The sequence below is a fragment of the Marmota monax genome, unplaced genomic scaffold (assembly GCF_021218885.2).
Source record: "Marmota monax isolate L192 unplaced genomic scaffold, Marmota_monax_Labrador192_F-V1.1 WCK01_AAM20220418_F8-fsc00067, whole genome shotgun sequence".
Classification (NCBI taxonomy): domain Eukaryota; kingdom Metazoa; phylum Chordata; class Mammalia; order Rodentia; family Sciuridae; genus Marmota; species Marmota monax.
This window is the reverse complement of record NW_026695065.1, coordinates 5,838,476-5,982,654: the sequence shown is the minus strand read 5'-3', so window position 1 is coordinate 5,982,654 and position 144,179 is coordinate 5,838,476. Positions and strand designations below refer to the sequence as shown.

At 34.0% G+C, this 144,179-nt stretch overlaps 1 pseudogene; it reads left to right on the top strand.

Moving 5' to 3' along the window:
- Positions 1-42,677: 42,677 nt before the first annotated feature.
- Positions 42,678-97,216, top strand: LOC124081604 (large ribosomal subunit protein eL19-like; annotated as a pseudogene).
- Positions 97,217-144,179: the final 46,963 nt, after the last annotated feature.

Genomic DNA, 144,179 nt, shown 5'->3' with positions numbered 1-144,179 from the left:
TAAGCTGTCATCACTTTTCTACTTTCAATATCTCTGTTGGAGAGTGTCAGAATTTTCCCTTATATCAGCTCAGCTAACTGTATCTGAGTTTATTTTCTGCTCAGATTGCAATTATGTTGGACAGTCGTGCCTGTTTATCTTAAACTTGGTGGGAGAAATTCTTTGGACTCCTCTGAGGGGAGCTTTCCCTCCCTCACTGAGCCACGATGTGCCCTGCACTGCTGCTGTATATTGTTTTTATTAATTCTCTTTCTACACTGGAAACTGATATTTTTGATTGTCATCCAGTTGCTAGCTCTCTTGAGTTGCTTACTGGCATTGTCCCACAGCCTTCCTACCTCAATATGCTGTTGCAGAACCATTGTTTTAATTCACTCTCAAGATGCTACAATATTTTGGGATGCTCTAATCCACCATTTTCTCCAGTTCCCCACTGCATTTTAAAGTCCCAGCTTGTGGTGATAGTTCCTGCTATAATTACTAACACAGTGAGAAAAGTGTCCAAGGAGCTCTTCAGAGAAATTGGGGCTCCCTTAACAAATCCATTCCTCACAGTCATGGTGAAAGTTGTATACTGTGAACTCTTCTAGGGTGGGTAAGAATATCTTGTATGATAAATCCATTCTAAAGTTTCAATCTCTCTAAGCATTTAGACAAGTTTCTCTCCAGAATACAAAGGCATTCTGGCATTTTAATATTATTTAGTATGGGATACATTTTATTTCATGTGTCAACCAAGCTATCAAAAAAAAACCCTTACATATATACATTTAATTTATATATGTGTATATATAATATATATGTATATCTATATGATTATATAGATATACATACATATATAATCTTAAATATTTTCTTATCTCCAAATATATATTTTTGAGAACTTTCTAAACACTTGAGCTAAAACATTGAATTCAAAACCTCTGCTTAGCACCCTATGTAAATAAATTCAGCTTAATAAAATACTATGCTGCTTTTGCCATTATCCTACACCCTTAACAGCCTTTGCCACACATGAATGACGATGGAAAAATAGTTTATATGAGACTTAATACGAACACCAAATATTAAATAGGTATTTATCAATGAAGATACATTTGGGAAGGCTCAAGGATCCAATTAAGTTCCTGCAGCAACACAGTGAAGCAAAAATAGAGAATAACCACACCGATGGGATTTCTAGGGAGATCAGCATTCCCAAGGTTTCTGAAGATGGCTCAGAAAAAGATGAAGGGTGAGGGCTATCAGCATAAGCCATACAGGGGGGTGCCACCTGTAAGTTACAATGGAGAGACATTCCAAAGGTTGTCAAATATTTTCTTTCCACTAAATATATGCTATTCACTAGAACCTAAAATGTCCACAGTGCTCAACAATGATGACCAGATTTTCAGTGTATTTCAAGGAACACTAATTAATAAGATGGTAATAAGTATCATATATATGTACATAAACACATATGCATACAAATATATATATATGAGATAGACTGTATGTGTATGTATTTTCTTTTTTCTTTTTTCTGGGGGCGTACCATGGATTGAACCCAGGAGTGATTAGCTACTGAGCTTCATCCCCAGCCCTAGCACTGTTTTATTTTTAATTTATTTTTTAAATATTATTTTTAGTTGTAAATGGACACAATATCTTTATTTTTATTTGTGCATAAATTTATTTTATTTTATTTATTTTATTTTATTTTTTTTTGTTATGTGCTGGGGATTGGACCCAGGGTCTCATGCGTGTGAGGCAAGCACTCTACCACTGAACTACAACTGCAGCCCCATTTTATATTTTATGTTGAGTCAGGGTCTTGCTAAATTGCTTAGGGCCTTTCTAAATTGCTGATGCTCTCTTTGAACTTTTGATCCTCCTGTCTTAGCCTCCTAATGCACTGGGATTATAGGCATGCACTACCATGCCTATATTTTAGTTTTTACTTGGCCTTAAATTGAATGCTTAAAAATGTCATCAGTTTATTATGCAATCTGAGTTGCCCATTAGAAATGACATTGTTTGTCAACCACATCTTAAATTTGGACATCCACAGCAGCACCCTATTATCAAATGTAAATGTTATATGTGAGATCAGTCTTCAGCAGGCCTTAATGAATCAAGTAAATTACATGAGGAAATAGTCCAAATACATAAAGTTCCAACTTCTGCCATATCACCTTCTTTCTTCCAGTTTTAACTGTAGCCTCAAAGGAGTTTCCTACTTTTACTTTTCAGGAAGAGAATATTCAGGCCTGGTTTATAGATGGTTATCTATGACATACAGAGATACTACTAGAAGGTGGATAGCTGTAGGACTATGGCCTCTTTATGGGACATCCATAAAGAACAATGATGAAGCAAATCCAGAACTTCAAGTGGTGCACTGTATTGTTCATTTTGTTTGACAGAGTTTTGGTTATATAATAAGGCAATGAATTTGTTGAATCATCGAGGATTTGGAAGGAATGTGATTAGAAAATTAGTAACTAGAAACTCTGAGGAAAAGTTATCCTGATAAATCTCTTTGCATGGTAAAAATCTGGAAGATAGTTGTTTATCATATAAACTCTTACAAAAGTGACATCAACAGAGGAAGAGTGCATAGGGTGACCTGCTCTATGGACAAAACTCAAACTATTTCCCCTTCCACCCCTGAATTTCTCCAGTTGTATCACAAACACAATAATAATGGTAGTAGGAATGTTGGTTTCACATGAGTTCAGCAGTAAGAACTTTCAGTCACCAAGATCTCCCTGGATTGTGTCAGCAGTGGATACTAATCCCAAGCAACGTTCTTGTGGCCAAATTTGGATAGGGAATTAGTATGGTAAAATATGACAATATTCACGCTGGTGATTATCCATCTACCTGTAACAGATTGATCACATTGTACTTCTTCTATCATGGAAGGAATTTGCTTTAATCTTACTGGGGTAGACCTAGATTCACATTTGCCTTCCCTACATGTAATGCTTTGGTGAAAACTAACCCCTGTGGGCATGCATCATACCTTATCCACTCTTAGGATTTAACACACAGCAACATTTCTGGTCAAGAAAATTACTTCAAGCAAATGAAATCTATCAATGGTCCCATGCTCATGGAATTTACTGTTCTTACCATATCCCTCATCAGAGATATGATGCCTTGATAGGTGGAATGGCCTTTTAAAGACTCAGTTACAGTGCTGGCTAGGTGGCAGTAACTTGCAGATCTGGATAATTTTCTCCAGGAGATTGCATATTGCCCTAAATCAGTGTCCAATATATGATGACAATTCTCCTTTAGATATGATTATTGGGCCTAGAAATTAAATAGGAATGGAACCACTGTTTCTCTTAGTGATCCAATAGCGTATATTTTTCCTTCCTTTTCCCATGTTCAGCTGGTTTAGAGATCTTAGTTCCAAAGGAAGGCATTCTTTCACTAGGAACAAAACAATAATTCAAATAAGACATAATTCCCTCCTTCCATTTAGTATGGCATCTCAATCAATAGATAAAGAAGGGAATTATGTACCAGTGTGACTAATTCTGACAACTGAAGGGATAAGAGAGTCCCTCAAAATTCAAACATGTCCTGCCAAACTTCAGTAGCCCATTCTAAAAATTTATCTGACAAGTAAATTTCTCCATTTTTAAATTTATGTAAAATTCTGTCGTTATCCTTGAAATTTGAACTTTTTTTGCTTTATTGAGTATCATTATTGGACTCTTTCATTATTATACTGTTTTATTGTAAGATAATTTTAAATTCAGGTACTAGTTTAGTTATGGATTTTTTTGTTTTTGTTTTTAGCAAATTGTCTGATAAATTTGTTAATTTTTCTTACAGTTTGTTTTTCTGATATCTGTTACCATCATTCTATTGCTAATATTCTCATTTATAGAATAATTCCTTTTATATCATAAAAAACTTTTTTATAATGAAAACTTCTGATTTTTAATGTCATTTATCAGGTAAGTGAGGTATATTTTTCAATATACTAACATGGTTTTGTTGGGTTTTACATTTTTATTTCATAGAATCTCTCAAAATATGGCATACATTCTCAGTTACTGTTGGTCCTACACTTCTGAGAATTTCTGACTTGTTTGCTAATTCATCCTGTAAAAGTAGTCATTTTTCTTTTCTAGATACTGACATGGTTCTCTGTTAATCCTTGCCATTGAATAGTTTGCCTGACTTTGTGTAAATACTGGTATATTTGCATTATTATTTATAATGATGATTATTATTTATAATAATAATAATAATGATTTATAACCTTGTCTCTTAGCTGTAGATTGGGCAGGCTGGAGTGTGGTCAGCGAGCATGGGCAGTCACTGCATGGAGCCCACCATGCCAGCTCAGGCCTGAGGCACAGCAAACCAGAGATGAGTAAGCCAGAGTATGCATATCTGTTGCAAGGCAGCCTGAGCTGGCCATGTGAGGATGAATGTTCCACACAGAACCACAGTATCCATGACCTGAGGACCTCAACCTCCTACTTTCCAATGAGGATTGGAAAAACAGAAGTGGGGCAGACCTGAATGGGACTGCAGGGCTCATCAATAGCAATGGTACTTTTTCAGACCCTGACTGGCATAGATTTGGACCAATAGTGTTGACCCATGTGCCATATATATATATATATATATATATATATATATATATTTTTTTTTTTTCACACACCCTTAGACTAGCACAATCAAGTGGCAACCTACTACTATCAGGTCCCCTTTTGCCCTGGGGGAGTAGTCTGTTTCTGTTCGCACTTGAATAAATCCTACTCTTATACTCACTCATCTTCATCTATGGATTTATTCATTGAATTCATGAGACATAAATCCAGAAAAAAATGGTGGTGAGCTTCTGGGTTCTGCTTCAACAGGAGATGGCATATTCCACCATTAAGAGCTGCAGAGGTCCACAGCTTATGCAGTCCCCAGAAGGAGAGAAATTTCAGTTTCAATGGCAATTACTATCATTTTAAATTGTAAAATTTTAAGTTGATTCATACGTTTATCTCTGGAAAATTTTATTAGTTTGCCCTCCCTAATCTAGTTGTAACAATCTATTTTCTGCAAAAACATTATGGTTGTTGAGCATATTATCAATCCTCATTTGTAATTTATCTTTTATGATTTGTTTCACCATCAAAACTTACGTCATACATGTATATTTTTTACTTTGTTTTTTTAAATGGTCCAATTTTCATTTTGTGATGAATGTAGTGTACCTTTAATACCATGGCTTCAACAAATGCAAGGACTGTGTCTAAGCAGGTGTGGATATGACCAGGTTGACTGGTATTATCACTGTGATGTCAGAATTCTTAAAAATTAAGTGCATGTTGACCTGGAAACCTTCATGTATACAATATTTCAGAGCCAACATAGAGCAGCAACCTGATAATTCATCCTTTCCAGGTAAAATATATTTTATAATTTTGGATTTTTATAGGATTTTTATAGGATTCTAACTTTATCTTTGACTTTTGACATTTCAACCAAATTGTGTCATCTTTCCATTAATATTATTGTGACATATGTTATAATATTTGTTTGGTTTCTATATTCTATATTTTCTATATTTTCCTTTATTTTCTTCTTTTTAATGTAATTAGATTGATGTTGTTTTCAGGAATGTTCCATGAATATGCTAGATAATTCATTATTTATTCTTCCAAATTTCTCTCTCTCTCTTTTTTTTTTTTTATTTGAGACACGGTCTCAGTAAGTTGCCTAGGGCCTCGCTAAGTTACTAAATCTGGATTTGAACTCATGATCCTCTTGCCTCAGCCCCTCAAGTAGCTGAGATTATAGGCGAGCATCACCGCACATGGCTCATTTCCTATATGTTTGAACACAACATATTTTATACCTTAATAGCTGAAAATGTTTTTCTTAATCATCAACTTTAAATCTACTACTCATATGAATCTTTAGTATTTTAACATAGGCCAATATTGTCACTGAGAATATGTGAATACCTGGTGTGATATTTCATTATGAGGTGAGAAACTCCCTCAAAATTCTAAGTAATCCTGATAACTTTATGTCATAGTGTTCAAGATCCAGTTTAGGCCAGCCTGAAAATTCACCCTTCCCAAATAATCTATTTTGTAACATTTCTGAATTTTTATGATATTTTAACTTTATCATTGACTTTGGAAATTTCCAGTAGAGTATATCTTTCCTTTAGGATTATTCTGGTATATGATAAAATAATTAAATTTTCATGTTGTGAAATTTTTCTTTATTTTTTAAAAAGTAACTAATAAATCTCTCATCTATACTTGTCCACTCTTACTGCTTCTTATAAATTATTCATTTTAAATCTCTTTATTCAAAATAAATTTTACACTGTAATACCTGAGAGCTTTTTCATTCATTTTTATCTTTAAATTTATATCTATACAATAAGTAAATATTTAATATCCTAGTCTAGGCCCATCCTGGTACTGTGAACATGTAGTCATCTTGGTTGGCTTTTTCATTGTGAGGTCAGAAACTATCTGAATATTCTAGGTATTTCTGGTAACCTTCATTTATACAGTGTTCAAGAGCCAGATTAGGCCAGTCTGATAATTACTCTTCTCAGGTAATGCATATTTTTACCTTTTCTGAATTTTATGAGATTTTAACTTTATCCTTGACTTTAGAATGTTCAAGTAGAGTATATCTTGGTTTTGACATCTTTCCATTGGAATTATTGTGATAGGTTGTGGTATAATCATATATAAATATAAATAAATAAATAAATAAATATATATATATATATATATATATATATATATATATATATATATAATACTGTCACCCAAAAGTATAATATATATATATATATATATATATATATATATATATATATATATATATACCATCTCAGTATCACCATTTTAATGCCTAATAGTTCTTTCAAACTCAATTCATCCAATGCAATCCTGATTATATCTCCAGATTTTCTTTTTTTGGAACATTCTGGAATTTTATAAGTGGCACTTGACTTTCCTCCTTTTCCTTAGGCCAAGCACTTGGTGTCATGTTTTATTTCTCACTTTCTGATACTATATATATATATGTTGTGTAACACATATATATGTGTTGTGTAACAACATATATATGTTGTGTAACATATGAAAAATAAAAGTATTTCTGTTAATCTAAGTATGGCATTTTTTATCATTTCTAATCTGAATGCCTTGTCTAAGCCATCATGTCATTGTACTAATGCTATATCAACATCTATTCTTGGCCTTTATGACCTTTTCTCCACAAAGTGGAATACAATGTATTAGTTCCTTAATAGCTTCTAGTGGATTCCCTTTGCAAGTAAAATAAAATGAATACTATCACTCAAAAGTATATGAAATATTCAATATTTGAAAACTTTCACCTAGAAAAAATACGTTTGATCTAATTCTCTTTGTTTTATTACACCCTTAAGTACTCATTCTTCTCCACCCTCACTGATTGCAGCAACTACCAGTTTTCTCCTAATTCACTATGCTACTGCTAAAGTGGTCCATCTGTTGCTTGGCACTTGTCTTTCCAGGACTTGGTACTCAGTACTTCATCTGTTTACCAACCAATTTTTCCATTGTCTTGTATAGTTTTCTCCTTTCATTATTCAAGTGTTAACTCAAACATTACCTCCTAAGAGAGGATATCTTAGCTTGATCTGACTAAATAAACTCTCCATTTTATCCGATTTCTTTTTTTCACTGTTACCTATTTCATTGTCTTTAAGTGACACAATTAAAGTCTGTCATTATGTGTCCTGCACCTTAGTCTTCCCTTCCCCACATTTACACAGTGGGATCTAAATTTCTCAATTAAAAATTTGATTTGTTCATTGTTTTATTTGCATTGCCTAGCAAGGTGTGGGTTGTGTTCCAGGTACTAAGAAAAAATATGTATTTTATGCCTGTTTGATAACATTAAAAAGATAAGTGAAAGATCGGAAGAAAATAGAGCAGAAGAATATACTGAATAGAAAATAGTACTAAGAAAATTGGTAATAATAAACATAGTAGGAAAATGGATGCTGCTTATGAACAAAAGAGAAAAATGTGAGTGGCAAATAAAAAAAATTAACTCAGTACATAGTCAGCCTAGGTGTCAATAAACAGATGAAGGAATAAAGACAATGTATATACACAATGGAATTTTATTCAGCCATTAGAAAGAAATTATATAATTTGCAGAAAATGAATGGAACTGGACAGCATCATATTAAACAAAGCAAGACAGAGTCAGAAAGAGAAGTATGTGGAATCTCATCATGAAAATAGAAAGGAAACAAATGAGATAGAAAAGGAAGGGGTGAAAGGAGGGTAAGGGAAGATCTTGGAGAGTGAAACTTGTCAAATTATGATATATGCATGTATCAGTATGCCACAATGAAACCCACCATTCTGTATAATTAATATACATCAAGAAAAAACAAAAAACTCAGATTTTAATATCTAGAGAAATGCAAATAAAATATCCATAATATTACCTCCTCATAATGTAAACAAATGTTAAAAAGTTTAACCATATCAATTGCTGACTAGGACAACTCTTACTCTCAATTACTATATTTATCTATTTGTTGATTTGTACCAGATTGTGGAACTGAATTGATCAGTATACTTCCCTTTGAATAACAATGGACTCACATGTGGGGAAAGAGCATTCTGCTAATGCAAGCAGCAGTTTTTGGAGCAAATTTAAAATATATAATAAATTGTGCGCACTCCCCACCCCAAGGCTAAATTTCTGTTTTCTTTTGTGTAGTGCCTGGAATTAAACTCAGGACTTCATACATGCAACTGTTCTATAACTGAGTTATATCCACTGCCCCTAGAGTTAAATTTCTAAGAAAAGAAACATGCCTACTTGTATAAAGGAGCATTCATTAAAATGTTGATATCAAAATATTCACATTAATTAAAAATTTAAGACACTATGGATAACCATGAATAGATGTTTAATATATGTGCTATTTCATCTTTTCAATGACATACTGAATATGTGATTAAAATGTATCAATATGTATAGGTTCAAATAACCAAAATATCGAGTGAAATTTTTTATATATACTTTTTAAGAATCATACCATCTTTACACTTACAGCCACATTTAAATACTTATCAGTGTTATACATTGTGTATATTTGCATATACCTAAGTAAAAGTCTTTAAAATATATGTAGAAGAATATGTTAAACTCATGAATTTAGGCCTAGGCCTGAAACTCAATGGTACTACATTTTGAAAGTATCAAGTAGTGCTTCACTCAATCCAAATTTCTGTCTATAACATTAGTTAATAAGAATTTTCATACTCAAAAATTTAAGAAAGGGAAATATTAATAAGAAATGATTGGGGCCCATACATTTGTGTGTATGAAACCACTTCCATTTCATTATATGTGTTTATTTAAAATGAACAATAACAAATAGACCCATTCAGAGTTGTAAGATGTTACCCAGAAGAATTTCATGTATAAATTGTAAATTTTCCTAATATAGGGTTTTTAACGCTCTGTATAAAGGAGACCAACCCTAGATGACTATAAGTAGAAACAGACTAACATAAAATTATTCTTATAACAAAATTTTAATATGTAACATTTAAAAACATCAAATAATTATGTTTGTTTTAGTTCATTTTTATATTCTAGAAGATTGTTCAGGTCTCAGGAGGCATTAGCATCTTCTCCTTGTCCCTTAAGTAAAGCTAAAGAGCCATTTTTCCCCTAAGGTTCTGTATTAGAATTTTACATGCTATCTGACTTTGGAAAAAACTATCCATTATATGTATCAGACTCTCCATTTATTGAAGTAAACGATATACTATTGTCTAACTCATGAGTTTCTTTCTATATTAGGTCATATTTGTAAAAATAGTTTCTTGCATATAGCACTCAGTAAACACTGGCACAAATCTGCAGCTATAATTGTAAAATGTAAATATTTGTTAATTTTAGATTTAGAGTACATATGCTGACATTCCTCTTAACATCTTTTTCAAATATTTATTTTGTAGTTGTATTTGGACGCACATGATAGGCAAGTTCTCTACCACTGAGCCACAACCCCAGCCCTCCTCTTAGTACTTTATACAAGATTTTATGCTTGGAATATTTTGTTTATAAAAATTCAGAAAAATTATGAAAAAAGCAATGGGTAAAAAAAGCAGAAAAAGTATAATCTTCTATTTTTTCTATTTTAAAATTGACAAATAGAGTTAATATGTCATTAAAATATCTTCTAATCATCAAGAGAAAAAGTTAAAATCATCAACAACAAAGGAAAAACAAAATAGGAAAAATATGAAGAGCTAGTTTTTAGAAGAGGAAATCTAAATGGACAAAAATTTTAAGTAACAATTGTTGAATCTCGTGTAACCTACTTGTAATAATATGATAACTCCTGAAATTTTAATGGTAACAGAAAACAAGCAAGAAAGGTTATCGACATGGGAGTGTCTGAAGAAAATAATGGTGATCATATCCTAGAATACATTATGAAAGTATAACAGTGAGTTAGACTCTGAGTACAAAAGACAAAGACTGTACAAAACCCCCCACACCTTGGCGAAAATGATTACATAATTCAAAAAGCAACTATCTGAAGAAACAAGATTTTGTACAGGAGCAGACAGGTTTTGGTACGGAGTGTATGCATAGCTGGGGAAGAAAGACAAGGAGCTGTATATGAAAATTCCTGTATCCATGGGTTTTAGAGTAAGTACAGTTAGCATAAAACACACAATAACAGGGAATCCATGTGGAAAAGATTGATAAATTATATAACACTATACCCAACAACAGCAGAACAAACCTTTTTTTTTTTTTTTTTTTTTTCACAAGTACAGATGATGCCTTTATCAGGTTATTGGTATTATGGGCCATAAACACTTCTCTATTCAATTTTTAAAAATTGACACTATACAGATTAATTTTCTACTCACAATGGAATTAAATGAAAAACCAACATTAAGATAACCAGGGAAGTATCAAATACTTGAATAATGTGCAATACCTTCCAAATAAATATTGGGTAAAAGAATGAAATAGGTATTAGAAAACATTTTGAATTGAATGAAATTACAGAATATGAAAATTTCTTGGATATTAAAGCAGGGATGAAAGGAGATTTTGTAGGTTTAAATGAGAAAATCTAAAATCACAGAAAGTCTAAAATCAATTATCTAAGCTTCCATTAGAATATAACTAGAAAAGGTAGAACAAAAACTAAAGGTAAAATGAAAATAATAAACAGTAGAAATCCTTTCAAAAGAAAGAAAAAAAATAAAAACAATAGCAACAAAATTAAGGAATTTTTCTTTAAAAATCAATGGAACTAATAAACCTCTAACTAGACTAGCCAATTAAAAAATAAGAAAGAAACAAATCACCTATATTGACCATAGTACAGGGGACATAAAAAGAAAATCTTCATTCATTAAAAAGATAACAAAGAGGCCTGGGGGTGTGGCTCAGCAGTAGAGTTCTCGCCTCACACACCCTGGGTTTAATCCTCAGCACCATATAAAAATAAATAAGTGAAATAAAGGTATTGGGTCAACTACAACTAAAAAACATATTAAAAAAATAACAAAGGGATATTTTTAAACTCTCCCTTTGGAGCTGGGGGTGTAACTTAGTGGTAGAGTTTTGCCTATCATGAGTGAAGCCCTGAGTTCAATTTCTAGCACAAAGCAGAAACAAAAAACTCACATCCTCACATTTTTAAGACATTGTTATTTAAACTATCCCTGGAGGAAAAGCTGCTTCCATAATATGATTTTGATTATACTTGGAAAAAAATCATCCATTAAAAAAACTTAGGTAAAAGGTCATTTAACAAAATTGAACAAGCTGTGTCTTTGCAGGCCTTTTCAAAACATCCAAGAAAGGGTTATAGTGAATATTATTTGTCTGATTTAGTAGGCATAAGAACATTTATTATACAAAATGTTACATAAACCCTTATTGAAGTACTACTGTTCCATGAAAAACAATTGAGAAATAACTCTTAGAATTTACCATGAATAAAAATATATGTAAGAGGGCTGGGATTGTGGCTTAGTGGTAGAGTGCTCGCTTAGCATGTACAAGGCCCTGGGTTCCATCCTCAGTAAGACATAAAAATAAAATAAAGGTATTGTGTCCAACTACAAGGGACTGACTATAAGACCATTATGGTTATTTAAAAATTCATCTACTACGCATATTTCTATTCAATTTTGTAAAAAAAAATAATTAAAAAGAAAAGTTGACATGTTTGAGTCACTCTGCCAGAAGTAACCACGATTTTCTAAATATTCTTTCATGCAGAAATAACATTTGAGCAGAACAACAAAAAGATTTCTTAAAGTGTTTGATATATTGTTCTATCTTACCTTTTCATCAAACCCAGTTACCTGAAGTGCCCCTGTGGTGGTAAATTTCTGAGAGCACAAACTTACCTTACAGGTTAACAAAATGAATTGATATGACAATGTCATGGAACAGTCAATCTGCCTTAATACGAATTGAAAAGCTAAAGACAAAAGTATTATTCTCCCATTGCTTGATTTACAATGATTTTGCATTTAAAATGTAGTTTTACTAATGTTATATATAACTCCAGTGCACTAATAAAAATGTAAAAGAATGATCATCACAAATAATGCAATGTTCATCATCAAATAAATATTATGAACTGAGTGAACAGACATTGGAATGTAATGTGTTTATATTGATTTTTAGAGCAAAGAAAAGGCCTCTTTTCCAAAAAGTTCAGAATACATGATAAATTTAGATACTTTGATGCCTCCAAACAATGCTGCTGCCAGAAAAAATTTAAAAGGATTCTCTTTAATCTGCTCCAAATGAATCAATCAATTGTTACTTTTATAATTAATAGATGAGATCATAAAATTAAAAGGTACAGTATGATACAAATTTCCAAATGGAAAATAATGTGAAGCATCAGTCGAATCTTTAGGTGAAATAGTTCGATTTGTTTAATAAGGAATTTACTTTCAAATTCAGCAGCATTTTAAAAATGTTATTCTATGTTGAGCTCTAAACCTAAAGATATAAGAGCATTTTTAAGTGATTAGCTTTGAAACTAAGAATAAAATAGATGCACATACATAAATTCCCTCGGAAAGTTTCACAAATATTTTGAAACCCTGTAGAGGCTGACAATTAAAATATGGCTCAACTGCATCAATAAATAAATATAGGATTTTTTGTTGTTAATTTAAATTAAGTAAATTTATAATTTCCAGAACACAATGATCTATTGAGGTTTAAATTTCACTATATATCTATATCTATATCTATATCTATATATCTGTGTGTGTGTATGTGTGTGTGTGTACACACACACAAACACCTCTGGTGTCTACAAATATTACTTATAAATGGTTAATTAATTGAATTATCAAACAGATTCAAGTTATCTTTGAGGACTTGTGATAATATAGCCTTCATAGTTATCACATTTTTTCTTACTTGACTTTGTAATTTTTATATTTGAAAGTATTTATTGTTATGCTTTTAACTTCCTATTATCTTTATTATGGTGTGCCGCAGTCTGGCTGGGCACAATCAGGAGCCACTTGTCAAAAGAAACTAACTTTATTTTTAGAACCACACACGCCAAACAAAACAGCCTCTCAGGAAAAACCCTCAGAGCCCCAACTGCCACCACTGGCTTTCCACAAGCCTCTCTCTCCAACCAAGCGTCTCTCTCCACCTCCCACAATCCTCCTGCTCTTGAGGCCGATTGGCTGGGTCATGTGGGTGGAGCCAAAAAAGTCCCCCAATGAGCAGCTCCGTGGTCTGAAAGGGCAGGGAAACAGCCCAATGAGCATCACCGCAGAGGAGCCAATCAGCTAGATGTTGCTGGGGCTGCTGTGAGCCAATCATCAGCTTGCAGCTGGAAGTTTGCTGGCAGCTGGAATCAACTTTAAATCTACTACTCATATGAATCTTTAGTATTTTAACATAGGCCAATATTGTCACTGAGAATATGTGAATACCTGGTGTGATATTTCATTATGAGGTGAGAAACTCCCTCAAAATTCTAAGTAATCCTGATAACTTTATGTCATAGTGTTCAAGATCCAGTTTAGGCCAGCCTGAAAATTCACCCTTCCCAAATAATCTATTTTGTAACATTTCTGAATTTTTATGATATTTTAACTTTATCATTGACTTTGGAAATTTCCAGTAGAGTATATCTTTTTTCTTTGCACACTTTCCTGATCTGGAATTAAAAAAAAAAAAAAAAAAAACATGCCTTATGCATAGTCATCAGCACCTCAATTCTTTGCATTATCATATTTATTAGGTCAATCCATGGTTTTTCAGTAGTATGTTCCTTTTTTATTACTGAGTAATATTCCATTTTGATTTCCTTAATGACGGTTTTAATGCAATTTCCTTTCCTTGCTCTGTCTCCTCTAGTAAAATTATGCATATCAAAGAACTATAGACTGCTTTTTTGAACACAGTTTTTTTCTCTACTGTCATTCCCTTTGGGATATAACTTGAACTTATAAATTTGATATCATTGATACAGTGATGTTTTTCAAATGTATAACTCCAGCGCCAAAGTTCTGAAATTTTTTCTAACTTTTTTTAAAAAAAGGAATCGATAGTCTATTTTTCACCAGTCTCTCATCTACACTTGTCTATTATTGCTACTTCTAAATTATTCATTTTAAATCTCTTTAATCACAATATTTTTACATTGCAATATCCCAATGTCTTTATTTTCATTTTTGTCTTATATTTTTTATCTATCACTTGGCTAAATCTTTAATATCCTAGTATAGGTCTATTCTGGTACAATGGACTTATGGCCATCTTGGTTGGCGTTTTTTATTGTGAGAGCAGAAACCCCTCAAAATTTTAGGTAGTCTCAGTAACCTTCATGTACACAGTGTTCAAGAGCCAGCTTAGAGCAGTCTGATAATTCACCCTCCTCAGGTAATGTATGTATTCACTTTTCTAAATTTTAGGAGATTTTAACTTTATCCTTGACTTTAGAAAGTTCCAGTAGAGTATATCTTGGTATTGACATATTTCCACTGGAATTATTCTGATAGGTTGTGGAATAATGGTTAAACTTACATATTCTGAATTTTTTCATTATTTTTGAGAAAAGGAATTATATCAATTTTCGCCAAATTTATATTCATCTATTTTTTCACCAATCTCTCATCTATACTTGTCTACTCAATTATTACTCCTTCTAAATTACTCATTTTAAATCTTATTCACAGTATATTTTACACTATAATATGTGAGTGCTTTTTGTTGATTTTTTGTCTTTAAATTTATATTAATAACATGGTTAATCTTTAATATACTAGTCTAGGCCCATTATTTAACAAAATCAAATGTAATTGTTTATACTAGAGCTTTCTGACTTGTAGTTAAGAAAAGGCTGACTAAAAAACTTGAAAGAAAAAGGGAAAAAATGAAAAATAAAATGTCTACAGGTTGATTTGAATAAGTGATATATTCTTGGGGATCTAGGAGACCGCGTGTACATGTGCTTATGAATAACTTGACAAAAGACTAATATTTGGTGGCTGATCTGATAGCCACCAAAAACAAAAAGTGAAGGCTAAAGCAGAGCTGTAAAATTCTGAAACACATACATACAGAAGATTAATCAAAAATTGGATAATTATTGGTTCAGCACATTAAAAGAAATATTGAATTATAATATTTGTAGGCCACTAATCTATCCAAACAGAGAATTCTGTGGCTATAGACACAAAATAACACAGTTTCATATAATTTGTTCATTAAAATTACTTAACAACAACAACAAAACAAACTCTGAAAGGAACAGAATCCAATTTCCATATTTGTCACATTACCTAAAAATGTACATTTTCCAACAAAATTATAAAACCTGCAAAGAAACATAGAAATATGCTCCATACACACATAATAATGTCATCAATGGAAAGTGATTTTGAGGAAGTATAAATGTTGAATTGACCAGAAAAAAGGGTTTATATCAGTTATTATTATTATGTATAGGATTATATAAAGATTTAAAGGTAAGTATGACAAAACTAACTCATCAAGTCAAGATTAGCAATAGAGATATAAATTAATTTCAAAAGAACCAAACAAATTCTGGGTTGCAAGGTGGACTAAATGAAAAATTCACTAGATAGGCTAAGTAACAAATCTGAATTAACAATACAATGGAATCAATGAATATTAAGAAAGGCCAACTGAGAATACAGTCTGGGTAAGAAAAAAAAAGAATGAGGAAAAATAGAGCCTTAGATACCTATGATGTACCATCAACATATACATAATAGGATTTCTAGAGAAGAAAGGAAAAGAAAGAATGCTTGAAAAAATAATAGCCAAAACTTCCTCACATTTTATGAAACACTCTAATCTGTATTTTTAAGAAGTTCAACAAATTTCAAAAGTATAAACTCAAAGAGCTGCACACCTACATACATTATACTGTCAAAATGAATATCAAAAAGTCTTGATTACAAAAATAGAAAAGCAACTTATCATGTATTCTTGATAAATTCTTGATAAAATACCAAAATATTCATTAGAAACCATTAAGACCAGAAGGCACTGGAATGATAAAATTAAAGTAATGAGAGTAAGTAGGAAGACTGTCAACCAATAATTCTGTATGCAGGAAGAAGACAATCCCAAAATTTAAGAAGAAATTAAAATATGCCTCAGTTGACAACAACAGAACTTGTCACTAGGAGATCTGACATACAAGTAATACTAAATGGTAGCCCTTCAGGATTAAAAAAAAAAAAACGTTAGAGGCTAATAAGTAGTTTATATAAAGAAAAAAAAGAGAGGAATGATTAGCTACAAATAAATTATAAAATACAATATTATTTTCTTGTGCAAATTATTTTGTCTTCTATCAGATTGAAAGAAAACTATTAAAAATAATGATTATGAACTGTTTTAAAGAGCTTATAAATAAAAATAAAATCTGTATGACAGTACTTCAATGAAAGATGGATGAGGGAAAACAGGTATATTTCACTAAAATTTTGTGTAGTGTTAAAATTTAGTTGGGCTGGCATTGTAGCTCAGTGGTAGAGTGCTTGCCTAGCATGTGTGAGGCACTGGGTTCAATTCTCAGCACTGCGTATAAATAAATAAAATAAAGGTCGTTTGACAAATATAAAATATTACAATAATAAAATTTAGTCAGTGTAATACTAAACTACATTGTATTCAACCAAAGTAATAATTGCAATCCTTGGGGGAAGCCCAAGTGAAAGCACAAAACATATATAGAGAAAGGAGAATAAAACTGTGTTCTAGAAAATATCTATAAATAGAAAAGCATGCTTTAATGGAATAAGGGGGAAAAAGCTACATAAAACATATGAAAAGAGTAATTTGACCAGGCTTACATCTTATATGAACAATTAGAGTAAACGAAAAGAGATTCAACATTCTGGTCAAAAGACAGATAATTTCATGACAGAAAAATAAATATAATCCAACTGTATGTTGTTTAGAACAAACATATTCAAAGAAACAAATAGGTTCAAAGTAAATGGGTAAAAACAGATGAACCATGAAAACAGTACTTAGAAACGATTTAGTGTGGCTACAATAATATCATATAAAATAAAATTTATGACAAAAATTGTCATTAAACACATATTTTTCACTAAAAAAGGGTCAATAATCATGAATACACAAAATTTCCAAAAATAGAAACACCTAATAAGAGTCCTTAAATATGTGAAACAGTGAAGAAAGAACAGAAGGAAAAACAGATAATTCAACTATAATAATCAAAATGTCAATACCTGGTTTTGAATAATGGATGGGACAACTAGATTGAAGATTAACAAAAAAGTATGAGACCTGAACAAAACTGTAAATCAACTGAACTTCACAAGCAAGTATAAAAATATATACTCAACATCATGCATATTAAGTGTACATGGAGCATTCTCCAAAATAGATCATGTATTAGCCATAAAGAAAATGCACATAATTTGATAGTATTTGAAATCATTTACAGAAATTTATCTGACCAAATGAACTAAAATTTTAAAAAATTAATAAAATAAATTTGGATATTTTTATGGTTTATGAGGTGTCTGAGAACGTCCTGTATTAATGCAGGAAAGTTGAGAGATAAAATGCTTGAACTATGAGAGTTTTTTTTTTATTAGTTGTTCAAAATATTACATAGCTCTTGACATATTTCATACATTTGATTCAAGTGGGTTATGAACTCCCATTTTTACCCCATATACAGATTGCAGAATCACATCGGTTATATATCCACATTATTACATACTGCCATAGTAATGTCTGTTGTATTCCGCTGCCCTTCCTATCCTCTACTATCCCCCCTCCCCTCCCCTCCCCTCCCATCTTCTTTCTCTACCCCATCCACTGTAATTCATTTCTCTCTCTTGTTTTTTTTTCCCCTTTCCCCTCACTTCCTCTTATATGTAATTTTGTATAACGATGAGGGCCTCCTTCCATTTCCATGCAATTTCCCTTCTCTCTTCCTTTCCCTCCCACCTCTCATCCCTGTTTAATGTTAATCTTCTTCTCATGCTCTTCCTCCCTACTCTGTTCTTAGTTGCTCTCCTTATATCAAAGAAGACATTTGGCATTTGTTTTTTAGGGATTGGCTAGCTTCACTTAGCATAATCTGCTCTAGTGCCATCCATTTCCCTGCAAATGCCATGATTTTGTCATTTTTTAGTGCTGAGTAATACTCCATTGTGTATAAATGCCACATTTTTTTATCCATCTATTGAAGGGCATCTAGGTTGGTTCCACAGACTAGCTATTGTGAATTGTGCTGCTATGAACATCGATGTAGCAGTATCCCTATAGTACGCTCTTTTAAGATCTTTAGGGAATAGTCCGAGAAGGGGAATAGCTGGGTCAAATGGTGGTTCCATTCCCAGCTTTCCAAGGAATCTCCATACTGCTTTCCAAATTGGCCCCACCAATTTGCAGTCCCACCAGCAATGTACAAGTGTACCCTTTCCCCACATCCTAGCTAGCAATTGTTGTTGTTTGACTTCATAATGGCTGCAATCTTACTGGAGTGAGATGGTATCTTAGGGTGGTTTTGATTTGCATTTCTCTGACTGCTAGAGATGGTGAGCATTTTTTCATGTACTTGTTGATTGTTTGTATGTCCTCTTCTGAGAAGTGTCTGTTCAGGTCCTTGGCCCATTTATTGATTGGGTTATTTGTTTTCTTATTGTTTAATCTTTTGAGTTTTTTGTATACTCTGGATATTAGGGCTCTATCTGAAGTGTGAGGAGTAAAAATTTGTTCCCAGGATATAGGCTCCCTATTTACCTCTCTTATACTTTCTCTTGCTGAGAAAAAACTTTTTAGTTTAAGTGAGTCCCATTTGTTGATTCTTGTTTTTAACTCTAGTGCTATGGGTGTCCTATTAAGGAATTTGGAGCCCGACCCCGCAGTATGTAGATTGGAGCCAACTTTTTCTTCTATCAGACGCAGAGTCTCTGTTTTGATATCAAGCTCCTTGATCCATTTTGAGTTAACTTTTGTGCATGGTTAAAGAAAGGGATTCAGATTCATTTTGTTGCATATGGATTTCCAGTTTTCCCAGCACCATTTGTTAAAGATATTATCCTTCCTCCATTGCATGCTTTTAGCCCCTTTGTCAAAAATAAGATAGTTGTAATTTTGTGGATTAGTCTCTGTGTCCTCTAGTCTGTACTGTTGGTCCACCCGCCTGTTTTGGTACCAGTGCCATGCTGCTTTTGTTACTATTGCTCTGTAGTATAGTTTGAAGTCTGGTAATGCTATACCACCTATTTCACTCTTCCTGCTTAGAATTGCTTTTGCTATTCTGGGTCTTTTATTTTTCCATATGAATTTCATGATTGCTATATCTATTTCTATAAGAAATGCTGTTGGGATTTTGATTGGCATTGCATTAAACCTATAGAGAACTTTTGGTAATATCGCCATTTTGATGATGTTAGTTCTGTCTATCCATGAACAGGGTATATTTTTCCATCTTCTAAGATCTTCTTCTATTTATCTCTTTAGGGTTCTGTAATTTTCATTGTATAAATCTTTCACCTCTTTTGTTAGGTTGATTCCTAAGTATTTTTTTTTTTTTGAGGATATTGTGAATGGGGTGGTTGTCCTCATTTCCATTTCAGAAGATTTGTCACTGATATACAGGAATGCCTTTGATTTATGCATGTTGATTTTATATCCTGCCACTTTGCTGAATTCATTTATTAACTCTAGTAGTTTCTTTGTAGACCCTTTTGGGTCTGCTAGGTATAGAATCATGTCATCCACAAATAGTGATAATTTAAGTTCTTCTTTTCCTATTTTTATGCCTTTAATTTCTTTCATCTGTCTAATTGCTCTGGCCAGTATTTCGAGAACTATATTGAATAGAAGTGGTGAGAGAGGGCATCCCTGTCTTGTTCCGAATTTTAGAGGGAATGCCTTCAGTTTTTCTCCATCTAGAATGATGCTAGCCTGAGGCTTCGCATAGATAGATTTTACAATGTTGAGGTAAGTTCCTGTTATCCCTAGTTTTTCTAGTGTTTTGAACATAAAGGGATGCTGTACTTTGTTGAATGCTTTTTCTGCATCTATCAAGATGATCATATGGTTCTTATCTTTAAGTCTATTGATGTGGTGAATAACATTTATTGATTTCCATATATTGAACCAGCCTTGCATCCCAGGGATGAATCCTACTTGATCATGGTGCACAATTTTTTGATATGTTTTTGTATCTGATTCGCCATTATTTTATCGAGGATTTTTGCATCTAGGTTCATTAGAGATATTGTTCTGTAGTTTTCTTTCTTTGAAAGTGTCTTTGTCTGGTTTCGGGACCAGGGTGATATTGGCCTCATTGAATGAATTTGGAAGATATCCTTCTTTTTATATTTCCTGAAATAACTTGAAAAGTATTGGTATTAATGCTTCTTTAAAGGTTTTGTAAAACTCTGCTATATACCCATCCGATCGAGGGTTTTTCTTGGTTGGTAGTCTTTTGATGGCTTAATCTATTTCCTCCTTTGTTATTGGTCTGTTTAAATTGTGTGTATCTTCCTGACTCAATCTGGGCAAATCATATGACTTAAGAAATTTATCGATATCTTCACTATCTTCTATTTTATTGGAATATAGGGTTTCAAAATACTTTCTAATTGTCTTCTGTATTTCTGTAGTGTCTGTTGTGATATTGCCTTTTTCATCCCATATGTTAGTAATTTGAGTTCTCTCTCTTTTTCTCTTTATTGGCATGGCTAAGGGTCTGTGGATCTTATTTATTTTTTCGAAGAACCAACTTTTAGTATTTTCAATTTTTTCAATGATTTCTTTTGTTTCAATTTCGTTGATTTCCGCTCTGATTTTAATTATTTCTTGCCTTCTGCTACATTTGCTGTTGTGTTGCTCTTCCTTTTCTAGGGTTTTGAGATGTAGTGTGAGCTCATTTATTTGTTGTTTTTTTTTTCTTTTTTTGAGGAATGAACTCCAGGCAATGAATTTCCCTCTTAAAACTGCTTTCATTGTGTCCTATAGATTCCGATATGTTGTGTCTGTATTTTCATTTATCTCTAAGAATTTTTTGATTTCCTCCTTTATGTCTTTTGTAACCCATTGATCATTCAGTAACATATTGATCATTTTCCAGGTAATGCAGGATTTTTCCTTCCTTCTTTTATCATTGATTTCCAGTTTCATTCCATTATGATCAGATAAGATGCATGGTATTATCTCCACACCTTTATATTTACTAAGAGTTGCCCTATGGCATAATATGTGGTCTATCTTTGAGAAGGATCCATGTGTTACTGAGAAGAAAGTATACCCACTTGGTGATGGTTGATATATTCTATATATGTCAGTTAAGTCTAGGTTATTGATTGTGTTATTGAGTTCTATAGTTTCTTTATTCAACTTTTGTTTGGAGGATTTGTCCAATGATGAGAGAGGTGTGTTGAAGTCACCCATAATTATTGTGTAGTGGTCTATTTGATTCTTGAACTTGAGGAGAGTTTGTTTTATGAACGTTGCAGCACCATTTTTTGGTGCATACATATTGATAATTGTTATGTCTTGTTGGTGAATGGTTCCTTTTAACAGTATATAGTGTCCTTCTTTATCCCTTTTGATTAACTTAGGTTTGAAGTTGATTTTATTCGATATGAGTATGGCCACTCCTGCTTGCTTCCAAGGACCATGTGAGTGGTATGATTTTTCCCGATCTTTCACCTTAAGCCTGTGTATATCTTTTCCTATCATATGAGTCTCCTGAAGGCAGCATATTGTGGGATCTGTTTTTTTTAATCCAAGTTACTAGCCTATGTCGCTTGATTGGTGAGTTTAAGCCATTAACGTTTAGGGTTACTATTGATATATGGTTTGTACTTCCAGTCATGTTTATTTGTTTATTTATTTATTTATTTATTTTAATTTGGCTTGTTTTTCCTCTTTGATTATTTTTCCTCCTTTACTGAGTTACTTCCCATTGTTGGTTTTGGGTGCTGTTTTTCATTTCCTCTTCTTGTAGTGTTTTGCTCAAAATGCTTTGCAGTGCTGGTTTTCTTGCTGTGAATTCTTTTAATTTTTGTTCATCGTGAAAAATTTTAATTTCATTGTCAAACTTGAAGCTTAATTTTGCTGGATACAATATTCTTATTTGGAATCCATTATTTTTCAGTGTTTGAAATACATTGTTCCAGGATCTTCTTGCTTTCAACATCTGTGATGTAAAATCAGCTGTTAACCTAATTGGTTTACCCCTGAATGTAATCTGCCTCCTTTCTCTTGTAGCTTTTTACATTCTCTCCTTGTTCTGTATGTTGGATATCTTCATAATAATGTGTCTTGGAGTTGGTCTATTACGGTCTTGTATGTTTGGGGTCCTGTAGGCTTCCAGGATTTGGCAATCCATTCCATCTTTCATGTCTGGAAAGTTTTCTAAAATTATTTAATTCAACAGTTTGCTCATTCCTTTGGTTTGGACCTCTATACCTTCCTCCATCCCAATGACTCTTAAGTTTGTTTTTTTTTATGGCATCCCATAGCTCTTGGATGTTTTGATCGTGGTTTCTTACCAGCCTTTCTGCGTTGACTATATTCTTTTTGAGTCGATAAACTTTGTCTTCATTATATGATGTTCTGGACTTCTATTTGATCTAGTCTACTTGTAATATTCTCATTTGAGTTTTTGATTTGGTTTATGGTTTCCTGCATTTCTAGGATTACCGTTTGATTTTTTTTTAAATCTCTATCTCCTGGTAGAGTTCACTTTTTGCTTCTTGAATCTGCTTATGTAATTCATTTTCAAAGTATTCTTTCATTGTTTGGACTTGCTGTCTAATGATTTCTCTAAGATTCCATTCCATCTGAGTCAGGTATGCCTTGAGTTCTTTCTCTGTCCATTTTTCTGATGCCTTAGGTTCTCTTGCAAATTTAAGTTGTCCTGCATTGTTTTTAATCCTTTTTTCCCTTGTTTTTTCATGGTGTTCACGTTACTTTCCAAGTCTGTTTAACTGCTGTGCTTCTGTTTTCTCCTATAAATTTGTTTTGGTTTTGTATACCTCTGTGGTGTCTCCTTTGTGGTGGGAGACTATGTCTAGAGATGTTGGGCTTTATTGTAATTTAAAGCTGCTTCATTCATTTCATAAAAGGCTTATGGATTCTGTAGGCATATAGTGGTCTGTTGTATGGTCTTAGGCCTTTATGTTTAGTTAGTGTACTATGATGGTATGAAGGTTAGTATGTCTTGGCTACTTTGGAAGATTGCTCTACTGAAGGGGGATATTAACAGGCGAATGGATCATGGTATTTGGTAGTAGCTAGGTACTTAGGAGCCCTATAGACAGCCTCGGAACATTCACCTATTTGCATTTAGAAAATTACCCATAATGAAAGTCTTAATGCTTGGTGTGAACATTAGGGGGAAGAGGAAAGAAGAAGTCCTTAAAGAGAAAGAGGAAGAGAAAAATAGGTAGAATAAAGGAGAATGGAAAGAACAATAAAAAATGAAAAGGAAAAAAAAAGAAAAAAATGATAAATGAAGTCTTAGAGTTCTATTTTCTTCTCTTCCAGTAAGTGGAGCTGTGCCCTCTGAGCCGAGCTTCTGCCCTCTATGTGCCGGCAGCAATCCCTGTAAAGCGGCTCCTCTTCCCCTACTGGGCATCTCTCCAGTCCTGTTAGTCCAGAGCCATTTCTCTTCTCCGGCCCCTTCCCCCCTTCCTCCTGCCAGCCAGCCAGACCCCGCTCCCTGGAGGTGATCTCCACAGATCTAGTTACACTTGCAGCCCCCCTGAGTGCCTTATTTCCCAAACGACTGTGCACTCTCTCTGTTTGCCATTCATCCAGACCCCAAGGTTGTGGAGCGGGTGATCTGGGAACCGTCAGCTTAATTTGCCTGGACTCCTTTGGTGGCCACGCCCCCGGGAGCTGGCGGCTAAGACCTTGGGTGTCGCTGCTGGTGGTAGGGGGAGTTGGGAGTCGGGAGTCCCCTCTGCTTCCCTCCGCCGCTACAATCATGCCCAGAGAGCTCTCGGGTGAGATTTTTGAGGTTTCCCAGCTGTATGTATCTGGTGGGGATGGGAGTCACACACCTGTTGGAGCTGATTTCACTGGGAAGGGGTCCCGTCCGCCAAACTCTGGTGATGTCAGCTCTCTGCTATGGCGGGCCCCAGACTCCTTGCCAGAGTGTCTGATAGGAGGGGTGGGTCTGGCCTGTCTCTGGTCTGTCCCAGTCTCGGTTTTAGTTCTCAGTCCGCTGTTTCATGAAGTTTTGGTTAGCAACCTCTTCAAAGGGTCTCTACTCTGCACACGGTATCTGGCAGTGCTGAAACACCTCCTTCTGTGCCGGTTGCCAGACAACGGCGGCCTGCACCATCAAGCGCAGGGTGGCCGAGATTCACCCATCCAAGGCAAGCTGTCACCTCCAATAATCCCAAACTCTCTGCCTAGGTCACCTCACTTTCAGCGGAATTTTGCTGGGAGTTTCTCAGCAGGCAGAATCCGAACGTTCTGATGTGTCTCTCTGTCCGCATGGCTGAGGAGGGTACTGAAAGCGCTGCCTCCCTGCCCACCACCATGTTGAGTCTGGACTATGAGAGCTTTAACCTAATGAGTCCATCCTAGTTTAAATGAACTGAATGGGTTGTAATTGAAGGTAGGTGGGAGATGGCTGGAGGAGGTTGTGTCACTATGACTGCTCCCTGAAAGGGTGCATCTTCTCTGTGGCCCCTTGCTGACCCACCATGACCTAAGTGGCTTTCTTCTACTGTGCCCTTCCACCATGATGTGCTGCCTTGCTGTGGGCCCAGAGCATTGGAGTCAGCCATGTATGGACTGAGATTTCTGAACCCATGAGCCCCTAATAAACTTTTCCTCATCTAAATTATTCTTGTTGGGTTTTTTGTTCACAGTGACACAAAGATGGGTAAAACAGAAATGAAAGAATGTACTACCAAATAACCAGTGGGTTCATAGAGAAGCTATAATGAAAATTAGAAAACACATTGAGGTTAATAAAATGAAAAACAACAAAACTAAGAGAATACATCTAAAGCAGACCATTGAGAGGGAAATTTCTAATTTTAAATGTCTATAATAAAAATAAAGACCTTAAATGAATGATCTAACCTCCAAAAGCCTAACAATGCAGAAGAAAGGCAATAATAAAAACTACAGTAGAAATTAATGAAATGGAGGTTAAAAAACAAATACAGAATGTTAAAAAAATCTACCTATACATTTATAGTCAATTGACATTTAACAATTGAACCATTACCATTCATTGGGGAAAAAGAGTCTTTACAACAAACATTAATGAGGCCATTCAATATCCACACACACAAAAAAAAATGAACGTTGGTCTCTACTTCACACCACACAACAAAATTAAATAAAAAATTTAAGTGCTAACAATAAAAACTTAAATTATGAAATTATTACCAGAAAATGTGTGTGAATCTTGGTGACTTTTGGTTAGGTTATGTAGAATTTTATATAACACCTAAACACAAGTAAACAGAGAAAGTGATAAATGTCATCACAATTTCAAACTTTCATGCATCAAAGTGTATAGCATTAAAAAAGTGAATTTGGAATGTTCCAGGGTAAAGGCCTATTGTGGAGCTAAGGTACCCAGAGCAGTTCTATCTCACTGGTTTTTGTGATAATGCCAGAAAGATTTCAAATATGTTGCTCAGAGTAGCAGACGTGTGTTTATTGAAGGGATAGGAAAAGAAAAAGGGGATAGTCTTAAGGGAGAGAATGGATCATCTCAGAGAGGTGAAGAATGGTGTGCCCCTCCTGCCCTCCAGTTCTATAGGGGGTCTCAGGGAAGTTTCCAGAGTCCTGCCCAAGTCCACTTCTTGACTTTTGACTGACAGCAAGATGACATCAGACATTCAAGTCTCCACTGCTCATGAAAATTCTAGGACACTTTGGCCAATGCTGACCAGATTCAACTGGAACCTGTTCTTACACATTTTAAAGTAGAGGGGAATTACCCTTATCTCCCTGAGTTCTGGAACCTGCTCTGTGTAAATACCACAAAATTTCTCCCGTCTACAGTAACTTGTATTCTTATCAGTATTTTGGACCTGCATTTCTCATGCAGATAATAGGTTGTTTGCTGAAGGACATAACAAACCCTATTGACTTAAGCCAGATAAGGTTGTTGGAAAATTACTTTAAAAAAAAAAGCAGAAGGGTATCAGCACAGTGGGCCCAGTTTATAGAATTATCCTTTTTAACCTTATGTTCTCACTGCTAATGTATGTTTGTTGCCTATCAGGAGAAAACACTTGCAAATCACATGCCAAGAATATGGCAGAGTAGGAGATACCAGGTTTCATTCCACCACAAAAATCAACAATGATACATTTATCCATTGTTATGGTTTGGATGCGAGGTGTCCCCCAAAAGCTTGTGTGTGAGACAATGCAAGAAGTTTTAGAGGATAAATAATTGGGTTGTAAGAGTCTTAACCCAATAAGTGATTTAATCCCCTGATAATCTTAAAGATTAATTGTGTGGTGAGTGAAGTGGTAGGGTGTAGCTGGAGGAGATAGGAATTACTGAGCTTTCTTAAAAATTACTTTGATTTCTTTTAAGGTGATTTATAGATGTCCATTTTTGGATATCTCCATCTATGGGGGAAGGTTGTCAAGTCCAGTAGTATCCATGACCCTACTTCACCAGATTCTAAAACTGTAGCTCCTCAATGACTGCCTGAACTCTAGATCTCAGTTCTAGGACTTTCCACAGAAGCTACACCAAAGACAACTGTGCATCCATCATCATGAGCATGGATACTATTGGACTTGACAACTACAGGATTCACCTTGTCCATGGAAGTAAACGGTATTAGTGGGACCAAACCCAGAAACCTTTGCAACCAAAGACTCCACCAACACTTGACGCTACTGTAGATACCCCATTACCTTGGCCACTGAGGACCTCTGCAATCTTTGACAATGATAACTTTAGCTTACAGCTGCACAGAAACTATAACACTATATCCTCACTAGAGCTAAAACCCTTTGAGCTGGTATACTCAACCTTCCCCCATAGATGGAGGACTTTCCACACTGGTCACAATAGCACCTCTCAGCCTATAAACTCTGCAACAGGTGATTATTCCATCAAAGTACAGACATTAATGCAAAGAAATAATAAACATTAAAACCAAGGATGTATGCAGCCACCAAAGTACATAATAATTTTCCAGTAACTGACTTCATTATAGGAGATATCCAAAAATGGACATCTATAAATCACCTTAAAAGAAATCAAAGTAATTTTTAAGAAAGCTCAGTAATTTATAAGAAAACATAGATAAAAAAATCATTAAAATCAGGACAATGGATGAAGAAAGTCAACAGAGAGAAATGATAATAAAGGAACAAACAAAATTCTGTTGATGAAAAAATATGATGAATGAAATTAAAAATGTAAAAGAGCATCAATAGAAGACTTTATCATACAGAAGATATAATCTGTGAACTTGATGACTGGTCATTTGAAAATATCCAGTAAGAGAAAAAAAAAAAGAAAGAAATGAAGAAAACCTGTGGAATCTATGAGACAGCATTGAGAGAAAACTTTAGCATTATAGGATTTTAAGAAGAAAGACAGGGACAAAGATATATTTAAAGAAATAATGACAATATTTTCTAAATCTGAGGAAAGATACAAAAAATCCAGGTAAATGAAGATCAAAAGTTTCTAAACACATTAAAGAGGAAATTTTCCAATCAGGCTAAGAAAGAACTCACCAAAATACTACAATCAAACTGTCAAAAATCAAAGACAAAAAGAGAGACTCTTATAAGCAGCAAGAGAAAAGAGGTTTCTGGTATGCAAAGTGTTATAGTTTGGGTATAAGGTGTACCCCCAAAGCTACTTCATTATGTAGGAATATTAAGAAGTGAAATGATTGGCATATGAGAGCTATAAGCTAATCAGTATATATCCTAGTTTGAATAGACTGACTGGGTGGTAACTGTAGGCAGGTCTTGTATGGCTGGAGTAGGTAGGTCACTGGGGACAAACCCTGGAAGGGTGCATCTTCCCTGCTTCCTTTCCCTCCTTCTTCTATGTCCTTGCTATCCTGAGGGAGCAGCTTCCTCAGTTTCCTTCTCCCATTTCATTCCTCATGATATACTGCCTTACCTTGGGTCAGAGCAATGAAGTCTGCTGGTCTATGGACTGAAACCATTGAATCACAGCAATGTGAAACTAGTTAAAACACAAAGGAAGATCATAAGGCTGTCAATGTTGTTTAAACATAAATTTGTTTTCTAACAGTTTTGAAGACTAAGAAGATCAAGAGTATCAGATAATTAACTTTCTGATGAGGGCTCTTTTTATGGTTTGCAGATGACTGACTTCCTGTTTTATCCTTGGTGAAGAGAAAGGTCTGGTTTCTCTTCCTCATAAGTAAGGAAGTGCTAAAAGAAAAAAAATTAGGGCCCCACCCTATGACTCATTTAACCTTTATCATGGTCCTTACAGGTCCTATCTCCAAATACAATCACATTGCCAGTTAGGGTTTATATACCTGAATGCTAAATTGATACAACTCAGTCCATAGCCAACGAAGAGCCATACTTCTTAAACCCTCTTACAGGTGTAAGGTCATGTTTCTATTTCTGAATAGTGAAAAGTCTATGTAAAGTTCTTATGTTCCTTCTTCCCTCTCAAAGCAATAACAGAAGCGTGTATCAAATGTTATCTAAGTGCCTTGGACCTCCGTACCACTGCTTGGATTACCAAATGCATAGAAAGTCACCTATACTCACATATATTTGTGTTACAAATAGTTGTACTGATAAATAATTAAGACTTTTATGTTATAAAAATACTTCATAATAAAAACATTTAAAAATTGGGAAGAGAAGGAAATTCCTCAACCTGATAAAGGGATTTATTAAAACCCCAGAGGTAATATGATACTTGTTTTTGAAAGGTTGAATGCTTTCTTCCTAAGATCAGGATATAGATAGGAATGTGTCCTGTTACCATTTGTATGTAATATTGTAACAGAGGTTCAAGCTTGAGAAGTTAGGCAAGAAAAATAAATGAAGGCACTAAGGACACACAGTGGGAATAGGGCAGTCTTTTCAATAGTCCTGGCAAAAATGGGTATCCACATGCAAAAGAATGAAACTAAACCCCTCTCTCATATCAGTTACAAAAATCAAGTCAAAATGTACAAAGGACTGGGGTTGTGGCTCAGCGGCAGAGTGCTCAATTAGCACGTGCAAGGTCCTGGGTTTGATCCTCAGCACCACATAAAAATAAATAAAATAAAGGTATTGTGTCCAACTACAACTAAAAACAAATTTTTAAAAAAATGTATGAATGACAAATGTAAGACCTGAAGTAATGAATATATTATAAGAAAATGTAGGAGGAACATGTCAGGACAATGGAATGGACAAGAATATGGGGGCCAAGATTCCAAAATTATAGGAAAGAAAAGCAAAAAATAGATGAATAGGATTGTATAAAACTAAAAAGCTCCATCACAGCACTGGAAACAATCAGCAGAATACAAAGACAATCTATAGAATGGAAGAAAATATGTGCAAGTAATACATCTTACAAGGTAGCAATATTCACAATATATAAGCAACTCAAAAGCTTAACATTAAAAAATCAAATAACTTGATTAAGATGGGCAATAGATCTAAATAGACATTTCTCAAAAGAAACCATACAAATGGCCAATAGGTATATGAAGATACTCAATATCACTAATCATAAGATAAACTAAAATCAAAGCCACAATGAGTTTTCAACTCAATCCAACAAGAATGACCATTATAAAGAAAAACTAAAAGATAATAAATGCAGACGAGGATGTGGAGAACAGGGAAGTTTTGCAAAGTTGTTGGGAATATAAATTAGAACAGCCCTTCTGGAATATACTTCTGGAATTTGAACACTTCTCAAAAAATTAAAAATGTAATTGCCATGTGATCCAATAATTCCACTACATAAGTATATTGAAGAGCCATCTGCACTCCCATATTTATTGCAGTACTATTCACAGTAGCTGAGATAAAAAATACCTATGTCTTCATCAACAAATGAATGGCCAAAAAAATTTAGTAGGAGTCGGGTATATAGCTAAGTAGTAAAGCACTTTCCTAGCCTAAGTAAGGTGCTGGGTTTGATCCCCAGTACCAATAAAAGAGAAAAGAAAGAAAAAAAGAGGAAAGAAGGAAAGAAAGAAAAAAGAGGAAAGAAGGAAGGAAATGAGATACATATATACACAATAGAATACTATTCAGCCATAAAAGAATGAATTTCTGTCATTTGTGACAACATGGATGGAATTGGAGGACAATGTGTTAAGTGAAATAAGATAGAAGGAGAAAAGTAAATACCTTAAGATTTCATGCATATGTGGAGTCTAAAAAAATTGATCTCATAACAGTTAAGAGATAGTTTTATCAGAGGCTGAGAAGAGTAGATTAGAGGTTGAGATGAAGAAAGGTTCATCAGTGAGTATCAACTGACAGCTAGATGGGAGTAAGAAGTTCTAATGTAGGATGATATATATATATAAGATATATATATATATATATATATATATATATATATATATCTTACAAAGTTTGGCAAAATAATTTTGAGTGTTTCTGTCACAAAGAAGTGATAAATGTTTGAGGAGATAGATATATTTTACCTGACTGTTCAAAGTATACATGTATCAAAACATGTCAGATTATACCATTAATATCTGCAAATTTTGTTTTTGTAAATTAAAAAAAAACAATTATTACCAAATATAAATTAATTAAGGCATCCAATTTGGAAGGAAGAAGCAAAACCATCTCTTTCTTTGCAGAGGGCTTAATCTTGTATATGAACAATCATGAGGAATCCATAAAAATTTATTAAAACTAAGGAATAAAATCAACAAGGTTTCAGGATGCAAGTTCAATTTACAAGTTGTGTTGTGTTTCTATGTATTAGCAATTAACAGCCCAATAATATAATTAAGAAAACAATTCTATTTATAATATTATTAAATAGAATAAGAGTAGAAATGAAATAAAATATTTGGAAATAAACAACTAAGCAGGTGAAAAACTTGTGCTCTGAACATTACAAAACAATCTTTTAATTTTATTTTTTCTACTGCTGGGGATTGAAACCAGGGCCTTATGCTGGCTATGCAAGCACTCTACCACTGATCTATATCCCTAGCCTTACAAAACATTTTAAAAATAATATATTATTAATGACCTAAATACAAGCAAATATACCCGATGTTAATGATTCAGGGGCTTAATATTGTGAATATGAGAATATTCCCCTACTTGATTTTCAGATTCAACTTGCACTCTATCAAATTCCCAGCTTGATTTTAGCATAATCTTTGAAGTTGATGCTACCATTTTTAATGGAAGAGTATTAGGGATCAAGAATAGTCCAAGGAATATCTAATAAGAACATAATTGGAGTACTATCACTTCAATGTTTCAAACTTACTCTAAAGCTTTAATAAGAAAGGGTGGAAGTAGAGTAGAATAAATATATAAATAAATGAATATAAATGAGAAGTAAACCCTCACATTTGTGATCCTTCTAGTTTTACCATTAGTATAAGATAATCCAATGCGAAAATAAATAATGTTTTTAACCACCTTTTTGGAACAAACTGATATCCTCACTCACAAAATGAAGTTGTATCCCTTCTTCATACAATATAAAAATTAACTGAAAATATATCGAATACCTTTATATAAGATTTATAAGCATATTATATTGAGAAAAAATCTTAAGAGAAAATTTTTGTGACTTTCTATTAGGTAAAACTTTCTTAGGACAACAAAAGAAAAAGTGATAAAAACTAGATAATCTGAACTTCATCAAAAATAGAAAAGTATATATATATATATATATATATATATATATATATATATGTATATATATATATATATATATAAAGAAAATGAAAATGTTTACTGGAAAAAAATATTTAAAAATCACATATCTAATGAGTCTAGCATCTAGAATATATAAGTAATTCTTACAACTGAGCAACAAAAATATAAATAATATAATTAAAATATGGGTGAATGTTTCAATCCAATGTTTATCCAATGATCAACAGGCATCCAATTAGCACAAACAAACATGTTAAATATCATTAGTCCTTGGAGAAATGCAAATTCAAATCACAAAGCTGTACCTCTTCACATCCACTAGGAATGCAATAAAATAAAAATTTCACAAAAATATCTTCAAGGATGTGGTGAAATTGCAACCATTATTTATTGCTGACGTAGGTGAAAAGTAATGAAGCAGCTTGGAAGAAGAATTTAGCAGATCTTCTATATGTTCATCATGGAGTTACTATATGACTCAGCAATTCTACACAGATATACACATGGGAGTATTTTAAAAAGCTATTCATTCAGAAATAATTATTCATTAATATTCATAAGAGCATTATTCTTAATCCCAGAAAGTAGAAGCAACGTGAATGTCCATTGATAAATTTATGACCTGAGAAAATATGATATATCTATAGAATGGAATATCATTCAGCCATTAAATAGAATAACATCCTGATTCAGTCCACAAGATGGATGAACCTTGCAAATATTATTCTAAGCCCAAAATTTAGATACAATAGATCACATATTGTTTGATTCTATTTAAATGAAAAGTCTAAACCATATAATAAAAACCATAGATAGACACTAGTATGGCCCTATGTATAAATGTGGCTGTATAACCAATGTGATCCTGCAATCTGTACATGTGGAAAAATAAGATTAAGATTACATACCCCATTTGAATCAAATGTATGATATGTCAAGATCATTGTAATGTTTTGAGCAACTAATAAAAAATTTTAAAATAAACATAGTGTTAAGAATCATCATGTACAACCAGACAAATGAAGTTATGCTCTCTTTGTATACAATGAGTGAAATGCATTCTGCTTTCATGTATAACTAATTAGAACAAATAGGAAAAAGAAAAAAAGAAGCAAATTAGTTATTTTAAGGACTGATGGGAATAGAGAAAAGGGAATAACTATGAATGATTAGAGTCCCTTTTTGAAGTGAAGAAATGTCCTTCATGGGGATGACAAAACAACTCAGAGAATGTGCTGAAAACTACTGAATTAAATCCTTTTAAATAGGAGAATTGAATAATATATGAAGTATATTTTTTTAAAAAGCAGAAAATACTGATAGAGACATGTCAAAAGGACTGAAGCCAGCTCAAAGAAGTCCATACTGGCATATTATGTACAGTGAGTACATCAAAGCAACCAGTGACATTAATGAATTATAGTCATTTGAAATACGAAATCATTTGCTCATAGGCATAAAGAGAGGAAAAAAGAAGAAAAGAAATCTGATGATTAAACAATATTTTTATGTAGTTTCAAAGTACTTTCACCTAAAATACTTATTTACTAAGAGACAATATTATCTTTCCTATATAAAAGCTTGAAAACCACTCTCTGAATCAAATGATCACTAAGCACAATATCTGTTACTGGACATATCAAAGTTTTAATTAAATGTAATTAGAAGATATCATAACTCTTTTCAAAACTGCACCTAGTGTTTGTTAAATAGGATTTGTTTTATGTTCTAGTTATTAGTTATCATGCTTCTTTCTTTATTTAAACAGGAAACTGTCTTTATATATTTGGTAGAGGTAGAATTGAACCTGAGGCCCCACACATGCTAGGCAAACACTCTACCACTAAGCTACACCCCTTGTTCTCATTATAATTTAAATAAAAGAAAATCAAGTTACCTTTTAACCTGTGGAACTAATTAATCATATTCATAATGATATTACAGCTAATTTTTTATTTAAGAAAAATATTCATTCTTCTATCCTTCCTTTTCAGCTTCTCAATCTTCAAATATAATAATTGGATATAAAATATTCTAACTAGAGTCATATTTATTGGTACTAGAAAATAGGAAGAAAGATACTATTGTGAATATGTTTATAATGTACAGAAAAAAATGAAATAAGATAATATTTCTCTATAGATGGCATTTTTCTGAATAATATGAAAAAAATGAAGAAAAAGATTAAGACTGTGAACACCGGGTTAAAGGAGCACTGAAAAATATAACAATCACCAGTAAAAGCTGAAGATCAATAGATCTAGAAATTACAGGGAGAAGCTGCATGCAAAATTATGTCATTTTTGTAAGAGTTCCTCATTCCCATGATGCCAGCTCATTTGTTACTAAAGAGATATACAAAATTCTCCCCGCTATGTAAAGAAAAAAATAAATTTATTCATGAATATAAATGCACTCATTTCTGGTGTTGTCCTAAACTGTACTTTCTCCTAGCAGCAAGCATCTGTAGGTTTTACTCTGTTGAAAGTCACTCAAAATTAATGCCGTCCAAAGCAGTTCCCTTGCCAGTGAGAATTAACCTTCAGAAACCTCTTCAAGAGTGTAAGTAGTTTAGGACCAGCCATAGATTTACCACTGACTTTTTTTTTCCTTTTCATTACCCCTTTACTTTTTAATTCTCTGGCATCCATTACCTGAGGATATGACCTAGAAAAAAGGCATCTAAAAAGGCAGAAGAATGCAATATCATTGTTAATGATAACACTATCACACACACATATCTGAAGGCTACATAAAATTTAGCTATTTATGAACACAAAAATGATCTTACATTTTTCACATTGGTTTTGTTTCAATTTACGACAAAGCAGTAACTAGAGGAGTTGCAAAAAAGTGGTCACACTTAATGTGATCTTTAAGCAAATGTTTATTCTTGAAGTACCCATTTTTCTGCCAGTGCTCTCCAGCTGACTGGTTACTCAGCATGTACTGTAATAATCACCACATGCTACACTGGCAGGCACTCAGCAGCCAGCAATAAGGCATCTGCTATGCATTCAAAAACAAATACCAAATGTAATTCTCTAGAAATTTTGTATGGATTTTATATAGACTAGAAACAGTTATCCCTTTGGGGGGACATTTTTCTTAGAATTCAGGTATAAGTATTTCTATTATTTTGATTCATGAAGGTCTCTGGAAAATGTTGGCAAACAAACACATGCACACCCAAAGAAACCCTTACCCTTCACAAAATCTAAATGGCCCATTCTCCTCTATTTGATACTATTTCAATTACTTTGAGTCTTACAGTAAGTAATGGAATAAAGTTTATACTATAACTCATCACATATATGTATATGTGTGTGTATTTGTGTGCTTCTTTATATGTCCAACTGACAAAAAGTTTTCAACAATTTTGCACGTGATATCTAGAGACTGATAAACATGAAAAATGTGTTTGTGATACTATTAATTTTTGTGGCTATGAAAAGTATCTATAGAGTAATATTTGATTTCTGTATATTATTGTGTATATTTAAATACATTAAAATGTGCATAATTTTATAAATAAATCACTTTACTATAACTCCATTCAGTACTCTAATAATTACTTACCTTCTGATCTTGCAAATCAATAGTTTACTTCTGTGTACTCATTAGAATATCAATGTAATTCCACAAAATTATTTTGAAGTTTATTTTTACAAAACACATCTGAATACATAAACTTTGTTATTTGAATCAAACCAAGTAAGACTCTGATGTGCATCTGCACATTCATCAGGTCATATCTAACAGACTAATTAAAAATACACTTCTAGTAAAAAGACTAATTAAAAATACACTTCTAGTAAAGTTCAATTTGAGGAGGGTGTGGTGGTGCACACCTGTAATTCCAGTGACTCTGGAGGCTGAGGCTAGAGGATTGCAAGTTCAAAGTCAGAGTCAGACTCAGTGACTTAGTGAAACCGAGCCCTAAATTAAAATATATATATATATATATATATATATATATATATATATATATATATATATATATATATATATATATACGGCTGGTGATATGGCTCAGTGGTTAAGCATCCCTGGGTTCCATCTCCAGTACCAAATAAATAAATAAATAAAGTTCAATTTGGAAGAAATTCACAGACCAAATGAGTCTAAACTGAAGGTCCTCAAACACAAAGATCACCAAATAGAGACAAAGAATAATTGTTTTGTTTAATAGTTTTTAATCTAAAACTTCAAGAGGAAACTTAATTTATCACACTGTGGAAAATTAAACTCCTTATATTTTTATATTCATACTTGTTATTCTGAATTTATACCTTAACAGCTGAACAAGATAAAACTCCTCAAATGCCTGGTTGCATTTATATTATAATCTATGACATATATGCTTTATCTACAGGTAAACTCCAAGAAACTGAAATTAAAAGTTCACATAGTTATAACAGATTCATGTCCATATATGTTTCAAGCGTATTATCTTTCTATGGAATTCCCTTTTTCATAGGCAACTTCTTTCAAGAACTCTTTATCTTTGATCATCATATTGAACTAGATTTATATACCAGCAGTGTTTTCCTGGATTGGATCTACTGGTTTCTGGATGCCATATTTTTCCTTCTTGTTTTACTTCCTGGTATTTCATAAACATATTAATCTTTTCTCAACAAGGAGTTTTAAGTGGTATTTTTTCTGAGTTCTGATATGCCTTTATTATATTCTTTTGATTTTCTAAGTATAACATTGTAAGATAAACATCAAAATCATTTTCCCTCAGATCTTTGAAGGAATATTTCCACTTTCTTTTAGTATAGTGTTGCTTATGAGAAGTCAGAAAGGAGGCCAACAAAGGGGTGATTCAAACTTTCTCTCTCTCTCTCTCTCTCTCTCTCTCTCTCTCTCTCTCTCTCTCTCTCTCCTCAAAAACTTTACCCTTATATCTAACTGTGCATATTTTCCCCTTGGTGCACCTTTTTAATTTTAAAAACCATATATTATTTTGGGTGGAGAAAGTTCCTTATTTGTTCAATCATTTTTTAATCTTAATTTTCAATATTTTCTCTTTCTAAAGATTTTAAAATTAAAATAGTATGGAGAAGAAAGTGGAGAACAGTGAGAGGACAGATAATGAAAAGTGTGATTGCTAGAAAAAAGGAAAATACATTTTAAACTGGTTTACTTGGTGGGTTAACGTACATGGGATAAAAATAATGAAACAGCTTGATTCTTTTTACACTAGTGCTTTCAAACACACTCAATCCAATATGTCTTCCTCACTTCTTGATAGCAATTTGGGAGTATGACACAATTCTTTGTGACTTTTGGATTTTAACCGTTTGACTTTCAAGTTTCGAAGAAAATGCAGTACAAGATCAACTTTTATTTTTCTTATGGTTCATAGTCTATTCCCGTTCAATCCCTCTTATTTGATGCTCCAAGTCTAGCATGTAAGATGGAAAAGGCATATTCTGTTCATTTGTTCATTTTTTTTCTCTTCCTTTCCCTCCTCTACTTTGGTGCTTTGGTATTGGGAAAGGTGAACAGAAGCCTTTTAATTTAGCTGATGTTGCTTGTATTTCTCTTCACCCTTTATTATCTTACATGCCTAAATGATATGCTCTTTTTCTTGGTATCCTTTGATGGGTTCTATAGAAATATCTTTGCCAAAGTACTTCATATTTTACCATTGCTTGACATAAAAGACTAAATACTTGAAAAAATCTGTGACCCTGTATGAATCTGTTCCATACCTGTACCTGCCTCAGTGCAGGCATGACTGCAAATACCATACATGAAAGTGAAATAAGCTTTTCTTGATTTCTTATTTCGTATGTGAAAATGCTCTTTTGGGAACTATGATACTTCTTAATGATTTCTTATTTTGTTAGTTAGTAAGCCTTGATTTACATAATAGTATCTGTATGATAATTCTGGGTGTGAAGCTGCTGATGGTGTTGCTATCAAATGTTAAATATTTATTTAAAACAATTGCATTTCTGCTCTTACAAGGAAGATTATTAATCATTTGTATTCCAACATATCCCAAATCAATGGGAAAAAAGGTCATTGCTATTAATGTAAAAATGACAATTATTGAAGTGGTTTGGAAGTTTTAAGAACAAATAATTAAAATGGCAAGCATACCAATGGTATAAATTAGAAGAGCATGCTACTTATTATGTTTCACAGATATATAAGAACATTTTCCTTCCACATACATAGAAGTTCAGTTGTATGTTCATCTTTCCTGGGTTTACAGCTGCATTTTAAGGGTAAAACTAGATAAGTTAATTAAAGATAAAATTTTATACCAGCTGATTTTTTTAGATTTAATTTGCTGGATTCATCACAGGCTGAAACATTATACATTCTCTCTGCTTTGCCTAATTATGTACTACAGGAGGTAGTACTCAGGAACCTCACCTTGTTCATTTGGTAGGATCAGAAACCTGACTCAGACTTTTTGTCAATATTCACCTTCAATCCAGGTGCATATCATCTGCTTTGGATTTTTCCCCTTTTTTTCCTTTTTTTCAAAAACAAGCATGGCTATAATTAGATTATTGTGTCTTTGTTCATGAGTGAAATTGCAAGGATGGTGTTGGGGACAATTTGATCCAATCAGGGTAATGTAAGTGACTATAAATGTGATTCAATGTGAAACATGTCCAATAGTGTGTTTCATTTTAAAATTTCCTTTATGTGTTATTTGTTTGCATGGATTTTCAGGTTATGTGGTACTAAACTCTGAGGCAGAGAAGGATTTTAATTCTAGCAGTCCAACAAAATGTTGGACAATTTCTTTCAAGATGGGAAAACCCAACATTTTGAAAATAAATTCTAAATACACATGAGGAGAACAAGGAAATAATTTGAGACCTGAGATACTCTTGCTTATTCTTGTTGATTACTTAAGTTCCAAGCTTGCTAAATCTGTTCAAATTGATAGAAATATACATGCACACATGTACCCACACACCTTCCCTGGTTCAGACAAGATAACACCATGAAAGCTATAAACATTTTTAAGTCTATATCACTGAGCCATTCAGCAATTAATTTATGAATGCATAACAGAAGACATCAGTCAGATCAGCTCTAGCACTCAGTAGATGTAGTATCACTGCATTAAATGATGCCTTATCCTTGATTTCATCTATAAAATGTGGACAAATATTAGCACTTAAAGAGTTTTTTTGGTGAGACAGCATTAATAAAGTTCTTAGCACAGATCCTGGCACACCACTAATCTAATGGGTAAGACATATATTTAAATAGACGAGTACAATTCAAAAAAATAAATGTTTTCATTTCTTAATGATTTTTTTATTTGGATTCTGACAACTCTGTGGATGGTTCTCAGTGATTACACTGATAAATTTCTAAATCCTTGCTTCATAATTCTCCAATTTCACTCCATTTTAGACTCCTGTACTTATGACACCCACCACTTCAGATCTTGACATCCAAATCATTCTGCTTTTAAAATATTAAATTCTAATATTCAAATAGTTGAAAACAAAAATCATCTTTTTCTAGGTCTCTCATTCTCCTTTTTTCTATTACACACCTCTTTTTTAATCACTTTACTGACTCTCAGACACTACAGTTGTCCTTCAATGAACATATTATCTCATTCCTTCTTTTGAGGATTACACTTTGGGAAACAACAGGCTTATAGCAAGGGTAGGGTTGAGCAGTCCTAAGGATATGAGAGTGGTTCCCCTTGGGTGCATGCAATAAGGAGTTACACTAGAAAAATTTTAAAGAATAAAACTCACAAAAAATTTTTAAATTTTTATCATCATTGTGCACCCAATAATTCTAAACAATGTCAGGGATAAAGAAACTACTTTCCTGGATAAATCATTTGTTTAAGTTCTTTTTTATATTTTTAATGTTCACAAAGGTGGTTTAATGATCCTTTTTCAAGATCAGTATTTCCCATCAGGATTTAAGGCTATTTACAAAATGTTTTATTCTACTACTTCTAATTTTAAATATATTGAGCACTTCTAAATATATTGAACTTGATATTTCACATGAGAATAGTCTGCTATGCACACAGAACTAGTAAAGAAAATTACACACATCACAGTGATTTTAAACTGACTTATCTTCTGATAGGACCATTTTGTCCTTGAACCCTTCAGTCCTCACTTCCTTCTCTTTGCTTTCAGTCCAGGGAACAAGTGCAGGTATAGGTAATGCTTGTAAGTGGTTGAAAAATTTATACCCAGAAGTTTTGTTTTGTTTTTATAGAGGGTGAGCTTTACTATGAATTTCAACACAAAGAGTATAAAATGTGCTAATTTTACTAACAACTTTTTCATACATCGATGACCTCTTTTTACATCTAGAGACTAGATGTTGCAAAATTGGGCTCACTTGTGCATTACATAAATTATATACACAGCAAAATACACAAAACATACAGAAAAAATTCTGAAAATATCTAAGTGTGAGCACAAAATCATATTACCTTTGAAACTATTTCCCTCCCACCTCCTCCACTTCACTTAAGTATAAATGGTGCTATACCACTCACAGACATGTTTTAACAATTCCCTTCTGCAAAGACAATGTTTCATATGAACTTTAGCAAAAAGATAATTACAGAGTGATATTTTGCTACCTCCACAGTTCTATACATCTAGACAGGCTAGATGTTTCAGGTAAGGAATCAGTTTGCCCACTATGTACACAACAGTCTTGATAAACTGCGTAAGTGTAACAATAGTTCTAATTTGAAAATGTCTTCAAAATATGAGCATTCTGGACCTTCACCAATCCAATGGGCTGTAATGCTTAAATTTTCAGAAGACAATCTTTCCTAGGAATTTCAACATACAAAATTTATGTTTACTAACTCTATTTCTGTCACACACTGGCAACCTCTTCAATATCTAGAAAGGCTATCTATAGATTAGGAATCATTTGTCCTTTATATACACTATGTACATAGCAAAGTAAAGCAATGCATAGACATAAGGAACAACGGTTACTCTTGCCTCATTATATGCACACTGCCATGGCAGTGTATGCATTTCCTTGTCTGGAAAACCAGCACACAAATACAGTGTGTAGTAATCAACATAGGGTTTCATATGTTAAAATTTCAAAAAGAAATTTACAAAGTGTGTTATATTTCTGCTACTTCTACATTACATATTAGGAACAACACATATTGGGAACCTGAAAACATCTAGAAAAACTAGGTATTTCAAAAAAGAGTACTTAGCATTGTCAACTACAATATAGTAATGAGAAATAAAATGCACACACTAAACAGTGGCTGGAATACAAAAAAAAAAAACATGACCAGTCTGGCACAGGAACTTCTTCCCCCTTTCTCATGGTCTTCTGTTCCATGTCCTCCAACCTACTGAACAAACATGGACAACTCTTGCTCTTAGATGTGGTTTAACATCTCCATTATAAAAACTCAATTCCAGGAGATATTTCTTCTCTGATTTTTTAAAAACAAATGGACATTTACAAGAAATGTTAGCATGAATCCTACATTGGCAATCTATTTACATCTAGAACGTCTACATTTATGTAGCAAAATGTTTACAAGATGTGTTGATTTCTTCTTTACCATACTTTGGCAAACTCTTTAGATCTAGAATGTCCAGGTGTAGCAAAAGTTTTGTTTTAAAACGTTGGGGGAAAGTTGAGAGCAGCTTTTCATACTATATACAGAGGTCTTCTAACAATGGCTAATAAATCTTCCTAAGGGGTGGTGAGCACTTCCAACCATTCAAAAGTGTTGTGTTCCTTTGCTCTTTCTCTGTTGGGAAAACCCAAAAAACAAACACCCTGCAACCCCTAATCCATCCAACTGTAGGACACTGTTCCCACACGATGGCCGCTAACCAGAAGTCCTCCTGTTAGCTGCTAACCATTCCACCCCATCATCGTTGTCAGGGGCTTCACTCACCTTCCAGGATGATAAATGTCTTTATCTATTGTTGACCAGAGAAGAAGGTGAGGTATTATTGAATAGGCAGGGAGTGGTGGCCCTAGGGCCCTGATTGTGCCACACTTAAGTAACGCTGATCACAGCTATTCGGTCTACCAGCTTTTGGGGGGCCTTCGAAGTCTGTTAATACTTCGGTGGCCACTGTTCTTCTTGCCAGACCACACCTGCCACCACCCAGTGGTGCCAAGTTCTCAGCAGTCACTTCGTGTGGGCCGGACAGGACTGGGCCACAGAATCTGGCATCCCGCAGGGTCCTGGCTAGAAAAGAACAGCCATCAGCCATCAGCGCCATGGGGTAATGGAAGCAGGACTGAGATAGGTGCACAGGTACTTGGATGCCCGGGCTCCCACCAGTGTGCAGCCGCAAATGAGACTCCTGGTATCTGCAGGGCAGAGGACCCAGCCTGTCCCTAGGGTCCTCAACTCAACTGCCCTTCTGGGGTCTGAGGGACCCAGAGGGCCCCCAGAAACAGTGGCAAAACACCCTTCATTTCCCATCATGCTCCCTGCCAAAACTCTTGATCTAAATTCTATACATTTGCTGCAGTTGGTGCTGAATTTTGGTAATCTGTAAGAAGGACTTCCAAAAAAAAAAAAAATAGAAGTACTTCTATTGTCAGATCTTTATACCCCAAATCTGATTATATCAAGAACTCCTAGAAAGCACTCCTGAGGAAGTTATGAGCCAAAGAGTTTTTGTTATTTAAAGTGTTTTAATTGAGGATCATATGGAGGTATCCCAAGTGCCTTCCCTGCCCAAGACACAAGTGTTCTCATATTCTTTGGAAGATTTGCATCTGATCTCCAAAGCTCTGTAATCTTGAGGAAGCATAATGTTGATAAAATTAACCCAGATATTTTTACTTTTATAAGATTTATTGTCAGATTTCACTGCAAAAGTTTCTTAACTGCTTATCAGAAGAGAGATCTGACAACACAGTTCTACTACTCACAGATTTTTCTCCCTTTCTCATTTAATAACCCCTGATTCCATATCAATTGTTCTTCTGCCTTCATAACTCCACTGAGTCACATTCATCAATGAATGGTCTCTTAGTTGTTGTTTTTTTTTTTGGGGGGGGAGGTTAGGGGATTATACCCAGGACTTTTTACCACTAAGGTACATCTCCAGCCTTCAGTTGGTAAATTTTATATAGATAAATTTTCAGACTTCACTTTAACTGATGTCTTCATAGTCTTTCTGTATGAAAAACTCCACCCCCTTGGCTTGAAATGTACATTTTTTCCCCTGCATCTCCTAATTATTTCAAGCTTCAAGTTAATTTTCTCTTACCTCCCCCTAAACTGCAGATTGGGTTGTTAGAAAGTGAACACTGAGAGGAAGTTAGGAATGCAAATGGCTCATTTGTGAATGATTTAGGAAATGGAAGGGAATTGGGTTAGTCTGATAGGACTGTTGGGTCACAGTGCCAGTCTGATAGTTTCTTCCAGCCCAATGAAGAATTGCAGATCAAAGATTGCCCATTTTAAAAGTCCTGTGTTGGGGACACATGACAATGCATTAGTATTACTATATTGCTCAGTCATTGGCCAGTGGGCCAACCTGATGATAGCATGACTATAAATAAAAACAGAGGAGATGAACAGTTGAAGGCTTCTAAGCTAACTGCACCTCCTTGCAACTGAATAACGAAAACTTTCTTGGGGATAGGGATTTCAATAGCACATCTCTCTTTTTGCTACACCCAATATGATAGTGTTCCTTACAGTTGACTCATTCCACAACCTCCCCCTTGACAGTTCACCTTTCACATGAATTCTACTGCCTTTTACATGCATATGCACAGATTATATTTCTAGCTTAGATTTTGTTCCTAAATTTTAGATCTGCCTGCCATTACTACTTAGATATACCTATGTCATCTCTAACATAGCCAAACACATAATCACCTAGCTTACCTAAATTCATCTATACTTGGCAATTTTCCACTGTTCCTTAGTGAATGGCATCAAAAATCCACTCATTTGTCAGGCAGAGGGACAATTAAAAAGAGGAGATTTTTATTTATCCTTTCAAGCTTGGCTCAGCCATCACCTTTTCAAAGAAACTTCCTTGGGAGATAATCCTCCACCCTTGCAACACATATTGAATATATGCCAGGTGCACTGCCTATGGATTTTTATAACATCTTATGGTTCCTGTTATAGCACTTGCCACATTTAGGCATTGGTTTCCTGATGATATGGAAGTGAATCTCTTTTTTTGTGTGTATTACAGTACTTAAAATATAAGGTACAAACCATGTGTGGTGGTGCATGCCTATAATCCAAGCCACTCAAGAGGCTGAGGCAGGATGATCACAAGTTCAAGGCCAGCTTCAACAACATACAGAGATCTTGAGCAACTTAGCAAGACTCTGTCTCAAAAAAATATATTAAAAAGGGCTGGAGATGTAGCTCAGTGGTATAGTGCCCTGGTTTCAATCTCCCCTTTGACAGTTCACATTTTCAATGGATTTCATTACCATTTATATACTTAGACAAGTGTTATATTTCTGGCTTAGAATATGCCCCTAAGTTTGTATCTATCTATATGTATATGTATATGTAATATTTAATAGGTGTTTATATGTATATTTGTTGAATTCATAAATGAGTGACTGAATGAACAATATGCTATAGGATTACAAAAAATGAGATATCTACCAAAAGGAGGTGTGTAGTCACCTTTACCTCACCAAGACAAAATAGTAAACAAGAACATCTTAAAGGAGGAAAAGTTTAACATGAGCTCATGATTACAGAGGTTTAGTCCATGACTGGCTAATTTCATTGCTCTGGGCCTGAGGCTAATTTCATTGCAGAAGGGCATAGCCAAGGAAAACTGCTTGGCTCATGGAAGCCAGAAAGCAGCAAGAGAGAGAAAAACTAGGACAAAATTATAGTAAAAAACCACACAACCAATGACCTAATCCTTCCAGTCGTGTCCCATCGCGTATAGTTACCACCCAGTAGTCCATTTAAATCATTAGTCCATAAAATTGATTTATTTACTGATTGCATTACAGCTATCATTATTGAATCATTTCAGCTCCAAACATTTGTGGATTCACTAACACATGAGCTTTTCAGGAGACCCCTCATATCCAAACCATAATTCGAAGCGTGGAGATTTTAATACAAGATATAATCCTGAACAAACTTATTAGAGAATGAATATTTAAGTCAGATGGAGCTGTACTACTCTGCAAAGTACAGTGGCATGAATTACAAAATAGAGTTGTAATTGTGGGTGGAACATAGGATGTAGGTATGTTGGAATGGGGGAAAACTGAGAAAGTAGTTTCCTTGGGGCCAGATCATTAAGATCCTATACAACATACTAAGGAGGTTGGAATTCATCCTGAAATGTATTAAAAAATAAAAACTTGAAGGTTTTTAAGCAAAAGTGATAGGATCATATTTTTCTTTAGGGAAATATTCTGGAAGTAGTCTGGCAGGTAGAATGGAACAGGAGAAAATTAGAGGCAGGGGAATCAGGAGGCTTTTGCAGTCATCTGGATGACAAATGATGGTAACTTAAATAAAGACCTTAGTAGTAGAAATAAAAATATTACATTTGAAATACACTTCTGAAGTCAAGTTAATAGGAATCAATGCATGAATATGGAATCAAAAGAAAAGAGCCAATAAGGGTGAGTCTAAATTTTCTATATGGGAAATTAAGAGAATGTTTCTCTCATTAATCGAGATGGGTATTATTGGATAAAGAGTTAATATTGGAGAATGGAATATATAGAGTCCAAGTTTGGGCATGATGTTTGAATTCTGTCAGATATTCAGAGTTCTGCAAAAGACCATTCAAAATATTCATTTAAAACATGTTAAAATGATCTGCTTATTCATTATCTGCTGGTCTGCCTTCCTACCAGTCTGTCTACTTAATTATCTACCTTCCAATTGCCTAATCTAGTCTAATATCATCTTATTTTGTCTAAAATGAAAACAATGTCTAATAATTTGCTTTTATATACATCTAATTTCACTTATCAGAATAGTTGTAATAACTTAATTTTAATATTAATTCATTTCTCTATCTTCCACTTTCTGTTAAAACACATTCTATTAGACCTATATTTTTACTATCTCCTATTGTTATTGGTTAACTCCAAAACAGTAAATAATAGTTTTACTATATGTTTGCTTTAAAAGCTGGTAAAGCCAGAAATAGGTATACTGTACATTAGCCGTTGACTATACTGACTCTGACTATAGTGGTCTGTTCCCACCATTACATGTAGGATTATAAAGATTATTTGATCCTTACTCCAGGTTATTTCAATAGCCTTAGTGTTATAAATATAACACTCTAGGAGTCCCAATGCTATAGTTATGCTGGTGCCATATCTATAGCTGCCATATTCCCAACTTTGCCTATAATTCATTTTTTACCTAAGTGCTACAAGTTCATGATTTAGTTATATTATCCTGAGGCATATGGAATTGGGGCTTTTATTTAAGCACAGTGTTCACAGAAGATGAAAATGCATTGAATGAGTGAGTATAAGTTTTATCCAGGATGAGATATTTTAAGAGAAAATGATCTTGATCTTAATTTTTTATTGTTCCTCATTTCTTTATTTTCCAGTTCCATCACATTCTTCTGAATCACTCAAACCTATATAGAGAAGAAATACCAAATACTTTCGAGTAATACCAATCTAAGCAATCATGCTAGAGGACTAGAACATGTTCATGGTATAGTGGCAGCCTGGTGCTACAGAAATATCAAGGCAAAAAAGAGGAACTGAATGAAAGTTAATGTGTATCATCATTCTTTGGATGCAGGAACAGATGGAGGAAGCTATTTCTCTTAGCCTCCATTCATTTATCACTAGGATTTTTGTAGTTGCCTAACTATAAATTTGCTATGTAAGGAATTCAATAAAGTTATATTTTTAAAATTGCATAAACTGTATGAAATATTTAGAACAGTTTTAACTTCTTACACTTATAAGCAATGTCAAATGCAAAATAATCTCACTTTTGACAGAAGTGGTAAATTAAGAATATCATAAGCACCAAAAAAATTTAATATGCATCCTCTGTTATAGTGTTAAAGTAAAAGGAGACCAAATAGGTAACAGGTAAATGCAACTGAAATCCAAGCAACTATAGGTGCAAATAATATTTCTGTCAAGCTTAGCAACCAGATTTGAAAGTGTGAATTTGTTCTTTAACTACCTGAAAGTAAATATTAGTATACACAAAGAATCTAGAATCACTTATACAGTCTCCCTTAAATTTAAAACTAAATTATTTTCATTGTTTTTCATTAATAGATATAAACAGCTTTTGTGTTTGTTTGTTCCTTGGTTGTTATTGATGTTTGGCCATACATCTTTGAGAACATGAATAGAAGATAACCACAATTTCTTTTTGAATTTATTTCATAATGGATACAAGTCAAATTGGTATGGGTCAGATACTTGCTTCTTACAGATGTGTTGCTATAAACTAGAACTCCATTGACAGAAATTCATTTCAGAGTATGAAAATACAAATACTGATCATTAAATTGAAATGAAACTATATGCCTTTACAAACATTTCTTGTATAAAATAAAATACAACATCAAAGTTACAGAATATATATTCTCTTTGAGGAATTTTATCTTCATAAACCTATTGAGGAATTTCTTAAAAGACATAAGGTTTGTAAATGATACATAACATTTCAAAGTAGAAACAAAGGCTAGAAACCAGCCTCCCATTATAAGAAGAGAATGCTCCAGGTAACCTCTCCTCCTTCAGTCTATATCTTGAAATGAATGCAGTAAACTTGAAACCCATGGGAATTCTGGACCAGAACTTCCTTAGCTGATCCAGAAACCAATCAAAGAGAAATCACTGTTAGTAAACAATAGAATTTCCAAATTATTATCTAATTTTATCTCACAAAAGCATGCTAATAGACCAAACTTTTCAGTGAATCAGCAGAGATTATAAATAATAAATCTGTGTTCCCAAGGACTACATATAAATGAATTATCAGATACTCTCTGGAAAAGTACAAAACATGAAAAAGAATAAAAGTTATATGTAAGAAAATAGGCAAACAGTAAACTGATAGGATGAATACACATATTTTGAGGGAAAGCCCCAAAACAAATGGAACATTTAGATATGGAATGGTTGAAACCAAAATCAGCAGAAAGGTCAAACAGCAGATGAGATGGAGAAGATTAGGTAAGGAAAAAAATAGAACACAGAGAGTCTAATACATAATATTAAAGATACATCTAGAGATAGTGAAGATAGACTGACTCTAGCAGGTTAAAATGTACAAACAGAGCTCCAGATAGAGAAAATTAAGCAAAAGAAGTATAAGAAATTATTTGAATGTTACTGAACCGATAAAATAAACCTAAACCCAATGAAGAGCAATATTTGACAAGTAGTATATATGAAAAAAAAAAAAAACATTTGCACTTTGATACATTATACTATATTTGTGGAAACCCACAAGAAAAATAAATGCAGTCAGCAAAAGACAGATCATAAGCAAAGGATTAGCAGTCAGAGTATTAAAAGAGTTCACATAAGCAATAAAAAAAGTGAGAAGACTAAAATGCTTTTTACTAAGTATTGATAAAAAATTAGTGTCACTCTGGAATTGGTACTCGAAACTATCTTTCAAATAATGAAAGTAGAAAAATACACACATACATATAAACCAAAACAGAAGGCACTTATGAAGAAAAGTGTGGCTTCTGTGGATGCATTTTACAAAGAAGAAAATTGACACTAAAAGGATGTTTGAGATACAAGGGGAGCTGCGAGGAGTTGAGTATCTGATAGCAGACACAGTGAACATCAACCTAGATGAATTCTGAACTATTTCTGTTAATGTTCATATGACTTAGAGGCTCTCTAAGGTGGCTTTGTGTATGTGTGTGTATGTGTGTGTGTGTGTGTGTGTGTGCTAGGGATTGAACCAAGGGCCTTGTGCATGCAGGTCAAGCACTCTACCAACTTAGCTATATCCCAGCCCCTACTGAGGTAGCTCTTGCCATTCAACTTCCTAGCATACAGGCTCCCTTCCTCTAAATTCTTGACTTTTGTTTGTGGTGATTTGGTTTTAGGGCTTTGATTTGAGCCCGAGTATATTGTTAGTCATGTGACCTAGAATAAATTAATTCATTTCTTCTTGGTTGCATTTACTGAGAAGTTTCTGACCTAACCTGTTCCAGTCAAAGAGAATCTGAGAAATTTAGTTAGAATGTCTATTACAATGACAATAATTTTCCTGTTGGTTGTAAATGAGGACTGAAGTAGCTCATAAGGGAGTGCTTATCAGAAATCTTAGTACACCCTTTACGAGGGGTGTCAGTTTTTGTGGTTAGTAACCTAATTGAGTTGTAAGATCAAGCCTTTCCTGAAATCCACACCACAAATGGGTATTCATTATATAATATAATAAATCCCCTTTGTTATTTATAAAAATAAAATTTGAGCATCACAATCTGCTCCCACACTTCCCATAGGCAGATATTGTCTGTCTCATCCATAATTTATGATTTGTCTAGATTTGGATTTGTTTCATTTATCCTAGTTTGAATACATTGTTCTTCCAGGAATTATGCACTTATTTATTTTCAGGTACTAAAAGTGCAAGTAAGTAATTATAATAACTTCCTGGGAAAAATATGATAAGTGTAAAAAACTTCTTTAAATTAGTTATATTAACAGTGTCCCAAGGAAAACTAGATAACGCTATAGTTAAGCCAATAGTTGCCAAGTTCCACCCACATGTACAGAATTTTTATAATATGTTATGTCCCTATTTGTATTTTTATAATAATATTATTGTTAACATTTTCAAGTAAACACTAAAACACCTATTACCCAGCTTCAAAATCCATAAATGTTCTACATTATTTTTTAGAGGAGGAGGGAGCTAGAATATTTTGAAGTAAATCCCACTTGAAATAATATACATCATACTTACACCTTTAATATTCTCTAACTGAAAAGGACGTTTAAAAACACAAAATCACAATGACACTATCAAATTCTCCAAAATTAATAAAAAATCTCCTAATGTTTTCAATGTTAGTAATGTTAATTTTTTTGTAATTGTCTCAAAACAGGATTATTTTACTATTGTTTTGTTCAAATAGAGACATATTTGAATATTATGTCTCTTAATTTTATTTTATTTTATTATTATTATTTTTGTGGTGCTGGGGATTGAACCCAGGGTGTTGTGCATGCAAGGCAAGCACTCTACCAACTGAGCTATATACCCAAGCCCTCTCGTAAGTCTTTTTTTATCTATGAATTTTATTTTTCTTTTACTTTGTTTTTCTTTTTTTAATTATTTTTATTTATATATGACAGCAGAATGTATCACAATTCTTATTACACATATAGAATACACTTTTTCATATCTCTTTGTATACAAATTATATCCAAATCAATTCATGTCTTCATACATGTGCTTTGGATGATAATGTCCATAATATTCCACCATCATTTCTAACCTGATGATTTTCTTTGTTTTTCAAGTAGACTTTATTATTAGAAAAATTTAAATTTACAGAAAATTTTTGAAGTTAGGTCACTGTCCATATATGACATGCTCAGTTTCCCCTGTTATTAATATTTTAGTAGTATTATATATTTAATGCAATTAATAGACCAACATTGATACATTATTAGTAACTAAAATCAATATTTTATTCAAATTTTCTTCATTTTTTTTACCAGATATCTTTTTATGCTCCAGTATCCCATTTCCTTTTCCACTAATATCTGTCAAAACTCCTTTCACATCTTTCTCTTTTTTTTTTTTTTTTTTTGAAGGGTGCCAGTACCAGGGTTGAACTCAAGGGGACTCAACCACTGAACCACATCCCAAGCCTTATTTTATATTTTATTTAGAGACAGGGTTTCACTGAGTTGCTTAGCACCTCACTTTCTCTGAGGCTGACTTTGAATTCTGGATCCTCTTGTCTCAGCCTCCTGAGCTGCTCGGATTACAGGCATGCACCACTGTGCCCAGCTCACCTCTTTCTTATAAGGATACTTGTGATGGCATTTTGAGAGTATCAAAGTGAATCAAGTTAATCTTCCCTTCTCAAGATCTTTAGTTTAATCACACTTACAAAACTTTACCATAAAAGGTAACATACAAAGATTTTAGATATAAAAGTAAATCTTTTGATGACTATTATCAAGCATAGTACAGATTGCTCATAATATTCCTTAGTAGCTTTTAAAACTCTATGTGATCAGTAGGAAATTTCACCGGGGGTTGAGGGAGTTGAATTTTTTATGTTAACTTTGTATTAATTTTGAGCATAATTCTTTTTTAATTTTTTATTTGTCCTTTTTATACATGATAGTAGAAATTATTTTTACATACATATATGGAATATAGCTTATTCTTCTGGTTGTATATGATGTAGAATTACATTGGTTGTGTAACTATATATGCACACAGGAAAGTAATGTCCGATTCCTTCTACTGTCTTTCCCATTCCCATTCCCCCTTTCTTTGCTTAACTCCCATTTGTCTAATCCAAAGTACTTCTATTCTCCCTTATCACCCTCCTTATTTTGAGTTAGCATCTGCATATCAGAGAACATTCAGCCTTTGTTTTTTGGGGGGGATTGTCTCATTTCACTTAGCATGATATTCTCCATTTCCATCCATTTACTGGCAAATACCATAACTTCACTCTTCTTTATGACTGCCTAATATTCCATTGTGTATAAATACACATTTTCTTTATCCATTCATCTTTTGAAGGGCACCTAGGTTGGTTCCATAGTTTAGGTAATGTGAGTTAAGCTGCTCTAAACATTGATGTGGCTGTGTCACCTGTAGTATGATGATTTTAAGTCCTTTGGGTGTATGTCATAGAGTGGGATAACTGGGTCAAGCGGTGATTCCATTCCAGGTTTTCTGAGGAATCTCCATACTGCCTTCCAGAGTGGTTGCACCTATTTGTAGTCCCACCAACATTGTATGAGTGTACCTTTCCCCCTACATCGTCACCAACATTCATTGTTACTTATATTCTTGATAATTGCCCTTCTGAATGGAGTGAGATGAAATCTCAGTGTAGTTTTAATTTGCATTTCTATAACTGCTAGAGATGTTGAGCATATTTTCATATATATGTCGACCAATGTTATTTCTTCTTCTGTGAAGTGCCTGTTCAGTTCCTTTACCCTCTTATTGATTGGGTTATTTGTTGTTGTTGTTGTTGTTGTTGTTGTTGTTAAGTTTTTTGGGTTCCTTATGTATCCTGGAAATTTATGTTCTCTCTGAGGTGCAGGTGACAAAGATTTTCTCCCATTCTTTAAGTTCACTCCGTTTTTGATTTTTTCCTTTGCTGTAAGAAGCTTTTTAGTTTGATTCCATCACATTTGTTGATTCTTGATTTTACTTCTTCTGGTTTATGAGTCTTGTTACGGAGGTCAGTTTCATTTGCACATAATAAGGGGGAATGAAAGAAAGGTTGAATGTAAGAAAGAATTCAAATAATTTTTTTGAGGGATATAGATTTGGAGACATAATTGGCTTACTCTGTATATAGGACATGAACCCACACCAAGAGAAATCATTTTAAAGTTTCAGATCACTAGGGAAAAAGAGGAGGTTCTATCAGAGAGAGAGATGGGGAAAAACACATGGTCATAATATATATTTTAGCGGGAATTAAGCTGGTTTCAGATTTCTTAACAGAGGAAGGTAGAAGAGAGTACGGGGATGCATTCCAAATGTGAAGGCAAATGATTTCCAAACTAGAGTTCAATATACAGCCAAATTTATAATACAATGTTACAGTAAAAAAAATTGGACAGATAAGTTCAACATAACTTGCTTGCATGTAAATTATTACTTTTCATAAAGAAATATTATAGGGTATCATTTACTATTACTATGTCAGACAAAGTTGCATTTTTTTTTATTTATTTATTTATTTTTTTTTTAATTTTTTTTATTGGTTGTTCAAAACATTATAAAGCTCTTGACATATCATATTTCATACATTAGATTCCAGTTGGTTATGAACTCCCAATTTTACCCCAAATACAGATTGCAGAATCACATCGGTTACACATCCACATTTTTACATAATGCCCTATTAGTAACTGTTGTATTCTGCTACCTTTCCTATCCTCTACCATCCCCCCTCCCTCCCCTCCCATCTTCTCTCTCTACCCCATCCACTAAAGAGGGTATTCTGTGTTTCCAAAATGAGAAAATGCTAGTTTCTTTTCCAGAGCTATTTGACTCTGCTACATCCCTCACCCCTCCCCATTTTCAGGGAACTCTTCAAAAACATAATGTTGTTGTGAACCTATGTTGGGAAATGCTTTTATAGCCTATCTTAGATAACAATCATAAAGTTAAGAATTTTGTCAAATGTGTTATCTAGTATTTTTTATTTTAAAATTGAAATTTGGGGACTACATGTTCATAATATTCTGAAATTATAGTTTTATATTTGCATTGACATCAACTTTTAATTTAATAAATTCATATTTTCCAGATTATGGTTTAAGACACTGTTATTCTCCCCTAAAAAAAATCCAAATTATTTTTCCTGCAAGATTGATTATTGAAGACAAAATTGTTAGCACATTAATAGAATCACTGGAAACAGGGACCCAAAATAGATATATATTCCATCGCTTTTTTTTCTGAATGGATTTATCTACCCAAGAAATAAATCTTGAATATATACTATGCCCTAGGGACATAACAGAGAACAAAATGGGAAAATGTTCCCCAGAGTTTATCTTTTCTTGGGTTAATAATAGGTAACCTTTATTTAATTTGTTTAAATGCCTTTGTTTACTCCTGAGCAACCCAATATAACAGGTATTAATACTAATTCCATTTTTCATTTGAGTAAGTTAAGGTACAATAAAACTAAAAAATTTTCTAAATGTCAAGTTTAGTAAATAATAGAAGTATAATTTAAACCCATACAGTTCTTAAACATATAGTCTTAACCAGTATGCCATCATGTCTTCTTTTGTGCTTTCATGTATACCTTCTTTTACATTTGAATTACTTTTGGCACTCAGGTGCTCTTTATGGGTCTTTGAACCCTTCCACATTATTCTTTAAATATTGTATTATTTGAATCTTTTAATTTAAACAAATACTTGGAAATATCCAAATAAACAACTATTATTCAACTACTTGGAATTTGCATTTTGAAAGATTTTAAATACCATTTGTTCCTTTTAGGAACTTTTAGCATGGAGAACACTTGATTATTTCTAAATCTCACCTGTCACTCGGTTGTCTAATACTCTGTATCATATTGACTATTATTTAGAAAACACATTCAGGAATTTTCATTTTTTAAAATAATGTTGGTCACTCAACTGGAGTGACATGACTACCTACAGTCAACTGGCTATTATGAATTTGATACATTGGGTCTTGAAAGATAAGTATGGCTTCCAACATAGAGAGGAAGAAATGTAACAGAGAAGTAGAAGAGAGGGAACAGTCCATACAAAAGAAACAGGCAACTATGAAAGGTTTACTGTGGCTGGAGACACAGCCAAAGAAATTTTGTAGCATATATAGGGAAGAATAATGTCATATTCCATGAGTGATTGTTATATAATAAAATGTTTGGTTTATTAGTTTCATAACTGTATGTAAAATATAACAGCAAGTAATCCACATATAATTCTGAACAGTATGCGTACAAAATAATTTACATGCTATAAATGTGTTTTTTAAATTTAAAATGTATTATTTTTCAACTTTAAATCCTCATCTTTCCATTGAAATGTAGATTACTAATACAAATCAGAGAGAGAGAGAGAAAAAACCTCTTCAGAGATACTCTGGAGATTTCCCAATTTTAAATTTTGTCAGTATATGTGTTAATTTGCAATGATAATCCTTTTATAGATGAAAATTTTAAAGATAAAACCCTAGGACATACATGAATAATATGAGAAGTAACATGGTATCCAATGATATGATTTGGGGCGTGCTGCACCAAAAATATTTGAAACTGATGGAATTTGAGAAAGCCACAGAAGTAGGAAGGTTACTCTCTCACTTTCTCCTGCCCTTCTCCTCTGAAGCAGGTCATAAAATCTAGGAACAAACTTTCTGATCTTGACCCTGAAGCAGTTTATCAGACCTGATATGAGAGGTACCCTTTCAATACCTAGAGGAAATTAATGCTTGTATCTTCGAAGACAAAGGGGCACAGAGAAAAATATGACCAAACAGGCTTTGTTATGTTTCCTTTAGTTTGTGTCTATTCAGTCCTGTTTTTCTTTATCCAATCATATGCATTCCTAACTATTCACTTCATCGGATTTAGCACAAGAAATGCACAGGTTTACATAGCTTTTTGTGACTCCCTTTCCTTATGAAGGCTCCTTTGTCACTCAAAATGTATATTAAACAAGTCTGCATATTTTTCTCTTTTTAATTTGTCTTTTCTTATAAGGACCTCAACCATGAACTTAGCATGGTTGAAGAAAAGATAGTCTTTCTTTCTTATAATTGAATGATGTACTTGTGCTCTGGAATTCAGGAGAACTTAGATATAAGATATAATAACTGAGCAATATATGTGATACATTTTTCTTTATATCTCAAAGTAACATTATTGCAGATAACTGTGACCAAGGAGCATGCCTAATCTATATTTGAGTTCAGTAGCTTAGTGGAATAGGGACTTCACTTTAGTTCCAGGTTTTTCAATCAACTATGTGCTCTTAGGCAATGTGTCTAATATTTGTATATTTCAATTTTCTTACAAAATAGAATAAACTCAATGTCCCTGCTCTTAAATAATAATAGTAACAACAATAAATAATGTCTTTGAACACAGTATAATCCAGACATTGTGTTTTTAACATTTTTTATTTCATTTAATCCCACAAATGTTCATATGAGGTGACTAGTCACTTTTTTCTTTTAAAATGGAAGGATTGCTTGATGTGAAGAGATTAGTGGACAAGTTTATGGTCACACAGCTGGTAAGCTGCAGATCAGACTCAAATCTAGTTTTATCTGACAACAGAGTTCATGTGTTTAATATCTTTCCTCCCCAGAAAGGTTACTTCCTTATTAGAAAAATTGGGATTATGTGTAAAGAATTTTAAGCTTTCCAGTTCATTAGGCCTTTCTGATATTGTTAAATGCATTATATATCCAATTTAGAGTGTCTGAATCACTTTGAGATGATTTTATCCTACTACAAATCTCTACAGGAAACTTATGAATACAGAGAAAAAGAAGAAGCTTTTTTATCAGGCAGAGATTAACACAGTTTTTGATTATTAAGGATTATTTTTCTCTTCCTTTTTTTTCTCTTTAATATAAGCAATTGAGCAAGTTGTTTTAAAAAGCTTACAAGCCAAACTACCACACCTTTCATGTAAGTGAGGGGATAATTTAAGAAGAGTTAAGTAAGCTATATATTAAAAAAAAAAAAAAAAAACTGCACTTAGGTTGAATAATCCAGTCCATGCCAGTTTGGATAATTATGAAAGAGGAAGTATTTAAAAGCAGATTCATAGCTAAATTCCCATTAGAAATCTTCACATTTGGGGCTTAATTATAAGAATTTATTTCTTCATAGGCAGATCTCCTATTCTAAAAGATAGAGAAAAAGATTGTTTATTTAGGATCTCTTATGTGCCAGGCATTGTGTGGCTAGAACTTACATAAATAATTTCATTTAATATTTACAGAATCTTTACTGCATACTATGTTATCCTGAACTTACAGCCAAGGAAGGTTGAGACTTACAAAGCTTAAAATGTCTTGACCAAGTTTGTATACCTACTAAGTAGTAGAACTGATATTGAAATGTAGGTCATTTTTTTAATCCTCAATACATCAACTTTTCATTTTATTTAACTATTCCTCAAGAAAATGCATTGATATAATTGTTGTAATTAGAAAATTATTATGGTTTTGCTGAATAGTGAAATTGTAACACTAAGCAAATGCAGAACTGGAAGTTTTTTTTTTTATTGCATCACAGAATATTCATTTGATATATTTCACCTTTAATATTATCAGGTCTAGCTTGTTGATAAAAATCATTTTTTAAACTTGATAACAGTAATATTCTCGTCACTACTTTCTTGACTAAATGCAAAATGTCCTTGTAGAAACAATTCTATACATATATGGATGTTTCTACCATGAACTAGCTAGAAATGTCTTTCTTCTTTAGCTTCTTTAGTCAGTTCAGCAAATATACTGCATTGTTTGCTGGTCATTTGGAATTTTATCTGTGGATATATTATTTGAAAGCCTTATGATGTCAGAAATAGATATTCAAATAGATGTTCAGGATTTACCTGAAGTGAATTTAATGTGAATAACTTTACTTACTAAATAGAGAATAGTCTTTTAATTTTTTTTTTATTTTTTATTAGTTATACATGACAGCAGAATGCATTTATGCATATACATAGATGGGCTATATTTTCTCATTTTTCTGACTGTACATGTTACAGAATCATATTGGTCATGTAGTTATATATATACAATAATAATGTCTGTTTCATTCTACTATCTTTCCTATCCCCACATCCCCTCCCCTTCCCTTCTATCACTTCCTTCTACCTAATCTAAGATAATGCTATTCTTCCTTAGAGCCCTCCACTTTATTGTGAATTAGCATGCACATATTATAAAAAACATTCGGCCTTTGGTTTTGTGGGATTGGCTTATTTCATTTAGCATGATATTCTCCAGCTCCAACCATTTATTGGCAAATGCTATAATTTTACTCTTCTTTAAAGCTGAGTAATACTTCATTGAATATTTACCACATTTTCTTTATCCAGTCATCAATTGAGGGACAACTAGGTTGGTTTCATAGTTTAGCTATTGTAAATTGAGCTTCAATAAACATTGATGTGGCTGTGTCACTATAGTATGCTGATTTTAAGTCCTTTGGGTATAAACCAAGGAGCGGGAAAGCTGGGTCAAATGGTGCTTCTCTCCCCAATTTTCTGAGGAATCTCCATACTGCTTTCCATAGTGGTTGCACCAATTTTCAGTCCCACCAGCAATGTGTAAGTATACTTTTTTCACATATCATCACCAACATTTATTGTTGCCTATATTCTTGGTGATTGTCATTCTGACAGGAGTGAGATGAAATCTCAGAGTAGTTTTGATTTGCATTTCTCTAATTGCTATAGATGTTGAACAATTTTTTCATATATTTCTCTCTCTTCATATATTCCCAAAGAGAAATACAAGATTTTCTTAGATTCTGAAAATCTTTTATTTTGATTGAAACATAATGAAGTTGACTACAATGATAGCAACAATGTAATATTCAAAGAAATACAGGCTGTTTTTTTAAGCATGTGCTTGTATGTCTTTGGGTAGCCATCTGTATGTTAAGAGTCAGGAGATTCCATTTTGTCCAGTACTCAAAAATTATCTCCTGAAGAGATATCAGAATAAGAAGTAACACTTAATCTTTCCATTTAGGTCAGTTAAGACTTTAATTTGATCTGTGCAACATTCTGAAGTTTGGAACCTAGCTTTAATTTTATTAAGCACCTTAGGTAGCATCTCTTGGTAGTATTTTATCGCTATAGAAAAACTTCATCAACCAAAGATGTTAAACCACAAATATACATGCTTGGTTAAGAAATTTAAAGGCATTTTAATCCAAGTGATGGCAGTTTAAAATTCTTTCCCAAATAAGAAAGTGACAAATAATAAAAGCCTTACGTGTAGAAATAGCTGGTAAGCTGTTATCTCCTAAGCTGACCTTAAGAAATTCACCACAAAATTTAAGTCCCAGAGTAAACAGAACCAGAAAGATTCAAAGAAGGACAAAATTGTCAAAGTTCTTGGACACAGGTGGACTGATGAAGAATATAAACTGTACCCTATTTATTGTAGGGACCTTAAAAGGAGTTGAGCTCAAAGGAAATAACAAAAGGACTATCAAGCGTGGAAAACTCAGTTTTTACTAGTTACAAATTAGTTTCTTTCATGATTGGATATTTTAAGGATACTTTCCTGAAAATGTGAAGAATAGCATTTAAAATATTATTAGCAGCTTTCAAAATCAGTATACTCACTTGCTTTGTAAATGCTACTTTATTTTAGTTCTGATTTTAACATCCTTCAAATGCGTGAACCATGCCATTGTAGTCCAAATTTTTGCCTCTCAAAATATATGTCAACTGCTTATATTTAACAGCAGACTTTTTCTTTCCATTTCATCACCACATCATTCATAACTTGCAATGTTTTATTTTTGTTGTAACAGTTCTTTCAAAGGTTTTTCTGCCAATCACTTTCTATTCATGAGGAAAAGGAAACAATATGTAAATTTGCTGTGGAATATCATGGAAAAAGCCATTACAGTGTAGCAAGGCAAAGGAGGTGTCTTATGATTACATTTTAAGTTTGTTAAAGGAAAACAGTAGCTAAGGTTTCAGGACAATTCAACTAATTAAATAAGGTAATTTTTAAAAACAAATGTTTTACTCACACAACAATGGAGAAAATACAATTACATTAACCAATTATAATATATTTAATGATAGATGCTGATTTAAATATTCATGATCTTAAAAATAATGTGTTTCCAAAAATGGGTAAACCATTCCAAAATTCTTTGAGGTTCTAAAGTAAATATAATGATGAAGCTGAATCCTCTGAAGTCTGAAGTGTTTAATTAGAGTTTAAGAAAGTATATATAATGAATTGTACAAGTGTTTCTGGTTATAAACTAACAATGGACTAATGCAGCACCTTATGTATAACATTGCTTTTATTTTTCAATATTATAAAGCACTCTACACATATTCTCACCAATCCTTATAATTTATAGTGATCTCTGGCAATTTTAAAAAGCTAAATGAATAAAAAGTCATACTTTTAATTTTTTTCCAGTGATGTTCTTTCTTGTGGGTAATAAAAAATAATAAGATCTACACATTTTGAAGCACCCCATGCTGCTTTTTTAACAAGATATTGTATGATTTCTTGGAAAACTTGTCATTATGATCAAAAGGATAGACTGGGGCTTTTATCAAGACTGTACCATTAGCAGCCTGATTTATGTAAATGGGTTCAGAAATAAAACACTAGGGAAAAAGAGAAGAACAAAGGAAAGAGAGGAGTGAACACAGATGAATAGAATAGCTCAGGAAAAGGCAGAATCATGTTAGTGAAACATTGATCACATATTCATATCACTCTTCATCATACACATTTGAAAGTTCTCATTTTGCTAAAACCAAACAAAAAACAAAAACATTTTCCAATAAATTTTAATGCATATAATCCAAACAAACAATTTTAGGCAGCTTTAGGTTTCAAGTTAAAATCAAGACACTTATTCTTTCTAAAAGTCTTGTATTTTTGTTTTATTCAAGACTAAATAACACAAGATGAATCAATCAATTAGTTCAAAACTTCTGCATCTTAGGACATAATATAAAACTATTTTTAAAAGTTGTGTATCTGGCTATATTTTTCACATACACATGGAATGTGATAGTAAAGTCTCCTCTAAGTCTTCATAGTTTATTCGTGAATAGATGACACAATTATCTTCATATTCTTTTTTATTTATATATTATATCCCCTTTTTATTTTGAGATCACAATGATCTTTACAAAAAAAATGATCTTTTGAAAACAACTGAAGTCTAGCCTATTTTGGAGCCATTCTAACATGGACTAAAGTGAGGCAGCACCTAATCTCAGGTAAGGCATGGCACTTGACAAATAATACAATACAACATTACATCTGAGACATGAATAAAACAAAGGCTAAGATATGGAAGCAAAATGCTTCCATATTGTACAGTGTAACCTTGAAACAGATCAGGCTATTCTTATTACTTTCCAAAAATACATTTAAATTTCTATTCCAGTGTGAAGAGTAACACAAAATTGTATATAAATCTTATTGACAATAGTTATTTTATCCAGGTATAAAATATCAAATGGCATTTATAAATACCAACCAAATTTGTTATTTCTATACAAATTAGAGACTATTGCTACAGATAATTTTAGTTTTGAGAACATCATCTTGGTAAAGTGCTCTCCCCTAAGCTTTACATTAAACTAAGTTTAACTTTTAAGGTATAAGTTAGAACCCATAGTGAATAGTAACAATAACCACAGGTCTGCATGGGTTATCAGTACAAGCAAAAATCAAAGGGTAGCCTTAAGTTCATCAATGTTAGGAAGATTTGTAGATCTATGAAATCAGACTCAAATTAACTCAGGACAAATTTTCAACTCTTGTGATTATTATTATAGGCACCACCACACAAGTACCCTTCCTTTATTGCCTCCAGCTTTACTTACTTTAGTAAGGCTGATATAAATGTGTATCTTAAATTGCATTAAAAAAACATTGTTTTTCTTTTTAAATGTCTATGTAGGATTGTGCTTTTAGGCTATACCCTCCGGCAAGATATTTAAGAACAAGTTGGTCAAAATTGACCTTGTTCTTTTCTATCCTTAAAAGTCAGGTGAGATTCCTCAGAGATCACTTTTGGGGACATGAGTGAAGCCTTTAGCTCTCCTCTACCAGTGGTGCCACTTACCAGGATGGTTTGAGGTCTGGCTGACCATATGTGGCTTCTCTTGGAGGCATCAGGAACATTTTCCTCTCCAGTGATCCTCCTTTTTGCAGAATATGCACTGGTTGGCTTTCTGTTCTCTAAGATCTTCTTGATCTCCCTAATCAGCAGATTGGGCGATTCACCAGAGTTTCAGGGCCCAGAGAGGGTTCCCAACATTCTCTAGACCTTGGCTGACCTTGCAGAGCAAGGACCAAAATGTTAGCAGCTTTTTTCTTGGTACTTTTACTTACTTGACTTTTGTCTCCAAGTTTTTGGTATTAAACACTCAGCAAGCCAGTTTCACCAGTCTTAAAGAGGAAGTAACATGTTACAACTTCAATGCTATAATTTTGCAGATAATTCTTTCATTTAATTGAGGTCAGAATTAGTACTGGAAGTCAGCATTTTATAGTATCTGCCCTGTTGCTGATGGCTTATTATCTTAAATTAACCCAGGTTGATTTTTTTGAAGCAGTACTCTGCAAAATACTAACAGGCAACAGTTATAAAGTTTACAAGGAAAATACAAAATGAAATTAGCAGAGCAAAATATATTCAGTTTGGTTAATAGCTATGAACCAAGAAAAATACTTTTATAATCCTAGACCTTTACTTAGTTACATATAATATTCCCCATTTGAGATCACAGGAACTTTTATAACAAAATCAGTCTTCTTAACACAACTTTAAATGAGCGGAAGTCTCTCCTATTTTTGAGCCATTCTCACATGGAGTAAAGTGAGAGGCAGAGCCTTATTTCAGGTAAGGTGGGGTTCTTCACAAATAGCACAATACAAAATTACATCTGAAACATGAATCAAAGAAAGGTTAAGAGAGCTTTTAACTTTCCTTTAGTGGAAGAAGTGACAGAATGCTTCCATGTTTTACCATGTCACCTTAAATAGATCAGGATCTCCTTATTATCTTCCAAAACTGCATTTAAATCAATTTCTAGTGTGAAGAGAAACACAAAATTTTATTTATAACTTATTGACAACAGTGTACTTTATCCAGCCACAAAATATCAAATTACATGAATAAATTTTTAAAAATGTTATTTTTATACAAATCGGACACTTTTGCTACACAGCAACTTGGCAAAATGCTCTCCTAAGTTTTATATTTAACTAAGTTGAAATTTTAAAGTACAGTTTAGAATCCACACTTTATGGTGATAATAATCACAGGTCTGCACAGATTAACAAATGATAGCCTTAAATCTCTTATACATTTAGGAAACAGTGTTAATCATCAAAAATTGACTTAGTTAAAGCAAACAGATATAAGACAGGTCTTCAAATGACAGTGTGTCCCTTCTATGTCAGATATAATGTATAAAATAGAGCACTTATTGGTTATCTTGCCAGTAAACTTACATAAACTTTAATTTTTTAAACTTTTACATAACACTTACACAAGGCTTAGAAAGATAGAGTTCTTAGATGTGTATGTATCCCTAGTCTCATAGGGTGTCAACTATATTGTTTGTTTAACCAGTTACAAAATACTCATTTAAGGCTTTTAAACAGGTACAAACCTTAATTGTTTATGACTTAGTTTCCCCAAGTAATAAAACCTAACAAATGCAAGAAAATTATCCCAATAGATAAGAGCAGATTAGTGTTTCAGACTTTGCTTCATATCAGTACATTAAAGTTCAAGTTACTTTAACTGACTGTGCTAATTATATCCAATTTAATCACAAATACAAACTTTTGAGATTTACCTTCCACAAACTTTCTGTGACAGACATTCACAACTTTAAGTTCTTAGTTTTGACCTCTTTAATCTTTGAATTTAGCCCAAGAATATTACTTTACCAGACAAAATACTTTCTCATCCAGAAACATTTCTTTTACCTTTTGATTTTCCATACTAAAGCATATTTCCATATCTACAACTTTCTTTTATCTTTTCTAGATTTGGACCCTTTCTTAAATTAATATTCTGACATAGTCCTTATTAACGTCATCCATGCATTTAATTTACACAACAAATTTTATCCTAGGAGAGGGCTGGACCATCCAGAATATATATTTAAAAAAAAACAACTGTGCCTTAATCTTTTTTCTCCCAGGTTTCATTCAAGGGATTGAAGCACAGGATATTTTTGAGGCTGACCTATCTCCATATCACTGTCACAATGCCATCAATTTTAAGTGAGTTCACCATTGTCAAGTGTACCCAGAGAATCATTTTGGGCCTTTTCCTTATACTAAGCATACTGATATGCAATGGAAGAAGCCCTTTCCATCCCTTTATTTAGGGTTTTTTTGAGATCCCTTTGCAGAGGCTGCCTACAAAACACAGGTTGGCCTTAGTTTATGTCTTTTTCTTTTCTGGGTACAGATATTTATCCTGCCAGTCTCCCCAGACATTTAGTTTGATGGTATACTATTACAGCAAAAATTTCCTTGCCCCAGTGATAAATATCCCCTGGCCAAATGGGGTCTTCTGTTAGATCTTAAAAGTGAAAACAATTTCTGTGCCAAGGTCATAAACTAAGAGTGCTAAAACCTACTGCCTCAGCTTCTACCCTCCCCCACAGGGGCAAAAGGGGCTGAAAGGCAGGGCAGGGGCCAGGTTCTCTTTGGTCATTTTTTAAACAGCCCAGGCAGCTTTTCTGAGATTCTGGGGCTGCCTGGGGACAGGCTGAGAAAGAGTGCTAAAAGTATCAGCACTGGGATAAAAGATTTAAATCTTTTTAACCCTTTGTTCTGGTGTTCTGCTATCTTGCACACCAAAAGCAGTGCCTTTTGGCACCTTCAATTTAGTTCCTTACAGTTAAGACCCTTTATCATGTGACTGCATAAATGCCTGTACATACAAAATCTCTTTCATATACTTATCCCTGACAGATCAATTTAAAGATTATATAATAATTAATAAAAAATAAAACTATTCAAAGGCCAGATTATGTTACAGGAAACCATCTTCCTCTTAAACAGGCTTATACCTGTAGGTGGCCCATTCAGCCAATACCTGTAAAATCAATATAACAGGGCCCATGTCTTAAAGGGCCACTAACAGCCAAAAAATAAAAATAAAAAACAGACAGACCTGCATGTACAAATTTCTCCCACTTACTTTACCTCTGACAGACCAACTCCAACTGCAAGATTGTACAATAATCTAGAAAGCTACTTAAAAGCTGGATTGTTACAGTAAAACATTATCTTAGAGAGACTTATACCTATATGTGGCCCTTTCTTCAACTCACTTTACCTGTGACAGATCAACTCCAATCGGAAGATTGTACAAAAAGAAACAGAAGGCTGGCATTATTGTTTAGCAGTAGAGCGCTTGCCTTGCACATGTGAGGAGTTTGATCCTCAGCACCACATAAAAATAAATAAAATAAATGAAGTAAAGATATTGTGTCTATCTTAAAAAAAAAAGAGAGAGAGAGAGAAAAACAGAGAGGAGCCCCCAAACCATGGCTATTAGATGGGAACTTTTAAATTGACCCACCGAGATCTTTCTCAATTAGCTACATATAGAATCAATGCAGTACTGGATGTCTTAAAAGGGGAAGTAGCAGACAAGCACAGGGAATTCCCAAACCATGGCCAAAATACAGGAACCTTTTTAAAACAGACAGAACAGATTGGGTAAAATCCCAACTTCCCAACTTCCATTTAACTATGACTTCCATACCAGCAGCACCATGGAAGTCCCCACAAAGATCGAACAGATGTTCCCACAAAGGGGAAACACATGTGTAGAATCAAGGGTCTTGGTGTGCACATCAGGGGAGCTTACCTAATGGCCAAAGTTGTCAAATCTTGCTGAAGTTCAGGTTCCTTTTTGTCAAAGTAGTTCAACTGATGGAGCAACTTGTGCAGTTCAGGGAGAGAAGGGCAGAGCTCCCTGAAGCAAAAGAACTTTGGCAGTTGCTGGGATGATCACTCAAGTCCCTCCCTTCACTCACAGGAACAGCTCCTCTTGTTTATCCCAGTCAAACTCACGTGGTCTCAGTCTCCCAATTTCTCCAGCAGTCAGCTCTCAACAAATTCACTAGTCACTTTGTATCCTCAGAATGGTAGTGGGGATCCCTTGGAGTGCCAGACCTGCCCAAGAAACCTGGAGCAGTTGCTGCTCTGGGTTCCCATCTGGGGTGCCAATTTTTTTTTTCCAAAAGCTAGGTCCTTGTCCTGGATGTCAATTTGATAACAAGGACACAGTTTTGAGAAAAAGGAAAAAGATGGTTTATTGCTTTGCTAGCAAAGAGAGAAACACAGGGGATTCCTGTCCCAAAGGCTATGATTCTGCCCATTAGCAGGAACAGGGGGGTTTTAAAGAAGTGATTCACAGAAAATGAAATTAGGGAGGAGATATCAGGAAAAAGAAGATCAGGAAAAGAAGGTCAGGAAGGAAGATAGGGAGAAGAAGTTTGGAAAGAAGAAAAAAACATATGAGGTTTAAAGCCATAAGGGATATAGTCAAAGCATCAAGTGAGCCTCTGTTACACTGTGACTTACTTAGACATGAACAACTTGTTTACATCCTTAGTGTTGTCTTCTATTTGATCGTGGATTTAGCTCAAGAATATTACTTTATCAGACAAAATACTTTCTCATCCAGAAATATTTCTTTTATCTTCTAATTTTCTGTAGTAAAATATATTTTCATATCTATAACTTTCTTTTATCTTTTGTAGTTTTGAACTCTTTATTAAACTCATATTCTGAAACAATTCTTATGAATGTTATCTGTGCATTTAATTTACACAATAATTTTCATCCTGTTGCTGAAAGCTCGTCCTTTTCCCCAATGCCAATCCAATAATGAGGATACGATTTTGAGAAAAAGGAAAAAGACATTTATTGCTTTACTAACAAAGGAGAAACATTGGGGACTCCTGTCCCAGTGGCTGTGATTCTACCCATCAAAAGGAACAGGAAGCTTTTATTTTATTTTATCTTATTTTATTTTTTAGTTGTACTTGCACACAATACCTTTATTTTATTGGTTTATATGTGGTGCTGAGGATCCAACTCAGGGCTCTGAAGGTGCTAGGCAAGTGCTCTACTGCTGAGCCACAACCCCAGCCCACTCTCCCCCAACAGGAAGCTTTTAAAGAGGTGATTCAAAGGCTACATTCTATGTGTTCTCTATTGTACTTCACTTGTTTATTTGGGAGATAATCATTTCTGAGGTTTTGTGGTACCATCCCCAAAGTCTGGATTACTTTGTTCTTATGGTGGGTGTGTACTCAAGGACAGATAACTCTGCCTAGGTAGGGGAATAAAGGTAACACTGTTAGGGAGGAGGAGAGATTAGGGAGGAGCAGTGAGAAAGGAAGAGAAAGAAACATATCTATTTTTAAAATAAGTTGCAGTGGAAGAACAGCAAGGGCTTTATTTAAAGTATAAAGTGGACCACTATTACAATCCCAGGAGAGGAATTGGACAATCTGGCATATATAAAAACTGTGCCTAAATCTTTTTTTTTCTCCCAGGTTGCATTCAAGGGGTTGGAGCACAGGATATTTTTGAGGCTGACCTGTCTCCCTATCATTATCACAATGGCATTAACTTTAGGTGAGTTCCCCATTGTCAGTTGTAACCAGAGGTTTCTTTTGGGCCATTTTATTATACTGGGTATATCAATATGCAATTCCATCCTTTAAATAATTTTTAGTTGTAGATGAACACAATATCTTTAACTTTTATTTATTTATTTTTATGTGGTACTAAGGATCAAACTCAGTGCCTCACACATGTGTGGCAAATGCTCTACCACCGAGCCACAACCCCAGCCCTCCATCCTTTTCTTTAAGGCTTCCTTGAAGACCCCTTTTTGCAGAGGTTGCCTACCAAACATGGGTTGGCCTCAGTTTCTTTCTCTTCCTTTTAAGGGGGCAGCTGTTTGTCCTTCCAGTCTCTCAATACATTGAGTTTGATGGGATACTGTTATAACAGAATTGATTTCCCCCAGTCATGGATATCTTCTGGCCAAATGGAGTACCCTGTCAGATCTTAAAAGGGGAGACTATTCCTGTCTCCAGGTCATGAACTGAGAGTGCTGGAACCTACTGCCTCATTCTTTGTGGCCAGCAGCTTCCACCCTCCATGGGCAAAAAGGGCTGAAAGGCAGGGCAGAAATCAACTTCTTTTTGGTCATTTTTCTACAGTACATGAAGATTTTCTGGGATTTTTTTTTCATCAGTTTAGGGCTGGTGTCCTTGAGGCTCAGTGAGATGATCCGCAGCTGCCTGAGGTCAGGCTGAGAAATAGTGCAGGGAGTGCTAGCACAGGGTTGAAAGAATTTAAATCTTTGTAACCCTTTCTTCTGGTGTCCTGCTATCCTTGCACACCAGAGACAATGACTTTCGACCCTTTCAACTTAGTTTTTGACTGTTCAGATCCTTATTATGAAACTGCATAAATGCTTATATATGCAGAATCTCTCATATCTTTTACCACTGACAGACCAACTTCAACTTCAAGATTGTATAACAATCCAGAAAAAACTTTTAAAGGACAGGTTGTTTTACAGTAAACCATCTTTCTCTTATGCTTATAAAGTAAGTTGAAGAAAGGGCTAAGGGAGAGCAAAAGGACAGTCAGTATAGGCAATGAATGATTGGGTCATTCAAAAGGAGATAAATAAATAACTAAAAAATAACAATAAATGCTAATACTTCCAAAGCACTTCTCTCTCTTCACCTATTGCCAAGGTTACCTGCCTCTGGAAAATTGTTCCTCTCAACAAGGTGTTAATGAGTGTGGTGGAGTGGGGGCACTGCCTTCCTGCCTATATCCTGGGCAGCTGCTTTCTAGCCCTTGGATCATTCCATCTTTTGGTCACTTGTCACCTAGGCAGAATGGGTGGAGGGGCTCAAGAACAAAGGAAATTTGAAATATATAAAAGGGGAAAGACACCCCACTACCTTGGGCAACCAAACTGGACCCCCCTCCTCTGCAGAGGAGCCTGCCCCCATCCTTCTCTCTCTCTGTTTTATCCGTTAAATAAAAGTTTTGCTCTTGCCTTGGCATTTCTATGGTGTTCAATCTTCAATTCCAGGGGAATAAGATTTATCCCTGATTCTCATCACTGGTACCAGGGGCACCTATATGTATAAGCCTGTCTAGGATAATGTTGTACTGTAAAGATATGGCTTTGGGATAACTTTCTGGATTATTATACAATCTTGTGGTTGGGGTTAGTAGTTCAAAGGCAAAGTAAGTGTAAGAAATTTGTATGTGCATGTCTGTCTATTTTAAAGTTTCCCATCTGTCAGTCCTGATTTCAATGATCCTCTCTTGTCTGTTTTTTTTGTTTTTTTGTTTTTTTTTTTTTTTTTTTTTTTTTTTTTGTGTGTGTGTGTTGTTACTGGCCCTTTAAGACATGAACCCTGCTATGTTGATCTTACAGGTAGTGACTTGAGCAGAAATATCTTAGCTGAATGGGCCACCTATATAGGTATAAGCCTGTCTAAGAGAAAGGTGGTTTAACATAACATAGTTATCTTCATATTCTACTACTTAGAAAAAAACTTCAACTATAAGAAGGTATGTAATTTTCTCAGAATGCTATCTTTCCTGGAAGAATATGACTAAACTCCCATTTTATATTTAGACAATAAATACTTCTTGGAAAATAAAAAAAAAAAATTAAGAAAGTGTTTGTAGTCCACTCCACATAGTATTTTAATTTTAAATTAAGTAATTACAAATCAATATACAAAACTTCTTAAATCACTTCACACACATTTTGTGCTTGTGTGTGTATAATCACAGAAGTGAAACATTATGTCCACTATAGTATTGAATTTTATTACATTAGTACTTTACATTTATGATTATTTTTAGGGACTTTGTTTATGATGACTAACAAAATGTGTGATTTATTAGAGAACAAGTGAATAATGCCAGGAAACAGACTCAATTTCTTTTCCTCCCTTAAAATTTGCCATGCGAATATTAGTTAAACTTTATTACAAATGCACAATAATTGTTTGATATACTAGGCATACATACATATTTCACTAGTATAATATTCATGCATGAAATTACTGAACACATGAAATACTAGTGTTTACATTTTTAATGACAGCATATAAATTCCTGCCTTGATATTTGTGCTTTAATCTCTACCTGGGTAGTATTCCTCCTGAGACACAGGGTATGACCATGTTCAGCCTTACTGGCTAATGCCAAACTATTGTAACATATACCTGTATCAGTTTATACCCCACCATCATTCTCCAAGATTTTCTTTTTATCCATATTTTCTCCAAATGCTTTGTATTGTGAAGTTTTGTATTATTACAAATATATTTGTCATAAACATTTTATCTTATATTCTTACCTTGTTTCTCCTTTTCCTAATAAAATTGAGTTTTTTGTATATTGTCAATTCTCATTTTTTTAAATTCAATGATGTCTTATGTCCCTTTTTTTACATTAAATCAAATGTCATGAATTTGCAGCAGGATTTTTGTGTTCTACCTATTCTAGATACTAATCCTTTTTGTTTGTTTGTTTTGTTTATACTATTACAAATATCTTTTTTTCTGTATATTAGTTGTCCTTTTGCTTTTTCTTACTGTCTTTTGATGAACAAAACTAGTCAACTATGGGGCATAGAAATTTATTTTTTTCATTTTTACAGTTAGTACTTTTTATTTTCTTAAGAAATCCTCCATATACTAATAGTTAAAAATATTGCTGTATATTACTTTTTAAAAGTTTACAATTTTGCTTTTATTTCAAAGTTTTTACCTTTTCTGGATTGATGGTTTGGAATAGAAATGCACATATATATTGTCCACATAGATTACCAATTTTAACAGCATAATCTTTTGACCAGTCCCTGTTTTTCAATACCACTTCTGTCACATAGTAATGATCTATAAATATTTTGTTAGTCTTGTTATGTAGAAGGTCATAATACCACACATTATTTTTATTTTAATTGAAAAACAATAACTTTATTTTTATTTTTTATTGGTTGTTCAAAACATTACAAAACTCTTGACATATCATATTTCATACATTAGATTCAAATGGGTTATGAACTCCCGTTTTTACCCCAAATACAGATTGCAGAATCACATCGGTTACACATCCACATTTTTACATAATGCCATATTAGTAACTGTTGTATTCTACTACCTTTCAATAACTTTTATATTTATTCAGTGCAATAGAAAATTTTGATTCATATATACATTGTGGAATGATCAGATATAGCTAATAAATGTATTCATCATCTAAATTATTTTTCTTTGTGGTGAGAATATTTTTCATTCTTCAGCAACTTTGAAATATACCAATACATTATTTTTAACTATAGTCACCACGTTGTACAATAAATCACTAAAATATGCTTCTGTTATCTAATTGAAACTTTGTACCTTTACCCAATATCTGTTCTTTTGCTCATCTAGCACCTCAGCTTCTGATAATAACCATTCTATTTTTGGCTTCTGTGAGTTCAATTGTTTAGATTCCACATATAAATGACACCACGAAACATTTGTCCTTCTGTGTCTGACTTATCTCACTCCATATAATATTCTCTAGCTTCTCACATGTCGTCACAAATAACAAAGGAGTTCCTTCATTTTAAATGTCATATAGGTGTTCCACATTGTGTTAATGTTTGTGTGTGTATTCCTTATCCATTAGTCTGTTGGTGAACACAGCTTGTTCCCATATTTTGCTACGAACATGGGAGTACAGATGTCTCTGATATTAATTTCAATTTCTTTGAATTATACCCAAAATGAGAATGGTGGATCATACAATAGGTCTATTTTAATTTTTTGAGGAAACTCCATAATATTTTCCCTTTGGGCTCTACTAATTTATGTTCCCATTAACAGTGTAACAGGGTTATTTTTTTTCATGTCTTTCCCAACACCTGTTATCATTCATAGTTTCAATTATAGCCATTCTTATATGTGTGAGGTGATATCTTATTATGCTTTGCATTTAGCTAATGATTAGTGATGTTGAAATGTTTTCGTATATATATTTGCTCATTTGTATGTCATCTTTGGAAAAATCACTGTTAAGGTCTTTGCCCATTTTTAAATGGGTTATTTACTTATGTTATTTAGTTGAGTTATATAATTTGGATATTAGCAGTTTGTCAGATATATGGTTTGCAAGTATTTTCTCCTAAGCTACAGGTTGATTAGAAATGTTGAAGAATTTTTTCATATACTTACTGGCCATTTTAATGTTTTTCTTTTGAGTGATGTTTATTCTTGCCATTTGCCTATTTTAAAGTTTAATTTAATTTTTTGCATGTGCATACATGTTTTTCCTATTATGTTTAGTTAAGAAATTGTCTTTTCCCCATTGAGTGTTTTTGCTTACTTTATTGAATATCAACTGGTCAGAAATGTTTGGGTGTATTTATGGGACTTATATTTTGTTCTCTTGCTCTAATTACCTGTTTTTATGTTAGTCCAATGCTATTTTACTTATTATAGCTTTGCGATATATTTTGAAATTAGGTTATGTGATGCTTCCAGCTTTTTTTATTTATCTGTTTGTTTTACTCAAAATTGTATTGACTTTTTTGGGTTCTTTTGTGTTTCCATAAAGACTCTAGGATAGTTATTTTTTTTCTATTTTCATGAAAAATGAAATCAGACTTTTTATGTAGATTACATTGAATTTATAGATTGCTTTGAGTAGTATGTACATTTCAGCTTAATACTTCTTCCAATCTGTAAGAATGAGGTACTTTTGCATTTGTTTGTGTTGTCTGAAATTTCCTTCATTAGTGCTTTAAAGCTTTCAGAATGCAGATATTTCATTTTCTTGGTTAAATTTACACTTAAGTATTTTATATTATGTTATTGTAAATAGGACTATCATTTTTTTAATTTCTTTTTTTGGTTCATTTGTTTTTAGGGTGTAGAAGTAGTACTGACTGATTTTTGTATGCTGATTTTATATCCTACAAATTACTGAATTCATTTATCAGCTTTAAGATTTTTGGTGGAGTTTTTAGGGTTTTCTACATATAAGATCATGTGGTCTGAAGAGACTATTTAATTTCTTCCTTTCTACTATGTATATAATTTTATTTCTTTTTCTTGCTTAATTCCTCTGGCTAAGACTTCCTATAGTACATTGAATAGAAGGGGCAAAATTGGACATACTTGTCATATTCCTAATCCTGAAAATAAACTTCTCACCATTGAATGTGTTCTTAGCTGTGGCCTGTCATATGGGTACCTTGTTCTGTTGAGGTACATTTCTTTTCCAGTTTTTATCTTAAAGGAATGTTGAATTTTATCAAATGCTTTTTGTGCCTATTTTGAAATAGTCACATGTGCTATGTCCTTCATTTTGTTAATATAGTGTATCACATTTATTGTTGTATATATTTTGAATGATTCTTACATATCAGAGATAAACCCAACTTGATCATGGTGACTGACCCTTTTACTGTGCTTTCAAATTTGAGTTTGCTAGCATTGTGTTGAGGATTTTTGGATATACGTCCTTCAGAGATATTGTCCTCTAATTTCTTTTCTTGTAGCATCCTTCTTTGTTTAGTCAGCATATCCTGAGTATTTCATATAAATCAAATCATAAATGTGTGACCCATTTTGTCTGATTTTTTAATTATATCCATCTCAGTGGATATAAAGTGATATTACAATTTTTATTTGCATTTGCATTTCACTAATGATTGTGAACATTTTTTTAATATAATTGTCAACCACTTAACTTTCTTCTTTGGAGACATGTTGTATGATGTAACCTTGAGAAAATTCGATGGGATTTGGGAAAAATGTGCATTATCTTGTTAAGTATAGTATTGCATAGAAATTGTATTTCCCCCTTTTACAGTATTGGATTCTTTTGTTGTGTTTTGGCTATCAGTCTATGTTTCTTCATTGATTTTTCTGAATTAATGCAATTATGTCTTTATTTTTTCTCATATGAAGCCATAGGAATCTATCCCCAGTTTGTTTCATGATTATCAAATATTTGGACAAAAGTTTCTTTACTCACCTGGAAACAAATTCTTAATCTTTATGGAAAGAATTTTTGTGTTGTCTTTACTCTCATCCAGGCAGTTGACAACACTAAGACTTGTTTCAGTTGGAGCAGAACATCAAAGTCAGCAACAAATGAGAGTTTAGGGTCTTCTCATGTATTTCATGAGCATGTGAACAGCACTTGGAATGCACACTGTCCTGTACTTTTCTGTAGCCCTTAGATTCCAAGGAATATTTTAGAGATTTTCAAAACTACCTATGGAGAATGTGTTATCCAGCTTTTCCTTTTATTTTTTTTTAATTATTGTTTACCCCAACTGTCAATTCCAGCCTCATGTGGCTGTAAAGTTATTGTAATATTTGTAATAATTTTTTTAGCTTTATCTGAGTTCCTAGTCAGTGTAAAATACAGACAGCCTCTCAGGTGACATGCTCCAATGAACAGCTCAACAGGTCATATAATGAAAATTATTTGGATATGAGGTTTCAATTAGTTCTAGTCAATTCTGTTTCCTCTAGTGATCTGTAAGTTGCTGGTTGTCACTCCAAGTGTGAACTATTATCTCTTAAAGCCACCATGACCATGAAGTTGGAGGCAAGTTAAAAATGCCACAAAGCTAAGTATTCTTAGACATTTTTCTTGAAAAAAAATTCTTTCTGGATTATAATAATACTTTGATTAATTTCCAAAGTTCTGAAAATAAAGTTGATTTGAAACAATTTTTGTGAACTTTCTTATTGCTTTAAAGTTGAGAGTATTTTTGAAGAGTCTTATTCTGAAAATTTTGCTGGCATCACTGGTCTCCTATACTATTATTTATGGAAAATTGGACATAAAATGAAGAGTTTTAACTGTATAAGCCTATGAATTTTGACAAATTTGTGGACTTGGAATCCCTAACAATATCATGATATGGAACATTTCTATCCAAATATTGATTTATGTGTCTATGTGTTCTATAAGTTATTGAAAAGAAAGACCACTGAAATATTCAAATATAATTGGGCATTTTCTGTTTCTCCTTTTTGATATATACATTTTGGCTTCATTTATTTTGTCACTGTTACAAGGTAAATATACAATTAGTATTATTGTATTTTGTTGAAGACTTTGTTTATTATGAAATATCCTCCTTTATCCTTGGTTGTACTACTTTTTCTGAGTCTATTTGATCGAAAGTTAATGTAGCTACTTCATCATATTTTTGAATACTGTTTGCATGGTACATCTTTTTCATCCTTTTTTATGATAAAAGTATATTTTATTTATTTATTTTTATTGCTTCATTTTATACATAACAGGAGAACCCATTTTGTATAATTATATATGCATGGAATCTGTCTTATTCTAGTTAGGAAACCATTTTTTAACAAATATTTTTAGTGTTGGACCTTTATTTTATTTATTTATAAGTGGTGCTGAGAATCAAACCTAGTGCCTCACCCGTACGAGGCAAGCACTCTTTCACTGAGCCACTCCAGCCCCAGGAAACCATTTTTGTGTATGTACATGAAGATGAGATTCACTGTGGTATATTCATATTGTACATAGGAAAATTATGTCAGATTCATTCTACTGTCTTTCCTTGTCTTATCCTCCCTCCCTTCCCTTCATCATCCTTTTTCACATAATAAATTACTGAATTTATGTTAAAATGTTTAGTGAAATGTTTGAACCATGTATATTTATGGTAGCTATTGATATATTTGGGTTGAATGTACTATCCTTATTGTCTGTTTGTTATATCTGATTCATTTTCTTCTTTTCTGTCTTCATTTGGTTTCAGAATTTTTCTGAATGTAATTCCCCCACATTTATGATTATTTAGAAATACTCATTTTTTGCTTTTTAAATTATGTTAAAATTATCATATCCCACTTTCACATAAATTGTATCATTTTTGTAAAATGTAAAAACTTTAAATTATTTAATTTTAAATTTATTTTTCATTCCACACATTAAGGTATGAAACATGATTTTTATACACATATGTAGTGAAATAATTACTAAACTCAAACAAATTAACATATATCCATCATTTTCCCTTTTCACAGTTTTTTGTCCTTGCACTAAAATTTACTCTCTCAGCAAATTTTCAGTATGCAATACATGATTATTAACTATAGTCTTCATTATGTCCATTAGATGTCTGAATTTATTCATCTTATTTAACTGCAAATGTTTACTTCTTCCCATTTTCTGCCAAGTCTGTCCCTGGTAACCACTGTTCTATCATCTATTCCCATATATTCTTGAGTCCCAATGTAAGTGGGATTACGCAGGTTTTTCTTTGTGTTTCTGACTTGTTTCACTTAGCATAATATCCTTCAGAGTCATCTGTAAATGGGAGAATAATAATTCATGATATGTGTGTGATAGTAATATTTTTATCCATTCATCCATTATTGTACAGTTAGGCTATTTCTTGATCTTAGCTATTTGTGTAATAATACAATAAGCACAAGAAGGTAGATATATTTACAAAGTACTGATTTAATATTTTTGGCTATAAACCCAGCAGAGAGATTGCTGGTTCATATGGTAGTTATACTTTTAACTTTTTGAGAAAGATGAAGATAAAAATTTTAACATGCTATATTTCATAATGGCTGTAACAATTCAACATTCATGTGAAGAGTGAACAAGTGTTCTCTATCCTCCACACCCTCACTAGCACCTGTTATCTCTTATTTGTTTCCTTGTTTTTTGATGACAGCCATCTAAAGAGGTGTGATAGGGCTATCTCATTGTGGTCTTGATTTCCATTTACCTGATGATCAGTGTTTTAGTCAGCTTTATTATAGCTGTGACCAAAATATCTGATAGGAATAAAAAGAGGAGGAAAATTTGTTTTAGCTCAAGGTATGAGACGTCTCAGTCCATATACAGCCCACTCCATAATTCTGCACCCAAGGTGAGGAAAAAATTCATGGTGGAAAAAAGTAGCGTAGAACATGGCAATCAGGAAGCAGGCAGAACTCGACTCCCCAGGGACAAAATATGTACCCCGAAGTTATGCCTCCATTGACAACCTAACTGCCTATAGTTACTGCCAAGTTAATCTAGTCAAGTGGATTATGTGTTGATTAGATTAAGGCTTGAATAACCTGATCATGTCACCTATGAACTTTCTTTCATTGTCTCACACAGGAAACGTCTCATACGTAAACCAAAACAATCAAGAATATTGAGCGCCATCTATATACTTGCTGGCCAGTATTATGTATTTTATTAAAATAATGTCTATTCAGTTTCTTTATTCATTTTTTGGTGGGGGAGGACTAGGGATTGAATCCACAGGTGCTTTACTACTGAGCTACATCCACAGTCCTTTTTTTTTCTTTGAGACAGGGTCTCAGTTGCTTAGGGCCTCACTAAGTTGCTGAGGCTGGCCTTGAACTTGTGATCTTCCTGCCTCAGCCTGCCAAGCCACTGGGATTATAGATATGTTTTAACACACTCAGCCATTTGCATATTTTTGATAGGATTATTATTTTTTTTACTATTGTGTGAGTTTCTTATATTTTGGATATTAGTCCCATATCAGATTCAAGATTTATAAATATGTTCTCCAAATCTATAACCTCACTTTTCATTCTGTCAATTTATTATTTTTTTTCTTTTTTGTTATGTGCCGCAGTCTGGCTGGGCACAAATGCCGCAGTCTGGCTGGGCACACAATCACGAGCCACCACACACTTGTAGATTCAAACAGCAACTCTTTATTCCCAAACTCACACCAGCCGTCTACAAACACGTTCTGGGGAAATCCACGTTCTCTGCCCAAATCCACTCCCACTGGGCTTCTGTCTCCCAAAAAATACTGTCTGAATCCCGTAAGAACTCAAGGGGAACACAGGCTGCAGGATACGCCCTATTCCCAGCAGGAATAATCTTAAACCTGGAACGCCCTAAACCCGATTATCCTAAACCGGGAACACCCTAGTCCCGGATCCGCCCTGGTCCTTGAGCAAGGTCACCTAACTGCAATGTCACTGCAAAATGTCCTATTTCCACGAGTCCTTCCACTAAGCAACATGGGGTATGCTGGCAAGGAAATTGTCATACCTACTTGGCTAATGGCTCCCAGCATCTCCCCCCTTCTGATTAATTAAACAACAAGCAATGTGGCTTAAGGACCGTGCCTGGTAGGTTGTCCAATTCAACATATGGTTCTTACCCGTCATCGGAAAACTGACCTTTAGGCGTCAGCCTCCTGTCTTAGGTTGATACCACTGCAATTGAATCATACCCGTCACTGACTACCGGTCCAGCATACAGCCATACTTGTGGATAGGTCTATGCACCAGTGGGGGGGTGAGGTTCTTTGCCTCACCTCTGTTGGCCCCCAAATTTGGCCTTGGTGCCAGTGGGGGAGTGAGGTTAATGTGGCTTAAGGACCGTGCCTGGTAGGTTGTCCAATTCAACATATGGTTCTTACCCGTCATAGGAAAACTGACCTTTAGGCATCAGCCTCCTGTCTTAGGTTGATACCACTGCAATTGGATCATACCCGTCACTGACTACCGGTCCAGAATATAGCCATTGGCTCCCAAATTTTAGACCATCACCAGCAGAAGGGAGGAGGATACAGAAATGCCACAACACCAAGCCAATTGACAGCTCCTTGGGAAAAATTGCATCACTGGTGACACCATCAGCAAAGATATGTCAGTACTACCACAATTAACATGGGGTGTGCTGGCAAGGAAATAAAAATTGCATCACTGGTGACACCATCAGCAAAGATATGCCAGCATTACCACAATTCGCTGCACCAAACGATAGTTACATAGTCCAGGCAAGTTCTGCAAGCAGTTCAAAGCAGAGGAATCTATCAATATGTCCATTTCCTCCCAAAATCCGTTTCCTCCCAAAGTAAGCTGACTCCTTGATTGAGCATTACTTGTTGAGTTATATTCATTGATGCATCAGTTTATACAGTTTACTGTGATAGCTATCATAGAAGCTGTAGTTTGGTTTTATCTTTGTCTTCACCAGCACTGGGATGAAGATAGGAATTCTGGCAATGATGCTAAAAAGACATTATCCTGAAAAGAATTATTGAATATAATGAAAAGGAAAGGTGAAAGTAAACAAACAGATCTGTTAACCTACTTTAAAAACAATCCTTAACAGCTTTTTACCTAATTTAAATTAGTAAACAAACAGATCTGTTAACCACCTTTAAAAACAATCCTTAACAGCTGTTTACCTAATTTAAATTAAACCATTTAAATCACGTGAATAAAAAAATAATAATAATAATACGGATCCATTTTTTCATGAGCGCTCCTCATATAAGAAATATGGACATACGCACATACAGATACAACACAAAACACAAGAGTGTACACAAACATACAACACATAAGAAAATAGTAAAGGCCTTGTAGCTTTACCTGGGTGAAATCTCCATTGCAATGTTTAAAAACTCCACAGTCAAAAAAATAAAACAGATCAGAAAAACATTAACCTAGGTTTGTATGAGCTCAAAAAATAAAAATAGAACCTTATGATGTGGAAAAAGGCAATAATAAAATAGCTATTGAAAAAAGCATCCTGGTTAATCACTGTCGCAGATGTAAGAATGGCCAAGCTGGAGTTCTGGATATCAGCTGTTATGGATGTGAGTCAAATCATCTTCTTTTCGATCTGTAGAAATTGTTTTAATTAATCTCTCTGGAATCCAAATCGGCTGCTATTCTCCCTGTGGAAACACACAAACAGACCCCCGACTCCAGACAATCACTGGGTCAGGACCTTTCCATTATCCTGTTAGAATATCTTTCCAAAGTACCTTAGGCATATTTACATTTTTTAGATACATATGCCTTTCCGCAGCACTAAGTCCTGATGAATCCAAATTTAAAAAGTTTAGAGTAAAAAGCGTTATTTTAAGTTTATCTTTGGGGGATATATACCCCTTTCCAATTCCCTCTTTTTGCTTTAATAAGTACGTTTTAATAGTTTGATGAGCTTTTTCAACTATGCCTTGTCCCTGTGGATTGTATGGGATTCCTGTTATATGAGTAATACCAAATGATGAGCAAAATTGTTTAAAAGAGGTAGAGGTATAGCCAGGACCATTATCGGTTTTTAACTGTTTAGCAACGCCCACAGTGGCAAAATTTTGTAAGCAATGAGCTATAACATCTTTAGTTTTTTCTCCGGCATGAAGGGAGCCCATCAAAAATCCAGAAGAAGTATCAACTGTAACGTGTAAATATTTTAATTTTCCAAATTCTGGCAAGTGTGTGACGTGCATCTGCCAAATATGGTTAGGTATCAGTCCTCTAGGATTGACTCCAAGATTAACTTGTGGTAAAAATGTCACACAATTTTGACATTGTTTTATTATATGTCTGGCTTGTTCCTTAGTTATTTTAAAACACTTTTGTAAAGTATTAGCATTAACATGAAACCTTTTATGAAAATTTGTAGCTTCTTCAAATGTAGAGAAAATATGTATGTCATGTGTAGTTTTATCTGCTAAATCATTGCCTAAACTAAGGGCTCCAGGCAATCCTGTATGTGCCCTAATATGTCCTATAAAGAATGGATCTTTTCTGTCCCAGATTAGACTTTGTATAGTGGAAAACAAAGAGAAAACAGTAGAAGAAGGGGAAATCCTACCAGCATCTTCAAGAGATACTATAGCATTAACTACATACTGACTATCAGAAAATAAATTAAATACAGAATCTTTAAACATCAAAAAAGCTTGTAAAACTGCATTAAGCTCTACCTTTTGAGCTGATTGTTTGGGTACTAAAAATGTTAAAGTTTGATCAGGGGTAACTACTGCTGCTGTACCATTATTAGACCCATCAGTGAATATATTTGGAGCATTCATGATAGGTGTTTTTCTTGTCATTTTAGGAAAAACTACAGGATGCTTAGACCAAAAAGACAACAAAGGATTAGATGGTAAATGATTATCAAATGAAACATTAGATTTACACATGATTATTGCCCAAGTATTTAACTCATTAGCTAACTCATCAATTTGATCCATAGTATATGGAGTAATAATTTTATTGGGAGAAATTCCAAACACACCCTTTGCTGCTTTTATTCCTTTGAGTATTAATTGTCCTACAGCCTCAGGATACCTAGTAAGAATAGTGTTAGGAGAATAAGATAAATGTGTCCACAATAATGGACCTTCTTGCCAAAATACTCCTGTAGGAATATTTTTTGTTGGTAGTACAATAAATAATAAAGGCAAACTTATATCAATTCTATCCAAATGTATATTTTCCATGTATGTTTCAATAATTTTTAATGCCTTTCTTGCTTTAGGAGTTAACATGCAGGGTGAATTTGGATCTGATGGACCTTTTAGAATATCAAATAAAGGTCCCAACTCTCCTGTTGGTATACCTAGATAAGGCCTTATCCAATTTATGTCTCCCAATAACTTTTGAAAGTCGTTAAGTGATTTGAGTTGATCTACTCGTATTTGAATTTTTGGTGGACGGACCATGGTTGAGGATAATAGAACTCCTAAATAATTAATTGGAAAATTTAATTGTACTTTATCTATTGCTATCTCTAGATTATAATTTTTTAATAAGTTTGTAAGTGTGGCATAACATTCCAGCAATATGTTTTTATCTTTATGTGCCAATAATACATCATCCACATAGTGAAATATTTGTAGTTCAGGATTTTGATTTCTAAGTGGCTGGATTGCTTTGTTAACATATATTTGACACATAGTTGGACTGTTAGCCATCCCTTGAGGGAGTACTTTCCATTCATATCTCTGATCAGGACCTTCATGATTTAATGCAGGGATAGTAAATGCAAAACGTGGACTATCCTCAGGATAAATTGGAATTGAAAAAAAAACAATCTTTAATATCTATAGCTAAAACATGCCAGGTTTTTGGCAAAGCAGACAACTGAGGAATCCCTGATTGAGCAGGTCCCATAATAACCATCTCATTATTAATGGCTCTTAAATCTTCCAATAATCTCCATTTACCAGATTTCTTTTTAATGACAAAAATGGGAGTATTACGGGGAGATATGGAAGGTTGTATATGTCCTTCCGCTAATTGTTGTTTGACCAGATCATGGACTACTTGTATCTTTTCTTTAGTCAGGGGCCACTGAGGAACCCACACTGGTCTTTCTGATTTCCAAGTAATTTTGATTGTCTCAGTGGCCCTTTCTGAAAATCCAACCCATGTCTGTCTGTTCCTTGATATATTTGTATTGGTGCTGCTATACCTTGCCCTTGTTTTCCTAATCTTTTTTCTTTCCTAAAGCCTTGTCTAGCCCTAGTAGTGGGCGCATTAGGATTGATGTTATTTGTTAACGTCAAACCTAATTGATCTAGGACATCTCGTCCCCATAAATTTATAGGAAGATGATCCAATACATATGGCTGTATAGTTCCTTCACATCCTTCAGGATCCTTCCAATCTAATATCATAGAACTTCTATGGGGATTAGTCGCCACTCCTAGGCCTCAAAGCGTTTGAGTGGCTTGTTGTAATGGCCAATTGGCCATTCTTGACGAGATATGATGCTAAGGTCAGCTCCTGTGTCCAGTAGCCCATTAAACTCATGACCTTGAATATTTAGTTTTAGCATTGGGCGAGAATCTAAATTTAAAGACAACATAGCCCAATCTACACCTGTGGAGCCTAATCCCCTGGAACCTCTTTCTACACTATGACTAGGAAATTTATTATGTAGGCTGGGTATTATTAACAACTGTGCTATTCTATCTCCAGGTGAAATTACTGATATACCACTTGGAGAACTAGCTATAATTTTTATTTCACCTACATAATCGGGATCAATTACTCCAGGACTTATCATAAGTCCTTTTAATGTAGATGAACTACGTCCCAATAATAAGCCTACTGTTCCTTGGGGAAGAGGTCCTTTTACTCCTGTGGGAATGATTTGAACTCCCATCTCTGGAGTTAATACTGCTCTGGCAGAGGCGCAGATGTCCAACCCTGCACTCCCTCTGGTTTGTCTGATGAGGGATCTAATGGAAAATGTGTCCTGGGCACTACCCTGATGGGGTTGCTGGGTTCCTCAACTGCCCCGTAGATTTGTGGTTGTGGGCCCCGGGACATTGGGCCCCCCTGTCCGTTTTTTGGCAATGGAGCCTGATGCCTTTCTCCACGATATCGTGGATAAATACCTGGTCTTGGTCCATTTTTTGATAAGGGATTACCCTCTATGGTGGTTTGAGAACGGCATTCATTAGCCCAATGTCTCCCTCTCAGGCATCGTGGGCAAATACCCGGTATTCTATTCCTTTGATACCTACTTTTGTTAAACCCTCCTCCTATGGGGCAATTCCTTTTAAAATGTCCTGTTTGTTCACAATCATAGCATGTTTTTGGCCTGGCATCTAAAGCCTGTTGTACTGCAGCTGCCAAGACTTGCCCTTGTTCATTAATATCTCTACATAATTTAATATATGTGTTTAAATCTTCATGTCTCCATGGTCTAATAACCTCTCTGCAGCAACGATTTGCTTGGTCATAAGCCAGTTGTTTTATTAATGGCATTGCTTGTTCTGTATCCCCCAAAATTTTGGCAGCCGTTTGAATTAGCCTATCTACAAAGTCAGCGTAAGGTTCATTAGCTCTCTGTATTACCTTAGATAGCTGACCTTGTAAATCTCCATGTCCTTGTAAAGTCTTCCATGCCCTAACTGCGTCTGCAGCAATTTGTGCATATATAGCAGGATCATATTCAATTTGTTGCCGTTGACCCTCATAAGGTCCTTTTCCTAACAACATATCTAGATTTCTTTGAGGGTAACCAGCTGCTGCATTTCGCCTAGCTGTCTCCGTGCAAAATTCCTCATTGGCAACCTTCCATAACAAATATTGTCCTCCATTTTGTACAGATTTACACATGCTAGCCCAATCTGCTGGCGTCATGTCCAAGTTAGTAATGGACTCGACCATGCTTACCGTGAAGGGAGCTTGGGGACCATAGGTTGTTACAGCCTCCTTTAACTGCTTTACTGTTTTAAAATCTAAAGCACTGTGAATTCGCTGCCCTCCTACCTGTTCAAGTACAGTGCATGCTAACCTTTGAGGTCCTGTCTCAGGATCCCATTTATCAACTACGGGGTTTGAGGGCCAATCAGCTGTCCTTCCACTAAGCAACATGGGGTACGCTGGCAAGGAAATTGTCATACCTACTTGGCTAATGCCTCCCAGCAGTTATGTGGAAGCTTTTGTGTTTGATATAGTCCCACTTATTTATTTTTTAGTTTTGTTGTCTTAGATCTTGATGTGACATCAAAATACTTGCCAAGGCTAATATCAAAAATCTTTTACACTCTAATTTCTTTGAGAATCTTTGAGGAGTTTTACACTCTTGAGGCTTGTGTTTAGTCCTGTAATGCTATAGGATGAGATAAGACTTTAATTAATTAATTTATTTTGTTTGGTGTGAATATGGTTTTTCAACAATATTTGTTGAAGAGACTACCCCTTTCCTATTATGTTTTCTTAATGAACTTTTCAAAATTTCTTGATCATATGTATTTAAGCCCATTCATGAGCTTTTTATTCTATTCAGTTATTCTATTTCTGTTTTTGCCAGTCTTTTATATATTTTTGTAGCTTTGCAATATAATCTGAAATAAAAAATGTCTCCAGCTTATTTTTTTTTTCTTTCTTAATATTACCTTGACTATTCAAGGTCTTTTGTAGTTCCAAAAATTTACTCTTTTTCTCTTTCTGTGAAAATTACTATTGGGATTTTGATAGGGATTGCATTGAATTTGAATATCACTTCAGATTGTTGGGGCACTTTAATAATATTAATTCTTACACTCTGTGAAAATGTTTGCACTTACTTCTGGCTTCTTCAATTTTTATGAATGTTTTACATTTTTCAGTATACAGATCTATCACTTCCTTCATCAAGTTTATTTCAACATGTTTTGTGTTTTTCTTGATTTTTTTCAGATAGATAGTTATTGGTTCAAATAAATAGTAGATAATATTTGTATGTTGCCTTTGTATCCTACTACTTTGTTGATTTCATTCTTTAATTCTAACAGTGTTTTGTGATTCTTATGATATTCTAGATATAGAGTCATATGACCTTTGCTAAGTAAAATAAGTCAGACAGAAAAAGACAAGTATTTCATGATGATCCCACTTATGTGAAGTACCTGGAGTAGTGAATTTCATAAAGACAAAAGTAGAATGCCTCTGGCTGTGGCATGGGGTTAAAGGAGAAGTGAGAGTTATTATTTAATAAGTACAGAATTTCAGTTTGGAAAGATAAAAGTTTTAGAGGTAGATGGTGGATATTTTTTGCACAATATTAATATGTTAACATCACTGAATTGAATGCTTGAAAATGGTTAAAATGGTAAATTTTATGGTATGTGTATTTTAACACACACACACACAAACACATACCACTAAACAAATAAATTTAGAAAAAGTTACATCCAGAGTTTTTCTCTATATGAAAGATGCATCAGAGCTTTATTCCATATAAAGGAAGAATATTTAAAAAAGAAAAGTCTATTGAAATTAGCTCCATAGAAAATATTAAAAGCACCCTTCTTCCTATGTCAGCAACAATAGTAATGATATTTTTAAATACAAACTAAACTGAAACTTTATATAACTTGCAGAGTAAAGGATAGTGTTGTCTGTGATTTATGTGTTCCAAGATTAAACATTTTCAGAATATTATGGGGGCACATATGTGGGTCTTTTGAAATTGTTTTCTTTCATGGTTTATCTAATATTATAATGTATCTCTTAATTTGGGGCTCATATTTCTCTTTTATTTTTAAGATGTGTCAAATAGCACTCCTTTAAAATCAATGAGTCTTTTTTTTTCCTTTTTCTTCCTATTATTTTTTGGTGGGTGGTACAGGGGTTAAACTCAGGGGCACTTCACCACTGAAGCACATCCCCAGCCCTTTTTTTATATTTTATTTAGACACAGGATCTGACTAAATTATTTAGGGCCTCACTAATTTGCTGAGGCAGGCTTTGAACTTATGATCCTCTTTCCTCAGCCTCCTAAATTGCTGGGATTACAGGTGTGAGCCACTATGCCAGGGCTGCATTTATGGTTTTAACTTTTCCCACAATATCATTTCAATTTTTTTCAAATTTACCTTTTCCATTATGGTTTTCTCATATTTCAATAGTTAAACTATCCTTCCCTGATTGTAATATTACACACCTGTAGTTACCAGTACTTATCAAGGAGTTTTATGGGAACAACTGAATTTTAAATAAATATCATTAAATATTTCATGATTTAATTTGATGAGTACAAGGGTGATTGTTATGGTTAATATATGAGTTGTCTCCCAAAAGCTCATGTGTGAGACAATGCAAGAAATTTCAGAAGGGGGAAATGACTGGGTTATAACAACCTTAACCTAATCAATGCATCACTCCCCTGATAGGGATTAACTCAATGGTCACTGTAGGCAGGTAGGGTGTGGCTGGAGGAGGTGGGCCACTCTGGGCTTATGTTGAGGGTATAGATTTTGTCTCTGGTCTGCAGTCTCTCTCTGCTCCTTGGTGGTCATGTCCTGAGCTGATTTCCTCCACCACAACTCTCTGCCATGATGTTCTGCCTCACCTCAGGCACAGAGCAGTACAGTTGGCTGTCTATGGACTGAGACATCTGAAACCATAAGCTGAAATAAACTTTTCATCCTTTAAAATTATTATTGTCAGATCTTTTTGTAACAGTGGCAAAAACAAATGTTGAATATAACAGTGACATTAAAACTTATCTTAGGCTGGGAATGCTGAGGCAGGAGGATTGTGAGTTCAAAGCCAGCCTCAGCAATTTAGTTAGTCCCTAAGCAACTCAGTGAGACCTGGTCTTTAAATAATTTTTTTTTTTTTAAAAAAGGGTAGGAATCTATTTCATGAGGAGAGAGTAGAGAGGCAAAGGATAGTCTCCTTATAAGCCAGTGTTGTTTGGGGGTTTTGTTGTTGTTGTTGTTGTTGTTTGTTTAGAGACAGGGTTTCACTGAGTTGCTTAGCACCTCACTTTTGCTGACACTGACTTTGAACTCATGATCCTCCTGTGTCAGCCTCTTGTGCTGGTGGGATTATAGGTGTGCACCACTGAGCCTGGCTAACTCAATTTTATTCCATGTGTTTATGTTACATATTTCCCTCTTAATTTAATGACTTAAATTTTTCTCTGTAATCTTAAAATTTTTCAGTGAGTCTAGGTTTATTTACTAGGGAGCCTTTCAGTTTGTATACACATGATTGTTTTCAACTTAAGGGCAATTTTAAGTTATAAATTTGAATGTTTATTTCTAGTTTTAATTTGTTGTCTAAGAATATCTGAATCTTCAATTGAATGTCCATTTTCTGATATCCAGATAAATTGCTCACTTTTTCATTTTCATTTATTTGCAGCTTAAAGACTTTTTTGACTTTCTGTTCATGTTTCATGGAGGACGCATTTCCAGCATCTCATTGGTAATTCCAATCAGGTTTCTTTCTTTCTTTCTTTCTTTCTTTCTTTCTTTCTTTCTTTCTTTTTCATTCACTTTTCTTTTGTGTAAGAAAAAATTTCAGGAGAATGTGTATTCTTAGACTTCAGGGGTACTTGTCCTTTCCTCATATCCACAGTACTTTTCAGAGTCCTTTTAAAGAATTTTTACTCCTGTTAAAATATATGGAATCATAAGAGAGAGATACACATAATATTTTCCTTAAGACAGAATATTGTTTCGATCAGCTTAATATATCATACACATTCAATAGAAGTAGAAAATCAGAATTTTCACATGATATAAATTTTATAACTTAGAAGTAGACTTTTACATGGTTTTATAACACATCCTTTTAAAAATTTTTGTTCTAATTAGTTATACGTGACAGTAGAATGCATTTCAACTCAGTGTACACAAATGGAGGACAATGTCTCATTTCTCTGGGAATGTCCTTTTTTTGTTGGATTCAATGCTCAAATATGAGTCTATTCAAATAAATACATGGACTAATAGTGTACCTATTCTATAATACTAAGTGTATTTTTTTCAAACAATGAATGGAGAAGGTTAATATGCATAGATCATATTCTAATTATTACTATGATAAAATAATGTATTTACTACAACTGTATAAGCATCCTAGAACACTCTAACCTATGAACTACCTGAAAAAATTAAATTCTAAGCACTCACCACATATGGTCCTTTGGTCTTTACCTGCTTTACATTAGTCCACAAATTTTTTTGGTGCTTATACTTTGTAATCTATAATGTACTGCCATTATCCACTCTATTTTAAGACCTTTTTGGAGGTGACAGAAGGATTACTGTATTTCTCTGAATGTAAATGAAAAATATAGTCCAAAGGCAAGGTATTTTTCTTGGAATAATATTGTAACAGTATTTCAGAAATGATATCCAAGCCAAAGTAGGCTGATTGTCCAGTTTTCTGATTAATAAAATCCTGACTGTTTTGTTGGCAGGGTTGCTCTGCATATTGTTCATTACAGAACTTCTTTCAGCTCTGTTTTTCTTGTTATAAGGATGCATTCCTTACCAGTTATACCAATAAGTATTATATCAACCTTATTATTTTTTGCTTATTATTTTTAACTCCATTTTTGTCTTCATAAGAATTATAAGGAAGTTGAAAGAGTGATCTCAGGGGCATCTTGTTTAAACTGGGAAAATTATGATCAAATTATTAAATAAAATATAAAATATAACATTTCATTTTCCCCTCTTCTTCTAGAATCACACACAGAATGGTGTTTTCTATGTTGCTGTTGTTGTTTGGGTTTTTTCCCAACCATGAACTTCAGTGGAAATCCTAATGTTTTGTTAATGGTTTGTTTACCATTCAATTTTGAGTAGTTTTTTTTTCTGAAACCAGTTACACATTTGTTATATTTTCTTCAATTGAGATTAACCTACCTTAATATTTTAAGAGAAAGGAGTTATAAGAAACATGGAGATAAAGTATGAGGAAAGTTCCTTATTTTGACCTTAAAGTTTCTTTCCATATGTATCTCTTTCCCAAGAAAAGAAGTTTTCACACTAGTCAATCAAATTTCACTGAACCCTTAGTCCTGGAAATGATTTTAAGCATTTCAATAGAATAGAAAATTAGGCATAAACTTTTTTCTTATAAATTTAATAGCAGCTGAACTGAAAGTTTCAAGCATATATTTGTCATAAACCATTTATTCATTATCTTCATAGTTCATTTCAAAGAAACCATCATGACTAGTTACTGAACAATGTGGTGGAAATCCAAACAGGAAATATTGCATTTGTCCTGATCTGGCTAGGGGCTCACATTTTAGTGGAAAACACAAAAATGAACATCAGTGATTATAATTATTTTTAACATGAATAAACACCTATTTGAGTAAAGAGAAAGAAGTGATTAATTTCTTTTTGTATATTTGTTGAGGACAAGAACCATATCTCTGTTCTTCAGTTATTATCCAAAGTAAACAAGGTCCTGTCATATGGTAAGCATTCAACAGATACTTATTTCATAAGTAAATAAATAAAAGTTATTTAGGAAAGCTTCACAGGAAAAAAAAAATGATGCTATGCTTTTTACCTTACAAATTCTTGTCAAGTTCCAATCTTGTATTAAATACTTTGTTTCATGAGATATTTGGGGTATGGACTGGCATTGCGTTTACTAGCTATTTACTAGAATACCCAATTTACTAGAATCAAGACTTTGCTTATTTATTTATTTATTGTAGTGCTGGAGATCCAGCTGGGCAGACATGTGCTAGCCACGCATTCCACCATGGAACTAAAGACCCAGCAGAGCTTCTGTTTTCCAGTTCTGCAAATGTTCTGATTATAAATACTAATTCTTTTTTAATGTTGTGAGGACTTCTATCCAAGCATATTTGTCATTCTTTATCCATTACCTGCTGCCTGTTATTTTTGTTGTAATCCTAGTGACCAGTGTATGCAATTGTAAATTGTATTTTCTCATTTAAAGGGTCTCAAAACTTTAACAGTAACAAGTTGGATGTTTTCCATGACCATAAGAATTGGCTCTAATGAAGGAGTTCTGAAATTCTTCAATAATCAGTAGATGGTATAAAAATGAACACCAAACAAACAAACAAAAACTTAAGATGTAGACAGCGAGACTGAGTCAAATGGCCTAGCCATAGTTCTGCTTCCATTTTTTTCAATGTATCAAAAAAATTCAAATAGAAATTGTTAGTTGAAGATATACACTTGGTTTTTAGCTGCCCTTTCATGACAGGTATTTTACAATGTATTTTTTCAAAAGAATATATTACAAAAGAGCATGCCCTTATAAACTTTCCATGTATGCTTTCTAACTGCCTATCATATCTGTTGTAGTCCAAAAGGTTGTTGTGTATATCCTGAGTATGATAATTTTCAGGTTTATGGTCATGCAAAATTAAATATGTAGTCTTGAAAGGTAAGCTGTGTAAGTGACAAAAAAAATGTGATTATGTTGACTTTGTGACTTGTTTTATTTGATTCTTGAATTTATATTTATTTATTCAATCTTTCAAATCTTTCAAGTACTACCTATCAGGTTTTTAAAAAAGAATCACTAGTTAGGGTCAAAGTAATTGTACCAATATTTAAAATATGCAAGGCACCATATTTCAGTCACTGATATGATCATTTATGAGTAACCTATTACAATTTGTTAATGCAGATGTGACCTTTTTCTTGTAAGCAAAGGGCACATTTTACAGCTTTCTGAATATGTCTTATCTACTTAGAAGGCTTTAGAAAAAAGTAAGATGTGGTGACATTTAGTTTTATTCTAGTTCATTGCCATTAACCTCATGCTGCTGACTTTTAGATATTTGTATATGGTCTTTCATCAAGACAGAAAAAATGAAAACTTCTCCGTATGCCATTGAAACTTGTTAAAGTATGAAGGTAATAATAAAAGAAGTGAAGAATTTAATAACTCATGTTAGTGATCTAGTGAAGCTCTTCAAGATACCAAAAATACCCAAACAATCAAGGGAGGGATGCTTGAGAAGGTTTCCATCAAACTCTAGTCTTTATGAAAACCTCATCACTCCAACAACTGTCATTGCCTTTGAGCAGCAATCACTTACAAGCTCCATTTCCACATACTTAAATTCACATGAACAGTAGAAAGATCACAAAATAGAAAATGATTCTGATTTTGAGCTTCTTTCCAATGTTGCGATTTCATTCAGAATGCAATTTCATTCCCAGCTCTGCCAGGCCATTTACTATACTCGTTGCCTGGCCTTGCACCCTGTGGATCAATTCAGCTATGAAGTTAACAAAGTATGGAAGCTTTCTATGAGCATATATTCAACCATGCATTTGCTATCCTTTTCTCTGCAGTGTGTTTAATGGATTTGGACATAAAATCTCAGGCATTTCACAGGCTGTTTGGTATGTATGGGATATCACAGTTCAGAATGAGGTTTTCATTTCAGTTAATTTAATGTTTGGAGTCTGTCAGATACACTGAGAGATGGGTAGTTATACTATGTGTGCCACAAAAGGATCAGATCTTCCCTCCTCCTCCCCTCTGGTTAGCCTTTCTTGAATGTTTCATTAAACTGATAAATGATTTCCAACAGGGAACATTAGAAATGCTCCAGACATTGGAGAACAAAAAGAGAAGGAGAAAACTGACATAAAAGTAACAATTTCATAGATAACCTTCTATTGCAAAGTGGAACCTTACCTCAGTCTTACTAATTGTTATTTTTTTAATTTAATTTTCTTTTTTCATTGTTGCTTATGATTAGCTCTCACACTTAAAATAAAACATATTTCAAATCCTTGTACTAATTGCAAATACCAAAAAAGTAAAAGTAAGTAGAATCCAATGTAGTGATAAAAATTCACTTTCATCTATACTAATATTAATGTTTTATATTTCCCAATTATTCAAGCATGGGAGAAGACTATAAAATAAAATTTAACTTTTGAAGAAACATATTTCATTTATTAGAATAATTTACAACAAAAAATCTCTATAAAATTTTCTTTGTATTCCTAAATGATTTTTCTTTTGATAGTTATTGTCAAATTTCTTGTTTGAAATCAATTAATTAATTTTAAATTTCTACCATTAGATAACATTAAACTCATATTCTCTTGTCCAGAAATATTTTCTTTTTCATGTGGCTTTCTTTTGCTTGATATGATTTTTAAAACTGAATTACAATAAAATATATAAGCAGAATATTAATTAAGATGTTTTCAAATGAACAGGCAGTAATTTGATTATAAAACCACTCAAATCTATATGCAAACTGTGTATTTACAGTCAAAAATAATGTATACTTTCTAACTGCCTATCATATCTGTTGTATGGCAAACCATAATCTCATTTTTATTTTTCTAGCCATATTTGATTAATACTTTACACATTTATAGTACTTCATAAGCTTTCCCTTTGTTGTCACAGCCACAACCATAAGTATGCTCACGCTTCAGAAGTGGCTTGCCTCAGTGTCCTCAGCTGTGGCAAAATGGTCTGTTAGATCCCAATGAGACAGATTAAATAGCTAATGCCAACTTTTGGCAGAAGATCTGGAAGCTGATGAAAGATTAGCTGTTTATCCACAAGCTTGTGACTGTCTATTCCCAGACTTCATACCAGGAAAGTGGCTTGGCTTCCCAAAAAGGTAGGTTTATGGACATAGGCAAGGAAAGAGTGTGCCAATCCTTAAATGCTGGAGAAATCAACCCAAATAAGGAGGATGAGGATTCTTTACAGGCTTCTCAAGAAATACTGTGGATCTAAGAAAACTGACTGCCAGATGTATCACAGCCTGTACTTGAAGGGTAATGTGTTCAAAAACAAGCATATTCTCATGGACTACATCTACAAACTAAATGCAGAAAAGACCAACAGGAAGCTCCTAGCTGACCAAGCAGAGACCAGTAGATCTACCATCAGGGAGGCAGGCCAAGTACCATGAGGAGCATATACAGGCCAAGGAGATCATCAAGACTCTGTTAAGAAAGAAGATAACAAAAATAAATTTCTTCTTGTTATCTTCTTGTCTGTACAAGTAACCTTGGTGATTATGTAGATCAGCCATTGAAATGAAACAAGGATTTATCCATTGCAAAATAAATAAACAAAATAATAAAGCACTTCACCACTTGTTTTCTTAGGAAGAAAAATCAGAAATTTTAACAATAAAATATTCAACATTGTACCCTATTAAACCATGTTACATTGTTCATGTTACCTTGGGGGAGTGTTTGAATACCTTCAGATCAGAAAATTAGCATTCATTATCTTCCTGTTTCACTGAGCTAAATGTAGCTCCATATCAGCTTTACATTTATGGTCTTATGTGTGTGGTAAAAGTGGTCTTTTGTTTAGAATATGCAGAATCCAGAGGATTTTGTAATTATATATATTCTGTGCTATAGAGTCAAAGAAGACATGTTTAAATCTCTGAATTTAAAAAAAAAAACAGCACACTGTAATCAAGTAAACTATGGTATTTTATGATTCAGGATGTAAATTACAGTTCTCTTCAAACTGATTGTTTGGCTTCAGTTTTTCTCATACAAAAATGTGAGTAGAATGAAAGGCACTCCAAGCAAACTGTTAGCCTATAAATGCTATCATGAAAAAAGATAAGGGAGAATTTAGGAGCTGCAGTTAAACATGTGAGTATTAGGTTCTCTCTGCTTGTAAAAAAAATAAGTTAATCCATTTTTATCCTTATGTAGAAGTTAATCAAGAAAAAGTTTCTAAATTGAAATCCCAATGTTTTTCTTTAGAGATCAGTAAATATTTCACAGCAAAGGTACATTTTTGTTTTTTCACTTTTTTTCCTTATAAATAAATTCTTATGTCTTTATTTTTCTTATCCAATAGCCATGTTTTGTACACAGAAAGAATTCAACAAATATATGGTAAGTGGTTGATTTACTACAGGGAAAGGTACTGGTTAAATCTCAACTAATAATTCATTGAAATAGTTTCTCCCATTGGAAGAAAACAGACAACATAACAAAGAATGAAAATTTTCATGCTCATAGATGGTTACTATTGTCAAAATATACAAAAAGTCTATGCCTGTTTAATAGCATCTTAAAATACAAGATTATTGTGGTGTTTAGGGATACATTTATTCAGAAGAAAGTAAAAATCCTGAAATTTGTAGTTTATTTTCTAAGCTTTCCCTGTTGTCTAACCATTCCACTGAAATGCCTCATTGTGTGTATATTAATTCTGGTCTGACCAACCAAGATGAAACCAGGAAATATAACATAGCATTTAAAGCAGATGGCCTTTTTAAAAAAATATTTATTTATTTTTTTAGTTGTAGTTGGATACAATACCTTTATTTCACTTATTTATTTTTATGTGGTGCTGAGGATCAAACCCAGGGTCTTGCACGTGCAAGGCAAGCTCTCTACCGCTGAGACAGAACCCCAGCCCCTAAAGCAGATGGACTTTGATGTAGTTGACTTTTTTCCCAGTTGATGGAAGAACTGAAAAATCAATGAGAGGCAGTGAGGTAACCAATATATTGGCAATAGCAGGAATCCCAGCCAATTCTACAGTAAAGAGATATGATACTTTTGCTGAATGAAAGCTAAGCTATGGCAGACCTATCTGGCCATCTGGCAGTTCTGGAACCACAGTGGAAAAACAACTACTTGTCCTACCGTCCAATCTCTCACTATAACTTCCCTTAGGTTTAAGTCAACAGAGAGGAGTGACTGGAAAATCCAGAGTGTTTTAGCCACCTTCTAAACAGAACAAAGCAGAGTCAGAGTGACTAATGAATATACAGATAAACAGGTTCAAAGTAGGACAAGTAGGAAAGAATATAGAAAAATTAAAACTGACTACTCCTTATATACACAAGAAGTCCCATTACAATTGCTCTATCAATGTGGAAGTTCATGGACTAATGGTATTCACAGCACATATTACAGTAAAAGGTGAGAAGAACTGTGCTGCAATGTTTCTGAGAATAAGCATTGAAACACAGAGAAAGATTGCCAGATAAGGGAGATCTAATTCAGCTTTTATTTCATCTAAATTCATATAAACAGACAGGAGCTGTATTTGTGTGTGTGTGTGTGTACATCACACTACTATTTCCCTTGATAAGGTTACCTTGTAGCATGATTTTGATAATGGATATGTACATAAATCATGTTATTTGGATGATTTGCAAAGATTTTAGGTTTCAAAAAAAGTAGCCTAAAAATATTTGGATATATTCCCTGTAGGGCATGCTATAACATGTGGGGCATGTTGCATCAGAAAGGAAGAAACCTAACTTGTTACCCACTTTCTGGTCCTGGGGCCTCACATGGCTAGATGGCACCTGGCGATCAGCCAGGAGGCATTGCCTGGGTTGTGACAAAAAATCAGATCACCTCTAGGATAGGCTCAGAACTCTTCTGCCCTCAGGGACAGGACAGCTCCTGTCTCCCATTACTGCCTGTAGAAGGGGTGTAGATGTAAATTCTCCCCACCCTGCTGACCTTTACCCTGATTGGCTCCTGTACATTATATTAGCTGTGTGTGTTTTCTCAATAAACTGAGATCCTGCTTTGACTGGTCTCCCTGGCATGCTTCTGATTATCCTTGGTGAGGGAGGGCTGGGTGTGGGCGGCCAGTCGACTGGGCAGGGCGTGCTTTCTCCATCTCTCCCTCAGGTCAGGAGGAAACGGAGGGCTAAAAACCCGGTCAATTCCCTGCCTTTGATCCCTATTTCACAAACATGTATATATCGGGAATCATCTGTCATTTTATACTTGTTCTCATACTTTCCACATAGCTGCTGAAGAAAAGTGTTTCTTCACTAGATAACTCATTAAAGAGAACTGTGAATATATGCACCACACATTTTTGTAATTGCTATAGAAAAATATATCAATCATAAATATGAACATATATCATTCAAATGCAAATAATGCACTAAAGAATGAATATTTTAAATGGATACCATGATTCATCCAATCTGTAAACATATAATAATTTTATAAATTCCTTGTAAGTAACAAGGGGGGTTTTTAGCAATTTTGTTCTTTAAAAATCTATGTAATTTCCCTAGGATAATTACTAACTTCAAGATTCTGCCTGAGGCTAGCTGGAAAGAATACAATAATGATAATTAAGTATCATCACATTGGGATTTAGAAATATAGAGACATGTGAGTGGATAGAAAAAAATGAACCAGAAACTTTATCTTTTGATAAAATGTTTGTGATTCTATAGAGTACAAAGGATAGGGAAGAAATTGTGTTAAATCTATCAACTTATAGAACAGATATAGACATTGTTTATGAAAATAAAAATCACTGGCTAACCAACTGTTAAAATTTAATTTACTACTAGCATCCTGCATCTATATTGTCATCAAGATAATCTCCAAGGTCCGTTATGTCAGCTGGCTTTTCAGTTGGTTTAGATAAGACCATCTTTGGGCAAAATTGTTAAAATATTTCCAGAAATTATTTTCTTAGTTTTCGTTATTATTGTGGTGATCCAGGTCCCCTTAAGATAGTGACAGCTAACTAAATCTGAATGTCTTTTGTTATGCTCGAATATGGGACCCCCAAAGACCACCAGAGACCCAAGATCGATGTAAGCAGCAAAGAGGTGTTTATTGTGAGCTAGCTCTGTCCTCCACGTGCACACACAGCAACTGGTGACACTGAGAGGCCCTGAGCCCAGGATTTGCAGCAGTTTTATACATTCTTTGGAGAGGGCAGGGACTTCACATACATCATAGCCTCTTTTAGCAAATCATCACACACCGCGGGAAAATCAAATAACAACTCTAAAACATGATTAGCACATTCACTGGCGGGAACAAGTTGGGTAGGGGTGATTGGTCAGTACAAAAGGGGGATTCATTTAAACTGATTGGTTTAAGCCAAGAGGGGTGTACGTGCTAAACTGCAGGGCTTCTAGTTTAGATACTGGTGACCACACCTAGGTGGAAGCCATCTGGAATTTCAGATATGTGGTTATCTTGGCCTATCTGCGGCTTTTTGAGAACTGTTTCCACAGAGCTTTTCTGTAGTTTTTTTCCTGACTTTAGGACTACAATAAGTCAGAGGATAAGTTTCAGAGCAAAATAAGATCCCAAGCAGAATGAAATTCCTTAGGTCTTTCACTTTGTGGGGGTCTTCAAACACTTGTATAAGAAAGCCTGCAATTGCTGACAACCACCAGAAACAAGGAACAGGAAAGGGAGGATTCTTTCCTAGAGACTTGAGAGATGATCATGGCCCTGCTACTACTTTCTTTTCAGATTTTTAGTTTCACAAACTAAGAGAAAATTCATTTTTATTGTTTTAACCCATCTGGTTTATGGTAATTTGTTACAGCAATGTTAAAGAAAAGAGATAGTAGTCAATAAATATTTTTAAATTAGAGAGTCAGTTTGAGTCCATGCCACACCAGACTCAGCAAAGAAATCACAGAAAAGTATAGGTCTCATGTACTACCTATGGCAGAACATGGATAAAATCATTCCCAGAGAAAGAGGAACCTGACCTGGGTGGGGAAATATTTAGTACAGGTGAGATATAATGCACAAAATCAGGAAAATAATTGAAGTGGAATAAAAAAAAAAAACTTGAAAGTGTATGAGAAGTCTTAGGGAAGCATTATTTCAAGGGAAAAATGGGACAATTTAGAAACAGGAGATATCACTTAATGTGTTGGTATAAAGGAAAAAAAACGAACAAGTGATGAAAATTAAATGAATTACGAAACAAAATTAAGTCACAAAGTGATAAAGCACATCAGTTTTTTTCCCTTGACCAAATAAAAATGACATGAATTAAAATGCATTGCATTTCACCACAACTCTGGGTATAGTGAACTAAGAAACTAAGAAGTCACAAAAACATCTCACCCCCAACTCCTATTGTTCATTTTGAAAACATGAGACATTGAAAGAATAAACAGGAAACAGAAGACCAAAAACCATAGGGAACTATTATTAGAAGAAAATAGAAAATGAAAATGAAAACTTACACGTTGGAAACTCTTTCCGGAAACCAAACATAACACAATCAAAGCAAAGAAACCCTGCCATACCATCTCAGCTTGAAGTAAAAGTTCTAAAATTATGAAAAAAACTTCAAATCATAAATTCAAAAATTCAGAAAATAGACAAGAAACCTCAGGAAGATATGAAATAAGGGTTGACAAAAACAAAGATGCTCCAGAAACAAAAAAGAATAACAGGCTTACCAGGGAGAATAGATTCAACTGAAAACTTTCAGAAAGTAAAGAAATGAATTAAACTACAAAATAAAGAAAAAAAAAAAAACAGAAAATACTGTAAGAGTAAAAGAAATTGAAGTTAAAGTGTAAAAGACCGGGTGTTGTAAAGTTTCTAAGCTGCAAAGCCTGAGTTAAAATGTAAAGGACCAGGTATTGTTAAGATCCTATGCTACACCCAAAACCTGAAATTCCTGTAGCTGTTAAAACAATTCCCGGGACTGTCCAGTAGATAAATAACCTGGACCCTGTGCAGTTTGGCACGTAGGCATTCAGGGCCCAAACCAATCAGTTTGAATGTACCCCCCCTTCCCGCCCGACCTGTTCCCGACAATGAATGTACTAATCATGTCTAAGAATTGTTGTTTAATTTTCCCACGGTGTATGGTGATTTGTTAAAGGAGACTGTGATGTATGTAAAGTCCCCGCCCTCCCCAAAAAGTGTACTTAAGCACTGTTCAACCCCTGCTCGGGGCTCTGGGCCGCTCTCCCTTGTTGAGTGAGCATGGATCCCCAGCGCGCTGGATTCTCAATAAACCCCCTTCTGCGGTTGCATGAGTCGGTCTCTTGGTGGTCTCTTCCTCCGACGTTCACCGGACCCTTACAATACCTTCTTGTACAAGATATTCAGAATTCTAGTATTCATGTATTGAATTAATCTGTAAAAAATGAGAAGCAAAACTAAAAGAATTAATGTTTAAAAAGAAAGAGAACAGGATTTTATACGCAGCCAAGTAGTAATTTAAGTATCAAAAAAGACAGACTGGTATCCATTTTATGGATGATATTAGGTAAGATTGAGGTTGAAGTGATTTTTTAATATTGAAAACAAAATAAGTTTTGAGCAAAAAAATAAGAAAAGTAAAAATTATGCAACCTTTTATTTAAAACTGTATGTTATGGTGTAGATCATATATGTTCCCCAAGCTCATTTGTTGAAGTATTTGTCCCCAGTACACTGATGTTCAGAGGTGGGGCTTTGGGAAATGTTTAGATCATGAGGGCTTTGTGACTTCATTAGTGGGTGGGCATGTTTGGAAGAAGTAGGTCACTGTGGATATGCTCTGGAAGGACATTTCTTGTCTTTAGCCTTTCTCTCTCTCTCTCTCTCTCTCTCTCTCTCTCTCTCTCTCTCTCTCTCCTTTCCAGCTGCCATGAGCTGAGCAGTTTTCCTCTGCTACACCATTCATCCATGCTCTTTTGCCTTGCCTCAGGCTTAAAGAAATGGATGTACCAGACCATGCACTGAAACCTCTGAAACTATGACCCAAAATAAACCTTCCGTCTTTGAAGTCCACCCCCTCAGGTATTTGACACGGCAATTCAAAACTACCTAACACACTGTACTATGGCAGGAATATCCAAACTGAAGTACCAAATAGACTTTAAAGTGGTGTGTGAAGCTCCAGAGATTTTTCTGAGAAATTTTAGACATATACATATTTTTTTAAGGAAGTTGTCTTTCTCTTCCATAGTCTTCAAGAAGTTAGTTACTCAAAAAGTATTTAAAATTACTGTTCACAATGATATGATGTGTATAAAAGCTACTTTATATCCTTCATGTTAATAATAAAATAGGACATGCATTATTAAAGGGTTTATGTATGTGCAGAGTTAAAGAATTCCCAACTTCTCCTTTCTGTTTCATTCTGGGAAACGTTAGTCAGCTTTTCATCACTGTGACCAAAATACCTGACAACAACAACTAAAAGGAAGAAATATTTATTTTGGCTCATGGCGGATTCAGTTCATGGTAGCTGGCTCCAAGGCAGAAACAATTTGTGGAAAGGAATGGCAGAGGGGCATGGCAGAAGGAAACTACTTGGTGTATGGCAGCCAAGAAGCAGAGAGAAGAGAAATGTAGGTAGCGTGGGCACATAAAATTGAAGGACACACCCTTAGTTACCTACCTCCTCCAGTTAACACATTTTTCTACAGTAAACCACCCAGTAGTCTATCCAAATTGTTAATCTATCAAGTTGATTAATCCACTAATAAAATTATAATCATTGCCTAAAAGCCTCACTTCTGAATCATGCTGCAATAGGAATCATGCTTCCTTAAGAGCTTCTCAGGGGGCATTTTAGATCCAAACCATAACAGAGTGGTACTGTGTGTTCATGCTATTAATCTGCATATTCTGCTATTAATCTTCATAATTCTGAAAAATGAATATAAATAACAACTCTGAAATACAGGTATTATTGATCGTATCTTACAAATGACTATCAATAAAAGCAAAAAGGCTAAAAAGTTGAAGATTTGGAAATAAATAATTTATGATAAAATAAAAGTCATTAATGGGCTTGGGATATAGTTCAGTTGGCAGAGTACTTGCCTTACATGCACAATGCCTTGGGTTCAATCCCCAGAACCACAAAAATAAAATAAAATAAAACTCATTAACATATTTTAGATCTATTGACCCCTTCCTGGGCACGTTGGTACATGCCTGTAATCTCAGCAGCTGGCGAGGCTGAGGCAGGACGATTGTGAGTTCAAAGCCAGTCTCAACAACATGGTGAGGCCCTAAGCAACTTAATGAGACCCTATCTCAAAGTCTAAAATGTGTGTGTGTGTATGTGTATTTTATATATATATATATATATATATATATATATATATATATATATATATATATATATATATATATATATATATATATTCTGGGGAAAATCTAGCACCTATATTCTGGGGGAAATCTAGCACCTTAAAAAGTGAAATGAGCTGACAAAAAGAATTGAAGTATTAGGAGATATATATATATATATATATAGTCACCTAATTCTTAGTTCAGGTATTTGGTTTAATTTGTTGAATATGTGTTTTTATGTGTGTTTGTGTGCACACACACGCATGGGTATGTGCGTTTGTGCATGCATGTATTCTTATGAATCAGCAATAAATCAATTTTACATGAAATGAACTACTAAAAATGCTTTGCTTATGCTATACATTAGATATTCAATCATAATAGAAACTACCTATAGCTCTCCTGCTCAAATAATCAAGGTCAGACCTTGGTATTAAGGGTATTTGTATTTTTATTCTGCATCAGCAAGCATGGCCCCATTTTAATAATAATGAAGTTTTTTTTTAAATAGCCATTTGAACTTCTAGGTTAGATTATTCCCAGGTAAATATGAATCTCAAGGAAGATGCTCAATTATAGAATGACCAAATGAATAAATGAGTACAACTTAGAAGAGGGTTTGGTTACCAGCTTGATGGTATACAATGTACTTGAAATTTTGCATCCATGCAACAGTGACATATGGAGGAATAGAGATGACTCTAAAGGATATTCACTAATGTGGTTCCTATTGTGAAATGTCCCTGTCCTCAATTTGGTTTCTTAGGGATTTGCTTCAGCTGCCTTGTAGAATATGTGTAAACCTAAATGAATCTTGTGTGCTTTTTTTCTTTTTTCTTATTAGTGTATATTAGTTACATAAAATAGTGTTTCATTGTGTCATATTCATACATGCATATAATATAACTTGATTAATGTCACTCCATATTACCTCTCCTTGCCCACTCCCTTCCTTTACCTTAAGGGTCTCTCTTCTAATTTTATGAGAATACTTTTTGTATCCTCTTTTATTCTCTAGCTTCAACATATGAGAGAAAGCACACCACATTTGTTTTTTTCTGAGTCTGACTTATTTTGCTCAACATGGCGCTCTCATCCATTTTCATACAAATGACATAATTTTATTCTTCTTTGTGGCTGACTAAAAGTTCAATGTGTATATATACTACATTTTATTTAGCCATTCACTTGTTGATGGACATCTAGGCTGGCTCCATAACTTGTCTATTAGGAATTATACCATAATAAATAGGGGAATGTCTATATTTCTAAAGTATGCAAGGTTCAGATGTGGGGGTTTTAGGTAATAATTGGATCATGAAGTCTCTGACCTCACTGGTGAATAAATTCATTTGATAGATTCATCCACTGATAGCTGAGTGGACTACTAGAAGGTGGGACCTAGTTGGAAGCAAAGGTCACTGGGGATATGCCCTGGAAAGGATTATTTTGTTCCTAGCCCCTCCCTCCCCCTTTCTCACTCTCTCTTCCATGGCTACTGTGAGCTTGTCAGCTTTCCTTTGACCAGCCTTGAAGTCAGCTGGATTGAATCCTCTGAAGCTTTGAGTCAAAATAAATCTTCCAGATTTTAAGCTGTTCTTCTCAGGTATTAGGATCACAGCAACAAAAAAGCTAACACAAACTATAATGTATTGTGAAGAGGTTCTTTCCTGGTCTTATCTATTTATGGTGCTAAATGCTTTCAGCAATTTGGATGTCCATTTCATTCCCAAGGTTTGGAAATTTTCTATTATTATTTTATTGTACAGTTACCAATGTCATGAGCCTATATCTCTGCTACTTTCTCAATATCTATGAGTCTTAAATTAGTTCTCTTAATGTTCCAATGTTCTTTCATATTCTGATCGTATTTTCTTATTTTTTTCTTTAATAGAGTCTTAATGGTTCAGTATAACCACCTTGTCTTTAAGTTCTGAAATTCCATCTTTTATTAATCTAATCTATAGAGACCTTCAAGTGAGTTTTTTGTTTAACTTATTGTTACTTTCATTCCCAAGATTTCTATTTTTTTCAAAATCTCTTTATATATTTTTAATATACTGTATTGTCTACACTACTTCCATCCTTATTTCTTACTCTAATTTTTTAATTACTATAGTAATCAAGTTTTAAGGGGCTGGGGATGTGGCTCAAGCGGTAGCGCGCTCGCCTGGCATGCGTGCGGCCCAGGTTCGATCCTCAGCACCACATACAAAGATGTTGTGTCCACTAAAAAATAAATATTAAAAAATGTCTCTCTCTCTCTCTCTCACTCTTTCTTTAAAAAAAGTTTTAAAATGGTCAACATTCCATCTACTTTAATATCTGCGGATTCAATTATTTGTAAATTTTAAACTTTTGAAGGTCTCTTGTTGGTTTATTTCTATGTCTCCTGTGATTCTGTTTTGATCTTACATCTGTTGTGATGAATTCTTATTTCTCTATTTTGTGAGGGTCTTTTACTGAGCAGTCATCTCTTTATGTTGTTCCCTGGACTGGGGGCATTTTCTGTAGTGTCAAAGCACTCAATCAGTGTGCTCAAACTGATAGGTTCAACTACCAGCTCTTCACTGAAAGCAGAAAGTAATCACAAGTAATAGTGGTAACTTAAAGGCAAATTATATATCACCAAGTAATAGAAAACTTATTACTGATGATCTCTACAAGTCTACTTGTCGCGACCCCTTGCCCGCAAGGAAGACGCAACTCAGGAATCTTCTTTCAGCAGTTTATTCAGGCCCTTGATATTTCTTCTTCTTCCCCTCGGATGCCCCTCCCAGCCTTAATAAAGCGTCTCAAGCCCCAATGCGAAGCTGCCACGTGGAGCTTTCTCATAGGGTTGTGAAAAACCATGCGCCAACTCTCCCAAATAAGGAGTTGTTTGTCACAGACCACAGCGGAGCCAGCGCCATCTTGTAATGGCGACCATAGTCTGCAGAAACGGCAGAAGCGGCTCACCACAGTTCCCCCTTTCTGTTTTCTTAAAACAATACAGGCGAGAGTAGAGGTCCTATCCCACTGTGCAGAAGTGGCTGCATAGTATGGCTCAGTCCTAAGGAGGGCCCTTCCCCAGATCTGAGGCCATATCAGCCGACGCCTTTTTTTGTGGGGCGGGGCGTGGCGTGGACGCGTCTAACCCGCATGCAATAGGATATGCTCTCCTTGAGGTCCACGTCAAGGATCACTCAAGTGCAGTGCTTTGCCTCGCATCCTGTATCGTGACGATGGTGGACGAAAAGGGGGATAGCTGAGGCTGAACTGTGGCTGTTTACAACGACAAACAAGTTGACAGCACCCTGAAAGAAAGGCACGGACTTTAAGACGATAGAAAAGCACTAGTGTGGAAACCCATCTGCGTGCAATGGCAGTAAGACCGGCAGAGTGCAAGGGCTTTCCAACACTAAGAGAATAACAAGGAAAGTCATGTCGATCCCAGTGCAATGTTATAATAACTTGGGGTGTAACGACCATGTCAAAGGTTTACTGTTTAAGATGCGCAAGCCAGACTTGAGGTGAGTTGCCATTTTCTAAAGCTGCAAGAGCTTGTATGATCATAGCCTTATCATGAGCACTGCGGGCCTTAAGGCGACAGAGAAACCACAAACAGAGGAACATACCGAAGCAACACATTGCACCAAAAATGCCTACCCCCACCCACTCTTTGAAGAAGGAAAAAGCAGAAGATATCCAATCGGTGAATTGACCCAAAGTCACAGGATCGACACGAGTACTATTCAAGACAGCTATCTGGGTTAGTTGAGACTGGATCATGTCTTCCGCTGCCATGGACCAATTTCCGGCCAAATATTCGCCAATGATGCGGGAGGCATTCCTGGAATCATTAAATCTGACAGAGGTTATGCATAAATGTGCACGTTGATCAATACAACCCAAATGTACTAGGTCAGACAATTCCTCAACTTGAGCTTGAAGCAGATCTATCCTTTGATTAGCAGCCAGAATCCCAGATAAAATATGTTGATTAACTCTACTTTGAGATTCAAGTATGGTGGATGTTTGTTGAATAACCTGATTAATAGTGGCAGCAGTTTGAACCTGGCTGGCAATGGCTACTCCAGCTGTAACTGCTGCAGCAGCAGACACCGCCACAGCTGTCACTATAGCTGCCGTAATTCCAAAATCTCTACGGGCTCTAATCAGTTCAACAATAGGAAAAGATTCTGGATCTGCAGTAACCGGGATCGGGACAAAGGTTGGAAATTTCATAACCATTGCCATAGTCCAGGAGCCATTCCAACACTCAGACAAGTAGCAGGTAATATTAGAGCAATTAAGCATCCCCTGTGATGTATCATTAGCCAAAAGAAACAGGAATGGAGATTGGAGACAGACTGCTGCGGAGGGTAATGTAGCATGAGATAATTGTGAATTATTTGCAGAAATTTTAAGCCTCCTACCTCGCTCCGAGTCTTGGGTACTGCCAGAAACATTAAACAGCCAACTTTGGACTCCTAATATTTCCCTGGGGAAACACAAGCACGGACTAGACTACCCAATCTGAGGGAGTCATGCAAAATCTAGTAAGTCCCTCCACCTGAGTGAGAGTGAAAGCGGCATCTATGCCATAAGTGCGGACAGATTCTGCCAAGGTTTTAATTATCTTAAAGTCTAAAGGCTCATGATATCTTCCCCTGTTATTGTCCTGAAATACAGGGTATGCAAGTCCCATATCTGTATTAACTGTTCTCCAAACTTGTGCATGAAAAGATCTCCCGGAACCTTGGCTCCCCCCCACATACAGAGGTGGGGCAATCGGCACCATATCTTCTTCTAGATATTCTACCTCCTCCTCCTCAGAGTTTTGTTGACCGATGTTAACTCCCTTCCCCTTCTTACAGTAGGCCTGCGTGCCCTGTGTCTCCTTTTTCTTCTTTTTCATTTTTATCTTATGTAGTTGTTGTAACAATATATCAAGGTCCTCAGAACTCTCTGAGTCGCTTGTGTTCTCAGGCGTTTTTAATTCGGTCAAGTCTGGGTAGAGCCTTCTCCTATTTTTATCTTCAGGCTCTTTTGCCTTCTCACTACTGTTACTTTTAATACTCTCTGCCACTTCACTACATGATCCTTCAGATTTTTCCTCATGCAGTTGCTCAAGAATAGCTTGACCCTCACTCACAGCTTCCTGGCATTTACCATCTGTTATACATCCTCTAACTAACTTCCAAAGTGGTATAATGCCACCCTGCAAGGTACCTTGCTCATGAGCGAAATCTAGATCTTTCCCTAATTTGTCCCAGCTGGGAACCGTAAGACTCCCTGAAAAAGCAAACCAAGGAGCCGCTATATCAGCTTCTCTTAAAAACATCTGCAAAGTACTCTGCTTTATCTTAAGTCCTTTTGAATGTAACAACCCATCTAGGGCCAACAAAATTGGGCTTGAAGAAGCAACGCCCATAATGTTTTTAGAGCTATAAAGAAAGTGAAAGTACAAAAGTCCCCGCTCTCTTCCTTTTACAGGGGAGCGTTCCGTTCTATGAATTCCCAGCTCTCTTCCTTTTACAGGGGAGTGTCCCTGTCGTCACAACAACAAAAGAAGCACAAAAAACAAAAGCGAAATGACACAACAAAAGAAACACAGAAAACAAAAGCGAATGTAGAAGGGAAAGTACACAGTGCAGCTGCAATAAAATGTAATGCTCTCTCTTTCTTTACAGAGGAGCTGCCCCGCTTTGGTCGCGGATCCCACTTACCTGGGACTAACCCCGCTTTGATCGCGGATCCCACTTATTGGGACTAACCCCGCTTTGGTCGCGGATCCCACTTACCTGGGACTAACCGGTGCACCACCCCTGACTGCTGAAAGTTCTGGTTCCCGGGTCTCGGCACCACTTGTCGCGACCCCTTGCCCGCAAGGAAGACACAACTCAGGAATCTTCTTTCAGCAGTTTATTCAGGCCCTTGATATTTCTTCTTCTCTCCCTCGGATGCCCCTCCCAGCCTTAATAAAGCATCTCAAGCCCCAATGCGAAGCTGCCACGTGGAGCTTTCTCATAGGGTGGTGAAAAACCATGCGCCAACTCTCCCAAATAAGGAGTTGTTTGTCACAGACCACAGCGGAGCCAGTGCCATCTTGTAATGGCGACCATAGTCTGCAGAAACGGCAGAAGCGGCTCACCACATCTACTAGATAATGAGAAAAGTGGGTGAGAAATATAGAATGCTGAAACTTTGATAATGATAGTATACTTAATAGATTATATTGAAAGAAAGGAAAAAAAAGTGGGAGAGTGAAGGGAGAATAAAGAAAATGAGCAAGGATAAATTAGAAAGAAAGAGAATGAAGGTGAAAATCAAGAGTTATTTATAAAACTCCAATTGGTAAAATTATATAGAATTATAAAAAAAACAAATAATGAGGGAAGACATAACAAAACAATTTACAAAAAAAAAAAAATGAATGCAACATCAATCATGGAGTTGGAGAATATTATGCTAAGTGCAGTAAGCCAGTCCCAAAAACCAAATGAATGTTTTCTCTGATATGAGGATTCTGATCCATAATAGAGATGGCAGGGGGAGCATGGGAGGAATGGAGGAGCTTTAGATAGGGCAAAATGGAGGGAGGGGATGGGAGGGATTAGGGGCATAGGAAAGACGGTGGAATGAGATGGACATCATTAGCCCAAGTACATATATGAAATCACGAATGGTGTAACCCTAATTTGTGTACTACCAGAGACATGAAAAATTGTGCTCTGTATGTGTACTATGAATTGAAATTCATTCTGCTGTCATATATAACAAATTAGAATAAATTTAAAATAAATAAATAAATAAGAAAATTTTAAAAATTAAAAAAAAATCATCTTTCTCTTTGCTGGAATATTTAAAATGAAGACATGTCTTTCTGGAACTTTGATTGTAGAATCCCCATCTAAGAGGAGGTTTACGGGACGCAATTATCATTCAACTTATTCCCAGTTTGGGCCCCAAACAGCCAAACCTTTTAAGGGAATTTATATGCTGAACTCCACCTCCTTGCCTGCCAGCAAGTGCTGGGGGGAAAAGAGAGCATTATCCACTTCAGAGCAGAAGTCACATTAATTGCATGGTTTTATTGTACCCAGGTACCAGTGTATGGATCTAATAGGGGCTGCTGGCCAGCCCTCTCAGGTAGCCTGTGGACTGATCCAAAATGTGCTACATATGTCTTTCAAGGAGCCTCAGTCTCTGCACTCAGGGGTTTGTGTAGGAAGCGCCCAGGTTGAAGCAACAGATCCTCCAAACACCTTGGGCTTTTGGGAATGTAATCAGGCCCAGGAAGGCTGTATTTAGTAGCAGCTTTCATCCTGACCCACACAGATCCCACATTCACTCTAGCAGGTTTTGCTGCTTGTTACAGTGTTCCGACTGCCGGTTTCTAAAGAAAGTGCCTTCTGCCTTTATGTGCTTCACAGACCCATACATCAGCAACTGCACAGTCCATTGCTGCCTGGATCTGTGTCACAGTCTCACAGGTTGTGCATCTACCAATGCAGTGAGGAGTAAAGCATAGTTAACCATTGGGTCTTTGGTATGAGAGAGAGAGAGAGAGAGAGAGAGAGAGAGAGAGAGAGAGAGAGAGAGAGAGAGAGAGAGAGAGAGAGAGAGAGAGAGAGAGAGAGAGAGAGAGAGAGAGAGAGAGAGAGAGAACATACACAAATACACACAGAGAAAACTGTAGGAATTTCTAGTCTCCTGTGCAGAAAGCTTAAGCAATGTCCTGATGTTGAAGCTGACTCTCCTTCCAGCTTTCACTAAGTCTGTTGAGAAGCACCCCACACTGACTGGCTTTGCAGTATCAGGAGCCTATTTTCTACTCAGATTGTAGTTTTCCTTGGCAGTGGAATCTGCACTTCTTAAACTCCCTGGGAAACTCTTTCAGCTATCATGTGCCTAGCACAAATGCAGTCTATTTCTTTTATTAAATCTCTTTCAATTCTCAAATACCAATATGTTTGAGTTTCACCTGGTTGCTGAGTTGCAGTGAAACACTTTCTCACTACTTTCCTACCCAGTCTCTAGGAGTAGCTACTATGTGGTGGATATTTCTAATCCACCATTTTCCATCTTGTATCATTTCTTTTAAAGTTCTATCACTTTGAGATGGAAGAAAGAGTACAGGAATAATTAAAACTAGAGCAACCATCAGAAAATTTATTTAATAGTTTGTTTTGCAGGCTATATAGTTTCTGTTGCAAGTACTCAATTCGAATAGTGTAACACAAAAGCAGTAATAGACAATAGATATGAAAATTATCCTGGCTACTTTTAGATAAAATATCAACAAATATTACCCCCCCACACCACCAAAAAGGTAGTTTACTAGTTTGGGCCCAGGGCAGTAAATTTGCCAGCCACTACACTAGTCAGAGAAGTTCTATCCACTCTGGGATTAAACTACATAAAAGTTATGTATATATTAAAACTGTCTACATGTGTTAACGCACTAGAATCCAAATAATGTAGCTACACGTTTAGTATTCCAGTGATGGGGACAGACAGATGTGAGTGGTGGAAACATGAGATTAAGGGAATAGTTTTATAAAATTGTCCCACTAAGCTGACCCCCACATGATTTGTTTAAAAAAAATACATGCAGCTCTGTCTGGCTTAAGTGGACAGGGTATATCATATTTCTCAGAAACTACCTGTTATCAGCAGGAGAAAATGCAGGCCCAAAATAATTTTGATAACAAGAACACAAGTTACCCTGAAACAGGGAACTTTTGTGAACCTTACACAGAGGAGATTACAACAGAATTCAGGGAGATAAGGCTAATTACAATGAACAGGTTCTAATTAGAACTGGTCAGCATATGCAAATGTGACCTAGAGTGGTCAAGGCAGTGGAGGCTTGAAAATGTGATGTCATCCTGCTGTCCAAAGCCAAGAGGTGGAACTGGGTGGGACTCTGGAAAACCAGAGTCCAGGAGAAGCATGCTGTCCCTCTTCTCTCTGAGAGGATCCAATCTCTCCCTTGAGAGTGTCCCCTTTCTCCCCTTTACAACCCTTCCAATAAGTGCATGCCAGTTATTCTAAGCAATGTGTCTGAAATCTTTCTGATTTAATAGCAAGAATCAGCATTTGAAGGGTGGTTGGGGGGGGGGCGGTTCATGCTGCCTCAGTTTCCTGGAAGGCCCAGCCCTAGTAACACTAGGAGTAGCTCATGTTTAGTAAGCTATGTTATACTGAGCAAAGAGATTTTACTTTTCGTATTTTCCTTCTTCTTGTGCAATTCTTATTCTGGTGCAATCCTTTTGTTCTGACAGCTCAGCCATAGCTGTGAAGCCAGATAAATCCTCCCCACTGAGTTCTCTCCTGTGTAAGTTTCACAGCTTGAAATGAGAAATCTACACCTTTCATAAAGCTCTGCATTCCAAATACTCAGATCTGTAAAAACATCCCTTACTACAAGGAAAAATATCATAAGGGAAATTGGGAGAAAGTAAAGCTACTAGCAACCTATTAACAGATAAATAGATAAAGTTGAAATAGTATAATGAGAATAATGTTAGAATGAAGGTTTATAAGACTATCAGAATTTTATTATTTCATCATCCAAGTGTTTTTTTTTTCCTAAGTGGTGCCTTATTAGGCATTAAAAGTTCCCCACAACAGGTTCATAAGCAATTTTTTTATCACCTAATAGAAGACATTTAGCTTACTTTCATTTTCTAGCATTTATTCAAAAGCAGCAGGTCAGAGCTATATGATATCTTTTCTATTTTGAATGCTTCCAAGCCTACCATTCATTTTTAAAATAGCATAATTCCCTATAAAGGTGGATAAATGAAATGTTAATTTCAGAATATTTCTTTAATAATCTGGAGATGATGATCTATAACCAGACCAATATATTTTCTTTCAAGTTACACTTACTAGGTATGTTAGTTAGCCTATGATGTAAATCTTTAATCAAACCTTCTCCTTCTATATGACAATTCATTGTTACTTTGAAGCACTTCTTTACTTTTAAAGGTCACATCCCCCTTCAAAATGGACCAGGATTGTACTTACTATCTCATTCTGACAAGTTCTACATTTACATGCATATATTTCTTCTTCTTTGACAAAGGCTACCCACGATTCATATGCAATTGGTGTGGAAACGTAGAAAGGGGAATTTTTACAAAGAAGAAAGCGAACAAGATCCATAGGTTATTTTTTTTTAATTATGAATGAAATTATGCATGGTTCTATGAAACATTTTAAAAACACTGTTCCTAGACAGTTGACTTTTTACTTTGCCATCTCATTTCAACTGAATAACCCTTTTTATTCATGGACTGTGTGACACTAAAATAATTAAAGGTTCAGTTTAGATGAAAGATAAGATTCTTAAGTCCCTAGTATACTGCATATATTTATATAATAAAACTAGAGAAGAACTGTTTAAAACATGGTAGAAATTCCCATACTGTGTACTACTGGTTAAGTTAGAATTATACACATTGCTCAAATTAACACCAAACTCATAAATGGGACCAAAAAACAATACAAAACAAAAAACTCTCATTCTCTATTAGTTATTTTATTTTTGGCATGTAAATTACTTCTCATAGTAGGTATTGAATATCTTTTAACTCAATAGACTTAATCACTTTATTGTTATGATAATAATAATATCTAATATTAGTAATGTTCTAATACTTTCATAGAACTTCAAAAATTTTGAAAACTTTACATTAACTTATTTGATCCCTAAAACAGTTGTATACAACAAACAAGCTTTATTATTTCTATTTTTGCAAATAATATAAGGAGATTTTCAAGATTTGATTTTTCCAGGGTCACATATAGTAAATTAAAGCAAAAACTTGAATCCAGATTTTTAAAGCAGTACTGTATATTTCACTTCAAATTGTACTTTCTAGATGTGAAATAGTTTAGCATTCTACCTATTTTATCATGAAGATTCATCCCTCTCCCCCAGGAGTTTCTCCAGTTGCCTAAAGATAAAGGGTAACAGAGACTTTTCAACTTCAGCTTATACTTTTCAAAGTTCTTGAGCAAAACCTCATAGAAAAAAAAATAGGTAAGTATAATAAGTTCTTGTATTCCCAGGAAAGGTCTTGATTTTTATCTGATATTCTTGTATAAATTATTAACAGCACCTTCATTCTCTCTGATAAATGTTTCACTTTTGATGAAAAGTTATGTGGATATCCTACTAACATCAGAAACTACTTCTGCTCTGGTGGGAAGAATCTAAATTTAATCCTGATGCCTGAAAGTCGGTAGCTAGTGTTCTCAAAGTAGGGTCTGGATATTTATGTTTTCATAAAATTTGAGCCTTTCTGCCTTTCTTGTTTTGCTCATTCATTCATTTGAATTCCACCATCCTCTCAAGAATCTTATCAATTTGACTCAGACTCATCACTGCAATATATTCTTCCTTCTGTGATGCAATATAGAGTTTTCATCATGTCTAATGGACTAGTCCACAGATATTCAGTTTTTACTACCAAGGAACTATTGCAATAAACTTTTCTTTGTCCATTTTCTTCCCTGTGTCAACATAGGTCCACAGCACTATTTCTTTAATGTTTCTGAAACACCTAGTCCAACCACCCTTAGGCTTTAAATATTGATGCTACTAAATGGCTTTCATAATGAATTTTCAAGGGTCTTTGTGATTCAGTCACTGGCTACCTTTCAAGTTCATCTTTTATTTACCCCATCTCCATTATCATTCTACATTTATTTTATACTTGTGCATTTATTGTGAACAACAACAGAGCAAGGTGTGGAAATTGTTATTTTTATTTTACTGCTCTTTCCATTAGACCATGCTTTATTTGTATCATACATAGAATGAGCCATGCCAAATCTCTGATTTGGGCTTCAGATATGTTCATCTACTGAAGGGATGAAATTAAAAGATTTAATTAGAAAGTGACTATTAAAATTGTAATCTTAAGATCATGATTATATGAGAGCTGAGACTGATTATAGCAAACTTAGGTCAGGGAGATGTAATGATTTTCTACATGTGAACAGATACTGAGTCAAGACTTTTGAGACTTTGGTTGGCATATTATTAATAGGTCTTTTATTTCCAACTCCACTTTTTGGTCTTATTTTATATACTCTTATATCAGCACCATCTTAAAATTTACTGATTCAGGAATGTTTGATCAGAATGAATAGTAATTGAGAGAATATCACTGAGAGTGTTCCCAGACCCTAATTTAGAAGTTCAAGATTAAATGTTGCAAAATGTTCATTGAAGAAAAACAGGACATGCAACCTTTTGACATCTATATTGTCAAATTTTCTTTCAACAGAAACCGATTAGTTGCTTCTTGACTGAAAGCTTATCTTTTAGTGCCAGACAGTCACTTCTTCATTGCTTGCATTCACCATCACCAGACAATCATAAAACTGGCTAAAGGGCAATTTGGGGTCTTTGCTATATTGTCTGCCTGTGGCCAAAATAGCAACTAAAATTTCAGCTAATCCTGTCTGAAAAGATGAACCATACAATAGCCTTGATGAATCTGCAAATTATTTTTAAATGCCAGCTGTCACATTATACACTGCAAAAAGTAGTACCAGTGATATTTTCATTGATAAAATATGCATTCACATGACAGCATATTTCAAGCTTACCCTTATATGAAATATTTGATCAAAGAATCTTGCACCAGTTTTACTGTGAGAAGAGGTAAGAAATAACATCCTTAGAAGACATTCTTTTAAACTAGGAAATGTTTTCTGAAAAGCTTTTAGAATGAATATATTACTGATACTTTCTTTGTATTCATGGCCATTTTTTTCCTGTTTAAAATTTTTTTTATTGACAAATAATAATTGTATAAAATATGGGAGATGTTAAAATGTTTTGTTATATGTATATATTGTGTAATGATTACATTGAACTAATTAACATATTAATAACTTTATATTCTTATTTTTATGAAAATATTGAAATCTCTTTTAGCAATTTTGAAATATATAATACATTATTATTATAGTCACAATGCTATACAATAGATGTTAAAAAGTTATTTCTTCTACTGAAACTTTGTCACCTTAGACCAACATTTCCCTCAGCATATAGCAATCACCATTCTGTGCATAACTTCTGAGTTCAACCTTTTCAAATTTCATATATAATTGGGATCTTGCAATATTCATTTTTATATGTCTGGCTTATTTCACTTAGCATAATGTCCTCTAGGTTATTCATGTTGTTTCAAATGAATGACAGAATTTCTTTCTCATTTTTAAACACTGAATACTACTTTATTTTGCATATAACCATGTTTTCCTTTTATCTTAATTTTAAATTGAAAGATAGTATATGATTACATCTAACTAACAAATTCATTCCTTAAAAAGTTATCATTTTTGTGATAAGGGAACTTGACATCTACTTTTTTTGCATTTCTCAAGGCATAATATATCATTATAGTCACCTGTCTGTACAATAGACATCTTGAATTTATTTCTCCTAACTATAATTTTTTATCCTTTGACCAATATCTCCCCATGCTTCCCTCCACCTTAATCATTCCAGCCTCCAGTGAACACCATTTTACTCTCTACAGATACGATTTCAACTTTTTAGATTCCACATACAAGTGAGATCATATGTTACTTGTCTTTCTGTGTCTGGTTTATTTCACTTAAAATAATGTGCTCCACGTTCATCCATGTTGTCACAAATAAAAGGATTTCCTTCTTTGTAATGATTGGCAAGCATTGCATTGTGTATATATGCTACATTTTCTTTCTTTGTTTATCTTATGATATACACATAGGTTGATTGCACATCTTTGCTAATGTGAGGAGTGCTGAATGAGCATGGGTGGGCAGGTTTCTTTTCAACATACTGTTTCCTTTTAATATAGCCAGTAGTTGAATTGCTGTATAATTTGGTAGTATTTTGAGTATTTTAAAAACAGTACTTTTATTCTGTTTTGGATAATGGCTGTACTAGTTTACATTCCCACTAACAATGAGCAAGAGTTCGGTTTTCTCCATATTCTTGCCATCGTTTGTTATGTCTTTTCATTTTTTATTGTTCTAATTATTTATACATGACAGTAGAATGGACTTTGGAACATCCTACAAAAACGGAGTATAATTTCTCATTCTTCTGGTTGTAAATGATGTAGAATCATATCAGTCATGTAGTTATATATATATATATATATATATATATATATATATATATATATATATATACAGAGAGAGTAATAATTTCCAATTCATTCTACTATCCTTCCTACCTCCATACCCCTCTTTCACTCCCCTTTACATAATCCAAAATACCTCTATTTTTCCCTAGAACCTCATCTCCCATTATTGTAAATTAGCATCTGCATGTCAGAAAAACATTCAGTCTTTGGTTTTGGCTTATTTCACTTAGCATGATGTTCTCCAGCTTCATCCATTTACCAGCAAATGCCATAATTTAATTTTTCTTTAAGGCTGAGTAATATCCCATTGTGGGTATATACCACATTTTCTTTATTCATTCATCTGTTGATGAATGAATAAAGGACATGTAGGTTGGTTCCATAGTTTGGAAATGTAGGTTGGTTCCATAGTTTGGCTATTATTGTGAGTTGACCAGCTATAAACATTGATGTGGTTGTTTCACTATAGTTTGCTGATTTTAAGTCCTTTGGGCATAAACCAAGGAGTGGGATAGCTGGGTCAAGTGGTTATTCCATTCCAAGTTTTATGAGGAATATTCATACCACTTTCCATAGAATAGCCATTCTTATTAGAGTGATAAGATATCACATTGTGGCTTTGATTTGCATTTCCCTGATGATTAGTGACATTGAATAGTTTTTCATTTACCTGTTGGTAAATTGTATGTCTTCTTTGAGAAATGTGTATTTAGGTCTTTTGCTCATTGTTTTAGTTTGGATTATTCATTGGGTTGTGTTTTAGCAAGCTTTGCATCACTGTGAACAAAATATCTAACAAGGACAACTTAGAAGATAAAAAGTTTATTTTGGTTCATATATCTCCAATATATAGTGACACAGAGTAAACATTCTCATTCCAAAAAGCAGTATGGTCATATAAATAAGTGATGGGACCAAAACATGACCATAACCCAGGTGAGAAAACAGGTCCTGTAACTCTGCCCATAAATTATTGTACAGAGTCTAGGAAACATGGCTACAAGGTGTACTCTCCAAAGGTCTTAAACAGTCCCACCCCATTGGCCATGCTGGTTGTAGGTCATATGGGATCTCTTTTCATTTGGCACTATTCACTAACAGCTTTTCTCAGCAGATAGTGCACATTATCAGCATCTTTCATTTCCTGGTGATGTTCCCATTTTAGCTTTAGCTTTACCTTTATCGCTTTCTGCATCACCCTTCTCAGGGGAAGCCTGCAGGGACTCCAACCTTGCTACAATTTGTTTGGCTTCCAAGACTTTCTTTTGAATTATCGGTGGAAGTCTACATGATATCTTATCTTTAGCATCCAATTTCCTTGCAGAACCAGCACTACATGGATAATGTCAAGGTCTGCTGCCATCTCCTGCAGTATCTGGATCACCTGGAATCACAAATCCTATGGCCAATGAGCACCTGAATGGCTGATCCTGGTGCATCAACTTTCTAGGGCCCCTATGCAAGTTCTTCCTCTCAAAGGAATTTTCCCTTCTACATCCTTGAGCCTGTGGTGGGTGTGGTCACTCAAATTTCTGAGATGCCCTTGAGGCATCTTGCCTATTTGTCTTTGTACAAAGTACTTAGTATCTCCTTAGTGGCTACATTCACTTACAAGCACACCTTCCTTGGCCCTAGCTCTACACATACCTTTCTAGCCAAATTCAAATTTTAAAAATCCTTTAGTTTTATTCTCTCCTCCCCATTCTCACAATAAACCTGCTAAGAACTCCCAACAATATTCATGCCACAATCTAAATGTTACTTTGTCTTGAAATTTCCTCTACCAGATTAATTAGTCTGTCACCCTTAAATTCAGCTTCATACAGAGTCTCAGGATAGGCATAAAATTTAGACAAATTATTTGCCATAATTGTAATATAAATCACCTCTATTTCCATTTCCTAGAATCCTCATTTTCCTCTGAATCTACATAAGCACAGTTCACATTCTTATTGACATTTTGGTATTCTGAGCTTCCACCAAAATCACCACTTAAGCTGTGCTTACAAAATTCTGAGGCTTTTCCAGGCTTCATCTCCAACTTTTCCAAATTCCTTCTGCAAACCATTTTCAAAGAATTTTGAACTACATCATATATCATAGCAACAACTCTACTCTTAGTACCAATTTCTGTGTTAGTAAGAACAACTAAAAGGAGGAATTTAAATGTTTATTTGTTCATCTTAATTATACATGACAATAGAATGTATTTTGACATATCATGCATACATAAAGTATAACTTCCCATTTTTGTGGTTGTACATGATATGGAGTTACACCAGTTGTGTATTCATATAAGAACATGGGAAAGTTATGTCTGATTCAGTCTACTGTCTTTTCTTATTCCATCTTCCATCTCTTCCTTTTATTCCCCTTTGTCTAATCCAGAGAACTTCTATTATTCCCCCACCACCACACTTATTGTGAGTTAGCTTCTGTGTATCCGGGAGAACATTTGGTCTTTGGTTTTCTGAGATTGACTTATTTCACTTAGCATGATAGTTTCTAGTTCCATCCATTTACCAAGAAATGCCATAATTTCATTCTTCTTTAAGGCTGAGTAATATTTCATTGTGTGTGTATGTATGTGTGTGTGTGTACATACATACACATATATCTCACATTTTCTTTATATATTCATTTGTTGAAAGGCACCTATGTTGGTTCCATAGCTTAGCTATCGTGAGTTAAGCTGCTATAAACATTGATGTGGCCATGTCACTATAGTATCCTGATTTTAACTCCTTTGGGTATATGCTGAGAAGTGGGATAACTGGGTCAAACGGTGGTTCCATTTCAAGTTCTCTGAGTAATCTCCATATTGTTTTCCAGAGTGGTTGTGCCAACTTGCCATCCCACCAGCAATGTATGAATATAACGTTTTCCTCACATCAAGAGGAGGAAAAATTTACTTTGGCTCATAGTTTTATAAATTTAGTCCATTGTGAGCTGAGTCCATTGCTCTTGGCCCAAGGTGAGGAAGAGCATCATGGCAGAAGAGTGTGATAGAGGAGTGCTTCTCCATTCATGGCAGCCAAAAACAGAAAGGAGAAGAGTGGAAGGGATTATAGGGAAGATGAAAAATTTCAGAGCACACCTCCAGAAACCCACTTCCTTAAGCCACACTCACCTGCATATAGTAATCATTCAGTCTATTCAACCAATCATAGAATGATTAGGTTACAGCTCTCACAGTCTAATCATTTCACCCATGAACATTTTGACATTAATATAAGACTATTTGGAGAACACCTTAAGTCCAAACCATAACACATTGCATATGTTGAAGCATGTTTGCATCTCTAGGATAAATTCCACTTTATAACAGTGAATGATCTTTTAAAAATGTGCTTTTGAATTTGGTTTGCCTGTATTTTGTTGAATTTTGAATACGTGTTTATCAGGGGTATTAACCTATAGTTTTCTTTTTCTTTTATATCTTTGTCTGGCTTTTGTATCAGATTATTTTTAGAGCTTTATAACTACATATAGTAGTTTGGGTAATCCCAACAAACGCATATTTGCATGAAATTCAATTTCAGTTCATGACTCCCTCTTTTTCATCCTATCCTTGCTCCCCTCTCCAATGTCCTACTGTTACTTTACTAGACTTTCTTTCACTCATATATTTGTTTATATTTGATTGGTTCTTTCTTTTAAAAAATATTTATTTTCTAATTGTAGTTGGACACAATATCTTTATTTATTTATGTTTATGTGATGCTCAGGATTGAACCCAGGGCCTCGCATGTGCTAGGCGAGCGCTCTACTGCTGAGTCACAATCCTAGCCCTTGATTGGTTCTTTTTACCTATACCTAAAGGTGAAGTTCACCATGGTATAATTATATATGTACATAGTATGACTTTTAAAGAACTATCATGCAAGTGACTCCCTATACCCTTCCATCCACTCAGCCTCTCCATTTCCCTCTTCTACATTACTTATCTTCCCTTTATCTTTGTTATTCTATCCTTCCCCACCCCTTTCCCCTATTTTACTCTAGCTTCTGCATATGAGAGAAAACATTTGACTTTTGAGTTTCTGATAGGTTTATTGCACTTATTATGATATTCTCCATTTCTTCCATTTACTGGCAAATGCCATAATTTCATACTTTTTTATGGCTTTGTAGAACTTCATTGTATGTATGTGTATGTATATATATATATATATATATATATATATATATATATATATATATATATATCACAATTTCTTTTTAAAAAATATTTTTATAGATGGATGCAATATCTTTATTTCGTTTATTCATTTTTATGTGGTGCTTAGGATCGAACCCAGTGCCTCACATATGTGAGGCAAGCACTCTGCCACTGAGCTACAACCCCAGCCCCTGTCAGGATGTCTTAATCCATTCATCTATTGGTGGGAAACTGGCTTGATTCCATAATGTAGCTATTGTGAATTGGGTTGCTATAAACATTGAGGTGGCTCTATCACTGTAGCATGATAATTTTAGATCCTTGGGGAAAATATCAAGGAGTGGGAGAGGTGGGTTATATGATGGTTCCATCCTTAGTTTCTTGAGGAATCTCCCTACTGATTTCCAGAATGGTTCTACTAATTTGCTGTTCCACCAACAATGTATGAGTGTACCTTTTGCCACACATCCTCACCAGCATTTATTTGTATTCTTGATAATTGCCATTCAGACTAGAGTTAAATGAAATCATAGGGTAATTTTGCTTTGCATTATTATGAATGCTAGAGATGTTGAATAATTTTTTTTTTCATATATTTCTTTGCCATTTGGGTTTCTTCATTTGAGAAAGTATGGTTTACAAATTCTGCACTTTTGCACATATATTTATTGGGTTGGTGTTAAAAATTTTTAGTTTTTTTATTCTGGATGTTACTGTCCTAAGGACTGGTTGGCAAAAATCTTCTCCAATTCTGTAGGCTTTCTCTTCATGCTTTGTTTCCTTTGCTGTGCAGAAGCTTTTTAGTTTGATGGCATCTCACTTATTGATTCTTGAATTTATTTCTTATGTGGGATCTTGTTAACTAAGTAAGTGCCAGTACCTGTTTGATAGAGTGTTGATCCTATGTTTTCTTTTAGTAGTTGAAAAGTTTCTGGTCTAATTCCTAAACCTTTGGTCCATTTCAATTTGAATTTTGTGCAGGGTGAGAGATAGGGGACTAGATTCATTTTTCTACATATAGCTATCCAGTTTTCCCAGCACCATTTGTTAAATAGGCTGTCCTTTCTCAAAATATATTTTTGGCATCTTTGTCAAATATCAGATGGCTGTATTCATGTGGATTTGTCTCTCTGTCTTCTGTTCTGTTCCACTGGTCTTCATATATATATATTTTGATGCCAATGTCAATGCCATTCTGTTTTTTTTTTTTTCTACAGTCCCATAGTACAATTCAATTTCAGATCAGATATTGTGATGCCTCCTGGTATCAGGATCTTGCTGGCCTCATGAAGTAAGTTTTTAAGTGTTCCTTTTTCTTCAATTATTGTTTTTTTTCCAGGTTTAGAACAATTTGTATTCATCTTTAAATATTAGGATTAATTCATCAGTGAAGCTATTGGGTCCTGAATTCCTCTGCTAGGAAATGTTTTATTACTTATTTATTTTTATGTTGTGCTGAGGATCAAACCCAGTGCCTTACATATGCCAGGCAAGCTCTCTACCACTGAGCTACAGCTACAGCCCCTATTTGATCAGTTTTAATATGTCTTTATTCATCTTTGATTTTATTTTTTTGGTATTCCCTCTTCCCCCACGGAGCTAAAGGTTTGTCTGTCCTTTCTCAAAATATATTTTTGGTATCTTTGTCAAAGAACCAACTCTTTCCTAAGAACCAACTCTTAATTTTCCTGATCTTTTGCATTTTTTGTTCTGTTATTTCTTTGCTTCTACTAATTTTGGGTTTGGCTTGTTCTTGTCTTTCTAGTTCCTTGAGGTAAAATGTTAAGTTACTTATTTGGGATCTTTTTTTCTCTTTTTATGTAGGCATTTTTTTTGCTCTAAGCTTCCCTTTTGGCATTGCTTTTTCTGAATCTTATAGGTTTGGGTATAGAACAAGTTGTTTAATTTTCATTTATTTATAAAATTTCTGAAGTTTCTCCTGTTATTGATTTCTAGTTTTATACCACTGTAGGCAGACATTTAATTTTAGTCTTCTTGAATTTGTTAAGGCTTACTTTATGGACTGATATATGATCTGTTCCAGAATTTGTTTTAAGTGTAATTAGAAAGAATGCATATTTCATAGCTTTTGGGTGGAATATTCTGTTAGACATCCTGTTAGGACTCTTTTGTCTAGAATCAATTTTAATGTGATTATTGTTGTTGTTGATTTTCTATTACTGCCAGTATTTCTATTGTCTTTTAAAGAAAAATTACCCAAGATAACAATGTATTATTACCCTCCTTAATTAGCAACTTTTTATTCTCCTTTGAATATATTCTAATTTATCTTTAAAATGATCATTCTACCAAAATCAAACTTCTCATTTCAAGATCAAAAATTACCTTTATATTACAAAGTCCAATAGTCACACTTCCATCTTTATCGTATTGACTGATAAAGGGCCTTAGGCACAATCATAACACCATATTTCCTAAAATGCATTCTTCTCTTGGCTTTAGGCCCCATGTAAAGGTTTCCTTACTGTTTCACTTAATATTTCCTCTCATCTTCCTTTCCTGTTTTCTTTTAAACTCTATGACCAATAAATGTTGAAGTCTCTGAAGCTTAATCCTTGAAACTTTCCTATACTTTGTCTATTTTTTTTTCTCCCTCAGTAATCAAATCCTCTTACATAATTTCAAATACAGTTTCATGCTGCCAAATCTCAAATTTACATTGCTGGTAGATTTTGCAACTAAACTTCTGGCTATTTTACATAGAACAGATTATTTGAATATCTGATCAATATACTAAAATAACATCCTTTAAAAATATTTTTCTTTTCTGTATATTTCAATCTTTTTATCAGATTTAACATATATTCAAACTCTGTCAACAACCTACAAAAATATACATAACCCATCCTCCAGCAATTTGTGAAATTTAATTTCTTGTCGTTCTTCCTTCTACTCCATTACAATATGCAGTTCCTTTCTGTTATTTCAAAGATAAAATGGATAAATTAGCTTTGTTTCATCTTGGCTTTCCTTAGAACTACAAATTACCTTATTTTTTTTCTAAGTAGATTATTTAATTCCCATTCTCTCTCTCTCTCTCTCTCTCTCTCTCTCACACACACACACACACACACACACACGCCACTAATGAATTACTGCTGAGTGTTCAGTCCTCCAATTATGCATGAAGATTCTGAGTCTAACAATTGACAATTTATTCATTGGGGAGAGCTGGGGAGCCTGCAAAGCTGTAACCTGTTTTGTTCTTGCACAGCACATCTTTTATAGGGCAGTGTGAAGTTAAACATTAACTATGGCATAACATATTGAAAACAACTCTTGTTTGCTAGTACTAAGAAAACATTTTTCCCAGTGACAAAACAGTATATGTTCTCACAAAATTTCCACTAGGAAACATATACCGAAAGTACACAGCAGTAGCACAGTTGGGGTTTTATTTTTCTTCTTAAACAGGATCATCATGCCGTACAAGAATTAGCCTAATGTGAGGAGTTATTGCTTTCCTGTCATATTCAGCATCCCAACTTCCTTGACTTCTGCTAATAAAGAGGAACTCCGTATTCAGATTCTTCAGGGTTCACTTTCCATGACCTCAGAATGTTAAACCCCAACACACACACACACACACACACAAAGATCTCTATTAATTTTGTGTTTCTAAACCTATGTACTGATTTTCATCCTTACAAAGTTGAATCCTCAGACCCATTTTGTGAAACAGAAAAGATAGTCCTTCTTCATAATGTCAAAACTATTTGCCTTTAATATTCTCTCTCTTGCTATCCAAGTTTTACATTATTAGTTATACTTTATTGCCTTATAGTGGTAAAAGCTCAAAGAACTTTTATTTACACTTTTATTTCAGTCACTTTTGTGCAATAAATATTTAATAAATGACATCAACAAAAATAACACAGAGTAAGTACCTCTAAAATTATATAAACATAGTAATAAACTGGCAAAGATTTTAAAAATGGTTTCAAATATTTAAGGAAATGTCTCTCTGACAAGCTAAGTCAGTAGAGACTTAAGCAGCCATGCAGGATGGAGAATATATCATTTACAGAATTATATCATAAAAATCATTATACAAAGCAACAAAACCAACAAGAGTAATAACAAAAGCTGGGGTGAATAAAAAGAATCTTATTTCCAGAGTAACCAAAATCATATTATTTAATATATTCATTATCCAACAAGAAATTACCAATCTTGCTAGGAAGCAAGTAACCATGGCCTATATACAGGGTAAAACTATCAATAAGTAATGCCCTAAGGAAGTCAGATGATGTTGTAATTAATACACAAACTTGAAATCACTATATATATTCAGCAAGCAAAAAAGAAAACAAACAAAAACTGTTTGAAGAGCTAAAGGTAAATAAGAAAATGATAACTCACTCAGTAGAGAATATTAACAAACCAAGTTATATAAATTATAAAAATGAAACAAATGGAAATTTTGACTTGAAAAGAATAATAGTTGAAAACTCTACTACAGGGCTCATTAGCATACCAGGCAGAATAATCAATGGACTTGAAGATAAGCAAGTTGAAAATAACTTATGTGAGGAACAGAAGGAAAAAAAAATGCTGAAAAACAGAGCCTCAGAGATTTCTGTGTGTATAAGGGGGTGGGGTGTAATCAAGTGCCTTGATTTGCATAATATGAGTTCCAGAGAGGAGGGAAGAGAGAAAAGACCACTAAAGATATTTGGAGAAATAATAGTTGAAAGCTTTGGAAATTCTATAAAAATAATCTGTATATTCAAGAAACTCACTTGATTTTATCCATATTTGGATTATTCACTAAGGTAAACCTTAATCAAAACATCAAAAGTCAAACCAACAGAGAGGTGAATCACCACATACAAGGAATCCTCAATAAGAATAAGAATTTTTTTAAGAAACCATTAAATAGCAGGATGCTATATATTAAAACTTCTTAAAGGAAGAAAGAAAAAAGTCAAAGCAAAATTCTATACTTGGAAAATTATCCTTCAAAAATGAAGGGATATTAACATTTTCCCAAGTAAATGGAAATTGAGAAAGTTTTTCAACAGCAAACTTTCTCCATAGCAAATATTAAAGAAATTTCTTCAGAGTGAAATGAGGGATCAGCAGATAATAACTCAAATCCAAATGAAGGAAAAAAGAACACTGGCAAAAAAAAGTACAGAGGTAAAAAAAAATCATGAATGTCATCTTTATAATGCCTTTTTATCTCTCAGCTAATTTAAAAATCAAATATAATAATTATAAAACTATGCTGAATAGACACTGATTATGTAAAAATGTAACTAACAATAATAACATAAAAGAGGAAAGAAAGCTCTGTAGTAGTAATCCATTCTCTATTATTAAAACTAAGTTGATACTATAGATTGTCATAATTTAAAATGATAATTTTACTCCCAGGGCTGGTGTTCTGGGTTAGTGGTAGAGCACTCACCTAACACAGGTGAGGCACTAGGTTCAATCCTCAGCACCATATAAAAATAAATAAATAAAATAAAGGAATTGTGTCCACCTACTATCTATCTATGTATATATGTATGTATGTGTATATATATATATATATATATGAGAATGTTAATGGTACTCGGCACTGCAGTTACTAAGAACACAACCAAAAAACATAGAGTAAAATAAACAATGAAGAATTAAGGGCACATTAGAATATATCTACTTAACACAAAATATACACTAATAAAGGAATCGAGGAAAAAAAGACACATAGAAAACAAACAGCAAACTGGCAAACAATAATTTTTGTAAGTAATTGCACTGTATAAATAGATTAAATACTCCATTTAAATGGATAGACTAGCAGTATGATTTTAAAAATCCATGATTCAACTATTTTCTATATCTAGGAGGCTCACTTTACATGTAGAGATGTAAATAGCTTGAAAGTACAGGGATGGGGAAAAAGGTCATGCAAAAAATAATCACATTAGAGCTACTATAGTTATGTTAATATCAGACAAAATTGATTTGAATCCAGAAATTGCTATGAGAAACAAGGTCATTTTCTAGAAAATAAAAAATATCAACCCATCAAGAAGATAAAATTATAAGGATTTATGTCCATAAGTATGGAATCCTCTAATAAGTAAAGACAAAAACCTGACAGAATTGAAGGGAGAAATAGACAATGCATTGTAGTTGGACATTTCTCTACTTCACTTTCAATAATGGATATAAGAATTAGACAGAAATCAGTAAAGAATAGGAGACTTAAAAAATTGCTAACCATCATCTAGACATTACTCTCTCTCTCTCTCTCTCTCTCTCTCTCTCTCTCTATATATATATATATATATATATATATATATATATATATATATATATATATATTTAACATTCAGTATACACATTTCTGTCTAGTGAACATAGGATGTTTTCTAAGAGAAACTATTTTTTAAGCCATAAAAAATGGCTTATATGTTTTGATAAATTTTAAAAGTACGAAATCAAACAAAGTAGATTTTTCAAAAGATGCAATAAATTTAGAAATCAAAAGGTGGAAATTTTGGAAATTTACAAATATATCAAAATAAAGAACACACTGTTAAACAACCAATAGGACAAATATAAAACAACAAGGAATTAGAAAATATTTTGAGATGGATAAAATACAGAATACCAAAATTACGAGAAACAGCAAAATCATTTTAGGCAGAAATTTATAGTTATTTATGCCTATATTAAAAAATTATAGAATAAATGAATAAATATATTTTGAAGAAATTGCAATGAAGATAATTCAAAAATTTAAAAAATAACAACAATAACTCAACATTCTACCTTATGAAACTGGAAATCTAACAAACTAACAAAAATTTAGAAAATATTAAAAGAGTAGAAACAAAAAACAGAATTTAAAAAATGAGAAAATAAAGAAAACAAAAAGTTCATTCTTGAAAATATCAACAAATTGACAAAGTTTAGCTTGATTGATCCAGTAAGAAATGTGGACTCAAATTATTAAAATCAGGGATTCAATACTGATATTACCATCTACCACACAGAAATAAAAAGGAATATAAGAAAATGATATGAAAATTTTATACCAAAATTTAAATAACCTAAATAATAGACAAATTCCTAGAAACAGAAAAACTATCAGAATTAACTAAAGAAAAATTATAAAATCTGAATATACATGTAACCAATTAAAGATTGAATTAATAATCTGAAAATGTCCCATAAAGGAAAGTCCAGCATTAAATGGTTTTGCTAACAAATTTACCTAATATTTAAGGAACAAACAACAAACCTGTCCCATATTCATGAATCGGAATATTTAATATTACTAATTTGACAATAACCTCCAAAGCAATCTATAGAGTCAATGTAATCCCTATAAAAATTCTAACTGCTTTCGTTGTGGAAATTTAGAAACTCATCCCAATATTTCTATGGAAATGCAAGAGTTCCAGAGGAAGTCAACAATATTGAAACCTAAAGAAAGCTCATGCTTCATTATGTCCAAACTTACCACAAAATTCTAGTAATTAAGATAGTGTGTTACTGTTATAAGAGACAGATGGATAAAGGGGAAAATGGAAAGTGACTACTAACAAGCATAATATTTATTTTGGGGATGAAAATAATATTTTATAATTTTAAATAGATTATGTTTGCACAATTTTATGAATATACTAAAAAAGCACTGTACACTTTTAAATGGTGCATTTTATTGTATCTGAAGTACACTCAATAAAATATCTGTCTATATTACCTGCTGTATGCCAGGCACTATAATAGACACTAAGAACTATGATGAACAAAATCATAAATGACCTTTGCTTATATACATGGAAAGTTCAGAGGGGCTGTTAGACGTTAACAAAATAATCACACCACTGAACTTATTATTATGAACCGGGATAATGCTCCTAAAAAAGAATGTACCACTTTAGAAATGCATTCTAAAAAGAAATTTCCTGTTGACTAATAAGTGGTAGTTAGTTAGGGAAGAAAAAGGAACAAATCTTTCAGAACTTTATGTACCAAAATTCTTTAACAAAATGTAGGATGCGGGGGCTGGGTTTGTTGCTCAGTGGCAGAGCGCTTGCCTAGCATGTGCGAGGCCCTGGGTTCGATCCTCAGTACCATATAAAAATAAATAAATAAAATAAAGATATTGTGTCCAACTAAGGAATAAATATTTTTAAAATGCAGGATGGTACTTACAAGGAACTTAAAGGTAATTTTCTTATATCATAAGTATTTGACCTTATCTAACTGTGAAAGTTGGTATGAATATTGCTTCTTAATTGTGATAAATCTGAAATCATCATAATAAACTGCAGGAAGGAAACAGGGACATTATTCACAGGAAGCAAAAACAAACTAGAATCAGTAAGGACAAATCAGCATTGCCTCCAAGCTTCCAACTTCAGTGATATTGGTGAACTGTGTTCTTTGTCACAGATATAAATACATGCCTGGCTTAAAAATGAGATCCAGTGAGCTTTGAAGTTCTGACTCCTGTCTCATGACAATAAGATGTGCAAGGCAGTAGATTAGTGACTGTGAGAATTTTAACACCACCTGTTCCCACTTTCCTGCTATAAAAGAAGCATGGCTGTAATTTTAATTTTAATAATTAAACAGATGCATTGAAAATCTACTGCAGATGATCATCAGCTTTGGTCGTTATTTTATTGAAATTGTACTAGCACAATGACTTTCAAAAATCTGAGCAGCTTATAATAAATAGAAATATCTACAGATAATTAATTCTTCTTCACTGGTTGTCCCTCAATATTGCAGGAGTACATCACTACTTAATTTCAGTAAGAGGATAAGCAGGTTATTTTTTTCTGAATATATGCATGCCTGAGAATGACTTCATTTTGCCTTAACACTTGAATGACAATTTTTCTTTCCTCAGAATAATGGAAATACTGCTTTACTCTTTCATAGGATTGAAGGTCACTGATGTTGTTACTCGTACTCATTCCTTGGTGAGCCACAATTTTTCCTCTTTGAAAATTTATTTTTAACATCTTCACTTTGAAGTTGGTGATCTGGAATTTCACAATCATATTTGTAAGTATAGGTCTTTTAATCATAAATTTTGATGTGTATTCAGTGGTCTTTTTCAATAAAAATAAGCATATCTTTAAAGGACATTTTTTTTTCTATTACTCAATGACTCTTTCTCCTGTTTCTCGTATTCAACACAGAAACTCTTATTACTTTAGGTAAAGACAAGTTGTTAATATGACATATTTTCCCTCAAGTTTTATTTGTTTTGTTTTCTGAATGTCATGTAATATTTTAAAGTTCAGCTGATCATTTGTTGATAAATTTACAAGGGTTCTTTATAATTTTCAATTTTTCCTTTCACTATATTCTCTCTCTCTCTCTCTCTCTCTCTTTCTATATATATATATATATATATATATATATATATATATATATATATATATATGATTATGTATCTATTTATTTATATCTTAAGTTAAACTATATGAGATAACCATTTGTCAAGGTCAAAAGAAATTGAGTGTATATGATTCCTTATGAAGAGATCATATAAAAGCATGGAAGAGATGCAGAAAGGAACAGAAAAAGAATGAAGACACTGATAACTATTTTGTTGTCTCTCTTTATATTATATATATGATTGTTTGATATTCCTCTCACTCTGAGCTATAAGTTTCATAAGAAGGGAGATATTGTGTGTTTTATTCACTGCTATATTCCCATAACCCCATAAATGAGTTTCAGTTCCTATCTTTTAACATAGAAGACCATTCAAATATTAGTTGAATGAATGCTTTATTGAATCCATATATCCAGCTCTGAATTACTCACCCACTCAATAAATATTTGTTGGACATCTAAATATCTCTTTTTAAATACTAAGCTGCATAAGAGTTTCTTTTCTTGAAGAGTACATCATCTATTGGGTAGTATAGGCAAGAAATTCAATCACAATTAGGTAATGTTGTGAATGTTTCATAATAGTTATGGAAATAAAGAGAGAAACTTAAATGTGGGAAGTGCTCAAAAATTTTTAGAAGTTAGCAAAGAGATTTTAGGAGACAGAAGCATTCAAGTATATCAGCTTATTGAAAAGAACCTGGGGAAATTCAAACAGGTAGTATAAGAGTAATTAGATCAAAGGAGTTTCTAGGTGAGAATGTGTCAACAGAAGAAAGTGAACAGGACAAAACTAAGAATATACTGTAGCTTAATTACTAAGCTCAAGAATTTAAAATGAATATTCACTAAAGTATTTTAGAGCTAATATTGATAGAATCATTTTTGTTTTCCAAACAAAACCTAATGGTACAATTTCTTACAAAATTAAACTTATACTCAATCATACTCTTTGCAATTTGTCACGGAAAATGAAAATGTATTTTTATATAAGCCCAGTACATGAATATCCACAGCAGTTTTTATTTATAATAGCTCCCAAAGGGAAACAATCTGGATATCCTTTAGCAAATGAATGGATAACAAACTGGTTCGCTCATACCATTCACCTTCAGTACCAAGGGATGGGCTTTTGATACAAAAGACAAGTTGGATAAATTTCAATGGCATCTGAAATTACGTTGTCTAAAGTTACATACTATAAGATTCCTTTTATATAACACCCTTGAAGTTTTTGATTGTTTAGAGCAAATTATTGCTTCCTAGGACACAAATAGAGTTGGTGTGATTATAAAGAGATAACATGAAGGATTTCTTTTGTGTTGATGAAACAATTTTATATCTTGATTGTAATCATGACAACATGTGTGTGATTAAATATCATAGATGTACAGATATAAAAAGCTATGCATTAGTGCATTTAAAAACTGGTGAAATCTGAACAAGATCTGTAGTCTAGTTGGTTATATTGTACCAGTGACATTTTCCTGATTTTGATAATGCAGTATAGTCATGTAAATTGTTATCTGAGTAAAGTGTACATGGGAAATCTCTGTACAAGTTTGGAATCTATAATTATTTCAAAAGGAAAAAATAAAACAATTTTCTAATGTTAAATTAAAGGCATATTTATGTGTATTTTGTTTGAGAACAGGGAGATAAGTTAGAAGGTTACTATATAATAGTAATTAGAATTAATGAGATTCTAACAGTGAAGATGGAATTAAGAGTGTGTTTGTGTGTGTGTGTGTGTGTGTAAGACAGTTAATTGTAAAATTTGATGATAAAATGAAAATAGACATGAAAGAGATGCAATTTGTAATCGATGAATCATACTTTATGGCTTAGACTAGTGGGTATAATTGTAGTGTAACCAGGTAAAAAATGACAAATATTCCTAAGTAATTTTATCAACTGTTACCAGATTAAGTTCACATATTTCTCAATATTTAGTACAGGGATATGTACATTGAAACCACACAAACCACAAGAAGTATTCTGGGAAACTGTAAGTTGTGGGAAAACCATACCTTTAAATTACATTTACTCATATAATGAGTATCATAAAGTACACTTAATGATGTCATTTTTTAATGTATAGAATTTTGTGAATCATTTTTGTCTATAAACAGTAAAGTAGGTTTTATGATATACTTATCTTTAAATCAGGTATTTAAATAAATTTATTGTATAGTGAAAATGATATATCTTTTAAAAATATATCTTCAGTTATATTTGTTCCATAAAAATAAAAACCAATTTTATATCCTTAGAAACTATAAAAGAATTTAAAAATCTTTAATTTTATCACATTCTTTGTCCTTTGAATGTGTATAAAATGTAAAGTGTTTATAATTTATCAGTACTGTCTTATTTAAAAATAAGTATACAAAGACTACTCATTGGAAATGAGCATTAAATTTTTTAAATGAAATGTTTGAGTGATTAAAATGTTTATAGTCCACTGCTTATTTGTTTAAGTCTATACCTGTGAAAATGAATAACACAAAATAATACAGGATATTTTGGCCACATGAATGGAAACATATACATCAAATTATCCTAACCTAATAAAATTATATTAGAATTAGATTAAGTTCCAGAAAAATTATGCATAGGTAATGTTAAAATTATAATTGGATTTTCATTTCACATTAAATTCTTTAGTGTGTTCCCCTTATAACAGGATTTTAATTATTATGTATTCATTAAATTCATAATTATGCACTCAAATAGACATGATCCTCTTAAGTTAGAGGATATTTAAGTTCAACTATGTGTGATAGTTTAATTCCCAGTTAGATGTAGCTGTATTGTTTACTTCATAGTACAATTTGAAAGAAGGATTTCTGGGAGATATAATCAGATTAAAGGGAAAAATAATAAGTTCTTCCTTACCCTCAATAATAGAAAATAACATTTTAAGGTCTAAGCTAAGTAAAGAGTACAAATGCTCAGATATCATAAACCTAAATACTTAAATTTTTTATATCAAGCCATGCTTATACCTGGCACTTGGACACACATTTCCAAATAGGAGCCTGTAGCCTACTCTCCTGGGATACCCCTGGAGAACTGGAAGCTCTACTGTCTCCTGTGCCTGAGGGGCAGGACAAGATGAAAGCTAAGTTCTGTGGCCAGAACTTGAGAACTGACAGAAAATGCTGGAACTTGAGATGGGACTGAGCATATCAACAGCCCCAGGGAACAAAGGCTAGCAGAATCTTCATCCCATAAATGTGCTTTTCTGACTCAGGATATACAGACCATTCTAAGGTCTTCAAAGGAACAAAAGTGAGAGTAGTTACTGTGTTATCTGGAGAAGCTCATCTTTCTGGACTCCCACTTCAAGAGTTTTGGAGTACCAAATTCAACCAGAGGAAAGCAACCCCTATTTTTCTGGTTTCCCTGAACAGTGGATGACTTCTTTCCTCTCCTTTCAAACACTCGCATGATCTTAGCCTCACATCCTTTACTCCAGAAATTTTAGTTCACTTACAGGTCCCTCTCTTATAATTTATGCCTCTCATTCCATTGCACCAACAAAAAATAAACACTTGTGTAATATTTCTACTGAATTGTATTCATTTGCTTTTTGTTTGATTTCCTTCAAAAGAATTTATTATAATCTAAATACTTGAAAACTGAGATTGATTCTTTCTAGGACATCAGCATCACCTAGCACTCTGCAGCAGTGGCTAATTGTATGCAATAGGAGTGAATAGATTTTTAGCCTCTCACAGATCCCGGCTCACCCACTTATGGCTACAGATACCCTACATGTGAACACTACATTTCTGCAATTTCATATGGGATATGAGATAGGGACAAAACATATTGAAATATGGACGGATGACTCTGGTGATGCTGATTCCATTGCACTGCACACCCCACTTAACTCCCTTCTGTCTAATTCAGCTTTGGCCTAGGCAGGACAAATAGTGATAATAGATATGCATTGTATAAGTTGCTGTAGCTGAATTAATCTTCTGATTGGAAGTTGAGTATTAGTACAACTCCAAGATGTGACGGATTACTTTTTAGAGATACTAGGAAACACTAGCTTCTAGATCTGCTACCTAGATTTTAGGATTATCTTTAACTTTTCTTCATGTCCTCTTTTAATGTAATTTTCCCATGCTTACTCTTCCTTCCACATTGAGGCACAAATATCTCATACCTCCCCAATACCCACCTCAGTACCAAGCTGTATATGATAATATGGATTTATTATGTCAGTGGAAGTTAATGTCCAATGCCAGTGGTTTATCATATTTGATTATGCAATTGCCTCTCCTAATTATAAGGGCAGAAAATCTAGATTGCATCTCTTTTCTCTTTTCTTTTTCCTCCCTTAATATTTCGCCACTTGGTAATGCATTCTGCTGTCATATATAAATATTAAAAATTACATAAAATATTTCACTACCTGATTCTATCTTGAATCAATGAGAAGGCCATCTCTGGCCAATGGATTTACCTACTCATTCATATGACCCCAATCACAAAGAGCGTATCTTCCTAGATATTAAATAAAATCATTAAATATTTATTCAGCAGTAATTTAGTTTTATATTCTACAAATGGCAACTAGATCAATGTGGGTAGCCTTGAAGTCTCCTATACCTTTAATTACACTCTTTCTAGTTGTTCTATCTATTTCTGAGAGGGTTGTGTTGAAAGCTCCAGTTGTAGTTGTACATTTGTTTATAAATTATTCAGTTGCCTTTTGCTTAAGGTATCTTGAAACTTTGTTATGTGTTGACACTTTTAAGAATTCATACTTCCCTAAGAATGATGCTTTTTTATCAAAAACACTATAATGTTTCATCCATAGTACTCTTCATTGTCCTGAAACTTTATTTAGTATTAATAGAGCAATTCAAGTTTTCTTATGGTTAGGGTTTGAATGTCATCTTTTTTATATCACTTTAATTTAAACCCATTTATGGATGAATATTAGCATGTTTCTTGTAGACAATAGTCTTTGTCTTGCTTTCTTAGCCAGTGTGATAAGCTCTACCTTTTCATCAGATTTAATGTGATCATAATATGTCTATGCTTAAGTTTCAGCTTTTGTTTTGTCTTCTACTCTCATTTTTCATTTGTTCTATTTTTTCACCATTTGTTGCCTTCTTTTAGACCCTATAAACTGTTATACCAGAAGCTGTGAGTTGCTAAATTCTACATATTTGCAAATAGGCTTATTTGCATGACTGGCTATTGGCCAGCTTTGAGGAACTGAGGTTTTCGAATGTAACCGCATATTATTAACTGGAAAGGGGTATTTTATGCTATTACAATATTTAACCATGTTGTTCCAGCTTCTATATAGAGTTTGTAAAGCACTAAATTTATTTTCTGGGGACCCTGAGTTTCTTTAAGTAGAGTCAATCATGAATATAGTATTACTTGACCAACCACCAATAAAACCTATGTATTCTCAGGCTCTAGAGAACTTTTCTGGAATAAAACACTTCAAACCTGTGTCTGTGATGCCTTGCTGGGGGAATGAGCATGTCCTTTATACCATTTCCTATTGGAAGCTCATAATTGGTATTCTCCAGACACTACCCAGTGGTCCTTTTTCCTCCACTATTCTTATTTTACTTTCACTCACTGTAGTAAATCATAACCATGAATATAACAATTTCTGAGTCCTAGGAGTTGTAATGAATCCAAAATCTGAGATTGTTTTGGAAAAACACAGAAACACCGTCTTATCCATTCTATTGGCAAACTAGTTATGTGTCTTTGTTGTTGTTTTCAATGGTTGCTCCAGGGTTTTCAGTATTTAACTTTTGTTCCAATTTACCCTCAACTAACATTACACAACTTCATATGAAATATAAAACAATATAATAATTCTGCTTTTATTGCCTATTTTTTTCTGAATTTGAAGACATTTTTTAATATGGCATCTAAACTTTCTCATAATGAAAATGAGCTCTCTCTCTTAAACTATGACAGAACACAGCATAGATAGTAGATTTGATTCCATTTTTATTTGTTTTTATTACAAAATTATAACATTATTTTTTGAAACTCTGATGTTATTAGGCTAAGGGGATGTTCTACTTTACCACCTGCAGCCAGCACAGGTAGCTAAACTAGAGGTTGCTCGAGTGAATTTCCTAAGGTATCAAATAAAACACAGACACACAATTTACCTTTAAATTCAAGCCTGGAATGGCTCCTCTGCCCTTGGCCTCAAGCTCCCCAAATGGGAGAGCAAGGAATATCATGAGAGGCTGGCAAGAGAGAGCAAGCACATTTCAGAGTGGACTTTTATTGGAGGGACTCTAGATTCTTCAGAAATTTCCATCCAATGAAGGTCAAGAGGGGCAGAGTTACAAGGACAGGTAAGATAACTTGATCCCTGGGGATGTAGGAAGGCACACCCATGCATGAAGACTCATTTGGCTGCATTTTACTACCCTCAAGATCAGGGCTACCATCTTCAGCAACTTAAAAGTAGCCAGATCATCAGGGATGACCAACAGTGCCTCAACCAATCAGGAGGGGAAAATGCTGGTCACATGACATGATGGCATCCCACACTACTTAGTAATAGATATTTTTCATTTGAACATTACAAGCATCTATCTATATATTGGACATACTGACCATCAAATGTAGAATTTTTTTGAAAACAGGGACGTGTCAAAAGAGAGAGTGATGCATTTTATGGAAATGTTTTCAAAAATTCCATTGACTTAGGAGAATGGAGTGGAAAAATGTGTCTTAGACACCTATATTATGATAAAATAATGCGATTCTTGTTATACTGAAATAAAGATCTATGTTTATTGTAGTTGGAATGTGGTCATAAAAATGGACTGGATTTTAAATACTTTCAAAACCTGTATCACAAAAGAATTTTCTGATACTTATGCAGTTTGTGTTTTGTAAGTCCTTCAACTGTATACACACTGGAAATTTGGAAGATCTGAGCTTAAATTCCCAGAATGGTATAGATGAGACTTTTATGATAGTTTACATTGGTGTTTATTTATGTTAGTCACTAAATGACACACTTGACTTATACAACTATATTTTCTTTAAACAATTTGAATCACAAAAATAAATCCACAGTTCCACTTTATTAAGTGATACATAGTTGAGTGTCTAGTCATAAATGTTTTCATGGGAAACAAATAGTTTTTTTTCCTTTCTCATTACTGATTCTGCACTAATCGGAAAGGCACTTGAAGGTATGAAACATATTCTATGCTGAAAATGAATTAGCATTAAACTTTCAATTAAGATAGATATATTGCCTTGAGTCATAAAGAATATGAGACATTTAAAGTTTCTGAAAATTCTATTAAACATAAGTCTAGCTGTGATTTGGTGTCTCTAGGCCAATAGTTATTCAGGTCTGAGTTGAAGCCTGAATTAAAGATGGGCAACTTGAGATAATACTGGAAATTCATTCTTTTCATCTAACTGCTGTAATTGACAATTATAGAAAAGTAATATCATCTACTTCAATTTCAAAAGAGTATGCTACACAAAGTCTAAATAAAAGAGGAGTAGATGTTTAATTTCCCAAATTTTGAATTTCAGGAAATTTGGCCAGTGAGAATACATTTTAGAAATTTGGCAGGGGATATATAAATGAGATCCTAAATGAGAAATCATTTAAGGGAAACAGATGCTTTATGATTCTCTAGGTGATATGTATTTTTTACTCTCCTTATTTAGAGTTTTAGAGGTAATATGGACCCAGTAAAATTTAGATTAAGCCTAATAGACACCATATAAAGATATTTTTTAAGAACTAAGGTAATGAAAAAAGGTCCCAGCTGAATTGCTATGTGAGCAATCAAAGTAATAGGCTGAGTTGAAATGTTAATATGGCCCAATTCTAAGTAAATAGGTAGTATTCAATTTGATACACTGCTTTTGCTAAACTAGCTTGTTTTAAGCTTCTGATGGAACAGAGCTTAAGATAATTTCAGCATCTGTAATCTCCTTCATGTTGGGAATTAGACTGTTTGCTTCTTTTATATTGATACATAATAATACAGCAGTATTAAGTACTACTGGAAGTCTGCTGACAGGAATGCGTATGATTTTTCATGTGTTTAATATTACATTAAATTATTTGGAATATTTCCAATACATCTACCATGTAATTAGAGAGAAAGTGGAGAGGAAGAAACAAAGGGGCTTACCACTCAATGAAGTTTAACTAAAATATATTAAAATACAAAGTTTCCAAAGGCTAGAAGAAAGAATTTTGGTTGTTTTGCACACAAAGAAGTAATAAATGCTGGAAGGCATAGATATGTCTAACCTGATTACACAATGAGTACATATTAATTGGATATTAAGCAATATTTCAATATAAGTACAATTTTTTTTGTTTTTATGTATCAGTTGAAAACAAATTTGAGGGCTGGGGTTGTGACTCAGTGGTAGACCACTTGCCTAGCACATGTGAGGCCCTGGGTTCCATTATCAGCACCATCTAAGAATAAATAAAGGTAATAAAAATAAAAATTAAAAATAAATTTGAATATATATGTATGTGTTGTTATTCATACCATACTTATTCTCATTTATTATTAAAAGTAATTGAATATATCTTAAAAGTGAGAAAAAATGAAATCCTATTTAACACCATAATTGAATTCCTCTATAATAGCAAAGTTCATGACATTCCTTCATGATGTTGCTGGGCATATTTTAGTATATATTTAGTAGACATGAATTAATCAACTAGATATATTGAACACAAACCTATGAAGGATATAGCAAATGATTAAAGGAGTCTCTTGTGGAACTCAAAATGTGGTTGGTTAGTCTATAGAAATTAAACTGTGACTTGATTGGAGAAATAGAAATACTGCACTTTGTGGTATTGACAATTATTAACTTCTAAGAGCCCAAAACTATGACTTTATTTTTTCCCATTATTTCCTTGGAAGTAGCATCATGCCTGATAAATAGTAGTTACTCAATAAAAATTTTAATAAATGCATGTACATATGAATACATTAACATGTATGTTCATTTAGGGTTTCTTATAATTTGTGGCCTCTTCTTTACAAAATGAAACTTTTGTACTGTTATTCTTTTAATTGATTCTTATTCACCCCATAGTTGAAGAGTTTCTGCCTTAGGGTCATGGGGATGACCAAACATGGACAACTGACACAGAACAGATGTGATTGAAAGTATTTTAGTAGTCACATAAACTCACTGGCTAGGGGAGGAAGACACAATACATCATGCGTGTGCACAGAAGAGCTGCGATCTGAAGCATAGTGAATCAGCAGTATGCGTGAGGAGACAAGCTTTTTGTAATATCAAGTGAAGGAGTTGTCCTTGGTTTGCACTAGAAGATGTAATTGGATTTGTTTGAATATGTCCATACTCTGGCAGGGTACTGAAACCCACTAGTAAGGGCTTTGATAAAATTTGTCCTGGTCCTTTTGATAAGGAGTGTTGTTTTCCTAAGGGATCTTATCTGTGGGAGCAAAATGAGAGGGAAACTTAGAGTTGGGCCCTTTAGGTCTTTCCTATTTTACATAGATGCCATGGGAGCTTAATTTTAGGCCTTCTGTCATGGTTTAGTTAGGCTTTCTCATTGCTATGACTGAAAGGATCTGACCAGAACAACTGTAAAAGAAGAAAGATTTATTTGAAAGCTTACGTTTTCAGATGGCTTAGTCCATAGAAGGCTGGCTCCATTCCTCAGAGCTGGAGGTGAGGCTGATCATCATGGTGAGAGAGGATGGCAGAAGGAAGAAGCTCACATCATGGTGATCAGAAAGCAGAGAGAGAGAGACTCCACACTACCCAGATACAAATACATACCCAAAACCATGACCTAATTCCCACCTTCTGTAGCCAAGATGGGTTCACCACACTCCATTTACTTTCTTAATTGTTTTATGACTACCACCAGAAGTAGTGCATGATCTAGAAACTTATAGACCTCTTGTCCCCATACTTTTTAATGTACTACTGAATTCGTTTCCATCACAAAAGTTCTTCACTCTACCTGTACCCAAAATAAGCCTAGCTGGGAGTTAACAGTTTTGTTTTTATCAAGCTTTGACCCACTGGACAAGTGGAACCAGAGACAAAATTAGAAGAATGCCTCACATGATTACTTTGAAAATTAAATAATTTTATATAGTGGAAATATGTAGCCTGGACCTACCATGCTGGAGCTGTTTTCTAAAAGTTAAATCTTCTCCAGTAACACCCTCTGACACTATTCAGAAGATTTTTGATAAAGTCAAGCAGTCTTTTCCTTTATGAAATGTTTCATCTGCTCTCTCATTAGAAAAATATATCGTCCCACATAAATATTTTGTATGATTGAGTATAGGGTTGTTTTCACCTAACTTATCATTCTAAAACTGAATGCTTTCCAGCTATTAATACAAAATACAATCCCAAATCCTTTAACAGAGGTTAAGGAATAGATACATGGTCCAAATGCAGTAGAAGCTGAAACATTTTCTCCTGATTTATAAAGGTATGTAAGTAGATTCATTATGGCCCATTCTGGAGTATATCAACTTTCTTACTTTCCTGACAGTCTACTTTTACTTTTCTTCTATACCAGGTTTTAAATCAAACGTGTTTAATATGGTTGCACTTATGTCTATTCTCTGACATTAAAAGATGCTAAGAGTAAAACATCAAAGATTTTATTTGGAGAGAACTTGTTCCTAATGTCAATTAAAATACACTTAAAAAATAAAAATGTGAAATTCTTAAATGTGCTATGTAATTTATATACAATTCTGAAAAACTCAACTTGACTACTGCTGTCTTATCTTCATGAAAGTGTTACTTATGAAAAACTATTATTGAATTCTGTAGTAATGGTCCAAGGCAAAATTGTAACTTGATGATCCTATGGTGATCCCCAGTTTTACAGACCATTACTACATAATTGAGTCATCTGTATTACTAGCAAACTGTGACAAGCCTGAATGAGAACCAAACATTCATGTCATGATCCTACCAACTGCTTCTATTTGTTGATTTTGAGGCATAACTTTGAAACACTCAAGGAAAGACACATCATCCAATTGGTTGTTTGCTTCCAAAATAATTATATAAACATTAACAATGAGTCACTTAAAAATAGCATGATGAGGGGATTGAGTTGTGGCTCAGTGATGAAGCCCTTGCCTGGCATGTGTGAGGACCTGGGTTTGATCTTCAGCACTGCATATGAATAAAACAAAAGATCCGTTGACAACTAAAAAATATTTTTTAGATACTTTTTTACTACTGCCACAAAGTTTGTGCATTATCAAAATGTGACTTATACTTTAATTATAATTTCATGATAAATAAAAATAAAATTAAAGATTAGTAATTAAAAAGACTTTGAATATTGCCTTATGGAAGCTATATTTTTCTCAGATTTTAAAAGATTCATTAAGCTTGAGTTAATTTCAAATCAGATAAAGAATTTTCAAATCTGACACAATAAATTTGCATCATAGTATTTCTATCAAAGATAGGATGCACATTGTTCTTTACTCTTAATTGTGTTTATGAATTTTTTTAAATATAGGGAAAATTTCAAATCATATAATAACCACCTATGTATTCACAGTTACTCTTAAATAAATATTTAAATGTTAACATGTTTGTTTCAGATTTCTTTGTATTTTAAATAAATAAACTATCACAAATACATCTTCAGTTCCATATCCTTAATTCCTATTCCCAAATGGTTATCTTGAATTTGTTGTGTTTCATTTGTATTCATGCTTTTATATTTTTTTATTTAGAATTCATATATGTGCATACATTTTTTGTGTATCCTTTATAATTTTACTATAAGGTATATTTGTGTGATATCAGATAGGTGTCTACATTCCTCTATTTTAAATGTAAGATAATATTTTTCTAACAAATTCCAAACCTGATCATTTTTCTCAGACATCATTAAAACACGTAAATGCCTATGTTACAATTCAGCAAGAATTTCTACATAATCTAAAGCATTCATAACACAAATGACTAATTATATACTGCTTAGTGAACTCTTTGGGGAATATGTTCATATGCAGTTAATAAAAATAATGTAGAGTAACTGATGCAAACAATTTTCCTTTCAAATTGCAATATTCTATATGTTAAAATATTAAAGATGGTTTCCAAATAAAGAATTCATTCCAATGACTACAAGCTCCTGAAAACAGCAAAGACTTAGGTTCATGAAGGACAAAAGATGTCAAGGAAAGTTTTGGGAAGATAACTGAGATGACACACAATACATGTTTGTATTAGATATACATGACAGTAGAGTGTATTTTGACATATTATACATACATGAAATGCAACCCATTCCAATTAGAATCCCATTCTTGGGTTGTACATGATGTGGAATTACATAGGTTGTGTATTCATATATGAGCATAGGAAAGTTGTTTGATTCATTCTACTGTCTTTACTATTCCCATCTCCTCTCCCTTTCCTCTATTCTCCTTTGTCTAATCCAATTAACTTCTATACTTCCCCTCCCTACCCTCCTTTTTTATGGGTTAGCATTCACATATCAGAAAGAACATTCAGCCTTTGTTTTTATGGGATTGGCTTATTTAACTTGGCATAATATTCTCCAGTTTCATCCATTTACCTGAGAATGCCATAATTTTATTCTTCTTAAGGCTGAGTAACATTCTCATGGGTATATATACCACATTTTCTTTATCCATTTGTCTATTGAAGGATACCTAGGTTGGTTCAATAGCTTGGCTATTTTAAATTGAGTTGCTATAAACATTGACATGTCTGCATCAATGTAGTATGCTGATTTTTAGTCCTTTAGGTATATGCCAAGGAGTAGGATAACAGGATCAAATGGTAGTTCTATTCCAAGTTTTCTAAAGAATCTCCATACTGCTTTCCAGAGTAAATACACCATTTTGCAGTCCCACCAGCAACGTATGAGTGAATCTTTTTTCCAACATCCTTGCCAACATTAATTGTTGCCTGTATTCTTTTTTTTTTTTAATTTTTATTGTTGGTTGTTCAAAACATTACATAGTTCTTGACATATCATATTTCACACTTTGACTCAACTGGGTTATGAATTCCCATTTTTACCCCATATACAGATTGCAGAACCACATCAGTTACACATCCACTGATTTACATATTGCCATACTAGTGTCTGTTGTATTCTGCTGCCTTTCCTATCCTCTACTATCCCCCCTCCCCTCCCCTCCCCTCCCTTCTTCTCTCTCTACCCCATCTACTGTAATTCATTTCTCCCGCTTGTTTTTTTTTTTTTCCTTTTTTCCCTTTCCCCTCACTTCTTTTTTTTTTTTAATTTTTTTTATTGGTTGTTCAAAACATTATAAAGCTCTTCACATATCATATTTCATACATTAGACTCAAGTTGGTTATGAACTCCCAATTTTACCCCAAATACAGATTGCAGAATCACATCGGTTACACATCCACATTTTTACATAATGCCCTATTAGTAACTGTTGTATTCTGCTACCTTTCCTATCCTCTACCATCCCCCCTCCCTCCCCTCCCATCTTCTCTCTCTACCCCATCCACTGTAATTCATATCTCTCCTTGTTTATTTTACCATTCCCCTCACAACCTCTTATATGTAATTTTGTATAACAATGAGGGTCTCCCTCCATTACCATGCAATTTCCCTTTTCTCTCCCTTTCCATCCCACCTCATGTATCTGTTTAATGTTAATCTTTTCTTCCTGCTCTTCCTCCCTGCTCTGTTCTTAGTTGCTCTCATTATATCAAAGAAGACATTTGGTATTTGTTTTTTAGGGATTGGCTAGCTTCACTAAGCATAATCTGCTCTAGTGCCATCCATTTCCCTGCAAATTCTATGATTTTGTCATTTTTTAGTGCTGCGTAATACTCCATGGTGTATAAATGCCACATTTTTTTTATCCATTCATCTATTAAAGGGCATCTAGGTTGGTTCCACAGTCTTGCTATTGTGAATTGTGCTGCTATGAACATCGATGTAGCAGTGTCCCTGTAGCATGCTCTTTTTAGGTCTTTAGGGAATAGACCGAGAAGGGGAATAGCTGGGTCAAATGGTGGTTCCATTCCCAGCTTTCCAAGAAATCTCCATACTGCTTTCCAAATTGGCCGCACCAATTTGCAGTCCCACCAGCAATGTACAAGTGTACCCTTTTCCCCACATCCTCGCCAGCACTTGTTGTTGTTTGACTTCATAATGGCTGCCAATCTTACTGGAGTGAGATGGTATCTTAGGGTGGTTTTGATTTGCCTTTCTCTGACTGCTAGAGATGGTGAGCATTTTTTCATGTACTTGTTGATTGATTGTACGTCCTCCTCTGAGAAGTGTCTGTTCAGGTCCTTGGCCCATTTGTTGATTGGGTTATTTGTATTCTTATTGTTTAATTTTTTGAGTTCTTTGTATACTCTGGGTATTAGGGCTCTATTTGAAGTGTGAGGAGTAAAGATTTGTTCCCAGGATTTGCTCCCTATTTACCTCTCTTATTGTTTCTCTTGCTGAGAAAAAACTTTTTAGTTTGAGTAAGTCCCATTTGTTGATTCTAGTTATTAACTCTTGTGCTATGGGTGTCCTATTGAGGAATTTGAAGCCCAACGCCACAGTATATAGATCATAGCCAACTTTTTCTTCTATCAGATGCAGTGTCTCTGATTTGATATCAAGCTCCTTGATCCATTTTGAGTTAACTTTTGTGCATGGCGAGAGAAAGGGATTCAGTTTCATTTTGTTGCATATGGATTTCCAGTTTTCCCAGCACCATTTGTTGAAGATTCTATCCTTTCTCTATTGCATGCTTTTATCCCCTTCATCAAATATTAGATAGTTGTAGTTTTGTGGATTGGTTTCTGTGTCCTCTCTTCTGTACCATTTGTCCACCCGCCTGTTTTGGTACCAGTACCATGCTGTCTTTTTTACTATTGCTCTGTAGTATAGTTTGAAGTCGGGTATCGCTATACCGCCTGATTCACACTTCCTGCTTAGCGTTGTTTTTGCTATTCTGGGTCATTTATTTTTCCATATGAATTTCATGATTGCTTTATCTATTTCTACAAGAAATTCCATTGGGATTTTGATTGGCATTGCATTAAACCTATAGAGAACTTTTGGTAATATCGCCATTTTGACGATGTTAGTTCTGCCTATCCATGAACAGGGTATATTTTTCCATCTTCTAAGATCTTCTTCTATTTCTCTCTTTAGGGTTCTGTAGTTTTCATTGTATAAGCCTTTCACCTCTTTTGTTAGTTTGATTCCCAAGTATTTTATTTTTTTTTGAGGATATTCTGAATGGAGTGGTTGTCCTCATTTCCATGTCAGAAGATTTGTCGCTGATATACAGGAATGCCTTTGATTTATGCATGTTGATTTTATATCCTGCCACTTTGCTGAATTCATTTATTAGATCTAATAGTTTCTTTGTAGACCCTATTGGGTCTGCTAGGTATAGAATCATGTCATCCACAAATAGTGATAATTTAATTTCTTCTTTTCCTATTTTTATGCCTTTAATTTCTTTCATCTGTCTAATTGGTCTGGCCAGTGTTTCGAGAACTATGTTGAACAGAAGTGTTGAGAGAGGGCATCCCTGTCTTGTTCCAGATTTTAGAAGGAATGCCTTCAATTTTTCTCCATTCAGAATGATGC